Source organism: Procambarus clarkii, chromosome 34 (assembly GCF_040958095.1).
Source record: "Procambarus clarkii isolate CNS0578487 chromosome 34, FALCON_Pclarkii_2.0, whole genome shotgun sequence".
Classification (NCBI taxonomy): domain Eukaryota; kingdom Metazoa; phylum Arthropoda; class Malacostraca; order Decapoda; family Cambaridae; genus Procambarus; species Procambarus clarkii.
This window is the reverse complement of record NC_091183.1, coordinates 40,374,193-40,518,371: the sequence shown is the minus strand read 5'-3', so window position 1 is coordinate 40,518,371 and position 144,179 is coordinate 40,374,193. Positions and strand designations below refer to the sequence as shown.

The window sequence follows — 144,179 nt, the reverse complement described above, 5'->3', positions numbered from 1 at the left end:
CTCTCGGGTGGCTGTGTGTGGGTTTTATGTGCGTGTGTTCTACCAGGGGCAGACTCGCTCCTGTTTCCGGTGTGGTGAGGTAGGCCATTTCGCTGCAGCTTGCCGTGCCCCTCGCCCGGAGGACCCATCGGTTTTCCATGCGGATGATTTTCCACTTCTGCCGGAGGCTGGGGCGCCCCCAGTGGGCCCGGGCTCTGTGGGTGTGCCTCTGGAGGCCTCGTCCCCAGCTGTCCCTACCTCTCCGTCTGCTGCTGGGTCCTCTACTCTGTCTGTTGACTCTGATGCTCTCGCGGCTCCTGCTTCGGGTGCGCCTCTGCTGGTGGCGGCGGAGGTACATCGCGACCCGAGTGTCTCCTTGGAATCCAACGTGTGTGGTGTGGTGCCTGCGGGCGACCCGTGTGCAGTGGCCAGTGTGCTTCCCGAGGCCAGGGGCGGTGTTGTTACTGTGTCTCCTGACGGCCAGCCTAGCGGTGTTCCTGATGCTGGTGCCGTGGCGCAGCCGCCTGCTGTCGCTTGTGCTGTGCCTCCTGTGGTTGCATTGGGCTCTTCTGTTCCTCGACGAAAGCGCGCTCCGAGGGATCGGTCGCACAGCAGGGGCCCCCCTGGGAAGAGGATCGAGGCTTCGGGTGGTGTGCCTTTGGCTGGTGCTCCTCCCTCCGCTTCTCCAGTGGTTCCTCCTCCCCCTTCGGAAGCGGGATCTGGGGATGAGCGGGGCATTGAGCGTGGTGTCGGGCTCGGGGCGGCGGAGGCAGGGGAAAAAACTGTGGATGGTGTCCTCGACGCCTGGGGCACCCTCTTCGTATGGTGTGTCTCCTGTGATTTTGAAGGCGGTTCCTGGCCGGTCGTCTTCCAGGGTGCGGCAGGGGGTTGAGCCTGGTGGTGTGGATGTGGCTCCCGCTGCGGGTGCGGTTGTGTCCCCTGGGGGACGCGTTGGGTTGGGGGTGTCCTGAGGTTCTCCCGATGGCGCCCTCTGTTGTCTGTGCGTCTTTGCATGTTCGTGGTTTAAATGATCTTGGGGTCCAGTTGGGCCTGTTGGATGGTGTGTGTGTGTGTGTGGTTGTTTTGGCTCCTGTGGGTGTGTGTTCGTTTGGGTGTGCTTGTGTGTGGGTGTGGTTTTTATGTTTTCCCTGGCTCCTGCGTGGGCCTTTTTGTTTGCCTTGTATGGGTTTTATGGTTTGTGCATTTTTGTTCTTTATGGTATGTGTGCTTATATGCTCCTATGTCTTTGGAGCCTCTTCTGTATTTTGTGATTTTCTGTGTTGGGGGTTGGGGTGCCTGGGTTATGTTTGGTCCTCCCCCCCCCCCCTTTTCATGTACTACTGTTCCTGTGTTATGAGTGTTCTTTTTGCCAGCCATGTACTTTGCCTTGGGCTATTTATGTATTATTTATCTGTTCTTTCTTGATTTGTGTTTTGTGTTCTGCCTTTGTATTATGTCTTTTTAATTATGCATGAGGAAACGGAGTAAGAAACAAGAAATGTCCTCAGTTATTTCTGTTTGACTTTCCATGTTCTGTATTTCCATGTTTTTTGTTTAATGTAGTTTTGTAATTTTGCCTCTTAGGGGTTTCGGAGGCCTGTTGTTCTGTACTTTTATGCACCTGTGTTTGGGTTGTTGGGCTGGGCTTGTATGTGCGTTCTCCTTTTGTCTTTCTGTACTTAAGGTTGTGTGGATGTGTCTATGTTTTATGTTATTTCTATTGTGTGCTATTTATGTCATGTTCTGTTTTTTGTGGTACATACTGTCCCCGTTTCTGGGTTCTCTTTTGTTTTGTGCCTTGTGTCATGTGTTTTCTTTATTGGTTTTTGTTGGGTATGTTTAGTGTATCCGTGGTTTACTTCCTTTGTTATATTGTCCTGTGTATGTTCTTAACTTGTTCTTTCGGCGGGTGTCTGTTTTGTGCATTGTGTATTCTTTTATAAAAATAAAAAAAAAAAAAAAAAAAAAAAAAAACTATTTTGTCTCTTTCCCACCACGAGTGAGATGAGAGTAAACAAGCAAGGGATCACAGTATGACTACTCGCCTCGTCCTTCTGGAACGATGAGCTGCTAGTGTGTCTTGTTTTATTTCTATCGCCTGTTACCTAATTTCAAGTAGAAATCACTAAACATTTGCGTGTTTCAGTTCTGCAAAGTTAGGTGTTTAGGTTCTGTTGTCGATTATTTGTATTTGTAGTACGTGGGTGAAGCATTTACAGCGTTGTGGTTCGAACAAAATTCGTCAGTGAAGCACTTGTTCCGGAAGTGTTCGAACGAAATCAGTTGTGAGTCGTGTGTATACCGTTTTTCATTCATAAACAGGGGGTTTGGCAGGTGCATGGAATCAGTTTTGGGCTTTGTTTGGAAGACGGGCTGTTATTGCAACTCGTCCTCCAAACAAAGACCCAAAGTCCATTCCGTGCACCCGCCAAACCCTGTTTATGAATGAAAAACGTTTTACACACGACTCACAAATGTTGACGTTCGAACACTTCCGTAACAAGTGTTTCACTGACTAATTTTTTCGACTAATTTTTTTTTTTAGCTGTAAATACTTCAACCACGTTCTACAAATACAAATAATCACCAACAGAACCTAAACACCTAACCTTACGCCTTATTATACATAGAATTTTATATACAATAATATTAATTTATATATGAGAACATTCCAATTTTTAATACAAAGTTAAAATTGATGAATGTGTCTGGGGAGGACGGCCGCTGCTTTAAACAGCCTCGTGAAGACGGGTTGGGCTTTGTGTACATACGGTGGTGGTCAACAAACTTACCGTGTATGGGATCCCATCCCTCTTCACCATTTCGCGTCGTCGGGTTGCCGGAGCGTATCCGATCCCACGATCGTCGTCGCCCCCAAATCTACAACAACAACAGCATTTACAACATTGCAATAAGGAATAAATATAATGGAAGATTACACTTACAACTTTATAGGTAAAGTCTGGTCAATTATTACATAATACAAAACATAATTTAATACTGCTTTATTATAAACTTATTAATATGAACGATTTTTTGTTTACGCTGGTCATGGGCATTTTACTATTTACAGTAAACACACAAGTCCAGCAATCGTCGACGTCCTTAAATCAACAAGAGCATCAGCGTAATTTTATACCTCAAAAGCAAATGATATATACACCGAGTGGTATACCCGGGTTTTCCGTGTATACAATATACACCAAGAGTTTATTTTAGTCCTGGACTATGTTCAGGGCAAAAGTACGCTTGTTAGTTGGTCATTTGGTTTTTGTGGTGGCCCATCCTCCTGTTTAGATAGTACCTACAGTAACGATCGGGACCATCGTGCATATATTGACGTAATGGACAATTAGAAAAAAATCTGGTACTATTGAACTTTAATAAACCGGAAAAGGTTTTGGGTTTAGGTTGCTAATAAAACTAACCTAACCATCCTAGGCCCAATGCACGCTAATTGACGCCTAATATAATACATATGTACACACACGATATATATATATATATATATATATATATATATATATATATATATATATAGTGTGTGTGTTCAGTGAGGATCCACAAGGTCTTCTCCGAGTACTCTATTTTCTTCTCCGAGGCTATGGGTCCCGGCTTACATTTGCACCAGAGGTGGTACCCCCTTTTAGAAAAATATATAATGTGTGTGTGTGCTATGCTTGGCGTAGGAATATTTAAGTTTGGTTTTTAACTATTTTTTATAAGGCTATAAAGCGGACATAAAATTCTATTGTCCATTACGTCAATATATATGTACAATGGTCCAGTTACAATAAGCATCATCTAACAAGTGGATGGGTTGTAAATATTTCTTCAGAGGCTAATAACCTTTCATTCCAGCTCCAAACTAAACATCAAAGATGATATATTCCATTTTGTGAGATACATATATGATTAAAGAGGATGAGATTGGGAAACAAATTTATTTACACGTATTCCTAATGTGGAGCAATATTGTTCTATTTTTATTAATGTTCATTTACGAGAATCTGACTCACACATAGATCGTGAGAGAATTTAGCAGTCTTTTTGTAAGGGGAACTTTGAAGTCGCCACTCTGCTGATCATCTGAGGACTGGCATGAGATTAAAGGAAATTCTCATAATACGTTGAAATAATTATTTTTTTATTTTAGATTAAATAATTACATTGAAATGTGATAAAATAAAAATAATTAGCTTAAATGCAAGTTCCATTTAGTATATTTACTTGCACTGACTGAATGGTCAATAATTGGCAAACATATACAGCGCAGGAAACGGAGATTTTGGGATGAATCACGTATGCATATTTTAACTGCAAATAGAAATACAGATTATACCTGATGGAAACTAAATTACAAATAGTTAAACATAGTTATTAGAAGGAATATTTTTTTTATTTTATTTAAAAAATTTGCATCAGTCAAATATCTATTTTTTATTCTTGCGATTCATTTATAGTATTTGAGCTTTGTATTTTTTTGGTAGAATTTTTTTGCACATCAAAAGTATATTTTAAAGATGTATTAAAATTTTCTTCATTTTATTCAGGATTGTTCTTGCATTTGTAATTCAATTAATTAGTCTTCTCTTCCATTATTCTCGCATCACCTTTTCATCTGGTGTATAATATGGACACACACATATATGAGAACTTTACTTTCCCAACAAACAGAGCTGGTTACCAGTGAGAGGGTGAATGTATTGTAAATACAATGACAGCGAATAATATCCATCTATTTCTGATTCTTAAAAATGTGTTTTAATTTTATCAATTGAAATATAAAAGCTTTATGTGGTACAAACAAAAAAGTAGACCCATATCTTTTTAATGCTCAATATTAAAGTGAAATTCAGACAAATCGAGAATATATAATCATTTTAATAATATTAAGAGAGATTCTAGAGTGATTTTTTTTACATATGTACTAAAGAATACGATACATTATATTGGGGTATAAAATATGGCCTTTGCCAGCGGACAGAATTGGTAAATTGAGCATGTAAGCACAGATGAGTACACACACACACACACACGCGCGCGCGTACAAACACAAACACGCATACACATGCATTCAGACACACACCGTTGGACGCAGATGAAAAACTCTTACTACCTGTTTATATTTAACCTTCCGTTCCCTAGTCATTTTACCATCCCTACTTGACCTGTGCCACACCTCAGCCTCTCACCGAGGAAGTACTATAAAATGTATACATGTCCTGTGTCTGCAAGGGTCTCAGGGGAGCTGCAGGAGTCTCAGGGGAGCTGCGAGGGTCTCAGGGGAGCTGCAAGGCTCTCAAGAGGATGCAAGGGTCTCGGGGGGGGGCCTGCAAGGGTCTCACGGGGCTGCAAGGGTCTCAGGGGAGCTGCAAGGGTCTCAGGGGAGCTGCAAGGGTTTCAGGGGAGCTGCAAGGGTCTCAGGGGAGCTGCAAGGGTCTCAGGGGAGCTGCAAGGGTCTCAGGGGGGCTGCAAGGGTCTCAGGGGAGCTGCAAGGGTCTCAGGGGGGCTGCAAGGGTCTCAGGGGGGGCTGCAAGGGTCTCAGGGGAGCTGCAAGGGTCTCAGGGGGGCTGCAAGGGTCTCAGGGGGAGCTGCAAGGGTCTCAGGGGAGCTGCAAGGGTCTCAGGGGAGCTGCAAGGGTCTCAGGGGGGCTGCAAGGGTCTCAGGGGAGTTGCAAGGGTCTCAGGGGAGCTGCAAGGGTCTCAAGGGAGCTGCAAGGGTCTCAGGGGAACTGCAAGGGTCTCAGGGGAGCTGCAAGGGTCTCAGGGAGCTGCAAGGGTCTCAGGGGAGCTGCAAGGGTCTCAGGGGAGCTGCAAGGGTCTCAGGGGGCTGCAAGGGTCTCAGGGAGCTGCAAGGGGTCTCAGGGGAACTGCAAGGGTCTCAGGGGAGCTGCAAGGGTCTCAGGGGAGCTGCAAGGGTCTCAGGGGGGGGCTGCAAGGGTCTCAGGGGGAGCTGCAAGGGTCTCAGGGGGGCTGCAAGGGTCTCAGGGGAGCTGCAAGGGTCTCATGGGGGCTGCAAGGGTCTCAGGGGAGCTGCAAGGGTCTCGAGGGGGCTACAAGGGTCTCGAGGGGGCTGCAAGGGTCTCGAGGGGAGCTGCAAGGGTCTCAGGGGAGCTGCAAGGGTCTCAGGGGGAGCTGCAAGGGTCTCAGGGGAGCTGCAAGGGTCTCAGGGGGGCTGCAAGGGTCTCAAGGGGGCTGCAAGGGTCTCGAGGGGGCTGCAAGGGTCTCGAGGGGAGCTGCAAGGGTCTCAGGGGAGCTGCAAGGGTCTCAGGAAGCCTGCAAGGGTCTCAGGGGAGCTGCAGGGGTCTCAGAAGGGGTTGCAAAGGTCTCAGGAAGGCTGCAAGGGTCTCGGGGGACGAGCTACACCAGGTGTTAAACAGGAACATGTGACGAGTAAACAGGTGCACAAGTAGAAGACATAAGGGGCAGTATAATCATATCCAGATGCCAGGTAGGAATGCTTCCTGCCGAGAGGCACGACAAGTAAAAGGCATCATAAAACAAGCTTTATCCTTCCCTCGAACTTATCTTTTAAGCAACAAGTAACCTTAAATAAATAACTACTTATTAATATATGTATTTCAGGTGAATAACTTTTAGGTTGGTAATTATTTGGATAAATATTTTCTGATAGACCTAAAATTGTAATCACTACCAGCAGAAATAGAGAATACTTACCAGCGTCAGGGAAGGAACCAGCAGCACCTCCTGAAGGCACATGTCAACGACACTTACTGACGTCTCAATTTTTGGCGGACTGGGAGCTCCAGGCTCCCGCCGCTAGCGTTGCCGCTTTTAATTTTAACGGATTATAAGGTACACTCGTTGTCAGATATAAACCTATCATTAGTAATTTCTGATAAATCATTTACCATCTTGCAAGTATTATACATGCTCCTGGTCTTGAAATCTTTATATATAATATAATATATGGCTGCCTTACAGACGACATTACAGCTGCAGTTATAAACGTGGCAGAATTGCATCAGCTGTTGTCAAGATGAGTTATTCTAACCGTTAAATTTACCATACTTGTAAATATAATTATTTCATTCCATATAAATAAATTATTATTCCTATGTTAACTATGTGTACTAGTTACTTAACACTCTTAAAATCAGTATGCATATTAAAAGAACTGCAACTTGCAAATCAGAACATGCAAATCAAATCATAGCCTACTTATTAATACCACAGAATGTATGCCTATAACCTCATTTGCATAGGTTATTTAAATTGAGTACCGAAATATTAACATGCATAGTAACTTGAAACAACTAAACCGTCACTAGTTTTTTAATTCCTTAAATTATTATCTGCTCGACAATTTGCATTTGTCCTCCCCTCTCAAAAGAATTGCTACCCAATTAAACATACATATACTCAAGATAAAATTAACATATCTAATCCTACTTTAAGAACGAGAAACATAAATAATAATAATCACAAGCCATGTAATAGTATGTAGAGCAATATTTTTGGCATAGGCTTTCAGTATAATGATGTGTAGATTATTTACGATGAGGCTTCACCTCCGTCATAACACACACACACACACACACACACACACACACACACACACACACACACACACACACACACACACACACACACACACTTGAGGCACCAATTAAGGCGGCAGGATAAGTGTCCTCGGAGGGTGGAGGAACTATATCTGGTATTGTCAGGTGTCTCACACACCCTCTCTAACCTGCTCTTGGTACGTCTCACCCGGGCAGGGTTCGTCCCCCGGCAAGGTTCACCCTCAGGCATGGTTCATCCCCCGGTAAGGTCCACCCTCAGGCATGGTTCATCCCCCGGTAAGGTCCACCCTCAGGCATGGTTCATCCCCTTACCATGATTGATCGCATGTCTTACTCCTTCCGTGCATGGCTCACCCTTTGGCATGACCGGTATGACCCCATTCCCTTTCATGGTACTCCCATTACATGGCCCACTGCTTGCATGTCCTTCTCGACATCCTCATCAATGCATTATCGATAGATAGTATGGTCCACCCCTAGCACAGTTTACGATACAATATGATTCATCCCTGTCCCGGCTCCGTCATTACTGGTCCCAGCATGGCTTGTCCTATAGTACAGATTGATCCCCTTCTTGATTCCATCCCGCAACTTTCCCTTCCTCCTGGTGTTGGTCGGTTGACTGTCATCTGCTCTAGCGAGGGACCTGGCGACCAACCTGTAAGAGAATGTGGTAAGGGACCTGACGGAGAATCTAGCAAAGGAAATAGTGACGAACCTGCGACCCCCAATAATTTACCTGTGGTGCGGGAGACGTTCCTGATGAAGAATTTACCTTTTAATATATTGACGAATTTCGCGAAGAACCAAGCTATAGAGGTTTCAACGAACATGGTAAAGAAACTAGCGATATATTTGGCGAGAAGCCTAGTAACAACCCTAGCGGGAAACACCCACAGTATCCTATCAATAATAACGACACCGAAGTTCCTCATATTGAATTACCTCCCACACTCGCCCTCCGAGGAGAGAGAAGTACGAGCCGTCCTGAATGAGAGTCTAGCGCACCATGTTGAAAACACGAGACAGTGAGAGCCGAGGTACTGAAGGAGGGAGAGAGGGGAGATTGAAGGGATGAACGAGAAAAGGGAATATAAAAGCCAGATAAGAGTGTAAGAAGATACTCCGCGACATTCTCAATTACCCCTGAGGATGAGAGAAGACGGCCTCCCTCCCTCTCCTCCACCATCTCCTTAAAAAGACGGAAACTTACATGGGCTCCTCAAAACTCTCAACTTTCGGAGTTCTTGATTCTGTGGAGTCATCGAGTGCCGCTAATTACAGAGTTTTATGGAGGCACAGTGGATGCCGCGGCAGCCTGGACGTTGGTTCCTTTGTGTTGGTCTGCTGGCCGCACCTCGCGTCCCGCATATATAATAATAATTCATATAGCCTTTCCTCCGGCGTGTAAATATTCTCGTTTTAGAACTTATGATGGAGTTTGATTATCTAGCAAATAATTTTAAATAAATTGAAGATGTATATCTTTTCACTCGTCATACTGTTTATATTAAGATTCATATTTATGACCTTATATACAGTTTTCCGGACTTGGAGCTTCCTTGTAATAATTGTTTCTGTAATATAAAATGCTCCTCTTGCTTTAAGCACAGGAAAAACAGGAAATGAAAACATTTAATTTCTACATTTAAATATTATTATATAACTTCGCAACATAATTGCAAAACAAAATCCTATCTCTTAAATTTGTTTAGCTTACTGTAAATATTTCACTTATTTACAAAAATATACGTTACTATACAGCTTTGATAAGCTAATTAGCATGTGTTATCTGAAGCTATATTTCCTATGCCAAATTGTGAAGAGAAAAAGTATATTTACAAAACTCAAGTGACTTCTTTTTGCCTTTGTTACTCGAGTGAAAAAAATTACATGGGGAAAATAGTCGCAAAATAGAACATAGCACCTGTCTCCCGCTCCCTGTTAATCAATAGTGGGAAGGAAAGGTGTGTGTGTACTCACCTAGTTGTGCTTGTGGGGGCTGAGCTCTGGCTCTTTGGTCCCGCCTCTCAACTGTCAATCAACTGATGTACAGATTCCTGAGCCTACTGGGCTCTATCATATCTACATTTGAAACTGTGTATGGAGTCAGCCTGTGTGTGTGTTTAGTTAGGTTTTACTGAGATAGTTACACCCATGTAATTATCATACATACACACACTGGCAAATAGGTGAATAAATGCACACACTCTTTCCTTGAGCTCTCCTTCCCTTCCCTTCCCTTCCCTTCCCTTCCCTTCCCTTCCCTTCCCTTCCCTTCCCTTCGCCTCCCATTTCTTTCCCGCTCCCCTGTCACCCCCCCCCCATCCATATGCCTCATATCAATCCCTTCTCTTCTCCTTCATTTTCTCATACGTGTTCTCCACCTCTTCACTCCTCCTAGGAAAGAAAGACGCAGCAGAAGAGAAGCTGGAGGAGGAAGAGTGGCTCCTCTGGTGAAAAAGAACCATGGAATGCGAAGAGATCAATACGGTAGGAGTCAACAGGTGGAGCGGCTGCGTCACTGGAGTTACGGAGGCAGTAACACAACACGCCGGCAAATAACGCAGCAAGATCCAGGTACGATTACAAGGGCGTACACAGACCGTGCAGAGGCACTGATAAGCGGCTGCAATAATATTTCACGGACTGTGAGCAACCTGTCTGGTGGAGGATCTCTACACGGCTCAACAAGAGTGGGAAACAAGGACCCCGAGTGGGACAGGACTGGCAAGCTGTGTCCCTGACAAAGGGGGAAGAAAGTGACTGAGCACATAACTAATGAGAACCACAATAATAACAGATATAGGAATAAATACCATAAGAACGTCGTATAAAACTATCATTTACAGCCTTGAGCGTGCGAGTCCACGTGGAGCCCCACACACAGCAACACAGGGCGAAGGTCTGCAATATTCACAGGTGTCAGACAAGATTCGTTACTGAACTAAGAGGACTGAATTACAAGAGAAGCTAACACGACCGGAATTCCCTGCATACTAGAGAGAAGTGACAACGGTGCTGTCTTATGGTAGTGCCATAAGACAGCTGTATCGACAGAATATATATAAAAAAATGAAATGTTCAACATATGTCACTATAAAACGAGATGCCATAGACGGAAACAAAAGACACAGATGAACCATAGAAATACCAATAAAATACGGATAGTGAACAAATGTGTTAGGTAGTTAATCCTACTAAAACACAATTTTCGAAAATAAAACTGAGAATGAGAGTTGCGAGTACTTGCATTAAGCGACCGACGAAACGTATTTAGGGTTCAACCAGGCAGGCACATGCAGGCATGCGTGACACCACAGTGGCAGCAGCGAGGTGCGCCAAGCTGGCAACACCTGAAGAATTCAGGATTCAAGACCGGGAGAACCTTCAGTACTATACAATACTTATATGGAGGCAGCACTAGAACATGCAGATCCAGTATTGATAAACGCAAAGAGTAGTTACAAAAGGTAAAGACTAGTCCTATCCTTGACCTCGAGAGGCCAAGGGTCCTCGAGAGGGCTAGACTACGAGAGGCCAAGGGACCTCGAGAGAGCTAGACTACGAGAGGCCAAGGGACCTCGAGAGAGCTAGACTACAAGAGGCCAAGGGACCTCGAGAGGGCTAGACTACGAGAGGCCAAGGGACCTCGAGAGGGCTAGACAACGAGAGGCCAAGGGTCCTCGAGAGGGCTAGACTACGAGAGGCCAAGGGACCTCGAGAGAGCTAGACTACGAGAGGCCAAGGGATCACGAGAGGGCTAGACCACGAGAGGCCAAGGGACCTCAACCTCACAACCACGTAAAATAAGAAATAGAAAGCGAATTGATCACGACATACATGATTCTTAAACCAACTGACTGGGTTGATAAAAGCGAGAGACTGAAAAAGCGCGAGAGCGTATGTGGAAGCTTGGGACTAGAGGTGAGCCAGGCAAACATGAGATGGACGGGAGCCATTGTTTGAGACGGGTGACAGCTGACACTCCACCCTGCAAGAGCACAATTGGTTAAACACACACACACACACACACACACACACATACACACACACACACACACACACACACACACACACACACACACACACACACACACACACACACACACACACACACACACACACACACACACACCTCGCTTGACAGTGATTGAGCCTCTCGACAAAACAACCCTCACCTCTTGAGCCTTACGGCCAGGGATCTATGAGAGGTCATTAGGCTGACAACACACATCAAGACCATTGTGACACCGGAGTCGTGCTCCCCGTGGAGGAGCGAGGGCGCCGCCCGCACCACCACACACACGTGATGGTTTTAGCGGAATAAAACACAACAAGAGTTACTGTATAATGTAGTTAAGTTCACAACGATTCGTTCCTGCCTGGAACATCTTCAGGTGAGACTTGGTGTTTTACATGATGGATGATTATTAAGCCACCCAAGAGATGGCGTTGCAACCCGTTCTCGCACTTGCTTATAGTCAATATTGGCTTATTTAATAAGTGCATATGTGACATACTAATTGATTGTGAATATTTTAGTTTACCTTGAAAAGCTTCATAGAAAACACCGACCTCACCTAACCTTCTTAGTATGTTAAGATAAGCATCTTATTGCTTCTTATTTACAATTATTACTTAACCTATACCGTTGATAGGTTAAATAATAATTGTAAATAAGAAGCAATAAGATCCTTATCTTAACATACTAAGAAGGTTAGGTGAGGTCGGTGTTTTCTATGAAGCTTTTCAAGGTAAACTAAAATATTCACAATCAATTAGTATGTCACATATGCACTTATTAAATAAGCCAATATTGACTAAGAGCAAGTGCGAGAACGGGTTGGGCACGGGCATGAATAGTCCATAAGGTTTAACATGCTTGTTGTTTTGTGGTTTTAGATTCAGCTACTCAGAACATAAAGTTCCAAGTAGCACGGGCTATGGTGAGCCCGTAATGGACTTACTTGGCACAGGAACGGTGCTGTGTATTTTACATGCTGTTGTTGTTTCAGATTTAGCTACTCAGAACGAAGTGTCCATGTAGCACGGGCTATGGTGAGCCCGTAAAATTTTACATGCATAGTAAGAGGAATGTATACTGAGGTAGAGGTGAGGTACAGGTTAGGAGAGACAAGCCGCGGAGCTCAGGTGCTGGTGAATGACGTCATCACCCATCAGGTGGGGTCTAGGCCTCAGTGATGGTAATGATGCAAAGTAGAGCAATGTTTATATTAGATATAAACATATGAAACAACGACTTTCCTTCCCTTTCTCCCTTATCCACTCTTCTCTCCCTAACATTCATCACTCCCTCTCTATTCCCTCTCCTTCCTCTCTCCAAATTTCTCAATCTCCTCTTCTCCCCTCTCCCCCTCTCCTTCCCTCTCATCCCTTCCCACCTTCCTTCTTTTCCACTATCACCCCCTCTCCCTCTGCTCTTTCCCGCTTCCCCTTTTCATTCATTATCCCCCTCTTCTTCCCACTCTCTTTCTCTCTCTCTCTCTCTCTCTCTCTCTCTCTCTCTCTCTCTCTCTCTCTCTCTCTCTCTCTCTCTCTCTCTCTCTCTCTCTCTCTCTCTCTCTCTCTCTCTCTCTCTCTCTTTCTCTCTCTCTCTCTCTCTCTCTCTCTGAAAAAGTTAAATAAGTCTAGTCTGTGGATAACACAACATATATTTCAGATTAATTTCATGAAAATCACAGTGGAGGGGGTTAGCTAAATTTACCAATATTTCTTAAAATGTGGCACTGGGGCCAACTCCAAGTGGTCTGTGACGGTCCAATACCCACCATGAGTCGTCATGGTAAAGTTGACTGAAGCTATTCCCAAGCATCTAGCCTCTAACTTCGGATAGACAGACAATCAGACAGAAATTTTCTTTTATAGATAAGATTTAGATATATATATACAAAAGTTTGTCTTAACTACCACTACATTTTAGTGCTTAACTCAAGACGAAAATGGCGAAGAGGATCATCGATATTCGGATTCCCCTTCGATTCTTTTTTTAAATTTCCCCAATTGTAATAATAGACAATTACGAACTAGTTTAGTCAATCATAACCTGTTTCTGCAGTGTCGTTGAGAGCCAGTGGGGCGTAATCTCCCAGGCCAAACTTTGGTTCATTAGTGGAACCGGAGGTGAACCTGTCAACCGGAAACGCCGCGTACGTTTTGACCAAGTTTTACTCTAATATGAATTTTAATTTTCGGAAATGTAGGTCAGATTGACGCATATATATTCATATCATGATTTATTTGAGCGAATTCTAATGCAAATCTAATTTGTGCTGATCCCAAAATCCATTAATTGCTTTTGGTGCAGCTGTTGCCCTGATGTTGAAGTTCAACTTCGATAAACACACTTCAGCTTGTGTGAGTCAATGTTGTGTGAGTCAATGTTGTGTGAGTCAATGTTGTGTGAGTCAATGTTGTGTGACTCAATGTTGTGTGAGTCAATGTTGTGTGAGTCAATGTTGTGTGAGTCAATGTTGTGTGGGGAGCAAGAGTTGGATGGGGTTGTCTGGGGAGTGACAGTTGTGTGAGAGGGAGTGACTGCCTGCTACAACTGCTGTCTGAGGAAGTGATTGTCTTCCATGACTGTTGTCTGCGAGGGCGAGTGTCTGTCGTAGCTGTTGTCTGCGGGAGTGACTGTCTGCTCTGAAAGTTGCCTGAGGGACAAACATACGAAGGTCCGTAGCAGACACCAGCCTCCAGTACTGCAGAGAATCAAATTCACCGGCCAATACCCTCAATAGTCGTTGACATGATAAGTCGTTCAAGCATCCTTTCATGCACAGAGATCTTCATGCGCCGTGGCTCCTATGCGCAGTGCCCACCCCCAATGACAGGGGCGTCCCCACCCCATGCGCCTACTCTCTGGTGGGTCTCAGCTGTGTGTGGAGGGGGGGGGGGAGGTGCCAGCCTCCCCCCCCCCGTGTGCCGTTTTATATGCAAATGAGAACGTCGTATAAGTGGAAATATTGGCTCCGGCGTTCCCTGGAGCAAGCTAATAGAAAGAGCCTCCAATTACGTATGTTTTCTAGGCTAGTGACAGTCTTGGCCACACCTGTGAAGTACGAGGCCACACTTGCCATGGATATGACCACACCTCTGATGGATAGGGCCACATTTGCGATGGATAGGGCTATCGTGACATTATGTGTTACCTGACGAGTCAAGGCTGGCACCGGACACGGTCATAACTCTACTAGATGTCACCACCACATCTCTTCTAGACATGATGGCACTGAGACGTTACAAGCTTATATCTGAAATGTTAGCTCGATGTGATAAAACTATGCACACGGCAGCCACTCAACACAGAGGCAGTTGTGTAGACAGCAGCCAGTAGCCTTGCTGGGCTTGACTCACAGATGTATTATATCTCCACAAGAAACTTGTGTTTATCTAACACGTAAAACACACATATATATTGTAAAACATTTGAAGACAGCGATGCGCGAACAAAGTTGCGCCTGGACGTACTCGGGTGACGTCACCAGTGGCCGTTGTGATGGTTCAGTCCTGTGTACTGACTCGCTGATTTCTTCTCCAATTAATTTTATAAAAATATTGTAATTTAAACTGAGCCGCTATTAAGAGAATTCGTTAAAGTTTAAATAATGTTTAATGAAGCTACATCAAACACGAGTGCACGTTAGCTTAGAATAAGATTTTCCAGCGAAGTAATGTAATTACAAATTAATTAAAAGTTATATTCTTTCCAGTTATATAGATAACAGGAAATGCTGTAATATACAGGACGAGTGGTCGGAGTCGTGCTCCTGGGCACCAGTTAGCTACTTTCCAAACCTTTCTTTATTGTCAGCATCTTGGTCTATTGACCAGAATGACAGCCTCGTGTCCCATAATCCAAGTTGATGAAATAAATTAATTTTACAGTGTTAGTGTGATGTCTGTCCCACTGTGTGGGTGTGATGTCTGTCCCACAGTGTGGGTGTGATGTCTGTCCCACAGTATGGGTGTGATGTCTGTCCCACAGTATGGGTGTGATGTCTGTCCCACAGTGTGGGTGTGGTGTCTGTCCCAGAGTGTGGGTGTGGTGTCTGTCCCACAGTGTGGGTGTGGTGTCTGTCCCACAGTGTGGGTGTGGTGTCTCTCCCACAGTGTAGGTGTGGTGTCTCTCCCACAGTGTGGATGTGGTGTCTCTCCCACAGTGTAGGTGTGGTGTCTCTCCCACAGTGTAGGTATGAGAGCTGAGATGAAGCCATAATATTGTGATTCAGTGCTGGTTGTGGGCACCCCGCACCCCCGGCCTTCAGGGAGTGCCTTCTCATTAGTAACTATCCCTCCGGTGAATAAAACTAGGATTTAAGAAGCATTAAATACGAATAAACGGGTTAGATTAATGAGCACAAAGAGCAATTAAACGAATAGGTTGCAAGGGCACCGCAACGAATTATTGCAACATTAGTGGCAGTGTGCTTTGATTTATGTCCCAACCAAGAGAAGCCCTGTACTGGAATATTATATATGGTTACCGTTGTAACAATATTCTAGCTACCGAACAATGTTCTAGCTGTATTTTATTGAACTCTATTGCACGGAGAGAATTGGTGTCAAATTGTGAGTGGGGCGGGTTAGGCTTTACTACGATGCCTTGTTTTTAAGTCTTAAGGCTCGGTTCTTGCATTGTTGTTGCGTTATAGGTATAGGGGCAGCCTTACAGGGAGACGAGAATGTCTTAAAATAAATATTTAATTTGTGTACTACTGTTACTCATGAATGATAAGCAGATCTTTAGAACGTCCTCAACGTCAACGACGAGTCACAGGCTGTTCTTAGTTTCAAAGATCAGGGTGAGTGAATGAGTAAAATATTGCATCAGTGAGTGAGGGAGGTGGCACGGACGCTGGAGCTCCTAAGACAGGGTTGGCCAGGCTACACAGAAGCCTCGCCTCTCCACGTTTAACAACACTGTACTGACCCCACAGAAACGACGACGAATACAGAGCGGAGGGCGACCCGGGGCGCGTCTAGGCTTTATGACCTGCGCTCATACACACAATGACGTCGCCATAACCCAGCCGTCGTGCAGAATGCTCCTGATATACTTTACGATAGATATACGAGGCATACACGTTCCCCCTCAGTTGTGGAACACCATCATAAATCCTGGTTTATTGCCAAAATCAGTCCGACACATCTTCTAAGGCGGACTTTATATACCTAGTTTTACCTAGTTAAACCTATATACCTAGTTTTTACCTATATACCTAGTTTTTACCTATATACCTAGTTTTACCTAGTTTTTTAGCTATATACCTAGTTAGTTTTGTGAGGTAAATATTTGTTGTGACGATAATACTGACAGGTGGAGGTTCCTGCACCCCATCCCAGCTTTGTTAGTGGGAAGATTCGCATCAGTACAACTTTAAGTCTTATACATTTCTTCACATCATAATTTTAATCGAACTGAATTGCTTATGAAGAGATAATAATAATTGTATTCACAATAATATCGCAAGAAATTTATAGCAATGAGAAAATATTGGAGCCATATAATGAGATTGAACCCGGGTCCTGGGACTCCCCTTGTGAGATATCGGTGCTGTCCCATCCTACGGCTTCAATATTTAATCATAATAGCTTTATTTACCCAAGTGTTGTCTTTGTTTAATCACCTTCCTCAGTGATGACGCTTGACACTCATTATAACCAAGTTGACAACATAATATTTCAAATTCATTTGAACCCAAATTTCGAAACTAACTTGTTGGCTCTGATGGAATTATTTTACGGTGAATTAGTTTGGTCTGGATGTATCGTGACAATTTCGAACACAAATCGGGTCACTAAACTTCTTAAAATAAATGTTTGCAAGATGCGTGACACATTCGGTGGGACGTAAACATGGCTCCCAGGGCGATAACTACACCCTGCTGGTGCTAGGACGGGTCAGTGTGTTTGATGGGGAGCATTGTGTGATGACACAGAGGGAGAGGAGACGGACGGACAGGCAGACAGACAGACAGACAGACAGACAGACAGACAGACAGACAGACAGACAGACAGACAGACAGACAGACAGACAGAAAGAGGAATTACAGAGTATAAATCAAGAATAGCAATATATTAAATCCATCTGATCTCCCCCCTCTCACAAAAAGATTAATCATACATGTTATCAGGAGAAAACATGAGATGCGAGTTTAGTCTACTAGCCTGCACTAGCAACCTCTGGGTTGGGAACAAGAATATATTCAAATATTCGTGAGTGTATGAAGTAGTTACAGAGCTCGAAGTACCTCATACCCTTTAGTCTCAAACCATTGATAACAAGACAATCACAGCTATAGAGATGGAGAGCGTGTCCCAGCTCTTGTTCACATAGTTTATAATTGGAATGTTCACAATTGGAGGATTCATTACCTGTAGCCACCTGCCGTAAGAATCAATATCCCAGCCTAATTCTGGCACTTGCAATGTCACACTGTCTCATGGATGTTTTGTGCTGTCCGTACATACAGTTCTCGGTTCTAAACATATCCTAACTCTTCATATTAGTCCTTTCTGCCCTAATACGATATCAGTGGTATTGTGTGTGTGTGTGTGTGTGTGTGTGCTTGATCTTACCTAAGAGTTTGCATGACCGAGATTCAGTTCCCGGGCCCTACCTTTCCAGCTGTTGGTCATCAAATACAATGACTTCCAACCTTTTATTTCTTGTCATATATGCTGCTGTTTAAATTTTCCTTTCTCACTGACAGGGGGAAATGAAGTTTTAGACCTTTCAATTGATCTTAAGATTGGCTTTACCAAAGATGCAGCCCACAAGAGTCGACTGACACTCAAACAAACCTATTACTGCAAGATCAACTTTCATTACGTGAGAGGAAAACGTGCAGAATCATTTCTATCCCGGCCGGGAACTGAACCCGGGATACTTACAATGAACACCATTGCCACATTGTGTGGTGCATAGAGCTGTGACAGTCAGGTGTCAGGAAACTTCAACACACAGTCACATTAACACCACGGATACCGCCCACAAATGATCACAACCTCATTCATGTATTTCAGCAACTTTCTGAACCCAGTTTGTGAATGTAATCTAAAATTAAATACACATAAATACTATGGATATTATATTCAGCAAGAGGAGTCTACTTAGAGGTCTACCATTCGGCTGGAGCTCACCTCACTGGAACTGAAGGAAGTTATAAGCTGCTTACTATTCGTATTTATTAAACAAGCACAATTTGATTGTACATAACAATTAGTATCCATATGCACATCAACTCACGTATCAGGAACGGTTGAGGGCCACAGGGCTAACAACAGGCCTGACAGGGCGGATCTTATTGCAACGTTTAAAATACTGAACAAGTTGGAGGATGTTGATCCGGAAAATGTATTCAAAAGGTTAGGTGTAACACAAACAAGGAGTAACGGTTTCAAGCTCAACAAGACACAATGTAGGACTGAGAACAGATGCTTTTCACCAACAGGGTTATTAACCCCATGGAACCGCTTACCCGCCGAAGCCGTTAATGCCAAAACTGTTGGGTTTTAAAGTTCAGCTGGAAAATATCAAGGCAAATGGGGGGGGGCCTTCGACAAGCCGCCGGCTTCCTGTCCTCGTTGAGGCCACTAGTGTTAGTGGCTCTCATGTAAACACATTCGGAACAAAACAATAGGCATCCACCAAACACTTACACTAGGAGTCTCTCTACGCTCCTAGTGGCTACACTTGTCAGTACCCAACACCGGACCTCAGAGTGCGCTAGATGCTGGCCCTATTACTGGCCGGGCACTTGTTTAGTTTAGTTCATTTATTATGCACCCACCCATCCTGTGGGAGGTAGTGGAAAAGGTTATCGAGGAACATAATGGGCTCAGGGACTGAACCCTAAAACTTATTGGGGCTTAGTCCCTGAGCACCAGCAATTCAAATTAATATATTAGCTTCCCCAACAACAGAGTTTTCTATGAAATTCATAAACTAAAAACGCGAATCAAACCGTATTATTTAGGAATAACTTTACTAAAGAATATTATGCCTTGCTTAAAAATTCAGTTGAAAATTAATTAATTTTGTCAGAAACAGGCACGTGTGAGTATATATACATACTTTAAATCTTGTACTGAGGTTTTTCCCAAGGTCAAATGTTCCCAAGTTTTAACCCTCACAACTCGACTCCCTCCACCTATCAAGTATATTAATACTCCAACTAATCACCCAGAAACGTTTCGTGAGGAACTCATGAATGCTGACTCCTGGTTCAATCTTGACGACGAGCGGACATATCCTCTGCCTGGGGAGCCGCCGGATCACGTTCTGTTTTCGCGATTTGGATTTGATACTGCCGTTTGGCATTACTATTCAATGGTCCGGTTTGTACGACGTCTGGCGCATATATCGCCTTGGGTCACTGGATTGTTTTAGATTGTTTTCCACGTGTTCTGCCTGGTGCTCCCGGCAGGGTGACGGTGTCCGGCGCCAGCTTGGCCGAGAGGTGCCGGGAGTTGGTGGGTCTTGGGCTACTGGTGGGCCCTCAGTCGTGGTGGGCGGCTGGTTTCTGCTCTGCCGGAGGGCACTGAATGATTTTTGCGTTTTAGCAGAGTTTTTGGTTTTGTTACCCAGTGTTCTGTGTGGGGGCGGGACCGGTCCTTGTCACCCTGAGGGACTCCTGGAGCGCCCCAATCATCTGGCTGTTTGCGTTTCTTAGCCGCGAGACATATTTAGTTTTTGATTGACGTCACTCGTTTCGCGGTTAGGCTTGGCGATTCACCCTTTCCAGGCTTCGCGATTAACCCTTCACAGGTATGCCGGGGCGCATACGATCCCGCGATCGTCGTCGCCCCTAAATCAACAACAACAACTTATGGCTGCAAAACACCGATGTTTCCCCACGATTTTGGCAATGGGCGAAAACGTGCGGAGAATTCCTATAAATGTTGTGCCATTAAAGTGTTGGGCGTGTCCAAAATGCAAATCTGTCATTATGTTCCCTTCATTTACTCTGATTAATGTGAAGAACATATGATAAAACTCTATTGACTCGGTGGCGAACATTTCATATACATTAACTATTTTGGGGCATGGGGGCCGAAACGTAATTTGTTTTGTTGGGGACTGGCAGCTTGTGTTTACATACTAGGCTTATATTGAGGTCCCTCAAAGGTTGAACTACCGACCTTCCCCAGGATGAAAGCCCTCAATAGTTGACTAACTCCTGGATATGTATTTACTGCTAGGTGAACAGTTCCATTAGGTAAATGGAAACGTGTAAATACATTTCTGTCCTGCCCAGAATTCGAATCCCCCTATGACAGTGCCTCAACACCCCACCAGTCACCCTGCAAAGTTTGGTGAAACTAGACCTAAGTCTCCATCTACATATATAGATTTCCGACCCTCTAAACAAATTCAAATATTATGTCTATACTTGTGTAGTATCTGTAATAAGTCAAATAATATATATGTTTGAACTTTCTTCTACATTCTCCTGAATTTTATCCATTATTTCATACCCGGAAATAATTTCGTGTGAAGGTTGATGACGTAACACCTGGCCTTACCCTAGGCCCACTTCCGCATCCCGTCTAAACTAGCTTCACACAGTGGCGAAAAGATAGGCTTTTGTCTCTTAGTACACTGACTGGAACTGTACCATATCGCTCTTGGCTAGTTAAATATAAAAAAAATCTAACAAAATATATTTTAATTGTGTTGGATTAGGGTTTGAAGCGGAGGCTGTGTTGAGGGTAAAGAGGGAGTGTGTGAGCCGGGTGTAGGGCGAGGGGCGGACAGTGTTGTGGCTCGGCCAGTTTGTGTACACTTGAGCACTGTCAAATCTTGCCTCGGCCCACCTACCCACTCGCTCTCTGGACATTTGTCTCATGTCCTGAATGTAATTTGCTTTTTATGTGGGAGTTTTCTCTTAAATATGTTCATATTTCAAGGGTCGAGTAAGTATTTGAAAGTTAAAATTTGACTTTTGTGTGTGAGTGTGCATGATTGTGGTCACAAGGTGTCAGGCGGTAGTGTTGGTCTTGTGAGGAGAGGCAGGAGCGTCTTAGCCTTGAGATATTCCATTAGCGGCCAGCCTTCTCTTAAGGCCTAGGCACACATACCTTGACAATTTTGACAAGTACAGATTACAATGCCACATAAAAAAAAAATTCTGTTAAATTCAACAAATAACACATGCCATTGCAAGGCATTACAGAATATTGTCCAAGAATCGATTTATAAGTGGGTTTATTTCACTTTGCAATGTAACCATTGCAACATAGCTATGTACAATTTATTAATGTGTTAGACAACAACTTGGGAGCAAGTGCACACTTTTTCCTGAAACAACTGGTTTAATTTGTCTTGACAATACAAAATCCAGCCAGGTCCATGAACAGCATATTACATAGGTGTAGTAGATGCACATTTATGCTTTTAGTTTATTACGTTGTCATAAATGTTGTATATAGGCCTTGGCAAAACATCCACAATTTAGGTTTAGTGGTACAGTTGTGTGCAGCTCGGAGAGCACACATCGCTAAGGTAAGGTGCTAAGGGAAAGTGCTAAGCCAGTATGACTATACATCACTAGGAAAAGATATGAAGACACTGAGAACTGGGATATGAAGGTCAGTGGTTCCAAATAAATATACCACTGAATATACTGTTTAGTTTATGACTCCAAATGCATGGGGAAGAAAAAATATTACTTTTGAATAGTACTGGCACACACTGCTGATAATATCAGATCTTAATGCTCGGCTGGTCTTGAGACGTGAGCCACCAAACATGGGGATACAGTACGTACCTGGTACCTGTCTTCAACACCTGAAGGCTAATCTCCAGATACCCACAGGACCAAAGATCCTGGTTGTCTGTAGGTATCATAGTACAGTACATAAAGCATTATTTTTCACTATTACATTTAAATATATTTGTTTATTTCATTCAGTTTGTTCAATGATTCAGTATTCAATTACATAATTCATGAAATTGAATACACAATTGAATACATAATTCAATAAATGTTTCATGAAGTTGTCATTAAAAAAAAATCTACTGATGCTGAATAAGTTTTCTCAGCCTTTCCATTACTATAATCTAGCCACTTTTTAATACAACTACTGTACCTAGTCTCTGCTTTATATCTTTACAGATTATTGAGATTTAAAAAATGATGATGGCAAAGGACAAATTATTGAAGCCACGTCATAATATCTGTTAAGGATCTGTGATGTTGCTGCTTTCCTACATGTTGGTGAGACTTGTTTTATGTTTGTCATTCATCTTATATGTTGGAATTAGCAAATTGCATTTAATTTTTAATACAATGTCCATTAACATTGAAGAAGAGAAATTAAAACTTTTATTATTATTATTATTATTATTATTATTATTACATTATGGAGGAGACATGACCAAAGGCTTGCATTTGTATGTCCATCAGAAATTTGACCTGCTTATGGAAGAAAGGAAAAGGAAAGCAAGGGGTTTAAGCTGAGATGGGTCACGTGTGGTTGGACGTTCATCTTGTAGAAGAGAGTTCATCAGAATAATTGTTTGTGTTATGAATGAATTGCAATATGAAGAGGTTGTTCTGTGTGGCAGTTGTGCAACAAAGGCATGTGCGCTCACATGTGCTTGCAAAGGGTTAGAATGATAGTTTAAAATCCACCAGAACACATTCTAGTAAAACATCTGCATGAAGAGATAAACAAAAAGTTTGCTTTGGACAGATCACGAGCAAGTTCAAAGCAGCTTAAAGAACCACCAATGAAATCTCATTAAGATTTGAGACTTTATCAGTTATGTAACTATCAAGAACAGATTTAACATCCATGGTTTTAATTGAGAATGACAATCGATCAGTTGTCCACTTTCAAGTTAAAATTTGAAGTAAAAGATCTGAAAAAAAAATTACAAATCAATCTTCTCTCAAGACCTTCAAATCACTTAGCCATCAGGTGAGAGTCAAGACAGTATGGATGAAATATAATGTTTGAGTTGAATGCATTCATTGTGGGCTTAAGTAGTTATATTATTATAAGTTACTAGTGCAACAGTTAGCTTACTTATTTAAACCTAACATACAGCCAATCTGAGAATTCTTTTTGGCTCTTTGAATTTTTGCTTGCATGTAACATCTTTTTCTTGGAGTATTTGTGTGGGTAATTTTTCTGATAGCTGTCTTTTTGAGTCCAGTGAGAAATGAGAAATGCACATGATAAAACCAACAAAGAAAATTAATTGACCAGTTTGAAGGCCTGGTGGCTAGAGATAACTAAAGAAATACTGCACCCTATTATTATCTCAGTACTTGTACCTTTAATAAATAATAGAAACAGGACAAACAAGTCTTAATCATATTGTGTGGCACCCAGTCTCCTCTCACCTTCTCCCCACTAAAGGGCAAGTACCTTTCCTCCTCATGAAAGTGGGAAATGCATTAGCAATGGTGCACTTTCTTAAATTAAAATAGAGGATTTAAATCTATTGGTTTGAATACAGTACTAATGTTTACATTTTAATAGTTTTGTATTTCTGATGAGAAGTGATACTAGTTTTCTTTTTTACTCATCCCTGTTTCTCTTGTTGGCCCTCGTGTCATTTGATTTATTGTATTGCATGATTGCCTGAGAATTACATTTTAATATACAGCTATTGAAAAGTATTGTGAAATTATATACAGTATTAAAATAAAATGTCATGACATAATATGGTGTACCATTTGCTCTTGATTCAAATTTATTATTTGTATACTGTATTGTTTTGACAAAAAGTAGTTTAAAGTATTTGCATATTAGACTAACTATGTGCAATATAATAATAAGCATCTGTTAATTACATGTTTTAACCGGAAGTAAAATGAATGTAAATTCATTAAATTAGTAATTAAGGTATGATGCCACAGTTTATAAGTTAATTACTGTACTGTACTTTGAATTTGTGCTTACTGTGATATTTATAAAACAATTTATATTTTCTGGTTCCATTCACAGCATCTTCCTTGGCATGGTGGCAGTCACAGAAAGTCTCTTGGATCTCCAGTCTAAAATTGCCTTTTAAGTTCCTTCATGACCTGTACCACTCTACTCTTCTTTGATCCTTATTTCATTTTTTTAGTGACTTCGACCTGTGACGATAATCTCCTTCAAGAGATTGAGCCTGCTCTTCCCTCCAAAATTACGTCTTCACAATTATATAAAAAGACTATGGAAGAAATGTCCAACAACGACAACAACACCAGCACCAGCAAGGCTTGCCAGGGTGAGCAGAAACGTATGCAACCAGCCACCTGTTCGAACTCCAACCACCAAACTACCCGTTGATCGCTACGGCTCCGCTGATTGGTCGCCGGTCTGGCTGCACCTGCACTCGCCCCAATACTACCTGATGTCTGGGGTCGCCCCAACATCAGTCCTCAGAATGTTCCGTGCTTTCGTAGCCAGCACTCCTCCCAGCTAGACGTTAGCGTGTACTGAGAGAGGTGGTGGCTTTAAGCCAATATTCCAGCACCTCCCACTTAACTTTTGTGTTGCACTTCTTATTATTTTGCCTTAACGTAACTTTTCATTTTGTCATTTAAGTATTCTTATTATTTTGATTCATTGATTTTATTATAAGAATTTGTTTGTGCATTATTTTCATGTTTTGATTTATTTAACGTAATTAAAATTTCATTGTTAAAGTTTTACTTGTGTTTTGTGTGTCTTCTCCTTACCTTACCACAGACGAAGTTCCAGTTTTTCTATTTTTTTTTATAACTATGTGACGAGGCCATACCCCTAGCCTTAAACAGCCGAACACCAACGCGTTACCGTCACAAGTTATATGGGGGCCTGTCCTAGGAGCCTCACTCAGGTACTGGTGCCAAGTGGTAATTTATGGTAAGCGTATTTAACTTTGTTAACGTAGCTTTACTATTTTTCATTCAATTTCATTTTTTATAAGGTGCGGTGTATTGTGCATTACGAGAGTAACATATAGTGAAGGTGAGACAACTTTGGATTACGTGGTGACTGTAGGCCGCAGTCATACTCTTAATTGGTCATCTCTCCCTCCTTGTTATTACTCGTATTTACCATCTATGTCCCTTGAATATTTCTCATTCTGACAGATCATCATATTGGTACCCTGGTACTGTGGTCTGCCCCGGGTCAAGAGTACCCAATCTTCTGCAATCTGACTGTAGGAGGACAAAGAGGGCCATAGTTCCTCTAGCTCGAACTTTAGTTGCTGAATTGGGACCTCAGCAGCAGTTCTCGTCACAAGTTGACACCTCGCACCCCTACACGTCAGTCAGAGATGATGATACATACAACGGTAGGGAATTAGCTTATTTTTTCAGAGCACAAAAGTTCGCTAATTCTGTAAGTATCATATTAAATTCAGTGGGAAAAACTTGCTTTATGTCCTTTAGAGACTTGGCAAGGTATGCCTACATCCTTGGACTACCAATTTTACTTTTGAAGCATTTAACTGTTTCATTTGTTTTCGAAACTTTGTTTCATTTGTTAGTAGGATTTTCTTGCCCTTATTCTCTTACATGAGTACCGGGTACAAGATTTCCTGCGCCCTTGATTTAATTTAATATCTTTCACTTAACGTTAAATTGTTAAAGATCACACAGGATAGGTACCAGTTGCCACGTTGTCCTGTTTCTGACATTTCATTATTGAACATTCGTGTACCTTTATTTGCTAATTTCACCATGTTTCGTCTCCAAACTTTCCGTGCAAATCCAGCAGGTGAAATAGGGACTTTGAGTCGTGCCAAGAGGACTGAACTACAAACTCTTGCACATGAGTATCAACTAGAAGTTCCCTACCAAGCCAACAAAAATGACCTACACAACCTGTTGCTGGATTACTATTTAGAGCAAGGTAAGATAGACTCTGAAACTCATGAAACTTACTATATTGCAGAGAAAACTGACTTGGCAACGATGAAACTTAAACTAGAGCTGGCCAAGATTGAACGTGAGCAGCAAAGAGAAGCAGCTGCCATACGAAGGGAAGAACACGAACGCGAAGCCGCTTTGAGGAGAGACGAACAAGAACGCGAAGCTGCTTTGAGGAGAGAAGAACACGAACGTGAGGTCGCCTTGCTCCATGAACGTGAGAGAGTACAGCTTGAAACAAAACAACGCGAGTTGGAAATACAACGCGAACATGACAAGCAACAAGCAACTCTGGCTCTAGAGTGTCGTCAACGTGAAATCGCCTTGGAAACTTCACACTTCACTCAACGCCAACAAGCTACTGCCAATCTTCCCGTCAGTTTTAATATATCACATGCAAGTAAGTTAATGCCATCCTTTGTAGAAGCAGAAGTTGATGTGTTCTTTACCACCTTTGAAACCCTTGCTAATCAACTCAGTTGGCCTGTCGACCAATGGGCAACACTTCTCAGAGTCCATCTTACAGGTAGAGCTGCAGTCACACTCAGTACTTTGGCGTCTGAGAATGACTACTACACTCTGAAACAAGCAGTGTTGGACGCCTACCTCCTCTCTACTGAAAGTTATAGAAGGAAATTCCGTGACCACCTGAAGGCAAGTACCACTACCTTCCTCGAGTTTGCTAACACGAAACGGAGGTATTTCATGAAATGGCTGGAAGCAGCACATGTCTCTACTTTTACAGAACTCGTCAACCTGATGCTTGTTGAAGAATTCTTGAGACGTGTGCCGCCTCCTGTCCGCCTCTACTTAGCAGATAAAGAAGAAACCGACTACCTGAAGTGTGCTAAGTCGGCTGACACTTACAGCCTCATCCACCGGCTGACACCTGAACCATCCTCCAGTAAGAAGTCGTGGTACAGTTACGAGAAGGTGAGCCCCGATCAAGCTGGTTCACAACTGTACTGCAAGTATTGTAGACTCTATGGACATACCATAGACAAGTGTGGTAAGTCTCAATACAAGGGAACCACTGACCAACAACGACCCAAACCAACTCCTCCTAAGTCCGGTAAGCCTGTGATGAATGTTGGTGTTGATGTTAATGATCTTTCTCTTTTCAGTAACCACCTGTATACTGGAACTGTCTCTGCCAACGGTTCAAATCCGGAGGGACGTTTCAAATTGAAGATCTTGAGGGACACAGCGGCTCTACAATCGATCATCTTGAAGTCGGCTGTGCCCAACATAGTCTACACCGGGGAAACGGTCTTCATCACTGACCTCACTGCTACTACTCCATACCCTCTCGCCAGAGTCCACCTGGATTGTCCCTACGTGAACGGGGAAGTCCAAGTCGCCGTCAGGGAAAAGCCTTTTCCCATGCCTGGAGTGCAACTTCTCCTAGGCAACGACTTGGCAGAAGACCTGCAACCAACCAACCTGATCGTCATGGACAAACCCCAGGTGTGTAACTCTGTGCCAAGTAACCCTATTCTTGAGTATGTTCCAGCAGAGGTTCAAGAGAGTGATGATGTTTCTCCTCCGGTTCTCGTGACCACCCGTGCACAAGCCGCACGTCCACAGCCAGCTGACTCTACTGCTACCGCTGTCCCTCAAGACCCTCAGAAACTACCCCCGCATCTGACCAAGTTGGAGTTCCGTAAGTTGCAGAGGGAAGATCTTACTTTAACACCATTGTTTTTCCAGGCTGAGACTCAACCCGACAGTATTCCTGGGTTCTTCCTAGAGAACGACTTGCTCTACCGCAGATATAGACCCAGTAAACTGAAGGAGGAGGACGATTGGGCCAACATCGAACAACTTGTGATTCCCACCAGCCTGCGGCCCACTATTCTACACCTGGCCCACGGAGCATTCTCCCACTACGGCTTCAACAAGACTTACCATGGGATTCGTCAAGACTACTACTGGCCAGGTATGGTAAACAACGTCAAACAGTACGTAAAACAGTGTCATACATGTCAGATGGCAGGCAAACCGAACGTCTCCATTCCCAGAGCACCACTGATTCCCATACAGGTGCCTGCGGAACCTTTCCACAGACTCATAATAGACTGTGTTGGTCCTTTACCTCGGACCAGTTCAGGTAACGCCTACATCCTAACCATCCTGTGTCCTACCACCAGATTTCCCATAGCAGTTCCAGTGAAGAACATCACGGCTGCTACGGTTATCAAACATCTACTGAAGATCTTCACTCAATACGGATTTCCCAGGGAGATTCAAAGTGACTGTGGCACCAACTTCACCAGTGATCTCTTCAAAAGGACACTGGAGGAGTTCAACATCAAACAGGTATTGTCCAGCCCCTATCATCCTGCTTCACAGGGTTCTCTTGAACGTAGTCATCAGACCATCAAAGCCCTCTTGAAAAAGTTTTGTAGTGAAACCTCAAAGGATTGGGATAAGCAGATTGACCTAATAATGTGTATTTTCAGAAGTCTCCCCAATGAGTCCCTAGGAGTATCTCCTTATGAGATGCTCTACGGCCGTAAGTGCTGTACTCCCCTTAAGGCTTTCAAAGACTCTCTCAGAGATGCCACCTTCAGTGAGCATCAGAATGTGCCCCAGTTTCTTCAAAACCTTCAACACATTCTGGAGAGAGTCCACCGCTTTGCCCATGATAATCTATTGAAAGCCCAGGTGAGAATGAAGACTCATTACGACCAGACCAGCAAAGTAAGAAAATTCAAGCCGGGAGACTTCGTCCTTGCTTATTTCCCTATCCCAGGTTCACCTTTACAAAACAAATTTTCAGGACCCTACTGCGTCAAAGAGTGCAGGAATAATAATAATTATGTGATAGAGACTCCAGATAGGCGGCGGAAGACCCAGCTGTGCCACGTCAACCTCCTGAAGCAATATAATGGTACTCCTCCCACTGTCTTGACTAACTATTCCACATTCACAGAACCCTACATCCACAGTGAGACCTTCCCAGCTTCTCCTCCCGAAAGCACTGACAAGGAGTCAGCGCTTTCTAATTCCGAAATCCTTAATGATCTTCCCAAATGCTTTCAGGATAATACTCGTGCTCCTATGCCCTCTTCTAATTCCACTCTCACCTCGTCAGATAAGCCCTACATCCTCCATGTCGACGCCAATGGTACCGACGATGGTGGTGTCGTGATGCAGCAACGAGGCGAGAAGAATACACCTGTCAGCGACTACTGCTACAAGGAACGACGGAACAATTGGCAAGGAGCTACTCTTCCTCATCCTGAAGCTTCAGCACTTCACTCCACACCTGAAAAGTGCTCGGTCCACCATCAATACGGACCACACCACCCTACACCTCCTGCAGCACGCCCACTTCTCATCTCAACGTCTTCTACTATGGGCTTGCTACCTGCAGAAATTCAACCTGGAGACACGCTATACCAAGAGTCTGACAACATCTTAGCCCATGATCTCTCCAGAGTTTATGAAGTAGAAGCGACTCCATCCATTACTCCACCACATAACGACGTACTTCTTCCAGAACCGCAGGCTTCGGGGGAGAGTTGTGACGATAATCTCCTTCAAGAGATTGAGCCTGCTCTTCCCTCCAAAATTACGTCTTCACAATTATATAAAAAGACTATGGAAGAAATGTCCAACAACGACAACAACACCAGCACCAGCAAGGCTTGCCAGGGTGAGCAGAAACGTATGCAACCAGCCACCTGTTCGAACTCCAACCACCAAACTACCCGTTGATCGCTACGGCTCCGCTGATTGGTCGCCGGTCTGGCTGCACCTGCACTCGCCCCAATACTACCTGATGTCTGGGGTCGCCCCAACATCAGTCCTCAGAATGTTCCGTGCTTTCGTAGCCAGCACTCCTCCCAGCTAGACGTTAGCGTGTACTGAGAGAGGTGGTGGCTTTAAGCCAATATTCCAGCACCTCCCACTTAACTTTTGTGTTGCACTTCTTATTATTTTGCCTTAACGTAACTTTTCATTTTGTCATTTAAGTATTCTTATTATTTTGATTCATTGATTTTATTATAAGAATTTGTTTGTGCATTATTTTCATGTTTTGATTTATTTAACGTAATTAAAATTTCATTGTTAAAGTTTTACTTGTGTTTTGTGTGTCTTCTCCTTACCTTACCACAGACGAAGTTCCAGTTTTTCTATTTTTTTTTATAACTATGTGACGAGGCCATACCCCTAGCCTTAAACAGCCGAACACCAACGCGTTACCGTCACAGACCTCAGTCTTGCAAATTCTAAATTCAATCCTATTACCACTCACTCTTCATTTACATGCTACTCATGATTAATTACTTTTCCTAGTGAACTTTAGAACCTATTACTTCTAATAAAAAGCAGTTGGTCAGGGATTTTGTATGTTTCCCAGATGTGGTTGGTATGGATTACGGAAGAATATAGAGAGCTGGAGTTGATTTCATCTTTAAATCATTGCTTGATTTGTTATTTCCTAGTGTTTCATTGATGTTTAATATAATAATTCATTGCAGCCCTTTTCAAGATGGGCTATTATCTGACAGATCTATCCCCTTTCAATTTTTCTGTAAGTCAGTCTATATGTGTTTTACCCAAAAAAATGCATACAAATGGTAATCTCCCAAAAACGTACATCCAAATGGTAATCTTTGAAATACTAATTAAGTTGATATTCTTATGAGAAATATTCAACCCATTTAAAATTCATATGTATAAAAATATTGTCAAAATTAACATATTAGAGTTAAGACCATGTGTATACAAATGAAAGTCTAGAAATTCCTGATTATTTGGCTGTAAATCTTGCAAATATTAATTTGAGTATTTTGCAAGTTGACTAAAAGTTAAAAAATTTATTATATAAAATGTTTTATACCTATGTTCTTTCCCAAATTTATGTACAGTACTTAGCTGACCCTCGGCAATCTGGTGGCACATTTAATGTGGATGTACAGTAAAATGCATTTCTGGGACCAGCATTGGCAATCTCTCCCAGTCACATTCAAACTTTAAAAGTTGACTTAATGAGCTCAGTCTTTGTTTTATCATAAAACATGGTTGAATTTGTTTATTAAGATGAACAGTAGTAGTTTAATATCTTTCTCTCCTTAGGGGGGTTTTGGGAAAATTATCTGAATTATCTTCTTAAATGTTGACATACATTCCTTTCTACTGTACAATATATTACCTCTTGAACAGTGTTAATTAGTATTGAAGCCTAGCTGCCATTCATATTCAAATGTATGTACAGTATGTATTATTATTCCAGAAAATATGTGAAGCAGAACTCAATGTTGGGCTACCGAGAGCATATGTAAGAAGATTAGAATGTCTTTAAATTTAGACAATGGTAAGTTTAACTCAGTTTTATGTTGTTTCACATCTTAATATTTTCCTTGATTATATTGTATTGATAATGGCTTATAGTGTGTGTGTGTGTATGGATATATATAATATATATATTTTATCTCTGTTCTATATCTCATCATATGATCAATGATTTAACTTTTAAATAATATAAGTAGGTAATGAAGGTGTATGGATATATTTCAGACGCTCACAGCAGTAAGAGAGAGGAACTGTTGTCTAGTTTACTTTCAGCAGTTCAAGGATGTCAGGTGATTATTATTATTATTAATTTTGTTTTTCCAAGCCTGTTGCTTCAGCAACTACATGTAGGTACTTGTGAGCTGAAGGGAAAATCAATTCAATTGTAGACATGACCAGAATTAACCACAGTAACATGCAAAGCTTTAAGGTTTGCAGACTTTTTAAATAACTTGCCTAATCTTTACAGATCAAGTCCAGATATATCACTCAAATCCAGAGTTTTTTAATTTGTCACATAAGCAAAACTCGCTTTAGACTTAGTCAAGTGCTGAGACATCTGCTTAACCTCTGAAATTAAGATTGTTTTAGATAAATTGACTAATTCCCTTCATCAGTACTCATGTGTTAAATGACTTGCCAGTTGCAGCCACTAGCCTAGTGCCGGACTCCCATCAATTCAATACAATTTCCATCAGTGTATCAGATATATCTACTTTTTCCTTCAAACTCTTCAAGAAGGTGGCAACAACAGAATACCCTCTAGATAGCACCATCTGGACATAGTCTTTCAGTTTCTATACGAGTTGTCATATTGATACATTATTCTTAAGAAATCCTCTTCCCATTATTACCAATGTACCTCACTCTTGTATACCTTTCAAACCAGCTATTGGTCATTCTTTCTAGGATTTAGAACATCTTAGAGTAACCCAACAAACACTTGAAAAGAAACAAAAGTAAACACATTTTGGTATGTTAAAGACCCTTATCAAATCATGTCTTACCTTGAGGTGCTTCCGGGGCTTAGTGTCCCCGCGGCCCGGTTGTCGACCAGTCCTCCTCGCCTGGTTGACCTCTCTTGATGAGGTTCCAGAGTGGATCAAAACATCATCACTTGAATTTCTTTTCATATGAGTGGGATGGGTCATTTGTGTCGTTCACATTATTGTGACTAATTCTCTGCATCTTAGAGTACTGTATTACTGTCCTATGAACTACTACAACCCACTTGGACTTTCTTCTTATCCTGCATGTTCCATAAATGGACTTAAGGGTTTAAGAACTTGACCTTATTTTTCCACAGAGCATACTGCACTGTACTTTCAAGATCAATTTGTGAGTTTGTTATTTCTACAGTTTTTATAGAAACATAACCATTGTGCACATCAAGTGCTGTCTGCACAGCAAAATAAATCCTATATTCTCGTTATTTAACTCTATGCAGTACTAGCCTTAATTGCTCACTTTCTCTTTATTTTCATTTGTTTATATCTGTACTTAATTTATTTTAATTAACAGCAATATTTAATTTTGTTTAATTTTGCAGGTGAGGTTTGGAGGACGTGCTGAGCTTGCCACTGAAACAGATGAAAGAGTTGCATCGCTATGTACCAGGCTTGAGTTTGCATTATCTCACGGCCTCAAATTGCATTCCCCCAGCAGAGGTATTACTGCAATTAAGTAAGCACATCAAGTGTATGTTTGTAATAATGAATCACATAGTCCATGTAAGCTCATGCCCTATCACATTGTAATAATATGGCATAATACCATACAAGTTAGATTGGCTTGTCTGTCTGTGAAATACGGTACAGTGTGAGGGGCTCCCACTCGGCATCATCATTATTCTTTACTCTAGTCTGACTATCCATCTTTATCTGCCATATTGCTTTATCACATTGAGCATAAAAGACAAACTTTGTTCAGAAGGCCTCCAAAATATAGAAAGAGTTGCCTAGCACACTTTGTATTTAGTGCACACAAGACTTGTCGGAGTGCTGAAACAATACTCTGACAAGTTTCCTCTTGTGTTTGTTGTCAGTAGAAACTTTAGTTGATGCATTTGCTGTATTCTGAGTTGACATGGTTACAGAATATCAAATATTTTCAACAAAAATTAAAAAAGAGTGAGTGGATGATAACCTTCATTGTACACACAATTAGAATAATGCCGAGTCAGATGCTAGTGTGTTAGTGCACATGGGCATCCTGCTCGAGATTCATCTCTCATTACTGAGAGGTAGGTGAGGAGGGTAAGACAGGAAATTAATACAGTATTTGGCAAGTACATATAGATGGTGGTTGGACTGTAGGTTGATGCCTGTACCGGAACTTATTGCTATCTTGTATATTATTACAGTTATTAGCCAACACAAAGTCAAGTTGATGAGACCTGTATTCTAAAAGACTTTAATTGACGTAAATAAATAGTTTGCTAAGTAAAACATAAACATCCTGCAGGTGATGGCCAAGTGCTAAATATAATTTTGATTTTATGGGTATGATTTCTTGGTTGTGGTTGTTTGTATTTAAGGATGATGGGGAATTGGGATGCTTTCTCTTCACTTAATTTTTCTTCCCCCATTTATATCTACATTTTGTATCCACAATTTAGTTTTTACATCCTGCACCTGAAAAATGAAGTATTATTCACAATTGGACTCTAGTACAGTATTAACACTATCAAGGCTTGTTCACTGACATTGTGATGTGTACCATCATGAGTACCATCACGAAGCTGACCAGTCTTCTGAGTCACATACATTACACATTCTGCCTCACTTCATTTTTTGACAAATTTGTTTATTTTTAGGCAGGTGAAGGAGATGGTGACATCTGGGCTAAATCTTCATCTTAGTCTTCCTGGTTCTGACACAGAGGTTCCTGGTAAGTGTAGCAGAGAAAGGCTGCAGCATTATTTTATGCAAGTCCTGGGTTGGATTCTCGCAGATGATCAAAACATATGGGCAGGTTTCTTGTCATCTGATGACTTTATTCAGCTGGCAGTTAAGTAACTGTTGTGGGTTGTATCTTGAGTAAGGTTAATCATTGTTCTAGACCTCAATAAGCCTAATACTGTAGAACTAAACAAAAATATTTTCACAAATTTACACACATTTACAGTATATGCACAAAATACTCTTTGAAGAAGAATGGTCAAAATTTGAAAAAACTGTCAAATTTTTTAAACCTTTTTAAAACTACATTTTCTAATACAGTATAAGATACAGTTCAGTGAATTGATTACTGTACTAGGCCAAAAGTGTTCCCAAAAGAGAATTTTAATGTAAATAATGTACAAACAATATGTACAGTATATTCTACACTGTGGTGTAATAACCCAAGTGTAGTTACTGGATGAGAGCTATGCTCGTGGTGTCCCGTCTTCCCAGTACTCTTTGTTGTATACAGTAACACTTTAAAACTACTGATGGTTTTGACCACCACCACCTTCTCACTTAGCTTATTCCAACAGTCTATCACTTTGTTTGCAAAAGAAAACTTTCAAATTTTTTTGGCACCTTTGTTTCCTTAGCTTGAATTTGTGTTCTCTTGTTTGTGATGTTGCTGGCTTCAGGAATTCCTCTTTGTCAATTTGGTCAGTTCCTGTTATTATTTTGTAAGTGGTGATCATATCGCCTCTTTTTCTTCTATTATATACTTTTGGCATATTTAATGCCTCATAGCTCTTGTCTTTTATTTCAGGAAGCCATTTAGTTGCATGTCTTTGCACCTTTTCAAGTTTGTTGATGTGTTGCTTAAGATATGAACACCATACAACCATTGCATATTCCAGCTTTGATCTCACAAAGGTCGTGAACAATTTCTTTAATATTTCACCATCCATATACCTAAAAGCATTTCTGAAATTGGAAGTGCGTGTGTGAGAGAGAATGAGAGAGAAGGGTGTTTTGTTGTTTTTTCTATATTACATTACATTTCATTTCAAATATGACAATCACTTATAAGTTTTGTTTAACCGCTTATAATGCTCCAATTGCCATTTGAAACTTCCTTCTGAGCTGCCATCATCATTAGCTATTCTTTACCATTTATTTGGTACTAATCACTAGTCATACGCATCTCAATGTTTTCCTTTTAAATAGCTGCACAGTTTGTGTGTTAAATATTAACTATAAATACAAAGAAAATTAAATAAAAATAGCTTTTGATTTATCATTGCATATAACACAAAAAACAGTACTAATAATTCAATACCATTGTATAGAATGTTGTCATAAATGCACAAAATATGTATACAATACTTGCCAAGGAATTATTTGTATTTTAGGAGCAGAATTAAAAAAAAAAAGATAAATAAAAACCTTGTCTCTATATTTACTTCATTGATTTGTGTTGCTTTCTTATTAATTTGTTGTTTTCTCCATTGAACAAGAATAGTGAACAAGGATGAAATGAAGGGTTGGAGTCTCGGTAGTACAGTTGGGGTTGTTCTCGACTCACAGTTGGGATTCCCAAGGTTGAATCCTGGCAGGACCTGGAGGCCTGGTCAGGGACCAGGCTGCAGGTCCCTGACCCTTGGAATCAGTGCAAGGAGAGACATGGTTAGGCACATTTCCTATGTCTAATGGCTCTGTTCAATTAGTAGTAAATAGGTAACTTGGAGTTAGTAAACTGTTGTGGGGTTGAATCCTGGGGATGATCAGTAGTTCGACCATGGGGGACCTCAGTACAGTATAACTTTACTGTATATATATACACAGGCTGCTTGTCCCCAATAAAATGTATTATATGGCAGAATCAGATGACCCATATTGTGGAAGGGAGAGTGAAAAAATATATTCAAGAAAGAGTGGAGAAAGATAGGGGTGTTGAGGGGTCAGAGGGCTAGAATGAGTGAAGAGTTGTGTGGCAAGAGCCTCTTGGAAAAATGTCTGCTGTGGCCACCCCTTAATGGTGAGCATCCAGGAATGAGCAAGGCATCAGAGCTATAGATAGAATTGTGGCAGAATCTTGAACAGCCTGAAATGCTGCACGTAATTTGTGGCTGTATAACATATACAATTACTGTACCTTCTGAGGAACTACTGGAATCTGATTGTGTATTTTTTTATAAATAAATAAATATTATAATTATGAACTAATCTACAAGGGCCTTGATGATTGTTCCCAGATGTGCTCCAGTCAGCTGTACCACAATGTAGTTGTGAAATGTTTTTGAAATATTGTTATTTCTGTGTGTATTATTATTATTATTATTATTATTATTATTATTATTTTTCTCACAGATTTAGATTTATTGTATGGCAAGACCTATTCTTCATTCAATATCAAACAGTTTGCAGCCACAGAACCCAAGTCCTGTTCTGAAGACCAAATATCTGGACAAACGTTGCAGATGTAGAACCTGTCTTCAATTTTAGACATACTGTATGTGAAAGATGCATTTACGAGTGAATGAAGGGACTAAATTTTATTGAATGAATGATGCCACCTTTTACAGAGAGTGGGTCAAAGAAAATTGGTTATAGAACCGATATCTCTGTAAACTCTAGCTTCGTCAGCATGTGATTGTGTTCTCTTTGGCAGCCTTCAAAATATTACTCCTTAATAGTCTGATGCAATACTTGGCTTTGCATTTCAGTTGTATAGTTCAGTAGTTAAAATTTTGTTTACTATCAATGTTTATTTTCAGTTTTGTGGTGGTACGTACGAGAGCTCTTAACCCGGCATGAGTATGAGCGTTTTCTTCTCCTGAAGAATATAACCACTGATGTTGGCAGAGGTCGTGCGTGGCTAAGGAGTCTGCTCAACGAACATTCCCTTGAACGTTATATGCATGTAAGTTTTGTTAAGGCTCTCTCATAACTATACACAACATATTCTACTATGTCATATTATTACATATACAGTAGGTATTTCACTTTAGAGTTAAATGGTTACTGTGAACAATTTGCATTAAGAGTGAAGCACCATAGCATGCTTTTGTTACTTTCAAAATGAAGGCATCCTTATAAAGTCAGCTATAGTATGTGCATAAAACTTTATATTTGATTAGTAAGTACACAGGTGAAAAGATAATACATATTTGGCATTACACAACTCGCTATTTTAAACCGTTTAAGACTGGGAACACTTTTATTTTAAGCCCTTGTATATAAAATTATGAATGATTATTATTGTGCAGTATTCGTCATATTCATCACCATCACCATAGTATTTATATAGGTCAGCTGTTCATAAATGCATGATCTGGCCATTTTAGTTCCTTAACTTTTTCCTATTTCAAACGTAGGTTCATGATCTAACCCATTTGCAAGTTTAATGGTACCTACAGTACTTTTCCCACCCAGCATATGTTTTCATGGGGTGCTGTGTTACACTCAGTTCTGGATTTTTTACATGATGTTTTATGTCCAGTTGACCATCTCTAAGTATAATAGTTGATCAATTGTTGTTGATTAATTGGGCTAATTAACTTACCATAATTGAAGTTGTGTATGCAACCAATTATTATTATTATATTTATTTTCATTTTTTAACTTTAATTTATCTTCTGCCTACATCATCAAGATTGTTGTTTGTGACGAGGCCCTACTACAGCAGTCGTATGAACCGTGGGCTCTACTGAGAGACCAAGAGAGGGCAGCCATGTTGCCTAATTTAGCAGCTGGTAAGAGCATAAAGTGTGGATTAACCTTAACAATCATTAGTGATATTAGTACATTGAAATGTTTGAGTTCCTTTTATGTCTGGCTATTCCCTACTATTTTATCTTTTTTCAAAATTGGATCATATTGTACCCAAAACATTTGTATTGAAGCTGAGATGAATGTACTGTACTAGATAAAAGGGTGAATGTGTAAGAAATGAAAATAGAAACTAAACTCAGAAAGCAGAATTTACCGTGTAGACAATGATTTTAAGGACTATTAAACATCACAGTAATTAAGGTAAACCACATTTTATAAACTGTCACGCAAGTCAATTTTTTAATTGCTCAAACATAGCTTATACTTATATGTGTGTGTGTAATTTAATCTGTGCCAGTAGAGATAGTACTGTTCTGTGTATTACATAATCAGTCTCAGCATAGATAGCATTGTTTAGGAGCTGTATTTATAGCACTTTATCTTTCTCTCAGGTCTGGATTCTATACTGTTTGCCATTAACATTGACAATGTTGAATTAAATGCTGGGAGCCAGAGTGAATCTCGTGTAAAACTTGACATCATACCTTCAGTGAAACCTGAACCCGAAGCTCAGATAGCTACCACTGTCCGTGCTGACCCCATTGGTGAGTATGTAGATACAGTATTTGTCATCGTAATAATCATTATTTTCATCATTATTAAAATGATTCCCACTTTCATGGGTGGGTAGACATGATCCCAGTGAAATAAGGGAAGCATTATAGATGAAGAGGGCTCAAGATGTTAAAAAATGACACCTATTCATTCATTCTATCACTCATACAACATAGCATCACAAGGAAACATTAGTGCCTCATTCTAACAAATAATTCACAACAGCACCTCACCACTCGTACAGTGCTTCTTGTGGATTATCTTAAACAAGCAAAACACTTACTCCCTCTTTTCAATCTCCTGCCACCAAGCCTTTATTTCCCATTACTTGCCATGCACTTTTCACATTCAATTCCTAAGTTCTCACACTTTTGCTCACTACATTTGCCTATCTTTTTTCAGCCTTTGTCACCACCTACCCTTAAGATCGTTTGAATGCTCTCGCTTCACCAGTTTTATCATCGCCCATTCACTAATCGTAACAAAGTCCTCTTTATACACACACACACACTTCACTATTGCAATTTACTGACTTCTTCACTTCATATCTTTCATTATAATTCCTTACATTATAATTCATTAATATATTTATTCAGTTAACTTGCTGCACAAATTTTTATTTCTTGTGCTCTAATTCTTGAATTTTCACATTCATACAACACAAGTGCCTCATGTTTAAACACGAGGGTTGGCACAGCTACTTAATAATAAATAATTTGGCTTGTTGGGTATAGGGAGCCTAAAGTATGCAAGTTGTATACACATTTGTACCTACTGTTCTAATATCTTCCCCATCAGTTAACATTCTCCTAATATGTTCTTTGATATTCCCAGTGGGTTTTCCACCAGCCTTTTCACTGCACTTCCTTCTTTCCAAAAGATTTTTGTTTTATGAAAAACAAAAATCTTTTTGACTTTTTATATATTACTTTTTCTATTTAAGCCTAAATCTTTGTATATTCCTTGTATCACTGCCTTATAATTAACAGGTCTTCCAAGCATGTAAGAATTCTCATTTTCCTCTACAGCAGCACCACACTCAAATAATAAACCCCAAATATATTTTCATATATACCCTAAAATGATTGTGTAATTTTGGCATGATCCTTATTTTTGTTTTATTAGGTAATGCAGTGGTTCCACGAAAGAGAGATCTGAGAAGAAGGAAAAAGAAGATACCCTCTCAGTTAATATCCTTTGATGAGGACCTTTCAAGGCCTGATCGACCAGATGTAAATTCACCATTATACCACAGTGCCCCTACGACATGTCTCAGCTCCCCTGCTCCAACCACAGCTGGTTCAACACCATATGCTGACCGCTTGGAGAGCTTGGCACATCTTCGAGAACTGCAACAGGCTAAGCAAGTTCTTAAATCAGCCAATGAATCATCTAACAGCCAAAAGAACCATTCTAGAAATTATCAAGAAATGGGAAATTCCAGTGAGAAATTAGGAGCGGAAAATGAGATTGTGAGTCCTATTCAAGACACTGATGGTTTAGAAACCAGCCATATTACCATTGGCAAGAATGCCACTTATGATGATGAATCATTGAATGAACCTAGTTACCATCAGTTGTTTGAAAATATATTGACAAAGAAGCATGATGAATCTTTTGATACTAGTGGTACTATTTTGAATGGCAACAACAGTGCATCAGGTAATTTGCCTCTGTTGAAATCTCAACGCCCCAATAATCTTTATGATCAAGAAACTGGATCTTACAAATCTAGTCAATCCAACCTGTCAGGAGACAGTTTTCCATCAAGGTATGCAATATTTGCTAACGTGTTAATTTTTATGTATTTTAGAATACATTACAAGATCTAATATAGTGTGCTTAATGTTACTTAGCATTTATTTGCAAATGTCTTTATAACCTGTTGTGTGTAACCAGTGGTGCAACAGGAAGTAGTGCTAACTGCTGACCTACTGGTCTCTGCTTGGCAGCAAGCACACAGCTTACCCAGTTGTTCATCACTGCTTAGGGTGAGTAAATTATTGACACAACTTGGGTTGGGGCATGACTGCTGTAGTAATTATAGGGCAGATCTGGCTAGTCATTTATATTATAGCTTAGTGTTGCTATATTTATTGCTTAACCCTTGTATGGCTTGGCTAATTAAAATTCCTACATCATGGTGTGCATGACAAAAAACAGATTACAACTAATGTTAAAAAAAATAGATTTTGGCCCAAAAGATAATCACAGATAGGGTTTGGAATCATTAAAGGGGGTAATATCTCTTCTCTATTAGTCTATTTACTAGATATGTACTTGACAATTTGCCTGAAGTTTAACAAATTTGTAGATTGAAGACAAAAACTAACAATTTCTAGGGGAAAAAGTTAGTAAATGAATAGAATAACTGAAGCCAAAGAAGTCTTACTCTCCTAAATAATTATTTTCCAGAAAAAAGTGTGTGGCCAACCCTTGTGAAGAATATTCATTAATTATTAGATTTCAGCAGTTCCTTCGGTTGCTGGAAAATACTTGAAACAATAATTATAAATACCATTTCTACTCATTGAAAGACACAGATTACTGTAATAAATAACTGAAAAGATATTTACAAAGGATTAATCGTGTTTGACAAATATGCTATAATTCTTTTTAAACACTTTTTAAAGCTGTAGACAATGGTACACATAGATTTTAATAAGGCTTCTGATACTCTTTTTTTTTTTTTATATATATATATATATATATATATATATATATATATATATATATATATATGAGAGACTTCTTAGAAAAAGTAAAGGTAAATGGTATTGAAGCAGCCCATCCCCTAGAGTTGCAACAATGGACAGAAAATGGTGTACTAAAACATTCAAGCCTAACTAAACCTTGGCCTAACCTACCAGCCATACATAAAAAAATGTTTGATTTGATATAATTTATAGTGCCACTGTATTTGATGGTTGGAGGTTTTGACTTCAAAATGCAGTATATTTTATAACAGGATGGGTTGAAGAGGACATGTTGAGGTGGTTCAGGGCATGGCTATTGCACATGGAACAGAGGGTCGACATAAATGGAATAGAGCTTAAGAGGAAAAATAGTCTTAAGTGGAGTGCTCCAGTACTCTGTTTTGAGACCTTCATTATTCATAAATGAGTTGGATACTGTAGTGAGCACCAGCATTAGCAAATTTGCCAATGATACTTAAACAAGGCAAGTAATAAATTCAAATAAAGATGCAGAAAAGTCACTTGCTAAGTACTTGAGACCTTAAATTTGTCATTGGCTCTAGGGCTTAAGGGGCTTCAGTACTCAATTATAAAAGTTTTTCAAGCTAATGCAGGCATTTTCAACTCCTCACTACAGGCAAGAAGATCCTTTGCTTCAAAAGGGAGAGATATGAAGGATGTGAAAATGTGTGCACACTTGAGATTTTTAGGATTGCAAAATTGTGGAGGTGAATTGTTTTAACAACATTTGTGGAAATATCATCACACTTGCACTAGAAGTTCTTTTTAACAATCTGCCATACTAAAATGTGCAACAGTATAATATTAATATATTTCTGTGTACTGGCTTGTATTTGTAGTTAGATATACACCAAGAAATGGTTTAAAAGAAAATCTTTTAACAGTGAAGGTGAAACAGGAGCTGTATTCACTCCAGTGGGTGGAAATGATGTCGGGGGACTGATTCCCATGAGCCCGAGAGGCCTTGCATCCTTTGATGGCATTCGCTCAGATGATGAAACATCTATTAATAGCTACACTCAGGTATGTATCTTTTTACTCTTCGTGCTTTATTAATTCTCATTGGAATTATTACAGTGATAAAGCAACCTTAAGCATCTAACCTTTTGAGAGCTCTTTCTTTTGACTTATCTTATTTAACCCTTAAAGTTCTCGATTAATAGCCAAGGTATGTCCCTATGTTCGTATAAAAAAAAAAAAAGTAATCTTACTCGACAATATGTACACCCCATTGTGTGGCTAATTCTGGACTATGTTTACTAGAGGATGGGAGCCCCATGTACCCATGGGAGTTCTGAGTCGTTCCCTATACCTAAAAGCACCTTAAGGTGTTAAGCATACTATTGGTCGGGCGCCGTAAGGTACTATGCGCAGTGCAGTGGTTAAAGTATTTAGTTGATAAATTAATGTTAGAGATTAAATTAGCTCAGTTTCTTTTCTTAAAAAGATTTAATTGAAATTAAATAAATAGAAGTGAATTTTGGAAGGGTACTGTATGTAATTCTCTGTATTCATGGGCTAATTCAAAAGAAAATGTTAATATGTCAAGCTAAACTTATTAATAATAATTCCTATTGTCAAGTACAGACAGCGTGCAATTAGGTTTATCAAGGTCCCCCTAGGACAACTACTGATTTTACCCAAGGTGCAAACCACAACAGTTGTCTAACTCCTGGGTAACTAGTTATTGCTGGGAAAGCAGAAGCATCAGGTAAAACAAAGTGAGCCCAATCACTTGTTTCCTGCTCAGGGATTGAACCCAGGTCCCTCAGTTGTGAGTTAAGGACAGAGACCACTGTGCTACAGAACCCTACTTTAATATGGATGTACAGTACAGTACAAGTATGTGACAGGAGCACACATGAATGCTAGTAGATTCCTAGAATGTAAAATTATTTTAGTCCTTCCTTTTATATGTAAGAAATGACATGCTAAAAAAATGACAAAGGGGAAAGAATTGTATTCCTGCGTGTGCTATTTCCCGAGATCCTGGGTCACCCCAAATGCACATCTTGGCCATGGGATGCTGGTTCAATTCCACTGCCTTGCTCCAAAGATTTTCTTGTAGATCTATCACATTATTGTGATTTCATTATGTATTCCCAGGAGGTTGATGAAGCGGCAGCAGCTGTGGCCGATATTGTCGGAGCTCAGGGTAGGGCCGGGATCATTAGTCCCAGCTCTGTGTCCTCTACCTTACCCAGTCCTTCAAGTGGTGACACTACATTAACAGTAGGTAAGATTTTATTATACTGTATTTAGATATGTCTTTTAGAACAATTTCTGAGGGGAGCCACATCAGCTCCCTGAAGGGTCAGGGAGCCTCTGGGGCTCAACCCAGAAAATGGCATTTCATTACATTCAACGGTGTTTTTTTTTTTAATTTTTAGAAAAAGGAAATTTATCTTTCATTCTAATATTCATTTGTATGTACATTATTTGCACTGTTTTACTTTCTTTTATGAAGAACTTAGCAGTTAAGATACATGGGAAACTAAAAATTCACATACCAATACTGTACTTCAGTCAATTTTGTCCAAATCTATTCTTTAGTTTATCACCCAGTTTTGTATTTTTGCTATCTAAACCATGTCATAATTTCTGCTAATAAGGAAAAACTCTGAAATGGTTCAGGTTAGCAGCTGCAATTCAAGAACTTTTTTTTCTCTTTGTTTGAACTTAATTGCCTTTTCACAGTTGACAGCACGTAAAATTTAGCAAAAATAGTGAAATAATGCTTGGTTTGCTAACAGTTCCTCATTTTATCACATTTGCCATGCATACTGCTAACACTGCAGCATTTTCTAGGGTTATCTCCTAGGAATCTTATCTTATTAGTTCAGATTTGTTGCTCACCTTTGACAGTTAAAGGGGGATTAATCTTGCAAATATAAAACACTCTGGAGTAGCTGAGTATCATTATCATCAAACTCGACACAACCAGAACAGAATAACAACTTATTACAATTAATTTTGTACAATATCTTAGTTTTTATTTGATATTAATACCTGATAGAGATTAGTTATGGTGTTGTAATTTCTGAGCTCTGACATTCAATTGCATCCTAAAGTAAAATCTTGTGGTGTCTGTGGATGTTGATCATATAATTAGGCAGGCCAAAATGCAGTGTGGCACCACAGGAAATTTTTAGTAATGTAATGTAGATTAAATGATAATGATTAAAGCAGATACACATGTACAGTATATAATTTGAAATAAAGCAATAATTGGAGTTATATAATGGACATAATTTTGCATAAATATCTAGGGCCTCTATGTGCAGTTACATTTACAGTGTAGGTGGCTTAGATTATAGTAAACAGGAGAAGTTTGAGATATATACAAGAGTTGTTACATTCTTGTAGAGCCACTAGTACGCGTAGCGTTTCGGGCAGGTCCCTGGAATACGATCCCCTGCCGCGAAGAATTGTTTTTTCATCCAAGTACACATTTTTACTGTTGCGTTAAACAGAGGCTACAGTTAAGGAATTGCGCCCAGTAAATCCTCCCCGGCCAGGATACGAACCCATGACATAGCGCTCGCGGAACGCCAGGCGAGTGTCTTACCACTACACCACGGAGACTGCTAAGATGATGTTCTGCCTCAAAACTGCTTCAAAACTGTGCAAAGCCTTTGCACTGGACTTTAGCAGTAACTATATTTGCAACAGGCATATGTCTAGACCCAGAGACCCTCTTCCTTGGTGTTCAAATTCACACTGAGTACAAGAGCATTTGGAACAGTGGAAGCTGATCAATGTGACTTGCATGGTCTGCATAGCAGAAGCTCAAAGGGTTAGCATGCATGACATAATGAAGTTAGACATCATTAAGAGGAGCCTTGCCACAGCCCAGTGCCCAGCAGAGAGAACCTCAGTTTCTTTAGGCTAAAATTCCAAGTAGTTCTGCACTTTCCCATGTCGGATCACAATTTGTTCCCATGTCATCTAAGACCCTTCGCCCATGGAGCAAGTGTGCCCTCAGCTTTCTTAAAAAGAATTATGTTCTACTTTAGGGGTATTGGAATGTACCACAGTAGATGCAAAATATTCTTTTGGAAAATAAGCAGTTTAATTTGCCTGCAATTGCACAAAATGTATCTTTTGATGTGGTATTGAAGTACATGTAGTTAAAACATTCATAGAATGTTTGCAAGACCTGGTACTGCTCTTTGTTAAAGATTTTCTAATATATTTATGACAATACAGTAAGGATTTTTAGGAGTAATTGCTTACTGAGTTAAAGGTGTCAGCATTGAGTGGGGGAACAACAGGAACAAAATGAAATAATCAAGATGAACTCTACGCTGTTTGACTTTATTGTAATTTTTTGAATACAAATTATTTATGATAGCTTTCATAGCTTTGGAGATGAATGTAGTGGATGCATCCACTACCATTCATCTCTATATCATGCATATTAGTAGGCACCTATACAATGATTATAGTTGTTTCTAGTATTTTTTTTTGCTCATTTTCTAATATTCTTTTAAATTAAGACATGTTATTGCATATACCATACTGTGTAATTTTGTTTCAGATGAACTAAAATCAGCTGTTTTAGAAATAAGTCGTGCTCGAGATGCTGCAGAAGGTCGTAGAGTGGAAGTAGCAGCAGCACTTAGTCAGGAAATGGAAACAACATCAATGCTCAGAGCAGAGATAGCTCTTCAACAGAGTCAGCATCAAGAAACTCTTGATAAATTGAATATGAAAATCAGTACACTTACCAGGTAATGTCTTACCAATATTTTAAGCTACTTAATCCTAATTTGACATTTAATTGATGGTCATCATAAAAATATGCCATCTATTTTTGCCCTAATGATGTTGGCCATACAAGTACTCCTTCCTATTTGATTGAAGTCTTTCTCCAACTGACCATTAGGGTCATTAGGACATGACCCTTTCTATTGGATTGAGTTGGTGTAAAGATATTTTTAGTTTTCTACTTTTTTGTGTATACTAAATACAGTACTCTAACAAGTCAAACAATTAGTTATATGAAAAGTATCTCAGATAGTAGCGTTTTATTAAACTCGGTGCTGTATTGGTTATGTCAGCTTTTACTTGATATTGTTTCAGGGAAAATGAATTATTGAAACACCAGTTAAAGAAATATGTAGGAGCAGTGCAACTTCTTCGGCGTGAAGGAAACAGTGAAGGAGGCGTTACACCACCCAGCAAACCTACCCCAGATTACCGAGATTACCACCATGAAGCTGCTGCTTATGAGAAGAAACTTATTCAGGTTAGATGTTCAACCAGTAATATGATTAAAGTTTTGGGAGAATTTAACTAAGTTGTGTGTTGGGGAGCTAGCTGCAGATCATTTACTGTGATGTACATTTATGTACTGTACAATAAAATCTATGACCATGCTACAATAGCTCAAAGAGGTGTTAATTGTAAACTTATTTCTTTATTGTAAGGTTCAGACTACAGGCACATACATACGACAGGTGAATTGAAGGTGTATACTGTTGGGGTTTCAAACCTCTCTATTATTCTCTACCCTTACTCTGGGGTGAGCAATAGTTATGCTCAAGGTAACTCACCGTAGCCCTGCGGGTCTTCCCTCGATCCTCACGGCGCCACTGCACGCCAGGAGAGTCTCCCAGTCAATCTTAACGGCCTCTTATTAAGAAAGAGTGAGAACACGACTCGATCACATCGACCGTCGTGTGCCCTCCCCAACAATAGGGCTCTACGGTTAATCACAAAGTCGCCAATTGGTGTTTAAGGTGGCCAATAACACCATCAGTGGACTGGTGTATTCAGTGGTAGCCTTGGCAAGGTCACACTCAAAGATCAGGAATCAGGCAGGTACTTGTTGTTATCACTCTATGTTTACCAGTATAATATAGCCACAAGATCAATGGAGGGAATGATAAAAACACTAAGATAGTTTTGCATTTTACTTAAAATGTATGAAAGATGTCACAAAGCCAAACAACAACAAATAAATCAGCAAATCCTGACGCGGCCGGAAGTTCCCACGAATAGTCCGCGATCATTAGGTGGCAACACCTCCCCCTCCTCATCAAGTGTCAAGAACAGCTGATCGCAATGGACTCTCCGCGCGAAATTTGCTTGTTTGCTAGATTCACGCGCGCGGTTTCTTTAAATTCTCCAATATTACTAGAAACTCGCACACTCGATATTGGCACAAATAAACCGAATTACTTAGTTACACTGTACTCAGGCTCAAACAGTCTTTTCTACAATCAATTCTACAATGATTCACTGTAATGGTCTTACACTGTTATTTATCCAACAATATATTATGAAATATTAACACGGGAGATTTCAGTACTTTCTCTCGTGGGCGATAACGCAATAATTCACTGTACTCGCAAATGATTATTCACTGAATGAACATAGACATATATATGGTATATAAATCAATCATCAATACATGGAAAATAAATAGTTTCTGGGCACATAGCCTAACCTCCGAATACTGGCATAATATTATATATAATTTACCACTCTATGTTCATATCAAAAAATCTATAGAAAGATATACACACCACAGTAAATTTATCACTGGTTCCTGGTGCCTGTACACACTAATAATCAACATGAATATTACAAGTACTCTTGATAGTACTGTCTAGCACACTGGTGCTTTACCGTGACATAGGTGAGACTTGCTCACGACATATAAAATCTTCGGGCTAGATAATATAGCCAAATAATATAGCTAACTAAAGGGGAATGGGGAGGGAACTAGAACCACCTACTTCACCCTATCCTCCGATGAGAGTCGAGATGTAGCTCCTGGTCCTCGTGTCGGGAACGCCCCCACACTACACGTCGTCGTGTCCTACCAGAGCCTCTCGTCGTCCCACCGTTTAGCGCGTCGTCTCCGTGCCTCCTCACTGCAGGTCCGTCCTCCTTCTTGACTTCTTGAAGGTTGGAGTCGGTCTCCTGGCCGTCGTCTTCTCCCAGCAACGGCTGTCGCCTACGTCTCAGCTGCAGTCGTTCGGTTTCCCCCAAATAGTCCTCTCTTCCTCAGCTACCCAGTGGCTCTGTCTGCCACTACGCTGTCACGAACTGGTGAATTGCCACAGACGTCAACATACGTCACTGCACGGCTTCACTGCTACTGGCACAGTACCTGACTGGAGCACTTGTTGCTCAAATAACCGTCAATTCCCTCTTCTGGTTCAACACATGAACTAGGGAAGACTTCTCAGAGTACTGGCGGACTTCAGGTGACGCGTAAATCCACGGTAGTGGGAAACAGCTGTCCGACAGACAGGACCACTCGTCGCACGTCCGACCTCTATGACGTGTCGTGTCTGACTGCTGGCGCCAGCCCGGCGCGCTGGCCGGACCCCCTTCCTTCGTGACGTCACCTTTGCTATGGGAGGTTTTCATTGGCTCCCGGTGCCACACTACTGTCGGTGACCAATCCGGTGCCACTGACGTCACACGGTTTTGGCGGGAGATCAGGGAAGCCAGCGCCATCTTGGCTCCCTAAAGGGCCTATACCACAGGCCAAAATATTACTATTTCACAAATTTCTCGGGTCTCCGAGAACACTTCACTCTCTCCCATATATCAAATTGTAGCCTGCAACGTAGAGAACGCTTGGGAAAAGTAGACATGACTCTTACTGCAGGCGTGGGAGAATTATAAGGGGGGAACACCGTCACAATACCCAGTTACATCATTTCCATTAGTTTCCATTAACAGTAGTAATGTATAGCATTTAAGAATCAGTGGTACGTATCTAAATGATCATGCTGATGAAATAAGACGTACATCAACCCCCTTCCCCCCCAAAAAATATAAAATGCCCAAAAAGATCTGAATCTAGGAAGTAGTAAGCAGCTTGCATTTAGTATAAGTGAGCATACTACTACAGTATATGTGGCCAAGTAGTGGTAGGAAGGACATCGAGATTATTTTTATGGGCTATTCTAGGTCATTCCGAACTGAATTGAATATTCAGCATGTCCCTAGCACCAGTATGACCCAGTAGGGACACTTAAAAATATCCTTGCTGCACTGGTTCAGAAGGTTGACCTGCCATTACTCCACTAGATCCTATTCATGAGACCAGTCGGATCTCTCCTTAGGGAACTCCAAGTATGACAACTCCTCAGATTAAGAGTACTAAAAAGGGTGCATAAAAACAATAACAAATACTTATCTAATAGAATAGTAGATTGTTGGAATAGGCTTCAATTGAAATTGAAATAAGTTTATTGAGGTAAAATACACACAAAGGGATGAGGTAGCTCAAGCTATTCTCACCCCGTTACTAGGCTTCAATAGCTGCCAATATCACTGATGAATTAAAGATAAAGCACCCCGAATGTTGCTTTACTCTTACCCCGTACAAGACAAATTGTTCCAGGTTAAATCCTGAGCAGATGCTGCAAACATTTAGACACTTAAACCAGTGAGGTGAGAAATTATAAAAGTTTATCATAGTTCATAATACAGTATTTTTACATTTTTATTATTTTCTTTTTATTGGCTTCATTCTGATACTGTACACTTATTATTAATTGTGAATTTATACTTATCATGATTTACAAATGCTTGCTTTTTCTTAGCTTTTAAAAGATTCTTTTAATGATTTGCAGGTTGCAGAAATGCATGGAGAATTGATGGAGTTTAATGAACAGCTACACAGACTATTAAGGATACGGGAAGCACAGGTAAGAGCTTGACTAGATATAAGGTAGAGGTGTACCTTACCTGTCTCAGTATACATCTGGTCATACACAATGTGCAGTATTAGCATCACTCATGACTGAATTGTAAATTCCAATAGTTTGAAAAGCACTGGGAAAGATAACAATAACACAAGCATGATTTGGAAAGTTGTTAAAATATACAGTAGTACTAAGATGTAGATTAAGACCAAAAGTGCATTGACACCAGCTATAGCTTTTCCAACACCACTAGCAATAGTAAAACACATCACCTTGTGTTAAATGGTTTCCAAGCAATACTAGCAGCAACCCTTCAATGACCTTCAGTAAAAAAAAAAAAAAAAAAAAAAAAAAAAAAAAAAAAAAAAAATTGCGTTTCAGACTGTTGAAGCCCCTAATCACCATAGTGTGAATACAAACAGTACTCTGTACCAAGACTCCACCTACTGATGTGGACTTCCCTAATGAGATCATTGGAATCAGTGAGCACATGTCCCATTCATATTTGGCATCCCAGCTCTTGCCTCTAGTTAAGGTGGTTAAAAGGCTTAGGTTTTTTTGTCCATGGGTGCCAACAGGGAAAGTGTTGGGAGAGCCCGAGGCAACACTTACCCTTGTGGTGCCTCCAATTTTTTTGGAGGGGACTCTGCTTAGTCATACTGTGGTCTCTGTGGAAGGCTCCTGATTTTAGTCTTTTGAACTGACTTCAGATTGGGAGTTTAAGTTAAACGGCCTGACAGCTGAGTGGACAGTGCTTCGGATTCATAGTCCTGAGGTTCCAGGTTCAACCCTCGGTGGAGGTGGAAACAAATGGGCAGTGTTTCTTTAACCCTGATGCCCCTGTTACCTAGCAGTAAATAGGTACAGTACCTGGGAGTTAGACAGCTGCTATGGGCTGCATCCTGGGAATGTGTAACAAAAGGAGGCCTGGTCGAGGACCAGGCTGCGGGGACGCTAAGCCCCGAAATCATCTCGAGGTAACCTCAAAAAGATTCAGTCCTAACCCTTTGCAAACTTGTCTCTTAAATAATACATCACATTTTAATGTATAAATTCGGAAGTCAAAATATGGTGTACTATTAAATCATAGTAGTTCACAAAATTGATGGGCTGTCTCATTTTCTATGTGTGGGTCCTCAGTTTGGTTAGGTTTGGGCAGTTTAATACATTATTTTCGGGATGTTGCAACAACTTTAAAGGATGAGTTGCCCTCTGCACTGTTAGAAGGCTCCAGGCTTTAGATGGCAGCTATCAAGGGGCTTTGGCCACCTTTTGACACCATCATGGAGTCTAATTCCCCATGACCTGAGCCGATATTTTGGTCTGGGGGTTCAGGAAGAATTGCAGTTCACCTCATGCTATTCTACTATTCAGCAAGGGGACTGGACCCTTGAATGTCTCATTCTTTGGGACTGCAGTTCTCTTCCCTTTCAGCTGCTTTGTGATATTACAGTACTGTACTGTTTTTTGGGTAAGTTGCTGCTTCTGTTTTTCCTTTTTTATTATTTTTTTTTTATATTTGTGGCAGTGATGATTCTTGCTGAAATGAGCAACTGAGTGGCCTAGGCTTGGAAATAATGCATTGATGGCATTCATTCTGAGGTGGTCTCTTGATCACTCCTGTGCCCTCCCTTTTGTTTTGGCTTTTCTCAAGTATTTTCAAGGCGTGAATAAGGATGGAAGTACTGTATGGTGGAATCACTGGCTTCCCTCTGTGTACATTATAGAGTTTTTCACCTGGTGCCAGTGCTGACCAGGCAGTCGTTGGTAAAACTACTTGCCTGCTTGGCAAAGATTGTTAGTTTGGTAGATTAGCAGAGTTATACTTAGTGATTTCTTTGATTTAAAGTTTGAAACAATCCTCACTATCAGTGGTGAGAAAGTTGCTTTGACCCAGATGGAGTCAGCCATGTTATTAGGGAAGCAAGATATTGCCCAAGGAAGTGACTGAATGACCAGCTCAGTAAACAGCATTTCATCACAGTCAGTATGATTACATACTCAGTCTTATCTTTTAAACCAGGCCTTTTATTTCACCAGCTATTTTCCTTCCCTGGCTCATTCTCCTTTTTACTTGTACAAATTCCTATTTTTATCAATCGCTGCAGATTCTTACTGCTGTCCTGTCTCCTCATTTCTTCATTACTTTACACTTGTTGGGGTTAAAGTCTGCCCACTCATGAAGTTTGTCAAGATCATCCTGCAACACACTACATTCTGCTTTGGTTTTTTCTCCTCTTATTAACTTTGCATCATTAATTTCTGAATATCAAACTTAACTTATATAGATCAAATTGGGATGTATTCTGAAGACCTCTATCCACTTCGACTGGTTGGTATAATGACAGCCTTGTTTTTTGCAGGTCGATGTTTGATTCCCGATGATCTATGTCATTGGGCACCATTCCCTCACTTTGTCTTTCTGTTCCAGCTTCTTTCATGCACTAATATTTTCCCCAAATGCTCTGTAGTCATTCTGGCTATCTTGAGATCTTCTCTCAAGATAGAAGCATTTTGCCTCTGGCCAAGATAGAAGCAGCTTAGACCTCTGGCTAAGCATTTTTTCCCCCTCATAATTACCTAACCTTTAGAGACCTTCATAGTCCACCTTTTCTCCATAAGACACCTACCTGTAAATTACTACTAAGTAGTCCTGTCACTTTCCAGTCACAGATATACAGTACTACATAAAGTAGATTTTTTATTAACCTTTGATGTACAGAAGTTCATTTTTTTTTTTTTTTTACAGGTTCGCCAACTCCGTGAGCAGCTGGTAGAACTCAGAGGTCCTTTGCCTGATGAACATGATGATAATGAGGATTTTCAAGAAACAACAAGTATCACCAGTGACTTGGACACATTCGCTAGTTCGACCACCCCACGTACTCTCATCAACATTTGGATACCAACTGCCTTCCTTACTGGTACTTCTGCTGACACTCATCATGTTTACCAGGTGTGATCTTCAAGTCTTTTATCTTGAGTATTTTTAGAATGTAATATACTTATATTGTAAAGCTTAAATTTTAGTGTGTACCAGATTGTTATTTATAAAGGCATTTGTACAAATGCTTTGTGTTTTGATCCAGTATTCATTATAATGAGCACTGGCCATTAACTGATGAAGGATATTAACCATACTGTATTTCCAAAATTTAATGTTGAACTTCAAATCATTTAACAAAATTTTCTAAGTTCTGTGATTAGGTTGTATCTATAACCTTAAAGAATTTGCATGAGCCTCCTTGTATGTTAATACTGTATCATTTTCTCTAGATACATTATGTTTGAAATGTTTTGTAAATCATTTAATTGCAGTTATTTTTATATTTTGGGGGTAGTTTTGGTGTAATCTAATGTCTAATAATTTGACCCTTAACAATAGCATTTCCAACAGATATACATTCGTATTCGAGATGACGAGTGGAATGTTTATCGTCGGTTTGCTCAGTTCTATGAGCTTCATAAGCAACTTAAAAAAAGGGAACCCATTGTCAAGTCCTTTGATTTTCCCCAGAAGAAAACATTTGGATATAAGGTAACATAATACTGTACTGTGTATTTAGAATTCATCTCCTTCACAGTCTTGAAAGAGAAGAGCAGCATACTTTTTCATTGTAGATTTCTTATAGTTTTTCATGACAATTTTATTTTTCCAAAAAATTGTATTGACTGCTTAGCAAATTGGTCAATTGGCCTTTAACAAAAATATTCCATTTTATCAGACATGAATTGTATAAGACAACTGCAGCCACCACTACCATAGCCCACTGACTGCTACATTATCAGTTGGGGTTAGTGGGTTATGTAGTGGTCATGATCTATTGCTGCCACAACCTAGTCTGTTATATATTTAATAGCTTGTACCATGTATGTGTCTATGCTCTCCACTTTTACCACTATCCCCCACACATGCATTTCCTCTCACTCACCCACGTGTATGCAGCAGGAATCAACCAAAGTGACAAAGTAAAGCTGAAACTGGCAACCTCAAGAACAGGAGGTGATAGATTTAAGCTAAGGAAACAAAGGTTCTAACAAAATATTAGGAAAGTTTTCTTTTGCAAGCAGAGTGGTAGGCAGTTGGAACAAGTTAAGTGAGAAAATGGTGGAGGCCAAAACATTTTGTAATTTTAAAGCGTTATATAACGGAGTGTTGGGAAGACGGGACACCAGGAGCATAACTCTCATCCTGTAACTACACTTAGGTAATTACACTTCCTAACATGCAAATTGGCCAAAGTCTGAATAGGCTTCAGGAACTTGGACAAAGGAGCTCTCCAAGGGGAACATGATAAGATTCTGAGAATTTTTTAAAGTAAACAAAGAAGCAGTGTTCAAAATGAGCAGCAGTAGATAGAACCTAGAGACAATTGGGTAACACAGATATTGGAATGAAATTCTTCAGTAAAAGTTATAAATAAGAGCAATGGTTAGGTGAAGAAGAGATTTAAGAGAGAACTCTATACATAAACTTAAATGTAAATACAATTGGAAAATGAAAGAATGTTGATGCATTTTAAACTATGAATAGTTAAAAGATTGGGCTTTGAAGCGAACACATAGCAAGCACACCTAGGCAGTTACAATCACTCCCCCCCCCCCTCCACATACACATGCTCATAAGCACACTCCAATATACACACATTCACTCACCCATATGTACACAACCCCACACACAGCTGTGTGGGAATGTGCAGATAGTGTACATAATGTAGTGTACATACTTTGGGGGCCTCGCAGCTGAATGGACAGCATTCTGGGATTGTAGTCTTAAGGGCCTGTGTTCGTTTCCCAGCCTAGGCAGAAGGGAAGGGAAGGGAAATATGAGGAGAAAGTGCAAAGCCATTACGACTGTATAGCACTTGGAAGGGATCAGGATAAAGATTAGGGATGGGGCAGGGGAAAGGAATGGTGCCAAACATTCAATTCACTACATGGGAATTGAACACCAGTCTACATGAAGCGAGACAGTTGGTCTACTGTCCAGCCCAAGTGGTTGGCCAGTGGCCAAGGCAGAAACAAATAGGCAGTTTCTTTCACCTGATGCACCTGTTCACCTAGCAGTAAATAGGTACTTGGGAGTTAGACAGCTGCTTCCTGGGGGTGTATGTATGTGCATGTGCTAGAAATAAATGTAATAGACATAATAGAGGAAAATAGATTGCTTAGAAAGGTTAAAAACTTTGTTGAATCGAGGTTCCAGTGTATACACCACGGTGATTGAGGACCTGGATGTAAATCGGTAGGAAGATTGTGTTCTGGGAAAACCATGGTGCTGAATAATCTAACAAGTTCCAGTATTTAGTGTAAGACTGAAATCTTCATCCTGATAAAATTGCACACATTACCAATTTTCAATGACATTACATGTCATGAATAATATTTCTTGTTGATAAACTTGCAAACAAATGAGGAAGTGTCTTGATTTTATTTTTGTGCCCAATCCACAGCAGAGCAAAATTATATTATTATTCATTAAATCTCACAGCATAATATAATTTATTTTTCTTGTGTATTTCCAAAAGGATGATAGTGTAGTGGAAGAACGTCGCGTCCGCCTCCAACAGTACATTCGACAAGTGGTGAACTTGCTTCTCACTTCCCATCCACAGCTCACATCATCACCAGATAAACCAACATTTACAAGCTTATTACCATTTTTCGCGTAAGTTTGAAATTTACGATTATATATATATATATATATATATATATATATATATATATATATATATATATATATATATATAAAATATAATATAAAAAATTAATATGAGAGTGAGAGAGAGAGATATTGAGAGTGAAATATGTCGAGAGTGAGAGAGAGAGATGAGTATTGAGATACTGAAATTTCTATGTCCCCCTTCAGACTTTTTTCTTTGTTTTCCATTCTAGAAATATGATTTGGGGAGGAAAAAAGTCAGTGGGCAGATTTTATCTATTGTTTAGAAGAATTTGTTATACTGATGTTCAGATTTTGTAGTTAAAAAAAAAAAGAATGAAGTCCCCATTTTCTTCTGGACCACCACACTGAAAAAGTTGGTAAAGAGATTTAAAGGTTTGCAGAAAATGTAGAATACCTTGAATGGAGCTGCATTCATTGCGAGATTCAGTCATATAAGTGTGTGATGTGTTAAACAGTAAGAGAGAGTCTTTTGGTGAAAGTGTAATGTTAAGTGGTCCTGAACTGTAGGAGGGAGCTTGCAGGATGGACAGGTTTGGTAAACATTAACACTGGCCAAAAGACAAGGATCAGCTCATTCAGGGAGCATATTATAAACCCTTTAGCATTACTAAAGACATCAGATAAGACATGCAGTTTTGATGTGGAAAACACCTGGATAAAACAGAAATTATCAATTAAAAAGTTAAAATACTTACTAGAGATTTCAACTCTTAAATGCTAAAAGAGTTATTACAACATTGTTATACAATAACTCATGCCAGTTTATCATAAGTGAACCAGTTATTACTTGCATTAAGCTGAAACATTTGAAGACATTAATGGTTGCCACAGTAAGCATATGCAGGTTGGGAAATAGGAAGATGCAAAGTTAAAGATGTGTGGCGAAGAATGAAAAATATAGTATTCATTACAAGTGACTGTATGAAGGGAAAGAAAGGATTTCAGACCAGTTTATACCACATTGTGAGTAAAGTCGAAGAAAAGAACAATATGTAGGATAAATGGTATCTCTATACAGTACTTTGTATTACTTCCTCAGACATAAGGACAGCTTATATCTCCTATAATGACAGAGAACTTCATAATTCTGACAAAAAATGTAAACTGAAAACCTAATACAGTACTGTAACATTGTAGTGTCATATTAGGCAATGAAAAAGCCACCAATTGGATATAAGTCATTCAATTTACTTTCACCATGGTAGTGTTTCCTGTGTATTGTAGGTCAGCAAAAGGCTGTACACTCAAAATGACATGTGGCACTTTGGGTTCAAACCTCACTTGATTTGGCAAATTGTTCTATTTCACAGAGATGTTCACCAACCCCAGTGTAGTGGTGGTAGTAGCTCGACCACCAGAACGAAAACATCAAGAAGAGGAGTCCTGTCTCGATTTTCTGCTTCTCGTCAAGATCAACAATCTCGCGTCGTACCAGATTTACCACATTATAATGGCTTATAATATCAAACCTTATTTCATTTCCCAATACTCAAAATGTATGAATATGAATACTCATCTTGAATCTGAAACCAGCTTTATATATATATATATATATATATATATATATATATATATATATATATATATATATATATATATATATATATATATATATATATATATATATATATATATATATATATATATATATATATATATATATATATATATATATATATATATATATATATATATATATATATATATATATATATATATATATATATATATATATATATATATATATATATATATATATATATATATATATATATATATATATATATATATATATATATATATATATATATATATATATATATATATATATATATATATATATATATATATATATATATATATATATATATATATATATATATATATATATATATATATATATATATATATATATATATATATATATATATATATATATATATATATATATATATATATATATATATATATATATATATATATATATATATATATATATATATATATATATATATATATATATATATATATATATATATATATATATATATATATATATATATATAAATAAATATATAATATGCGAACAAGCCTGAATGGTCCCCAGGACTATATGCGAATGAAAACTCACACCCCAGAAGTGACTCGAACCCATACTCCCAGAAGCAACGCAACTGGTAACTACAGGGCGCCTTAATCCGCTTGACCATCACGGCCGTCAAAAGGAAGTGATAGCCGAGGCTATTTGAGCCACTTCCCCGACGGCAACTCGGATGGTAATCTTGGGCATAGCATTTCACCAAATCACCTCATTCTTTGGGGCACACGTGAGGAACACAAATGCGAACAAGCCTGAATGGTCCCCAGGACTATATGCGAGTTGGGGTGTGAGTTTTCATTCGCATATAGTCCTGGGGACCATTCAGGCTTGTTCGCATTTGTGTTCCTCACGTGTGCCCCAAAGAATGAGGTGATTTGGTGAAATGCTATGCCCAAGATTACCATCCGAGTTGCCGTCGGGGAAGTGGCTCAAATAGCCTCGGCTATCACTTCCTTTTGACGGCCGTGATGGTCAAGCGGATTAAGGCGCCCTGTAGTTACCAGTTGCGTTGCTTCTGGGAGTATGGGTTCGAGTCACTTCTGGGGTGTGAGTTTTCATTCATATATATATATATATATATATATATATATATATATATATATATATATATATATATATATATATATATATATATATATATATATATATATATATATATATATATATATATATATATATATATATATATATATATATATATATATATATATATATATATATATATATATATATATATATATATATATATATATATATATATATATATATATATATATATATATATATATATATATATATATATATATATATATATATATATATATATATATATATATATATATATATATATATATATATATATATATATATATATATATATATATATATATATATATATATATATATATATATATATATATATATATATATATATATATATATTATATATATTATATAATATGTATACACAATATGGTTATACAGTTACTTATCTCATTGGTTACAAAAAGTGGACATTAATAGGAAATAAAGGGAAGTTTGTTTCCTAGAGGCTGTAGGTTTCTTCGAACTCCTCCAACATCGAGCAGGAACCAAGGATTCAATGGGCATTTACCCTCTGGATACACACACACACATACAGTATATATACATACATATATATAATATATAAATAAATATAAAATATTGTTTATGTAAGGTATTTATAATTTTCTATTGTCTATATTAGTAGACTTTTCTACTTGTAATTATCTCATATTATTTATATGATGTTACACATGTAGTAAAGTCTTAGGATAATTGCTTTGTTAGTTTCTGCATTATCTCAAATTGTCTGCCACCTTGAGGTGACTTGGAAGATGCCCCACAATCTGCTTTCTTCCTTGCGAAAAATATCTTGTATTAATTATTTTTCAATACTTTGCAGAAGTAGCAGAAGGTTTTAAGTTACCAGACTGTTTTACAAAATCAAAATAATACTCCAGTTAATTAAGTTATAAATAATTTTTGTAGTATGGGTTATGACATCATGATAAATATTTATTGAAATTTTTGTGTTTTTGTGGCTTTAACTATTGGAGAAATTATTTTTAAGTTGTGAGAATTTATATATATTAATAAAATTTAATATATCAGCATTAAAGATTTAGTTTGGTTAAAAGGTTATTATATTATCTGAAAAACAAATCTTTGGATTAATAGCATTTCTCTATTTCTTTTCTCTCTCCCGTTTCTCTCCTCAACCCACCCAGGTTCGAATCCTTGTCTGGACAGAAATGGTTGGGCACGTTTCCTTTTACCTATAAATGCTCCTGTTCATTCAGCAGTACATAGATATCCAGGAGTTTGTCAGCTTGTTGTGGGGTTGCATCCTGGGGAGGGTCAGTAATTGAAGCTTTTGGGAAGACCTCGATATAAACCTAACATGTATATATACACTGGCTGCCTGTCCCCTGACACAATGAATTATTATTACTGCAATTCAAACTCCCATTAAAATCCTTGGGAAAAAAGTGGCCTTTGACAAGCCACTTGCTTCCTATTCCTGTCAAAGCCACTAGATACATGGTGGCCCCTCACGTAAATTTCAGTAAAATTACCACTCACAGGATGAGTACAGGGTGCATAGTAAACTAGCCACTGCTGGTGGCAATAATCAGTAATGGTGTTCTAGTTTGCCTGTCTACATACACAGGGTTCACATAGTCCTGTGATGCTACATAAAATCCATTGTCTATTTTTTTTATTAAGGCGTCATTAGTAGGCTTCCAAACAGCAGCTGCTGCTCTAGTATTTTTGAGCAGCACAGTTCTATACAGGCACATTAAAGCCTGTATATGTGTACTGGCTTGTACACAGCAGTTGCTGGTGGTTATGTAAGAGCACAAGCTTTCACACAGGTTCGGCCAAAATGCTGCTTAACTTCAAAATCAGGAGAAATGAGAAAGGGGAGTGTTACTTATACAAGCTGCCAACTTCCTGTCCTTGTTGAGGTTACTAGAGAGATAGTTGCCCTCAGGTAAATTTGCAACTGCTGCCGCTTAATTTTTCTGCTTCTGCCCAGTGCTGCTGCTAGGTGGTGGTGGTGTTTAGGTTAGGTTTGGACAATTTAGTCAATTTATCAGTTTAGTGACGTGAATGCTCGAGAGGATGGGCTGGGTGTGTTAATCGTGTGAGTACAGTGCAACTTTGCATACATTAATAGCCGTCATGTGAGAGTACAACTTTTTCCTGACTTTACCTGACATTCACACTAGTGACATTGATGGGGACATGAAGCCAATGGCTTGTCAAAGGTCTCCCCATTTTTCCTGATAATTTTTTCCAAGCTCACAGTTGGTACTGAAAACTACCAAGTTTGTGCTGTGAGCTCGAAAGTTAGTACTTTTCCATGCACACATGAGGAAAGTACCAACTCTAATTCAGAAAATTTAAAGTAGGGTAAAGTCCCCTGGATTGGAAATATGCCAATGTCACCCTGATCAACTAAAAAGGCAGTAAGAGCCCAGCAGAAAACTATCCACAGCCTAACCTAACATCATATACATTCAAGCTCATGGAGTGTGTTCTACAGGAGCGAGGTAAATGCATTTACCATCTCACAATGCACTAGCTAGCCAAGTCAACATGACATGGTTTTGTTAAAAATAAATATTGGCTTACTAACCTGCTCACATTTTTGGGAATGGTAACCATCTAATTAGTTAGATTTAGTTCATTTATTGTGCATGTGGACAGTACTGTACTAGAAAAGGTTAGACACAGTGGACTCCCCAAATTCATTTAGCGTAGTAATTTACAGTCTTGATAAACTAGCTACACAGATTAATGAATAATTATAACAAATGATTCAAGAATAATCACATGTACAGAGTCTGTGCTAGGCAACTTACGTATGTGGTGAGCTAGTTTCATAATTTTATTTGCTTATCTGCACACCAACTTCCCAGTGAGTGGGGAGTTAGTTAAACCCACATTTACAACTGTGGGTAGTAAATGAGGGGTTACAATCACCCACAGTTAGCAAACTAGGAATATTTGGCTAAACTTGTAGTGGTAAAATATTTTGAATGAAATATTTACACATTTCTTGAAAATTTGTTATAAAACTTTCTACATTCATGTATCTTTTCACACTTCATCACATAATGACATAGGGTAATTAATTACCTAAGTGTAATTAAGTGTAAGGGTGTGTGAATTATTTTCCTGGCAGTTTACATTTGGCCAGGTCTACATCAGTAGGTAATGCATATTCTTAGATCTATTTATACACAGGACTTCCAATAGATCTAGTATACATGGACTTCTATAAAGCTTTTGATATGGTACCAGATGAAAGACTAGCAAGGAAATTACAAGCATATGGAATAAATGGTAATGCACTAGAATGGATAAAACAATGGTTAAAACAGAGGAAGCAAAGGTTCCTCCTAAATGGAAATGAATCTAAACGGAGAAATGTGGAGAGTGGGTGTACTGAAAGGTTCCATCTTGGGGTCGACCCTTTTTTTGTCATTAACATTAATGAGAATACTACAGACCACATCATCAGATTTGTAGATGACAATAAGATAAGTAAAGTAAGAAGAAAAAATTATATTGAGGCCTTGTAAAGACATCTACATGATCTCCACAAATGGTCAGATGGCTGGCAAATGCATTTCAATACTAAACAATACAAGACCTCGCATGTAAGGTATAACAATATCACAACTATCATATCAGCTTCACTACCATTAAGCAGATTGACAGAAAATGTCCCTACGAGTTGGGATCCACCAGTCATTGAAAGTTTGGCTGTCCCATGGCACAGTGGTAAAGCACTCGCCTGGCGCTTTGCGAGCCCTTTGTCCTGGGTTCGTATCCTGGCCGGGGAGGATTGACCAGGTGCTAATCTTTAACTGTAGCCTCTGTTCACAAAGCAGTGAATGGGTACCTGGTTGTTAAACGATTTGGCGGGTTGTATTCCGGGGAAAATGCTATGCATGGTAGTGGCTTAACAAGAATATAAGAACTCTTGTATATATATTAGTAAATGAAAATAAATTAAGTTACACAACAAATGGATGTTGTAGTAAAAAAAAATTAACTATATACAGTCAAATGAACCTTTGACTTTACAGGAAAGAAAATGGTTATTCGCCCGTATAAGTCCAGTGTGCTATCTGGACTACTATATCCAAGCATGGAGACCTCATGTTTAGATTTAGATTTTTTATTCTGGTAAAGGTACATATATAATATTGGTTTTAATGATAGAGAACATACATACAATACCTAAAGCCACTAGTACACACAGCGTTTTGGGCAAAGTGAGGGGGGGGGGGTAAAAAGAAAAAAACAGACCAAAACTTAATAGTAATTGAGCTTGAAGTATAAATTGTGTTGAAAAAATACAAAATACAAAGAGGGGGAACAAGGCAGAGAATAGCAATTATACAAGTTGGTCAACAAACAGCATTGATTACAATAGTAAGACATGGGTTGACATTTAAGGGTAAGGTAGGTTACATGGAGTTTATTTGGTAGTTTTTAGTTTTTATCTTAAACTGGTTGAGAGGAACAGTCTTTGACATGATTGGGAAGGTCTTTCCACATTATGGATCCTTTGATTTGCAGAGCATTTCTAGTTTGATCAAGTGTGGTGCCCATGGGTTCTGTTACAACCTTCTAACCTGTTTAAAAGGACATAACTGCTTCGGAGAAAGTTCAACACACAAAAATCATCCCAGAACCAAGTAACTCGTACCAGGAACGGATGAGGGCCACAGTTCTAACAACACGGCCAACCAGACATGACGAGGCTGATCTCATAGTCCTTTAAAATACTGAACAATTTGGAGGCGATTATTCCAGACACATTTAGTCATATAGAGCATACAAGGAGCAACAGCTTCAAGCCCTTGGCTTCCTCTCCCCGTTGAGGTAACTAAGGAGACTGATTGGTGAACTACTGAGTCATACAGACAAGCAGATTCCTGACCTGCCTGTCTCGGTCTCGGGCTTTTCTGGGAAGGATAGTTTAGTCCTTGTAGTTAACTAGGGTTGTCAACCTCTTAGATGAAATCATACTTTTGTGTACAATTAAGTGGGAGTTGTAATAAAAAAATAAACCTCTAGAAATAGTCAAGAGGAACGTTTGAATTCAAGGAAAAGAAAGTAGTTATTCAAGTGTAGTCTCTTATGCGCCCCAAGACTACTATATCTATGTCTAGAGACCTCAGGACATATCTACTTTGGAGAAAATTCAACCACGGGCGACGAAAATAATCCCAGAACTAAGTCGATGTACTGATGTAGCTTAGGCGAGACGCTTTCTTTACACAGCTTGAAACAGTCTGAAATACTTCTTAAAAGACGTCGTCTATAGACTGAGAAAGCTACTTTCTCAAGCAGCATTCCAGACAAAAACGAAAGACAATATGAAGAGAAATTAAACTAAATCGTTATTTAACCGAGAAAACAATTACTATTTTTAAGTGAAAGTTGCATTGAAATAAAAAAAGTCTCAGGAAGTGAAAGGAACCAACAGCCGAGTTGTTGCTCCAACTTTGCGACGACATCCGATTCCTCGCCTGACTCTTGGCTTCCCTGGATTGTCAACACCAAACACATTCATCTTTTGTATTTGTACATATAATATATACAAATTAGATGCATTAAATATGCCTTAATGTTTTATAAACCAAATATATGTCAAAATTATATTCACAGTCATCTAGAAATGATCAAATATGTCCATTCATAGCAAACGAAATGTCTTAGTAAGTTAGTACACGTAAACCTCAGTTATGGCTGTCCGGTCTCCTGGCTGGTCTTGGGTTTAAGTGAGTTTGTGTAGTTTGTCAAAGGATTATACTCCATAGATTAATGTCCATAAAGTTATAATGACAGCGGAATCTTGGGTAACATTGCTGTGTATATTGTGAAGGAGAAAGAGTAAAAAAAATATTGAAGAAGGTATAGAAGGTTGGGATATCAGCTGGTAGAGCAGACGAAGTCCAGCTGTGTGTCAGCTGGTCTGGGCGTGTGGCCCCTTCTGTGGAGGTTTGCACCTCCTGATTGTCTCGTGGAAGACAGCTGCCATGAACAGACGTTAAGTAAAGTGTGGGTTCCGAGATGAGAGTTTGGAGGCGGTAGTGTTGTTGAGAGAGGAGCGAGTGTTATCTACTGACGCAGGTGAGCCCTTGAGACTCCTGGCAGGTGATTGTTATGTCGACGGGGAACTACTGTAGGAGAACATTGTTTATGTTGCAGGTAGTACTATGACAACAGGCAACACGGGTTAATAATAATACCACTAACTGTAGCACATGTCAGACCAGCATAATGGTTATCCAATTGTTTTGTTTATGATCACAGTATCGGGGATATCCAGGTAAAAATTGAGCGTTACACTACTGGCGATATCATTATCTCGATATTATTGATGAAACGTAATTGCTAAAAGGTTACTGTATATGTTTTTTCTTTGTTTTAGTGGTTTCTGAGTGTTCTTTGTCAAAACAACCTGTGATGTTACTTGCCAGTCTGATAAAAGCTTTTCCTCCTATTTACTTGGCATGGGATGAAGATGACAGTGTATGCAATTTGAATGGCAAATGAGAATCTACAAAATTATTTTAACAAGTACAGCATGTGACAGGTTAGGCAGAGCATAAATACAAACTAGACTAATCTCATCAAGACCTTTTTATAATACTGAAGAAATTGGAGGATGTTAATACAGACCACTTCTTTAAAAGGTCAAATGTAATGCACACAAAAGGGCAACAGCTTCAAGTTCGACAAGACAGTGCTGGACAGATAACATGAGATGCCTTTTTGCCTATAGGGTTATAAACCCGTAGAGCCACCTACCCACTGAAGTCATAAATGCCAAGACATGACTGTACAGTAGTTGAAGATTAAGTTGAAAAAAATTCTAGGGAACAATGGGAGGACCTTTGACAGGCCGCCAGCTTCTTGTCCCCATTGAGGCCCCCACTTAAAGAACAGGACAGATTAACACTTTGGTTACTGTGTTGGTCCACAGTTCACATTTTAAATGCGCTTATTGAAAACCCATTTTTTTCCCCAGTTAAAATGTATGAAAATATAGATATTGATCTTAAATGCAGTACAATATTATCTATTTCAGCACAGGTATTGTATTTAGATTGTGTGTACTGTATACTGTTCTTGTATTTTAAGTTAGTGATGTTTTGGTATTTCTTTAATTATTTCTGGAGAAAATAACCTTAATATGATGGAATGCTTGTAATATGTTGTCTTTGTATTTATATGCTCCAGTCTTAGTCCTGTTACTTTTGCTAGAAGCAAAGTTTTATGATGGTGTGTTCATAACATTACTGGACAACTCTTATGTCCCTCAAGAATTGTATTTTTGTTGATGAACAGTACTACACAATATTTTATTAGATAAATTTTCTGAAAACAACTTATTGAAAGTGTTCTTAAAAATAGTCATGTGTTGTTTACTATGAATTAGTGTGGCACCTATGGCTAGATTCTAAGATAAATCTTTGAACTCTATATATTCTCAACTTGTGCATGCTATTGCAGTAATGCTGGACTAATGTTAACATTGATTCAAATGATTTGGTGTTAGATTAACATTGGTGGTTTTATTTATCACTTGCACATCGTGTGTGTAGTACTATCAGAAGAATACAGGTATTTATTTAGACGAATGCTAATATACTGTATCTTGAAAAAATTGAATAAGTATCAAGTGATTGAAAAGAAAATATGTATAAACTTGATGTGACGACTCATTTTTCTGCAGAAAGATAACATTCTGCTGTGAGTTTTTGGTGTTTAAGGTTAGAGTAAATATTAATCAAACCTGAAGTTAGGTTGTTGGGAAACAAGGAAACATCCACTGTGCATCTTCAGCCTTTCCTTCTTCAAATTAAAAATTGATAAATTTATGATTAATATACTCTATAGCCTAATGTCATTTACGCTAAGACATTTGTTATTGCAAATGTGCTATTATATGATATGCAAAATCCGAATAAAAACAAAGAAGTGAGAAAAAAAGTGGTTGTCACGCTTTCGTACAAAGTGACATAAGAAATACTATCATTGGGCAATGTATTTATATGATATATAATAAAATACAGCATAATAACATACTAGCTCATAATTATGTGTGAAATCTGGCCCTCCAGGTGGCACCAATGGCATATCCATTTTGTAGACCCTCCTTACTACTACTTGTCTTCCTTGTGGGTCGGGCAGGTGCTTACATCTCTTTATCCCTGATTGCCAGTGAATAGGTGGTGTTATTGTTATCAGTACTGTTTGCTTCCTGTCACACACAAACTTATTTAAAAAAAAATCGTAAAAAATCCATTTCTTAACAAATTGGGATGAAATTTTCACGATGCTGATGCCAAATGACGGGAGATTTTTTTCTTAATTTTTCACTATACAATATTTCATATTTTGAAAAGTCTCAACATGCACTGGGCCCCTTAAAGTTGCTCAGTTTACAACACTTGACAGACCTGGGCTACATGCATCACGACAAGAAGTGACTGAAACAATTATCGTAAAGAGAAAGTGGATCAACAGCTACAAAAGACACACTATAAATATTCATACAGGCTGTCTAAAAAATAAAGAATGGACTATAGTTCCTGAACCTAAACTTAATTCAACATGATATTTGTCCAAATACAGTACATTATATATATATATTTTGGTTACAGTACAGTAACTGAAAGTGTGCAGTATATACTGTATACCATTCATGAGCAACCACTATTTTATTTTTTTTAAACTATATTAATGTAATAAAAAAAATTTCAGGCCTTCATATTAAGTTCATATTATTTCCCTCGACCTGTTATTTCAGATGGTCAGAGAAATGTTTAGGCAGCGCTTACGAGGTGGCCATAAAGTTGGAGGTCCGAGTTCCATCACCAGATCTCTTCAAGGCCAAACGGATTTCTCTCGGCAAACTGTGAGTTAATATAATACTGTACTGTATCATTCTGTGTACAGTATTTAGGCATTTCTGGCTGGAGGATTCTTTATACAGTAGTTTTAATTTAGTAGGGTTTTGTTTACTGACAATAACTTGAGGATGCCTATTGACATTGGTTTGAAACTGTTATGTATATCCTTTAAAGATGGCTTCCTTTTGGAATTGTGGCATGTAGCCCTGTTAACCATTTTCTCGAATGGTAGAAAAGGGAAGAGGGGGGGGGGCAGTGTTTATCATGGTCTTATGCTGCTGAAACAAAAATGTAACCACCAAAGCTATTTTAAACATTCCATAATCATTTGTTCTAGATAGTCCCTGTTGAAATTACGTCCCAGAAAATAGTTTTGATTGAGCCAATTTTCTAAGGTTTCCAGTTTTAATATTTTGCTACATTTTGGACGAAATGTCAAGAAATGTTTGAGTAACTTCAAAAGTTTTTGGGGTGTTTATAAGTTTAATGCATAAATTTGTTATCTGACACTGTTGGCTTTAAGGATTTAATTATGTAATCTATGGAGAGGTACAGTACCTTATATTAGGATTTTTTCTAGAAGTTTTATGTGTAATACTGTATCTTGAGAGCTTGCCAATATGGACATTATACAATAAATATTAATTATCATAGCTTTCTGTTGATCTTTTTTAATGTAGCACCTTGGGAGCCATTTTTTTTATATAAATTTATCAATAAAAAAATACTCTGATATCCAATATGGGGATTTTCAAGATTTTATCATATGAATTTGTTATCAATTATTAGTGTTATTGTTGTTATATATTCAGCTATTCGGGAGAAGTTCCAAGTGGCACAGGCTATGGTGAGCTCGTAACTTACCTGGCACAGGAGTGGGGCGAGTAGCACGGACTATGGTGAGCCCGTAGTGGACTTACCTGGCATGTTAGTAGTTAGTCTCCTTGTATTGTATTTGTATTAATTATTTATTACCCATGGACTGCCTACCCCTCGTACATCTATTCCTTACATTTCAGCACCTAAAGCAGCTGATCAGCCCCATATACAACCTGTACCATAATGTTTTAATACATATTTGTTTTATCTTGAAGAATGGAAAGCATAATTGCATGGTAGTACAAAAGTAGGTAAATACGACCAGATTATTCGAGTGTTATTGGATTTTAGGTCATAAAGTCGACTGCATAGGCCTAATATGACAAATTATACATCCACAGATCGTTCACAAGGTCTAGTTCACCGTTGGATACTGATTCAGTCTATAAACACACGTAACATTAAACAGAAAATTTGTAGTCACTCATGGATGCAAGTGTTTACCATGGGGGGGCCGCTTTTAGTGTGAGTATGAAGAGTGGCGTAAAGGCACCAGCAGTTGGCTATTTTTTTTAGATAATATCTATTTCGGTTCATTAATCATAATTATTTTATAAGTGTTTTCAAGGCACTGTGTGCTACAAGCTTCCTGGCCTGGTGCCTTCTTTCTTATAATTGTTTACCTTCAAGGCACTACCTGGATTATTACTGGCTATGTTGATGTAAATGTCTTGTAATCATCATGGTACAGTTCTGCACTGCATTTAGTTTTGTATGGCTAGAGTTGTTTAGCAAGCTCAATTGGTAATTATCCTAAGAATAATAATTCTGAATAATGATCCATAAAGTGGTTAATTTTTATATAAATTTGCAATGATAATTATCATATTGTCCAATTTTGAATTGTATTAAAGTTTGGATGGTCATGTGATCACATCAGTTTCACCATACTGTATATGCAGGTCTTGCATCCAGGTGTCTACTTTAGTCTCAGGTCATGGAATTTTCTTTAAATTTGCATTTTTTTTTTTTTTTTTAAATCTGCTTTCAGAAGTTAATATTGGTGACTAATCCCGAAATTGAACATATATATGTTTGGGTACTTCTTTTGTGCACTGCTGGACAGAGGTTTCAATCACGTTAGTTTTCTTTCACTCGGGTGCCTAGAAAAATATTTACTGGGCAGGCTTCCCGTCATAAAGTTTGATTCATTGAGATGTATAATCTTTGATAATGTCATTGGTGGTCTCTAGGTAAACCACCCGAATCATTGCGGATGTGAAGATATATACGGCATATTAACCTTGGTAGGTTTTATGTTAGGTGCTTTGATTAGGGTAAGAACAAACACACACTAAAGTTGTAATCTTGAAAAAGAGTTTGGTGGACCACATTCATGAATTAGGGTTTGAAGAGCTATCTGCTGTTTGGAATCTAATAATTTGCTGTAGATTGTTCCAATGTTTTCTGAATTCTAACCATGTAGGGTTAGCTCATTGGCAGTTGTGGCTATCAAGCTTATTGCTCGGTATCCTCTGAGGAGGAATACAAAGTGAATTGCAAAGGGATTCTGCTCAGCATTTTGAATGCATCCTCCATTACATAAAAGATTATTATACTGTAACAATAAAGAGTTAATATTTTTCCCCTCTCAATTCAGAATTTGACAGATCAGAAATCCTAATTGTGATTACTTTCAGTGCCTGAGATTTGAAAACCAACTTGACTATTTTGAGTGACTCGATGATGGATGAATCATGTATGTAGTTGTGATTTGGATCCGAGTTTAGTTCGGACTTAGATTTATTAGTGTTAGCGTCATCGGTAATTTACCTCAAATGTTTTGGAATTTCCGAATCTCCCTTTCACTCGGATGATAATTGTTCTGCCAGTTGCTGTTTAATTTTTTTATTTACATTGAAAATTAAAATTGATTAAAAAACTTTGAAAATATTAAGAGTATAAAGAATTTAGATATTGCTAAGCAAGCCCCTGAGAGGTCCAGAACGTTTACATTCGGGCACATGGCTAGGGGGCGGAACACTAAAGTGTTAATGGTGCAGTTTTAGGCTTTATGGCCTCATTTCTGTTATAATTGGTACTACAGTAATTGTGAATGGTTTAATTTCCAGGATAACTTGACTTACTATTCATGATTATGCTCCACAGTTTCAAAACTTTGTTTGTATGCAAGTGCCAGACACTCTTTTTGTTATTAGTTTAAGTTATGTCCATAAGTTTCCTAGGCTAGGGATGATGGTTGAGAAGAGGCAAATGATGACCATCATTTCTACAATTGTCATTTCTGTGGGATTTGTGACAGGTCTTTCTTAAGATTAGAGTCAACAGAAAACTAATCAATAAATACAGCTTTTGAAACATTTAATCACTATGATAAGTCTAAAGCTGCATAATTATTAACTTGCTTCTGAGAGCATTTAAGATTTGTAGCAAGCAATTACTTGAAGAGGTGTTAATATATCAATGAATTCTTCCCAAGTATTAAATACCCTGCTTATTTCACAAAGAGATGCAGAACGTGAGCAGTGATGATTATTGGCAGTAGCATCAGTTATACAGAACCGGAGTAATAACTTATTCTTCCAATAGGATAGACAGCAATCATTACTAACACCTGAAATAAAAAAACTAATTGTTCTCCCAAAGTCCAGTAGAGACAACGCCCTCATTAGAAGCAGAGGTGACAGCAACAAAATCACCGTGGCATGGGTGTACATAATGCCTAGTAGTAACTAGTAGAAAGGATATGTGGGAGAAATAATAAAGAGCTTTGTGAGAATTTTCGAATATAAATAAATACAGTATGTCTGCTATGTTGCTAATCCCAACTACACTTGTGTTAAACACATTTCAGGAGCTACACGTCTTGCACTTTGATGCAAGACATGTAGCTTTTTATACTCGTCATAAAAATCAAAGAAAATGTAAAGGTGTGTAGAATATGCAACCATCAATTATCTCTGAACAGATTCGAGGAAAATTTTGTATTGCTAGCCAACACATAAGTTATATTATAAGATATAAACTATCACTTGGTCATTCCTTGCCTATCTTGTGCCACCCCACCTGCACTTTTAACTGTTTTGCTTTTATGAATAGCTAGCCCATGCACCTGCTAAATTTGATTAAACTCTTGCAGGCAAACGTCCTTTTCAATACAGTTTGCTCTCGACAGGGCATTTTCCTATACGTGTGTGTCAACTATAAAATATCAGTTAATTACAAATATAGTGTAATTATTTACAGTGAGCTTTGGTTTATTTATGCAAGGTATGCCACGTAATTTTGTTATTGTTAAACTATTTCTTTTTTTCTTTTTAGGGTAACTTGGTTGGATCACAGTACAATGCATCTATTCCGCCTTCTCAGTCTGGTCCCACTCAGCAGCCTAGACAGCCTGAAGAACAGCTGCAGCAACAGCAGCAGCTGTATCCAACAGGAAACAGTGGTTCAGGATGGGGAGGTGATAGTTCAGATGGTGCATGGAACTGGGGAGATGGAGATGCTTGGTCTTGGAATGCAAATCAAGCCAATAATCCTCGGTATCAGCAGGTGAATCATCGGCAGCAACAGCCACTGTTGAGTCGGCGTCATCCTCAGCAACCATCGCAGCAGTATGATCAGCAGCATGCTTATTCACAACATTTGCAGTATACTTCACAGCATCAGTTCTCTAAAGCAACACAAAATGACACATACAGTAGTACGTCTGTGACTGGTACAGCTTCATCACTTGACGAGAATCGTGTTCCTACAAATAATCCACAACATCCTCAGCCTCAACTACAGCAACAGCAGTATGTCAATGGCAATGCACAAAATGGTCAGGGAACTGATGACTGGGGTGCAGATAATTGGGGTAATGACTGGGGCAATGCAGAACCCTACAACAACAACAATAATAATAATAAACCAGCTAATTATGCCAAGCAAGAGAATCGGCAACAACACCAGGATTACCACAGCTACCAGGAACATCAGCAGCAGCAACCAACTTGTCAAGTTTACCCTCAACAACCGCAGCAGCAGCAGCAGCAACTGGCTCATCAAAACTACCCACAGCAGCAGCAGCAACTGGCTCATCAAAGTTATCCACAACAACAGCAGCAGCAGCAGCAGCCGTCACAACGCCAAGAATACCACCACCATCAATATTTTCCTCTGCAACAGCAACAAGAGAATGCACATCAGCAGTTAAATCCAGATCCTGTAGTACATCAACAGTTAAATAAAGACACTGTAATACATCAACAGTTAAATCAAGAGCCTGTGCATCAACAGTTAAATCAAGAGCCTGTGCATCAACAGTTAAAGCAAGAGCCTGTGCATCAACAGTTAAATCAAGAGCCTGTGCATCAGCAGTTAAATCAAGAGCCTGTGCATCAGCAGTTAAATCAAGAGCCTGTGCATCAGCAGTTAAATCAAGAGCCTGTGCATCAGCAGTTAAATCAAGAGCCTGTGCATCAGCAGTTAAATCAAGATCTTCAGCAACAATTTGAAAACCAGTATCCGCAGGATTCCCAGCAAGAATATCGGCAAAACTTTAATTCTCTTCAAGAATATAACCAGCAGCAACAATATTCTGAGACTACTAAACAATATGTTGATGAGGATTGGGGTTGGGGAATTGATGATTGGCAGGTAAATGGACAGACGGCAGAGCACCGAGAAAATATTCATCAACTTACCAACCCAGCAGAGACCCAGCAACCTGCTGGGTCTCTGGACACACTCAAGTCTCAGCAACCTCCAGAGTCTTGGCAACCTTCAGAGTCTGAGCAGCCTGCCAAATCTCAAAATACTGCAGATAGTTGGCAACCCGTCCAGATTCAGCAAAAGGACCTTCAAGCAGTACACAATAATAATAATCAGACTATTCCTAGTGAAGCAAAACCCCATGACCATCCACAGCAGGGTAGTGCGGAAGCTCTGAGGACTGCAAGCAGCAGAGATTCGGCTGGGGATGGATGGCCTGATTGGGAAGGAGAGCATGCCCATGGGATAAAAGCAAATAGAGATTCTATTCAACACATTCAAACACCTGAAGAACAAGCAAGAGGTTTCTCTTCGGTGATAACGGCTTCGTATCAAGGTGACGAGGCACACAAGGCAGAATGTCAGGAACCGCAGCAGCAGCAACCGTGGGATGATGGTTGGGGTCACAGAGATATTAGTAACCATTCAGATGATGCTGGTACTGCTGTTCCTGATAATTTTACAGCAACACAAGATAGTTACATACCTACCTCCAGTGTTCCTCAAAATTATTCTACCTTATCAGGTAGTACTACAATGTTGGAACATGTCAAGCATGACTGGGAACAGGAATCAATCGAGACATATGATGTGCAAAGAATAACTGATGGGTATGTTAAAAATTTGGAGACTCGGCCAATCTTAGAACAACAGAACATCCCCATGCATCAAGTGGAGACTCAAAGTAGTAACACCAGTACTAACAACCCATCATTAGAAAGTTCTGTTGCTCCTTTACTTATGGCAGAGTCTACTGTGTCAGGTGAACATGAAGCTCCTGCCATGCTGAATACTTTGGATGACAGGTGGGGTGATGGTTGGGGAGAGGCAGAAGCACATCTGGAACCAGATGAAGTAATTAAAGTTTCTAATAAGCCTGAAGTGCATAGCCAGGAAAGTTGTCCTGATTCTGAACACGTGCATTCACATGAAACTCGGCAGCTTGAACAACTGCATTCACTAGATAGGGAGATGAATGTATCTATTGCCCCTGTACATAGTTATTCAGATTTTTATCCTCAGAATACTGCAGAACGTCAACCACACACGGAAGAAGAAGAAAGTCATCGTGCTCAGGAAAGGAATGAAAACAAGCCCAGTGAAGAGCAGCAGTACCATGATGGTTACAGTAGTGGAGCTGTGACTCAGTCAAGTGGATGGGATGATGAATGGGATCAAGAAATTGTAATTACAAAATCGGAGGACACATCTCCACTATCCAGTAGGGATGAAACCTGTACTTCTGATAACTCCAAATGTGAAATGGAATATGTAACAAAAGGTGTAGATAATCTAACTCTTTCGGAAGATACACATGATCCCAAGGAACCCCTTGCTCTTTCTACCGAGTCTCTCCTGCAGGAGCTTCCTCCACAAACACTTCAACATCGGCATTTTCTTACTGAGGCTCCACAGCAAGAGCTGCAACATAACTCTTTGTTGGAACAGAATGTTTTACTGGATTCAGAGTCCCATAATCAATCAAGAACTGAATGCTATGAGTCTCCACAAAATTATGACATTGGGTATGTGCCACATAGTTACCCGCAGGCACCTCAAGAATCTACCAGTCAGGTTGATCTAGCACTCAAAGAGCTACATTTGAATTATCCCTCTATTCAGCAAACCGAGCATGAGCAAAGACAAGAGCAGCAGCATCAATATGAGCCACAAAATCAGTATATGAAGCAAATAAATCAACCCTTGCCTTCATTGAGTCCTAAACCTACATCAATAAATCCACCAAATGAACCTGAAGTATTGCCACAAGAAAAACATTTTCAGCCACCTACATCATCTCAGCCTCTCGGTCAGCCTGAAGCCCATCCACCTGTTGCAGGTCACAGTTACCAGCATCATCGGGATATGAACCAAGAGATTGTGCAACATCCATCGACCTTAATTACTCCACTGCCTGATCCCCTTTTCTCGAGAATTCCTGATGGGGCATCATCTATTCCTGAAGTACCTCCTGTTGTAGGTAGGTTCCTGTTGCTTTTAATATCATAATGTTGCTGCTTCTGTTTGTTGTTTTAGGTCCCTTGTATTATGCCTATTTGCTAAATGCATATTTCATTATTTCTGATGAATGATGTACCTTTATATCTTGGATTTATATGCACGATATATTATTTATAGTAGCAATGATCATTCTTTTGAGCGTAATGAATGAATAGTATAGCCAGCTGTGAAAGGTTAGATAGTTGACTGCCACCTCAACCTAGTTGACTTCAACCTTCCATGGTAATGGCACTATCTGGCATTATTGGTCTTTGCCAAAATACATGCCGTGTTTCTTCTACTAATTGCACCTTTACAAACTTTTCATTTTCATTCTCTAACTTTTCCACTTGCACCATTCTCATTCTGTCTTTCCTTCTTGGTTTCCTTATCTGGTGTGATAGGCTGCACATCATTAACACTGATGTACAGTCTATCAAGAAATTGAATTCTTGAATTCAAGAAATTCAAGAGCTGGATTCAAGATTTTCATGTGCTGGATTCAAGAAATTCAAGAGGAGAATTGAAGAAATTTGTAGAGCTCTTCCCCTTCCCTCTCTCCCCCCCCTTTCCCCCAACATTATAATGAAAAGGAAAGAGAGAAGGGAGAGGAAGAGTGAGCTAGAGGAAGGGAGGTGGAGGAGAAAAGGTGAAAGGGAAAATACAGATATATAGAAGGGGGAGAGAGGGGGGGTATGGTTGTCGGTCAAGGCCCCTCGGTGGCCTAGGCAGGCCTGTATAGGCTCTGGCCTGCTTCTGCTGAATCCTTTCAAGTGAAGTGAGAATACTCTATCTCCATATCAATGTACAATTGCTCATCTTATAAGGAGGAACCAAAGACTAAGCCCTGCCTACTGGAGCAAGCCCCCGGCTACCTAACTATCACACCAGACAAGGCGGCTCGTGTGATGGAAAGATAAAGGCAACCATCTGCAATTAGCAGAATAATACAGGGCAAGGTCGTCTGAAACGACTTGACCTCTGGCCAATGTATGAACATTAACACTTCTGAGATATGGCTTTTGAATTGTCAAAGACCGACAGACTGGCAACACAATTTCCCTGTAATTGATTTTAAATATATTAGATAAATCCATTTATGGTGTTACAACGTCCCTACACTGCATGGATGGGGTGTTCCCCAATAAAACATACAGTATCTGCCATTTAATTTCAGACTTCATTAAAATTACAAGGGGTTGCTATAGATGGCAATATTTTTTAAAGCATAGCACTTGGGTCAACCTCGACTGGTCTGTGACACTCCCTTACCTACATGTTTCACATTGGGGCTAGCCTCGCCCAACTTTCAAGTGTCTGGCCTAATTTGTACACACACGCCCATACACAAGTTATATTTTATAGATATAGATATATGAAATTAATTATATTTTCAGTATTGTGCCTAAGAATTGCTCATCCTTATCAAGAACATTTTGTTTTCAGGCACAGATGATGATGAAAGCAGCCATATAGAGGATGTTTATAGGCCTTTAATAATGAGTGCTGGCCAGCAGGTATCTGAGCGTCCATCCTCCTCTCAATCTGTTAGCTCTCAACCAGGTTGTCTTTCCTCTCAACCTGTTCGTCCTCCATCTTCACATATCTTTCCCGATCGTCCAGCGTCTAACCAATCTGCTCACTCTGTGCATTCTATTCATTCTGTTCGGTCAACACAGTCAGCACATTCTACACATTCATTCATTAGTCAGAACCAGGAAGTACCTTTAGCAGAGAAGTCTAAAATTCCTGCATGTCGGTCATCTCTCAGTCAAATTGGTCAGCAGGAGGAGTGTGCTACTGTTGTGCAAACAAATTCTTCTGTAGATCTCAGTACAGATGGCACAGCTTCCCCATCTAACCATTCTGTAGGCCCACCACCAGTGTCTGGACCTCTTGGGGTAGTATCAAGTTTAAAAGCAAGAAAAGGTAGTCCTTTCCAACCCCCTTCTGTGAAGCCGTCTACCCCTGGCATAGCCTCAGATGCAACATACCAATCACAGTTTTTCTCTTCACCCCAAACTGCTACCACCAGTACCGTTACTTCGGTGCCTGGCCCAGCCTTTCCTGATGTTAGTGCTAATCTTGAAACAACTCCTGATAATAATGAACAACCCTCTGATCCAGTAAAAACTGGAGTACCTCTTTGGTCTGCCTCTGAAGACATGTTAATTAATGTTAAGTTAGCTGTTGTTTCCCCCTCTGTAGATACATTTGCCTCAACCAAGTCTCAGCTGTCTTCTAACATCATTCCTTTAGTAATACCTGGCATGGTGAAGGAAGAAAAGACTGAGCTAGATACACCCACAAATCAACATTCTGCTGCTACTGTTCATCCAGAACCTCCAGCTGCTCATAGTGCTAATTTACAAGCTGCAGTAGTGAAACCAAAAATTCTATCACTTTCCAACATGTCTGCTATTCCTACTGCACCACATGTTTTAGATCTATCACGGCCTTCAAGATCTACAATTGAGCCTAGAGGTGATGGCTCTCAAAATATAAGCGACAGACCAAATTTTAGCCGTATGGTTCCTGGGGAATCTAGTAAAGGTGAATCCACTACTGTATCTACTTATCAAGCTCCATCTATAGTTCCATCCATGCCATCAGAAAGGGTTGTTACGGGGAATGATAACCCTCAACCAGTGCTACCAGTACGAATAAAACAGGAGCCACCAGAAGTAAGATCACCACCTGATGGACCATACACCAGTAACTTAATGAGTACGGGTGCTTCTGTTATACCACCAATTAGAAGCGAGACCATTGGTTCAGAGGAACCTACATCACGTAACTTCACTACAACAAATTCTGGGAGCCGTTCTGATTTAGCTAATGATCACAGGGCTGACAGGGGTGGTCGTTGGGAAAGAGACCACTCTCGTGACAGAGACAGTAGAAGTGATAAATATCGCGATGGGAGCCGTGAGCATAATAGAGATTATTATCGTGATGATTCTCCACACAGCAGGCGTTCTTATGATCGTGACTATGATAGGAAGTATGATGATGACAGGAGACGCTGGCGAAAAGAATCTGATGAAGAGGAGGATGGTGATCGAAGATATTACGAATCTCGAGATAGACGTGAACGAGCATATAGGGATGAATTGGACCGTTATAGTGATCGACCCATAAAAGAAGAAGAAAGATCACATTCTAGAGACAAGCGCCATGATTATCGTGAGAGGCCAAAAGATTATTACAGGACTTTTGATGAAGATCCTTACTATGGAAGAGGAGACAGGTTGGTGCCTTGCATATACAGTATAAATAAATATAGTGTTTTGTTAATTTGGTTATTGGACATACTGTATTATAGTTTTTGATTTAGTGTTAGGCTAATTATTTTATTAAGGTATTTTAATTTTGTATTTTAAATTTGTTTTAGGTCTCGACCAGTATCACGATCTAGTAGTATCAACAACCTAGACAATGATGGTGAACGCTCAGTTCATTCTCATCGATCCCGACACGATTATTATGCTCGACATGATCGTCGGGACTCCCACTCGAGGGACTCGGATCCTAGAGACAAGGATGCCCCATATACCAGAGATCCTAGGGAAAAAGATTTCTATCAACGTGGATGGGATACCAGAGATCGTCGGGATACCCGTTACTATAACCAAAGGGGTGAGTATCTGCCAGTCAAATATTTAATATTTTATAATTTACTGAAATTTAATTTTTTACCACTAGTGTCATGCTCTGTAACAGTAAACTAAATTGGCTAATTGCAACAAGACCTCATTAAACATGCTGTTGTATTGGCATTTGCTCAATTTCATTTTTTTACAGCAGTTATTGCTTTTTTATCAGATACAATTCAACATTCACTAATATTAAAAAAAAATTTAAAAAATACAATATGGAGGAAAATATTATGTTACTTTTGTGGTGAAAACTCACTGCCCTGTAGCCCCTTAATAGCCAAGAGTGATGTCTGAAGGAATTTGTATGCTGTATGCAATTTGTATATTAATTACAAATAATTATTTTAGTTTGAAAATATTGTACATCACAAGTTAAAATTTAAATAATATGAAAAAGTCAAACTCTACTTACCACCCTTACCAAACCGAAGTTAACCACCTCTGCCATACTTGAATGAACTTAGCAACCTTAATTTTGAGTACCAGATTACCTGGAGACCTTACCCACTGTTGATCCTTCACTGGGAGTTCTGACCACAAAATGATGTACAGTGGTACCTCTGTTTACAAATTTAATCTGTTCCCAGACACGATTCGTAAACCAAAACAAATTTTTCCATAAGAAATAATGTAAATTAGATTAATCCGTTCCACACTCCCAAAAATATTAACTAAAAAATACAGTACATTTCATTCATAATACTACAAATATTTTGTACTACACTATGTACAAGTTATATCTTACCTATATTGATGACTCTTGTTGGCATATGGAAGACGGTGAGGGGGGGGGGAGAGAGGTGTTAGTGTTTGGAAGGGGAGTCCACCCTTCCATTATAACGTCAGGCAGTGATGACATTTCTGGGGTACTCTCTTACATTTTGCAGGCATACCACTAAGCTCTGGTTGTGGCTCACTGCTTGCTTGTCTTACTAAGAATCTGTCTATAGACACTTGTTTTTTCCCTATGTTTTAACACTTGTCTGCAGTGAGACATTGTCTCACTTTCAATGATCTCTTGTTTTTCCTCTGTCATCATCCTCTCATTTATTTCTTAGGTTCAACCTTACCACTGACTTTCTTGGGACACATGGCGTGATATAAAATAATTATATTTATGTTCAAAACCCCCCAAAAATGAAAAACAATGAAATTCTTTACAAAGAATTCAAGTGCAATCGTCACTAGGCGGGAGGCACTGGTAAACTGAAGCTCACCTCGCCCATGCCACCAGGAACTGCGGGCTCGGTCGACCCATACGTGTATCAACAAACTCGGCTAGTGAGACAAAGCTTGTAAACCGAGTCAAGTTTTTCTAAGAAATTGAGCTCATAAATAGAAAAATTTGTAAAGTGGAGCATTCGTAAACGAAGGTTCCACTGTATAGGGATTTGTGTCCTCGATTTTCTAGTCTCGTACTTACCTTGAGTTGGTCTTGGGGCTTAGCATTCCCGCGGCCCGGTCATCACCCAGGCGTTGCTGGACTGGTCAACCAGGCTGTTGGACGTGGCTGCTCGCAGGCTGACGTACGAGTCAGCCTTGTTGATTGGGTATCCTTTGGAGGTGTTTCAAGAATTCTCTCTTGATTACTGCGAGGAGTCGGACAGTTATGTCCCTTATGTGTAGTGGAAATGTGTTGAACAGTCTTGGGCCTCTGATGTTGATAGAGTTCTCTCTCAGGGTACCTATTGCACCTCTGCTCTTCAACGGAGGTATTCTGCACATCCTGCTAGGCCTTCTGGTCTCATGTGGTGTTATTTCTGTGTGCAGATTTGGGACCAGCCCCTCTACTATTTTCCATGTGCAAATTATTATGCATCTCTCCCGCCTGCGCTCAAGAGCATACAGATTTAGGCATTTTAGTTGGTCCCAATAATTTAGATGTTTTACATAGTGGATTCTAGCAGTAAAGGATCTCGGCACGCTCTCCCGGTCAGCAATTTCTCCTGCTATGAAAGGGGCTGTATTTGAAGTATTCCAAAGTGCAGCAGTATTCCACTCTAAGAGAGCACTAGCATCTTGAAGAGTATCATCATTAGTATAGCATCTCTAGTTTGAAAAGTTCTTGAATGCTGTACTTGAATACTTATTTGTAGTACTGTACTTGAATAATTATTTGGCAAGCCTCATGTGTGACAGCCATTGGTATTGAAATACAGTATGTATATTATCAGTATGTGAACATGCATCAATAAGATCATCAATGCTGCTTAAATTGGAACCATATTTAAATTTTGGTTTGACCACCTTGTAACCCTCTTCTTCCTCATCCTTAGAGCGAAAAACACACTGCAGTCTCCTCCCCCGTCATCATCCCTTTACCTGGATCATTGGTATCACACAGTAGTATACATTCTCAAACATTTTCCAGGTCAACATCCTTACCAACCTCTGGTCTCATAAACTGTACCTTATTCAAGCTTTAGCTTTGTTGTGAATTACTTCCTTTTTTAATATTTTAAAATATCTGAAGTTTTGTTTCCTTCTTCCTCGCCTTTCTCATCCATGAGATCATTTACCATAGCCACACTCAACATATATATTTTTGTCATTTATGATATCATCCCTAGATTGGATCAGAGAAGCAGTGTTTTGTGGTAAAGAATATTCCAGCGATTTCCTATTGCACTAAAAAAGCCTGCTGGTTTGCTCGGACATTTAAAAAAAAGTGTTCAATTGGCTTTATGGAATTGAAGTCAACCAGTATTTTGCAACATGAGTTAATGTCTTTTTTTGTAACAGGATTACAGTATTGCAGTACATTAGTAAAGTCCTTATATTCAATTCATTCTTGATGCCTTGTTCTTTACTTTTTCCTTCATCAAGGCAGTAATGTCATAAGTACTGAAATATTATCTAGATATCTCGACTGCCTTCATACCAAAGTCTTGAAGGAACACTTGGTACATTTGCCAAAGATTTATACACACTAGTTAGGCAACACTGGCCTGGCCCCCAGGCCAGATTTGGGAATAGAAAAACTCCCAGAACCCACTCCAGGTACAAAACTGAATGTCCTGTTTATGATCTGACAAATTTTGTTGGTGCATGAGGGAAGAATTTGCACTCTTTAGTCGCCTGACTCCACAAGACACAGAAATTAGATGCTGGTAAAGAGGAGACGTGTCTCTGGTTTAGAGAGATTTAATAGCAATATAATACAGTATTGTATATACATTTGTAGCACAAATGTGTTTTTGTACAGAAGTGAAATATTAAGTTTCAGATTTGTTTTCTTTCTTGCAATTTATCTTGTGATCGTGAACTAATTTTGTCATGAACTGTTGTTGCAAATTTTGTTTACAAGCAAATCACCGCACCAGACAATAGTTTGATAAGCAACGTTATAAGTAATGGTAGTAGTGAGATAGGAAATTTAGGATAGAAGTTAGTAAGAACTTTGTAGACTTGAGAACTGAAGTGGCACTGTGTACTTATGCAAATACCTGGAGTATATGGTATAAGGAATATGCTGTAATAAAGACCATGTAAACTGCTCTTGGTGTTGAGTCCAGCTTGGAAAATAGTGTGATGAGACAAGTCAACTTACCATATTACACATTCAGTATTAGAATCTGTTGTACTGTAAGTGGGTTTTTTTACTGCATACAATTTTATAGAAAGACAGATTGTTTCACAGCAGGGTGGGGGTGAGTATGTGATTGTGCATTTTATTTATAGTATACTGTGGGGGAGGGGGGTGCCCAGCAATGCCCAAGATAATCCATTTATTCCTCCCTTTTACATTCTTTCCAACTCTTTACCCCTATTCCCTCCCCTTTATCCCTCTTCCTCCATCTTCCCTCCCCTTTACCCCTCTTCCCCTCTGTTCTGGAAGATCTGACTCAAGGTCTCCAACCTTGAACAGACAGAAATTTCCATTTATATCTATACTAGGAGGGGTATCTGGCAGTGTCTTAGTCTCCCCCCCCCTGATCACTCCATCCCATTCTTTTCCCTGGACCCCCCCGCTTTCCATTCCTCCTTCCCAACCCCCCCCCCTTTACCATCCCTTTTCCTCCAATCTTCCCTCCCCCTACATCTTTTGTAACACTTACGGGCTATTCATGCCCGTGCCACCTCTTTGGTGGCTTAATCTTTGTCAATCATCCATCTTTTCTCTATTCGTTTGCCTTGTTCGGGTAGAATGTAGACACAGTAGTCGCTTCTGTATATATTTATTGAATGAGACAACAAGGTATATATCTGCCTAGCCGAGGTCCTTCTACTCAGAGTCTGTGAGGATAACTGAGGCTGCTGGGAGCAATGGCTGGTGCTCCTCTGTCTGGCATGACGTCAGAGGCCTACTTGCCTGTGATTGGTTACATTTCAACTGACATAGAATTTGAGTATAATCTCCTCTTCGTTGCCCTCCCTCCACTCTTCCATCCATCTCATCTCCACCCCCCCCCCTCCAACCTTCAACAGACATTTTTATATATAAAGGATTACTAGTGGTACCTGGGTCTCTTCACCTCTATCCACCCTTATCTCCACTCTTCACTCCCATCTCCCCTTCATCCCAACCCCTTTTCCCCTCCTCCTTTATCCCTCCCTCTCTCCCTCCTCTCAGAAAATGTATTAAGCACTGGAACAACCGTATGGATCAGAACATATATTGCAATCACAAAAAGCTCGACAGAAAACACACTATATATTTTACCCTTGACTCCATTAAAATCACCTGGGAGTGCATTTATTTATTGTGCCCCAGACCATTACCCCTGCAAATTTAGATGAGACTAGCCACAAGCATCTGGCCTCCAACTTTGGACAGACAGAGACTATACTCTTATACTATATACTATTATAGTATAGTGGTAAGAGAATTAAAAGAACTTTATATGGGCTTTAGGTAGAATTTGGGGTATTGCATTACATGTTGCTTAACTGCCGGGTACCTATTTACTGCTAGGTGAACAGAGCATTAGGTGAAAGGAAACGTGCAAAATCATTTTTGTTCCGTACGAGAAACAATCTTGGGATCCCCACGTGAAAAGAACGAACCCAACTGTACGTTGAGATATGGCCGTCAGGTAATTAACCTCAGACAGTTCCTGCCAGAGAGCTTATACTTTCAGAATTACTTAAACCAAACAGCTGCTGATTTAAGATGTTTGCGCAAATGACTGACTGAACAAATAAAGAAGCATTAGATATAATCTTATGTAAGAGTCAGTGTCTGCAGTATTGTTGCTAAGGTGTTCAAGATAAGATTACTCCAATTACTTGCCCCCAAGGGTGAGTTTACTGTCCAGCTATAGCAGCACGTACTCTTTCCCCCCCCCCCCTGCCAGTAGTAGTTGTCATAGATTCAGTCAGCTACTCCGAACAACAAAAAGTTCAAAGTAGCACGGGCTATGGTGAGCCCGTAGTGGACTTACCTGGAACAGGAGCGGGGCTGTAACTGCGGTGAGACAATGATTGATTGATAAAGATTAAGCCACCCAAGAGGTGGATGAGACAATGGAGGCACGGGCATTAAGTAGGGCAAGAGTGAGGTGAGGAGGAAATCTTAGAGGAAGGTAAGAGCAAGGCAAAAGGTACGGAAGGGATAGGTGTGAAAAAAGGGGTGTACGGGGGTAATAAAAGGAGTAAGAAAGGAAACGTAAGAAAAGGAAGAGAAAGACGTAGAAAACAGAAAAAGGATGGGTAGGCTTATGTTAGGTCACGTTTGTTAGAAAGTTTAGAGCATTTGTATGCACTGTGAGTTGGGTAGGTTGTGTATCAGAGCCGATTCGACGAGACGGCGTCTGTGAAGAGTAGAGGCAGAAAGATTATTTCCTGCCTCTACGCGTGATGTCATTTGTATCTAGATATATAATTGTCCGATATTTGACGTTTTGGCATCACTTCTTAGACTAATATAGCCCGGACCGGCTTAATACTTGCACTTGATTTTTTTTCAGTTTGACAGTTCGAAAAGTTTTTTCTTGTGTAAAATAGTAAATTATATTGTAGAGGGTCTATATCTGGCACAAACGAGGCAGATCCTATTTACATCCAACAAAACTCATAATTTGTGTGACTTACACTTTGAAGAATCTAGCGATCCAGGTCTGTTGTTACCCGTCAGTTGGTTCCATAACTCGATAACCATGTTTCGTGACTAGTAGTTATCTTGATTTTTCCTGAATCTAAACTTCTCCAGTTTATATCCTTCGTTTTTAGTTCTGTTGTGTTGACATTTAAAACCTTACGTATATTATCTTTGACAAATGGATGAAAGGGTATAATAATCATGTCACCCCTGAGTCTTCGTAATAGGTGACATAAGAGTAATTATTTAAGGGTTTTAGACTTTAAATTATAAATACATAAACGAATCTTGTAACATTCTCAGGTGTACTCTTGATCAACAAACGTTTGATTTGGGCGTTCGAAGTGTATTTTGCATGCAGGTTAAATTTGATATTAATTTTTATAACCATAATTTTTCTGTAGTGTTTCTCTTCCTCGACTTTGTGCTAGTTGTAACATGTTAATTAAGTAAACTGAAGAGAATAATGATCTGGGGGAAGGACTAATGGTGAGCTTTAAAGCTGTATGGCGAACGTGACGAGAGGCATCGGGTATGTGTGTGTGGCTCGTACTTTGTAAATGTTGGGGATTTTGTCTATCATCTCCAGTGTTTTTAAGGTCGCCACAATCGCTTACTGGCCAACCAATAAGCTAGAAAACTCAGTCTGAGGTCTCATACTGTGGGTATGAACCTAATTCAAGCCTGAAGTAAACTGTAGGTGTATGTACAGAGAAGTGGGATACACTTCTCTGCCGACGTTGCCAGGTCATGGCTGTATACCTGTTTCCTTCTGGCCGCAGGTGCCACCACCACCAGTCTTCCTCCCCATATACCGCCACCCAACACTTTTGACACGCACTGGTTTGTCCTCATCTTTGCTCTTGCCATATTTAATGTTAACGTGGACTTTTCACCTGTACTGTGTAACTGAGGGATTTAGATGATTTTGCTACAACTGCAGAATAATTGATCTACATGGTAACTCTGAGAGATGATTGAGATCTCGTATGCATTCTACCGCGCGCTATATTCCAGCAGCAAAGCGTTCAATACAATGTAGAATCTTCGTAGTTAATAAGTTTATTAGTAGCTTAGAGATTGTCAGTAATGAAATGTATTAAACATATTGATTATAATTTAGATACATAATGATAGCAGACCAGTCAATATGACTGGCTGGAATGCATGCGCAGCGTTTGTTGTTCACTAGACTGTGACGTCACTGCCACGTGTCCTGTCAGTGTTGACTCGGCAGTGGCAGAGAGTGGACGGCTGTTTTCCACGATCTTAAATAATACTGTTTACAGTCAACATATTTTTTTTTACACGATATTAAGAGTAATTTTTATATCATAGTATTATATGTAATATATTTTATTAAAATTTGTAACAAAATATGAAAACATATTGGTGAATTGCCCTTGTGATAAGAAAAGATACAATGAGTGCACGTAAATCCGCTAAATTAATTGTGGAGTAGATAGTGAATGACAATATGGTTCAATTGTCTGTAAACGGGTCAGTGCCTGGGGCCCCACAGTTCCCCCACCCTCCCCCGATGACGCAACCCTCCCAGCTGGCTGAAGGCCCCACCATAACACACCATAACATTGAAGCCGCCGCCAACACTGACCCTCACCAGCTGGCTACCAACGGCGGTCACAAGAAACACGAGAGTACCAGCTCTTCGGGTGTCTTCAACGGATACCCAGATCAGAGATTCCCTCAACAGCATCAAGTGCCAAATAACGATGTGTGGAGGAGTAAAGGTGAGGGGAAGCCAGTCTCTCTCTCTTATGGCGGCCAAGGCTGCCTCAGTCCGCAGGAGCAGACTGTGCGGTTAATAAGAGAATCTCCCCATGACTCTAACCCACCAGAGCCAAAGCGGTCCGTCACTCGCGATCGCTGGGGTTACTATACGGATTCCAGATCTGACCAGGTGTTTCTTGGAAACACACCTGACCGTCGGGATCCCAGGGACGACCGTCGGGATTTCAAAGGAGGCCGCTTTGATCCCAGGACAGGCCGTCGGGATCCCAGGGACGACCGTCGGGATCCCAGAGGCGGCCGCTTTGATCCCAGGACAGACAGTCAGGATCCCAGGACAGACCGTCGGGATCCCAGGGACGATCGTCAGGATCCCAGGACAGACCGTCGGGATCCCAGGACAGACCGTCGGGATCCCAGGGACGATCGTCAGGATCCCAGGACAGATCGCCTTCATTCCAGGGGCGACCGCCTTCATTCTAGGGGCGACCGTCGTGACCCCAGGGACGATCGACTGGATAAATCTCGCCCAGGGCATCTTGAAGGAGTACGGGGGCTAGAATCAGAAAGGTATAATCGCGAGGACAGTGAACGAATTAAACACACGGCGGCTCGAGATCAAGAGAGAGATTGGGGAAGAGGTGTGGGCGAGGCAGACGACAATGGCAGAGACGAAGTCGGGGACGGGGAGGCCGGGGAAGAGCGGAACAGAAACTTGGACTCCCGTAAGCAAGACAGGTACCAGGAACGGGATGGTGACCAGCAAACCGCGGAACGAGTGCGAATCCAGGAGGAAGTAGTTCAGCGTACGCGAGTTAAGGAGGAAGAACTTGAGCGTGCTCAGTATCGCGACCATGAACGGGAACGTAAACGAGACAGAGACTTGGGGCGAGACCGAAATCGGGAGCCTCGTCGCCGGGAACCCGTCGGGGAGGAAACTGGCTACGACTCTGACCACTCCCGGGTATCTAGGTCGACGGCCATGGGCTACTCCACCAGGTCACTACCCAGGAGGCCACGAACAGACTCTGTGGCCTCGCATGCTTCCTTGGTCTCACATGCCTCAACTAGACCACCGCCCACCGTAGGAGGCAGGACCTCCAGTGAGGCTAGGGGTAAGTTCTAATAGAGCTGCAATCTTCGGGAAAATGTATCTGAAATATTGAAAGCAAGACCAATGAAAGAATTTCAGAGTGCCGTTACTAGGAGGGCCGCCTTTCGACATAAGAATAAACACGAGCTCACACATTACAAACGTTTAACATATATGCGTGACACATCACCACCACAACTCGCTGTGTTGCATGATAGACAAATAAAAATTACATGTATAACTCTCAAATGTAAATTGCATCAAAGCCACTCGTTTTTTTGATGGTTTGGTTGGCTGTTACTGCCTCATTCAAGCTCTCTGCTCGCCTAGCTGTTTATATAAGAACATAAGAACATAAGAACAAAGGTAACTGCAGAAGGCCTATTGGCCCATACGAGGCAGCTCCTATTCTATAACCACCCAATCCCACTCATATACTTGTCTAACCCGTGCTTGAAACAATCGAGGGACCCCACCTCCACAATGTTACGCGGCAATTGGTTCCACAAATCAACAACCCTGTTACTGAACCAGTATTTACCCAAGTCTTTCCTAAATCTAAACTTATCCAATTTATATCCATTGTTTCGTGTTCTGTCCTGTGTTGATACTTTTAATACCCTATTAATATCCCCCTTGTTATGTCCATTCACCCACTTGTAAACCTCTATCATGTCGCCCCTAACTCTTCGCCTTTCCAGTGAATGCAACTTAAGCTTTGTTAATCTTTCTTCATATGAAAGATTTCTAATTTGGGGAATTAACTTAGTCATCCTATGCTGGACACGTTCAAGTGAATTTATATCCATTCTATAATATGGCGACCAAAACTGAACTGCATAATCTAAATGGGGCCTAACTAGAGCAAGATATAGCTTGAGAACCACACCAGGTGTCTTGTTACTAACGCTGCGATTAATAAATCCAAGTGTCCGATTTGCCTTATTACGAACATTTATGCATTGATCCTTTTGTTTTAAATTCTTACTAATCATAACTCCCAGATCCCTTTCGCAATCCGACTTCGCAATCACAACACCATCTAGCTCGTATCTTGTAACTCTATCATCATTACCTAACCTCAGAACTTTACATTTATCAGCATTAAACTGCATCTGCCAATCCTTTGACCATTTCAAAACCCTATCTAGATCAACTTGAAGTGATAGTGAGTCCTCCTCCGAATTAATTTCCCTACCGATTTTCGTATCATCGGCAAATTTGCAAATGTTGCTACTCAAACCTGAATCTAAATCATTTATATATATTATAAACAACAGAGGTCCCAGGACAGAGCCTTGAGGCACTCCACTTACAACATTTTCCCACTCTGACTTGATTCCATTTATACTAACTCTCTGTTTCCTTTGGTATAGCCATGCCCTAATCCAGCTTAATATAGCACCCCCAATACCATGAGACTCTATTTTTTTAATCAGTCTTTCATGTGGCACTGTATCAAAAGCTTTGCTAAAGTCAAGGTATACAACATCGCAATCCTTACCACTATCAACTGCCTCAACAATGCTAGAATAAAAAGATAACAAATTTGTTAAACATGAACGGCCATTTATAAAACCATGTTGCGACTCAATTATTAATTTATGTTTTTCAAGATGAAGACGAATTTTATTTGCTATTATAGATTCGAGTAACTTTCCCACAATAGACGTTAGGCTAATTGGTCGATAGTTAGACGCAAGTGATCTATCTCCTTTCTTAAAAACTGGTATCACATTAGCAACTTTCCAAAACTCTGGCACTCTGCCTGACTCTATTGATTTATTAAATATGGTTGACAGTGGGTCACAAAGCTCCTCTTTGCATTCTTTAAGCACCCTAGCAAACACTTCATCCGGCCCTGGGGATTTGTTTGGTTTGAGTTTTACTATTTGTTTAAGAACATCCTCCCTGGTAACTGCTAAACTCGTCAACCTGTCCTCGTCCCCACCCACATAGACTTGTTCGGCTGAAGGCATATTGTTAAGTTCCTCTTTAGTAAATACAGATACAAAATATTTATTAAAAATACTACTCATCTCTTCATCTCTATCTGTTATTTGACCTGTCTCAGTTTTTAATGGACCTATCCTTTCCCTAGTCTTAGTACGATATAACTGAAAAAACCCTTTAGGATTTGTCTTTGCTTGCCCTGCTATGCGAACTTCATAGTTTCTTTTTGCTTTCCTTATCTCTTTTTTAACATTTCTAACCAGTTGTACGAATTCCTGTTCTAAAGTGACCTCTCCATTTTTAATCCTTTTGTACCAAGCTCTCTTTTTACCTATAAGGTTCTTCAAATTCTTTGTTATCCACTTTGGGTCATTAGTATACGATCTATTCAATTTGTATGGTATACTACGTTCCTGTGCTTTGTTTAGAATATTCTTAAATAAGTTATATATTGAATCCACATCGAAATCCCCATTTAAGTCACCTATCGCTGGGTTCATGTCTCGCTCCAAGACCGGCCCACACCCCATACCCAAGCCTTTCCAATCAATTTGACCCAAAAAATTTCTTAGGCTATTAAAATCAGCTTTTCGAAAATCTGGCACTTTAACAGAATTTTCTCCTACTGGTCTATTCCATTCTATGCTAAATCTGATTTCTTTGTGATCACTGCTCCCTAGCTCACTCCCTATTTCGATGTCATTAATTTGCGTTTCCCTGTTAGTTAACACTAAATCTAAAATATCCTAGTTCTCTCAAGACCAAGACTTTCTCGGTGTTGAGGCTCTTACTTATCATAGTTCATCTTACATAAGAACAAAGGCAACTGCAGAAGGCCTATTGGCCCATACGAGGCAGCTCCTATTTATAACCACCCAATCCCACTCATATACTTGTCCAACCCGCGCTTGAAACAATCGAGGGATCCCACCTCCAGCACGTTACGCGGTAATTGGTTCCACAAATCAACAACCCTGTTACTGAACTAGTATTTACCCAAGTCTTTCCTAAATCTAAACTTATCCAATTTATACCCATTGTTTCGTGTTCTGTCTTGTGTTGATACTTTTAATACCCTATTAATAGCCCCTTTGTTATGTCCATTCACCCACTTGTAAACCTCTATCATGTCACCCCTAACTCTTCGCCTTTCCAGTGAATGCAACTTAAGCTTTGTTAATCTTTCTTCATATGAAAGATTTCTAATTTGGGGAATTAACTTAATCATCCTACGCTGGACACGTTCAAGTGAATTTATATCCATTCTATAATATGGCGACCAAAACTGAACTGCATAATCTAAATGGGGCCTAACTAGAGCAAGATATAGCTTGAGAACCACACCAGGTGTCTTGTTACTAACGCTGCGATTAATAAATCCAAGTGTCCGATTTGCCTTATTACGAACGTTTATGCATTGATTCTTTTGTTTTAAATTCTTACTAATTATAACTCCCAGATCCCTTTCGCAATCCGACTTCGCAATCTCAACACCATCTAGCTCGTATCTTGTAACCCTATCATCATTACCTAACCTCAGAACTTTACATTTATCAGCATTAAACTGCATCTGCCAATCCTTTGACCATTTCAAAACCCTATCTAGATCAACTTGAAGTGATAGTGAGTCCTCCTCCGAATTAATTTCCCTACCGATTTTCGTATCATCGGCAAATTTGCAAATATTGCTACTCAAACCTGAATCTAAATCATTTATATATATTATAAACAACAGAGGTCCCAGGACAGAGCCCTGAGGCACCCCACTTCCAACATCTTCCCACTCTGACTTGACTCCATTTATACTAACTCTGTTTCCTTTGGTATAGCCATGCCCTAATCCAGCTTAATATAGCACCCCCAATACCATGAGACTCTATCTTTTTATCTATCTTATAAACACCACAGCATGTGTGATGCGTCTTCGTTAGGCAAAGTTTATCACTATACACTGAAAGCAATACTAAATACAGTATTGTGATTTTATGCTTTAATAACAATTACGAACAATGCTTGCTTTTATGTGAGGTTGTTTAAAATAATATATCCACCCACAACCAAATAAATAAAATCAGGGGAAAGCGCCAAGTAATTACGCCTATATAGCACTTCGAAGGGGTTAGGATAAGGATTTGGGATGGGACGGGTGGGGGGGGGGGGATATGAATGGTGCCTCAACCACTTGGACGGTCGGGGATTGAACGCCAAGACATTATCAAAATTACACATGAGCAGCACGGGGCCCTCCCCATTCTTCCCCCCCCCCCCCCAAAAAAAAAATGAAGCTACCTTGTTTTCAGTAGGTCGTGTGCAGCATAGCTATAACCAGTTAGGCTTGGCTATACAACCCAATCTACACCATTTGCATGTAATTGATGACTCGCCGACCATGAGAGAGATTAGATCATATCAATTATTAAATGGTTACCCATCCAGCTATCAGCAGACAAAACACGCCTACCTTAGATATCATCGTTGCAGGAATTATTTATTCATAATTTGATGGTTTGATCATTTATTATGCATCCCATACCCATCCCGTGGGCGGTGGTGGGAAAGGGTGGCGAATCGCTCAAATTGCCCTTAGATCCCCATAAATAAATAGGCAAAAATCAAACTTAGTTATTTCCGGTCTATATTAAAGTACTCTACATAAACTTGTATGACGTTCCACTGCCAAATTGTCATTAGCCAACCCAGAATGTTTTAGAACTTGTATGTTTGGAACGATGGGGAACCCGGCTGCATCCAGGTTCACTCGAATCTATAATAGCAAATAAAATTCGTCTTCATCTTGAAAAACATAAATTAATAATTGAGTCGGAACATGGTTTTATAAATGGCCGTTCATGTTTAACAAATTTGTTATCGTTTTATTCTAGCATTGTTGAGGCAGTTGATAGTAGTAAGGATTGCGATGTTGTGTACTTTGACTTTAGCAAAGCTTTTGATACAGTGCCACATGAAAGACTGATTAAAAAGATAGTCTCATGGTATTGGGGGTGCTATATTAAGCTGGATTAGGGCATGGCTATACCAAAGGAAACAGAGTTAGTATAAATGGAGTCAAGTCAGAGTGGGAAGATGTTGGAAGTGGGGTGCCTCAGGGCTCTGTCCTGGGACCTCTGTTGTTTATAATATATATAAATGATTTAGATTCAGGTTTGAGTAGCAACATTTGCAAATTTGCCGATGATACGAAAATCGGTAGGGAAATTAATTCGGAGGACTCACTATCACTTAAAGTTGATCTAGATAGGGTTTTCAAATGGTCGAAGGATTGGCAGATGCAGTTTAATGCTGATAAATGTAAAGTTCTGAGGTTAGGTAATGATGATAGGGTTACAAGATACGAGCTAGATGGTGTTGAGATTGCGAAGTCGAATTGCGAAAGGGATCTGGGAGTTATGATTAGTAAGAATTTAAAACAAAAGGATCAATGCATAAATGTTCGTAATAAGGCAAATCGGACTCTTGGATTTATTAATCGCAGCGTTAGTAACAAGACACCTGTTGTGGTTCTCAAGCTATATCTTGCTCTAGTTAGGCCCCATTTAGATTATGCAGTTCAGTTTTGGTCGCCATATTATAGAATGGATATAAATTCAATTGAACGTGTCCAGCGCAGGATGACTAAGTTAATTCCCCAAATTAGAAATCTTCCATATGAAGAAAGATTAACAAAGCTTAAGTTGCATTCACTGGAAAGGCGAAGAGTTAGGGGTGACATGATAGAGGTTTACAAGTGGGTGAATGGACATAACAAAGGGGATATTAATAGGGTATTAAAAGTATCAACACAAGACAGAACACGAAACAATGGGTATAAATTGGATAAGTTTAGATTTAGGAAAGACTTGGGTAAATACTAGTTCAGTAACAGGGTTGTTGATTTGTGGAACCAATTACCGCGTAACGTGCTGGAGGTGGGATCCCTCGATTGTTTCAAGCGCGGGTTGGACAAGTATATGAGTGGGATTGGGTGGTTATAAATAGGAGCTGCCTCGTATGGGCCAATAGGCCTTCTGCAGTTGCCTTTGTTCTTATAAGAACATAAGAACATAAGAACAAAGGTAACTGCAGAAGGCCTATTGGCCCATACGAGGCAGCTCCTATTCTATAACCACCCAATCCCACTCATATACTTGTCCAACCCGTGCTTGAAACAATCGAGGGACCCCACCTCCACAGTGTTACGCGGCAATTGGTTCCACAAATCAACAACCCTGTTACTGAACCAGTATTTACCCAAGTCTTTCCTAAATCTAAACTTATCCAATTTATATCCATTGAAGTTCTTAGGTTCTTAGGTCATTATGTTCTTAGGTCTCTTCTCTCCATCCTTTCTCCCTCATTCCCCTCTCCACCCTTTCTCCCTCACAATTACCTCGGCGAGTGTAACCACTTCTCTCTCGCTCGTCCTGGTTAAAGCACTACAACCCCCAATATAGATAGTTGCACTTAGCTTTTGTGTCTAGCGAGCACCACGGATGCCTTTTCACTGCTTTCGCTTCCTTAAATCATTAATTTAGTTAGTGGTTCTAGTAGAAAATGGATGTGGTGTTGGGCCTACGCCATTCACTTAAGGTTTAATACGAAAACTGTACATCTTTCTTCAGTCATCGCGACTTTGTTTACACATGTTAAATTACTTGAACTCCGAAGCCCTACCAGGCTGTTCATAACAAAAATAGTCTAGGGTTGTGAGGTTACGAAACTTAAACAATTTAAACGAATGATTATAGAGATGTACAGGTTTCATAAGTGGGCAAGCTATTTACAGTTGTGGCGAACTACAGAGTTTTTATTTGCCAAAATAAAATTGTATTAAACTATGGTAGCTAATGTTGCAGGTACATGGCCATGATGTAAACACGTAATTATCAAGGTATAACTTTGAATAAGATTCGGTAAAACTTGCAGGTTGTGACGCAGTATACAGTATTGTGGCATCCTATCACCGTCTGACAACGGTGATAGGATGGTGGATGCAATATTTTCCTACTGTTGACTTCATTAGTTAAGCAACGTATATTTGAGCATTTTGTTCACCCATCATTGTTTATCAATTTTATGGAATTAGGCCTAGCTTGTTTGAAATCGTATCCTAATTACTTTCCCAAGAGCATGACCATGTACACGCTTTACGTGCAGATTTCCTCGGAAACCAACGTGGCTTCACCTCCCAGCGATATACTGTAGGCGCATTTCCTTGAATCTAGTTAGTTACTTCCTTCGCAGCTGGAACATCTTACAGCTGAGCTAGTTCTAGTTGACAATGTCTCTTTGGTTGTTCAAATTATTTGCAGTGTTTTGTAGAGTTGATTACATGGTTGAGGGGTGGTTGTGTTTACGAGGGGTTGGAGGTTTGGGAATAATGAAGTCAGACGACCTAATGTTTAGGGAGCATAACCAAGCAAATATTGCGTCAGCTAGAAAAAGGATTGGATGGATTACGAGATCTTTCAAATCCAGGGATCCCATCGCAAAGGTTATATATATACTCTTTAAATCACTTGTGCTGTCCCGTCTTGAGAACTGCTCAGTTCTCACTTCTCCCGTCAGAGCGAGAGAGGTTAATGAAATATAAGTTGTACAGAGAACATGTACGGTATATATAGACGCGATAAAGCACTTAAATTGTTGGGATCGTCTTCAAGCTAAAAATGTTCTCGCTAGAAAGTTGTGTCGATTTAGGGGTGACGACGATCGTGGGATTGGATGCTTCTAATCATCCAATTGGGATGAAAGAAAGGAGAAAGGAGAGGAGAGGAGAGACGCTAGAAAGGAGACGAGATATCAAATAATATACACGTAGAAAATACAAGAGGGCCAGGTACCAAATCTACGTAGTAAAATAACATACTGGAGTGAACGATACGGAAGAAAATGTAGAATAGAACCAGCGAAGAGAAGGGGGTGCCATTAGCACAATGAGAGAACACTGTAAACATCAGAGGTACACTGTTCAACATCCTCCCAACGAGTAAGATGTTGTGTTGGTGTTCACAAGGGTAAGGGGTCTGTTTTTTTTTTTTTTTTGTTCAGTACTTCAAAAGCATAGTAGCATTGTTAGCTAAACAGTTAGTTTATCCTTCATTCAATTTATGGGAATTAGTACTTGAGGGTTGAATTCTTATGAAACTGAAATTCTTATGAAATTTTGGTGCATCTGCATATTTTGTAAGTGGTTCATTAACTTGTATTTACAGAAGAGAAGGGTGGTGGTGTAAGCGAGGGGGAGTGGTGCAGACAAGGTCATGGTGTGTGGTGATAGAGAGAGAAGAGGGAGGCGGAGTATTGACAGTGTCGGTCACTCCTCTGCCACCCTCCACCCAAGGTCGTTCGTGCAGCATCTCTATACTTCTTCCTTCAGATTCCTTCCTAATTATTAATTTCGTACTCCCTACCAACAGCAACACTCGTGCAAGCGCTGAACCGTATATTAAACTTCCTGACTCGTATTACAACATTTTATTACAGATCCTTTATTTTATTTTCCTAGTGTGTCAAAGTGCCTGCAGTTCACGGTTGGGAAATGCCTAAATACCAGATTACATGTGGTATTTAGTTATGACCCTTCTGCTGTGCTTTATACCTATAAGTATAGGCTGCGCGTGGCTGAGAACTCTCCTAGGCCCCGCCATTTTTGCTTACACTGTCAGTCGTTTGGTGTAACAAGTCTAGTATTGTGTTGTATTGTGGGCTTAAGCAAACCTTCATTTAAAGTTAGGAATGACATGAGCTCTTCCTATTATCACTAACTTAAGAAATGCCTATTCAATTTGCTCACTAGGCTAGACTTAGTGAGTCCACTGAAGGAATAAACCTGCCACTCCTCGATTCCACGTCTTCTTCATGGTGACATGCGATGCTATATTCAGTTTCACAAGCTTTGCCTCGTATCTCGATTCTCATGTTAATGTTACCAGCCGTGTGGTAAACCTCAGGAATTTCTCAAATATAATTTTGTGCTACATGAAGGGGTTCTGTTAGTGCCGTATACCTCATATACGCCGTATATGTATACTTCCCCCGTATACCGTGACCTCATGCAAGTAGCGTACACTATTCTGAATGGTTCCCGTCGTGTCCGGGTTACTGAAGGCTTCATATACTTACCTGCTTTACATGCTCAGTGAGTGTTAGCTTGTGTATTTAAGTGCACTTGTAGCGATACTCGACGTGTATATTAAGTATTTTAAACTTGAACATGTAACTGATCAATCAGCCTATTCGTTGGTAAAAAGTTGTAAAACCACATTTATAATGCAAGGCTTAGTCTTGATAATGAACTTCAGCTGTGGACCGGAACTAGTTAGGCCTAAAGCTGAAAGGTTGGCTGTATTTGTTTTACAGTATTCTAGGCTAGCATATTGTGTTTGGATAGTTCATATTTTTGTTAAATCGTTTTTGACAGCCTGGTATACGTATAATAGGCGAGGTGGCATGTGGCGGCGATATAGGAGGAAGTGGCCGTGATTGAAGCGTTTTAAGTATCCAAATATCGCGGAGCATGATAACCATTACTTCCTGAATTGGGACTTGGTCATAGTTAGGCTTGTCACAGTGGCTACTATCGCTTTTAGCCTAACTTACGGGAGGGCTGCGAGGTGGAGAAAGTGCGTGGGGTGGGTGGAGTTTTGGGTTTAAGGGTGCTTTATTTTGCGTACTAGTACGGGGGGGGGGGTACAAAGATTTTCATCCATGTATATTACAATGTTCCGGCATTAACATGCATAGCATCGTTGGACCATATAACCTACCCATCGATTACCTTTATGAACGGCAATAGGATTCTTAACTAACTCGCATGTTCTTTGTCTCTGGGGAAAAAAACAAATATTTGTGTAGCGACACCGTGCTCCACCCGGTGAAAGTTTCCCTGGCATTGAAGATAATTGTTAGTTTCTTTTATTATTTATCCAGACCACATTTTGATTATCTTTGTTTAACTTCTTTCCCTTTAATTTTCCCAGACGTTAAGCCAATATGGTTATCAGCATTTTGAATATCACATGATTTTATTTTTTGATTGGACAGTATTGTTAAATGTCGATTGCCTCCGGTTAACTTGAAAGTGCTTTATTGTGAGGAAAAAGTTGCCCCATAGCAAGTCTTTGTTCTCAGTTTCCGCGCAGAATCGCAAGGAAAGCCTATTCACATTAAATTAAAATTGAACATTAAATTAAAATTGAACATCCAACACTCCCACACCCACCTCACTCCGCTCGTCCCACATCTCACAATTCCAGTACCTAATATTCAACCCCCCCCCCCGGCAACGCGTCAGCTCCCCCCCCCCCCGCAACGCGTCAATACCCCCCCCGCAACGCGTCAATACCCCCCCCCCGCAACGCGTCAATCCCCCCCCACCCCGCAACGCGTCAATCCCCCCCCCCCACCCCGCAACGCGTCAATCCCCCCCCCCCACCCCGCAACGCGTCAATCCCCCCCACCTCCCCGCAGCGCGTTAACCCCCCCCCCGCAGCGCGTTAACCCCCCCCCCGCAGCGCGTCAACCCCCCCCCCGCAGCGCGTCAACCCCCAACCCCCCCCCCCCGCAGCGCGTCAACCCCCCCCCGCAGCGCGTCAACCCCCCCCCCCCCCCCGCAGCGCGTCAACCCCCCCCCCCCCCCGCAGCGCGTCAACCCCCCCCCCGCAGCGCGTCAACCCCCCCCCCCCCCGCAGCGCGTCAACCCCCCCCCCCCGCAGCGCGTCAACCCCCCCCCCCCCCCCCGCAGCGCGTCAACCCCCCCCCGCAACGCGTCAATCCCCCCCCCCCACCCCGCAACGCGTCAATCCCCCCCCCACCCCGCAACGCGTCAATCCCCCCCCCCCCCACCCCGCAACGCGTCAATCCCCCCCACCTCCCCGCAGCGCGTTAACCCTCCCCCCCCCGCAGCGCGTTAACCCCCCCCCCCCCGCAGCGCGTCAACCCCCCCCCCCCCCCCGCAGCGCGTCAACCCCCCCCCCGCAGCGCGTCAACCCCCCCCCCCCCCGCAGCGCGTCAACCCCCCCCCCCCCCCGCAGCGCGTCAACCCCCCCCCCCCCGCAGCGCGTCAACCCCCCCCCCCGCAGCGCGTCAACCCCCCCCCCCCCCGCAGCGCGTCAACCCCCCCCCCCCGCAGCGCGTCAACCACCCCCCCCCGCAGCGCGTCAACCCCCCCCCCCCCCGCAGCGCGTCAACCCCCCCCCCGCAGCGCGTCAACCCCCCCCCCCCCGCAGCGCGTCAACCCCCCCCCCCCGCAGCGCGTCAACCCCCCCCCCCCCCCGCAGCGCGTCAACCCCCCCCCCCCCCCCGCAGCGCGTCAACCCCCCCCCCCCGGCAGCGCGTCAACCACCCCCCCCCCGCAGCGCGTCAACCCCTCCCCCGCAGCGCGTCACCCCCCCCCCCCCGCAGCGCGTCACCCCCCCCCCCCCCGCAGCGCGTCAACCCCCTCCCCCCCGCAGCGCGTCAACCCCCTCCCCCCCGCAGCGCGTCAACCCCCCCCCGCAGCGCGTCACCCCCCCCCCCCCCGCAACGTGTCAACCCCAACCCCCCCAACCCCAACGCGTCAATCCCCCCCCCACTCCCACAACGCGTCAATCCCCCCCCACTCCCACAACGCGTCAATCCCCCCCCCCCCACTCCCACAACGCGTCAACCCCCCCCACTCCCACAACGCGTCAACTCCCCCCCACTCCCACAACGCGTCAACTCCCCCCCCCACTCCCACAACGCGTCAACCCCCCCCACTCCCACAACGCGTCAACCCCCCACTCCCACAACGCGTCAACCCCCCCACTCCCACAACGCGTCTACCCCCCCACTCCCACAACGCGTCTACCCCCACTCCCACAACGCGTCTACCCCCCCCCACTCCCACAACGCGTCAATCCCCCCCCCCACTCCCACAACGCGTCACCCCCCCACTCCCACAACGCGTCAACTCCCCCCACTCCCACAACGCGTCTACCCCCCCCCCCACTCCCACAACGCGTCTACCCCCCCCCCCCACTCCCACAACGCGTCTACCCCCCCCACTCTCACAACGCGTAAACCCCCCCCTCCACTCTCACAACGCGTAAACCCCCCCCCCACTCTCACAACGCGTAAACCCCCCCCCCCCCACTCTCACAACGCGTAAACCCCCCCCCCACTCTCACAACGCGTAAACCCCCCCCCCCCCCCCACTCACAACGCGTAAAGCCAACACTCCCACAACGCGTCTACCCCCCCCCCCCCACTCCCACAACGCGTCTACCCCCCCCCCACTCCCACAACACGTCTACCCCCCCCACTCCCACAACGCGTCTACCCCCCCCCCACTCCCACAATGCGTCTACCCCCCACACCCACAGCGCATTAATCCCCACTCCCACAATGCGTCAACCCACTCCCTCAACGCGTCAACCCCTCCCCACTCCCTCAACACGTCAATCCCCCTCCCATTCCCACAACACGTCAATCTCCCCCCCCCCCACACAACACGTCAATCTCCCCCCCCCCCACACACAACACGTCAATCTCCCCCCCCCCCCCCCACAACACGTCAATCTCCCCCCCCCCCCACACAACACGTCAATCTCCCCCCCCCCCACCCCCACAACACGTTAATCTCCCCCCCCCCACAACACGTTAATCTCCCCCCCCCACAACACGTCAATCTCCCCCCCCCCACAACACGTCAATCTCCCCCCACCCCACACACACACATGTCAATTCCCCCCCCCCCCACACACACACACACACACACACACACACACACACACACACACACACACACACAACCCGTCAATTTCCCCCCCCCCCCACACAACACCTCACCCACCCCCTCATCATGCTATTTACACTCCACAACATGCTAACAAATCTCACGGGCTCACCATAGCCTGTGCTACATAGACACTTCGTTCTGAGTACCTAAATCTGAAACAGCAGCAGCAGCTAACAAATCACAGAACAACAAACACTCGACTGGGTATAATTGGTTGCGCAGGCTGCAATCTATTATAGTTTCTCCAAATGTTTATTGCATTCATAATGTAATGCAAGCTTAACTATGTTTTGAGAGGCAGATTAAACTATCTGAAGAATATAAAGTACAAGGATACAGTATTTAAAAATCTTGTACAGGTATATTAGATTGTATTATATAACATTTATATTGCAAGTATTATACAAAAATTCTGTGTTGTATTTTGTTTCAGGTGGCTATGAAGATGCATATGGTTCTAGAGATCTGTATAACCAGTATCACTATGCTAGTTATTATCAATACTATCGGGATCATCCATACTACAAGGATTATTATAAACAGTGGATGAAGCAGTATGGGCAGGCTTATCAACCGGAAACCTTTTATGATGACCGAACCAGTATTCATTCTGGACGGTCATCTGTAAACGACGATCTAAAAAAGTCTGTCAGCAGGTTAGTTGCAGCAAGGTGTGTGTTCTTTGTGTGAAAAGGGGTTTGGGGGATAAATGGTTACTGTAGTTGAGTGGGCACTTGATACAGCTGGATACAATATATTGGAAAGTGCTTAAATTTTATTGTGATATAAGAGTAGCTTATATCATAGATTTTAATGTGCTATTTAATTCATGTTCATGAAGCAAATTAATAAAATAGTGGTCTAATGGTGCACACACAATGGTACAAATGCCCAATTTCATGCCAACTCAATTACACTCAATCATCTTTGAGTGCTGCATGATTATGTGAATCGAGTGACTCCTTCAGTTCTAGTGGTGTAGAGATTTGTTTTATGCACATTATTTTGTTTTATTGTGCTCGCCTCTTTTATCCAAGAGTGTAGTTACCACCAGTGTAGGCTAATTAGAAAAATTAATTTTTTAATTGGGATTAATTTGGTGAAATTTGAAAAATTAAGCATTGGACTAGTTACCCCCTGATGTTAATATTATTGTCAGACTAGTTCTTTATTTAGCCCTCTTTACTCACAAATATATGTTGTCAATGTACTTGTAATAGTTGTGATCTCACCGGTGTATACATTGTTTGCTAACAGTCCACGTGCGGCCTATGATCCTTATGGCTACTATTACGGCCACACAAGCCAGCCCCCCTATAATTCCAGGTAAAGAGTTTGTGTACTAGCATGTGGAAGTCAAATTCTCCAGTAACGCTCGATTAATGTTTGTCTCATCTAGCCCCCTCTAGTCTGTACATGTATTTTCCTTCTAGATCTTTTGGTTATGGAATACAGTACTGTACACAGTACAGTACCTCATTTTTGAATCTTAACATTATACTCCCTGCAGCAGAACACCTTATTTTTGTACTTTGTAGCTTGAAAAGTTCATTGCTTAGAAATTTTGTGACTTGAATTAACCAACATTTCCTTCCAGAAAGTTTGTGTTAATATTCATTCAATGAACCCTAATTACAATAAGTTCTTAATTGTCTAAATCTTTTACTTAATTTTTGTATTTCCCTTATCTTAATAGCCTCAACAGAAAGTTTTCTTTTATGCTGCCCAAGTTTTGCTTATAATCATCCAAAATACAGTATTAGATATATGCTAGCATCTGAGGATTAGAGAAAATATATGCACAATATAATAAGAATGTAGCAAAACGGGTAATTAAGTTTTTGGTGTAAGGACGTTGGTAGCAGCATTAGGGTTAAATAGCAGTACAGTACTGTCAGTTCTCATCCTATTTTTCATTGTTTTTTAATTTGTGTGTTTACACACATTCACACTTTTTTCCCGAAACTAGTGATGGCTGTTCTGTTTTGGCTCGGGATATTTCAGTTTTTGGCAATGGGAATTTTAGTGTAGTGCAGATTTTGTTGCTGTTATCTAAATAGATGCAATAAGTAAGAGCTGAACGTTACTAAACAATTACATTACAGTATCCTAATTCATGTGCACTTACCAGTTATGGGGGTTAAATATTCCCTATTTGTATATTAATATCTTGACTATTCTTTTGATGCTTTGCTGAATATAACAAGATCCAGACTCTAACCTGGTTGTAAACTTCACAATGCACTAATTGCATATGACAATTAAAAATCTAGACTGTTGAGTTTAAAAATAATACATTCTTGTTAATATTTTTTTCTAGTAACCCATAATAGTGCCTGGAAAACTGTATTTTGTTTGACTAGTAACCTAAACCAATATTTGATGAGCCATCCATATATGTATGTGAAATGTGAATGCAAACAGAAAAGTCCCCAATACCTCGAAAGCATAGGTAGGCAAAGACACCACGAGCATAGCTCTCATCTTGTAACTACACTTGGCTAATTACACTTAGGTAATTATACACAAGGTTGAGTGGCAGGACCCAGGAGCTGAAGCTCGACTCATGCAAACCCAAAATTAGCAAGTTAAGATGTAAATGTTCACAAAAGTTAGTGATAAATAAGGCTGAGAAAGAATAAGACCCTGCTTAACCTTTAAACTGCACATGGCGTATACAGTACTGTATATACGACAGGACCCGATGGTACCATAAGTTAAATTTTTCAAACTTGTTCTAATGCTTTCCAGTTTTTGTGCATTATCTACTAGGCAAACACTCCAACTTTGTCCAAGTGATCACTAACGTAACTTGAAAAACAAGAAAATTAAAAATAATTATATAATTTAATATTGAAAATTTCAGATTTTCAGATTGGCTGTAAAAATATTAAATATCACCAATTGTTCATTGAGTTATTATGCTCTCAGAATGGTATAAGATCTTCGTTTTAATAGATTGAGTATAGATTTTCAGTTTAGTTTACTGTAAAAAAATTGTCACTGTGGTATTTGAAATTTGCCTTCTTGAGAATCCTTGATGATGGAATGATGCAAATCCAAATAAAACAAAAGTAAGAGGATTGTAGAAATCTTCAATATGAAAGACAATACTGACAATGCTACAAAACTGTCAAAGAAGTGGGTAATGACATTCATTCCTAACTAATCATAGGTAGTGAGAATGGGAGCACTTAAAAAACCAGTGGTGTGCCAGTTAAGTGGGGAAACACTTATACATATGAAGCTAACAAGGAATTTTAGCTCATGACAGACATGATGGATATAAAAGATGCTAAGACGAAGGCTTCCCATAGATGCTGTTCTTTGAGGGTAGTAAGTACAGTACCCTGTTAATACCTTCAAAATGTTTTTATAAGTAGAAAGACCTTTGGCAAGAGTACACACTAGTGGTAATTTCATACACAACATTGCTAGTGTGTATTCAACACTTATCACCCAAGTTGATCTATAGCTAAGTAGTAGTTCCAGGAATTGATACTTGCTCCTTGCAAGCATGTGTAGACTAGTGCACATGCACACTTGATTTTAACATGTGAAGATAGAAAATTTGTAGGAGCTGTGATGAGGATTCGAACCTATGTGCTGGGTATTCCCAGGCACACGTCCCATGTTAGCGTGATTTCTGTGTGTTGTAAGAGGAGCGTCAGAGGTAGAACATTCCTAGACGAAAGAGCCAGAGTGCGTGGGGCGGCTGTGTGAAACTGTGGTTTGGCTAAAGTGGGAGCCTCAGGAACCTTCTTTGGTTTAGTAGAACCCCAGGTTACAATCCTTTTACCATGTCGTGGCCTAGTTGTCTGAGGTGTGTGCCTGGGAATACCCAGCGCATATATTTGAATCCTCATCATGGCTCCTACAGATTCTCATTGATTCATCTCATAAGTGTGATTTCTGTGTATTGCAAAGACAGTGTTGCTGAGTTTGACACTGGGGTATGCCAAAATATTTTATTTGCAGAAACACATCACTAAAAGAGCTCTATAAAGTTTTGTAGTGAATCAATATCTGCCAGTAAAATACTGTACTTGCCAGACACGATCTTAGCACACACATGGATGCTGGCATATTTTAAGAAGCACTAAATTACCAAGGGAGGACAACACACACATGTCGCCAAGTGGGTAGGGAAATCAGCCATCACATTAAACAAAGGATAACCGCTGAGTTGCACACTACAATAGTAAGCAACCACAGGGCTTGAAAAATATAAAATGGAGCTCAAGCCAACAAGTACCTGGTACAGCTAACCCCAAAGGACAAGGCAACTCAAGGTGGACTAGTTCTCAACTTCATAAATAAGCATCAACCCTGATAGAAAAAGTGTACAAGGCATGGATCTTAAAACTATAGTCAGAGCTATATCTATGTAGCCACTTGTCAAGCAAGAGTACAGCTTGACAGGGAAAGATGGCCAGGATGCTGTAAAAGGGAAGCTACGTGATGAGCACCCTAAAACAGTGGAAGAAGTGTTGAACATTGGGCATAGAAAGTAGTAGTGCCTGAATATTGGGCAGAGAGTGAGTCACTGCCACATTAGCCCCAAGCAGTCACCAGCTAATCCTGTGACTCAAAAAACTTTAGGACTTTGAACACAGGGAAATTGGAAAGAACAGAATCATGTGCTCAAGATACCGAACAGAACCATAGAAAAGCTGGATTTGCTAACTGAGAGAAGGGAGGATGGAAATCCAGAAAAAACTTGCCAGGTGACCAGTCCAGGGCACAGGGTCTGCACATGGGAGCCTTCACCGAAAGAGATTTACTTATAATACCATACAGTATTGTAATACATGTTTGTTGTGTACAATATTTGGCCATACTGTGTTTTGTATACTGTTGTCTGGTTAAGTTTTGGTCAACAAATATGCACGTCTTTTCCATCTGAATTTTTTCAATGTTTACCAGCTACCCAAAATTGACATCCAATCACATCTGTTTCATCTGACTTTGTGAGATTGAGCTCGGTTTGTGGAATTCCATTACACTTAAGTTATATGGTACATAATAAATTATTGTATCAGCTCCATTTCTCACTTTCATGGGGTGATGAATCAGCTCGAGCAATAAAGGAGAACAGTATTTTTACATGCTGTAGAGTGAAACAATATAAATACTTAAACACATTTTTCTATTCATCATTTACAGTATTAACATCAGATACACACACTCTATTCCCTCCAGCAAGTATTTAAAGTAGAATATTATATTTTGTCATTGTGGTAATCTATTTGAAAATTCAATTGTAGCAACACTTATACCAGTATATATATTTTTTTACATAGGGTATGACCTTAAAAATTTGTCAGCCTATACAGTATAGTACTGTTGTATTTGGATTAATCATTGTCCTCAAGACATTTAATGTGATCTTAAAAGGAGCCTTTGTAGTTTGATGATTGAGATGCATGTAAATTTAGCAGGATATTAGGTACTGAAAATGCAGGTTTTATAACCATCTTGATATATTTATTAGTTTTTGTTTAGTTTAATGACTGTGTTGGTTCAATGAAGTAAGACTTTGTTATATGAACTGAAGTAAATTTGTTGTATAATGTTCAGTTGTATATTTAATTAGTTGTTAAGAGTTTGTTAGGGTATGTGCAACATGCATGGATGTGCTGTGCATGACTGTTTACTGATTGCAATGTGTTTTTTCTTTTTCTGTTTGTGTGGTTATATTTAATGTGCAGCCAATTCGTCCAAGATATTCATGGAAGGGCTTCTGTGGGGGCTTATGAGTCCACTTCTGTATATCCTGATGGATCCTTCACCCAGCTCAAGTCCTTTGCCAGGTAGGTTTTTAGTTTTAGCATAATAGCCATCCAGATATGTGGGAAAGGTTTCTTTTTCTCTAAAAGTGTATTTTTGGTGCAAACTTTATATCCTCTTTTGGGTTCAGTAGTACATACAAAATATAACTTGCCTTTGGTAATGCTTAGAGCTGAACTAGTTACCAGTATTAGGTGATAGTGATGAGCAAATTTCTCTGGATTTGGGAGTACAGTACATAGGGAAAATGACTTGACCTCGGCACACGTCATAGGATTTGTTATCTACTGGGAACACTATATTACCATCACTGATTTTACTACAGATTTTCTGAGGAGAGTTGAGACTAAAGAGCAGGTTGTGAAGGTAGAGGACGTAAGAGTGAGACAGGAGGCAGAGAGGTGGGTATATATGTAGAGTAACTATTGTGTATCTGCATAATATTAGTACAGCTGTGGTTTTGTACACTACTATTGTTTCACTTAAGGGGTATTGATGTTTTAGACCTTTTGGTTCAGAATTTCAAGGAGAAAAGTAATAAGGTTCTCATTTAACAACGTTTTAAAGGTAAGATTATCAGCTTGTGAAACGTTTTTGGAGTTGTAATCCAACCTTTTGTTTGAGCCTTGCATTTTTATTATTATTGTCTAAGTTCTTTTAAACATTGTTTTCAACTAATAATAACTTATATTCTTGCTTGAATATCTTCTTTAATAGCATTATGTATTAATAATGCTGATACTCTTAATCACTATTAAAATTTTGCCTTTTTTATTATTATTTCTTCTTTCTCTTGCCAGTCTTGCTGTACTGGTTTTATTTTTTCATTGTTTCAACCTTGGCTCATTTTAACTTTAAAAATAAGCTACTTCACCACCTCCGCCTCCCCAGCAGAGGCAGAAGTAAATGGACAGAGTTTCAAATAAAATAAAATTCAATTTAAAAATAAGCCTTTCAAATCACAGTTCTTAGGGGCTGCACGTCATGGACCCGGATTCACGAAGCAGTTACGCAAGTACTTACGCACGTATACATCTTTCCTCAATCTTTGACAGCTTTGGTTATATTTATTAAGCAGTTTACAAGCTTGAAAACATTCCAATCAACTGTTGTTACTGTTATAAACAGCCTCCTGGTGCTTTGGAGCTCATTAACTGTTTAATAATTGTAAACAAAGCCACCGAAGATTGAGAAAAGATGTACAGGTTCGTAAGTACTTGCGAACTGCTTCGGGACTCTGGCCCTTGGTTTCCTGTTCCCCAGTCTCTTCTTTCTCCTTCCTGCCCGCACCACCACCACCCCTTTTGTTGCTTGTTAAGCCCTTTCTGCCACAGCTTCTGGTGAAGATTGCACCACCCTTGACTTCCCTTACCCTTTGTGTCCTGTCTTCCTTGGTCCCACCTCTCTGCCTTGAACCTCTCCTGGCCACACTTGCCTCTTGAACCTCTCCCAGCCATCCTTTAACCTCTCCCTCTCCCTAGGGGCCTCGTAGCCTGGTGGATAGCGCGCAGGACTCGTAATTCTGTGGCGCGGGTTCGATTCCCGCACGAGGCAGAAACAATGGGCAAAGTTTCTTTCACCCTGAATGCCCCTGTTACCTAGCAGAAAATAGGCACCTGGGAGTTAGTCAGCTGTCACGGGCTGCCTGGGGGTGTCGGCCTGGTCGAGGACCGGGCCGCGGGGACACTAAAACCCCGAAATCATCTCAAGATAACCTCCCAGCCACCCTTTAACCTCTCCCGGTCACCCTTGCCCTTGTACGTCCCCATGCTAACCTCGGCCCATTTTCCATGTTGACCTTGACCTGTCTACCCCCCCCCCACCCCTATCAAGTTTTATGCTCTTTGTCCCTTGACTCTTTACTGCTGTGCAACCCCTTGCTCTCTCTGCCTTGCCTAAATCTGTTTTAGCCCTCCCCTCCTTTTCTCCTAAGCACACTGCCTGTTCTTCCTTAGATCCTGCTTTAGCTCTATATGCAGCTGCTGCTACTTTAAATCTTTGTATGTATTGCAAGCTTTTGTACTTAGATGTTGTAAGACTTAAATCTTGATGCAACTTCTGCATCAACTATGCATGTATCATTAATACAGTCCTTTGTATTGACGGTTGTATAATTATTTGTTTGAGTTTAAAGATTCTTTCTCTTGTACTTTTCCAGGCTTTTTTGTTTTAAAGTTCCCTATAATTTAAATACCTGTGCATATTTTAAATATGCACCCCTCAAATTTAAATTGGATACTTTTAGATAACTTGAATAAATATGGGTTTATTTCAGTGGTGAATTAAGTGGTGTGCCATCAGTAACAGATGATGTTGGCAGTGAAGCTCCCCAGCGTATGACTCCAGTACTATTTGGTAGTGCGCACATAAATGCCCAATTCACTCCTGGTGGTCAGCTGTTATTTGTGCTTCCAAAAGACCCTAGGGATGGACAGAAAGCTGTGGTACAATTGCGTGATGTTCAGAAGATGTTGTGCATGAACCCTGCATTAAATAAAACGGTTCAGCAAATGAAACATTATCCAGGACCACTTACACTGTAAGCTACTTCGTGTTAATTATACATTTTCTTGTTCATTATTGTAATATTGTAACATTGATAAGTGCTGTACATATTTATATACAAAGTACTATTGTAGAAATATTATATATATTTGTTTTTTTAAATGAAAATTAAAGTAGCAATTCATGTGGCACCAGTGAAGGTACAAAGTTATTTAGTATGTGCGCTATAGAAGGGGAAACTTTTTACGAGTTGATATGGATATTGGTAAAAAGTAAGAAAATGTTATATTAATTCCCTGAAAAATGCATGGCTAGTTAATCAGTTTTAAAAGTTACATTCATATAAATAAAATTACTCGTCTTCACAGGTCGGATACTCACAAGGATGTGGTGGTGAAATATTGTGAGCAGCAGGTTGCCGAGGCAACTAGAAATCAAAGCCTTCATGACAAGGAATCGGTTATACTAATATGGGAATATCTAGCACTGCTGGTGAAACAAAATGGCAAGCTTTATGGAAGTGATGTAGCTGGACTCTTATTAAATGGACGAGATGAGCCTTCTCAGGTGCAACAAGTCAGTTTGCCTATTAAATCTGAAACCCCTCCAGAGAGTCTGTCCATGGATGCCAGTCCACAAGATGAAGGGATTGACATTTCAACTCAAACACTACCTACAATGCCAGAAAGGAATGAAGCAGTACTTTTTAAAAAGTTCACAGAGTATCTCTGCCTGGGAAGAAAACGTGAAGCTGTTGATTATGCAATGCGAGAAGGATTGTGGGGTCATGCTCTTGCCCTGTCATACAAGATGGATACAACCACCCACACTCGTGTGTTGGCTGCCTTCTCCAGCTCTATCCCTCACACTAATGTTTTATTAACATTATTTCAACAGTTATCAGGGAAAAGGCCAGAGATCACCAAGGTAAAATAATTTATCATATAAAGTAATTAACTAAGTACTGTATTATTAATCATCATAGTTGTTCCCCTAATTTGATTGATAATGTACTGATTATTGCTTCCTTATTTTTCCTGCCAAATGGCATTGTATCATTTAGAATGTATGGTAAATCTCTTAGCTGGCTCTCAAGTGTTTGTATTTTGTTAGAGCTACACACCACAACAGTGGGGTGACTGGCGGCAGCACCTGGCAATGATGATATCCAATCCCACTGGGCACACGCAACGTGACCGAGCCTCTATTGTAGCCCTAGGAGACACGTTGGCTTCTCAAGGACAGCTGTATGCTGCTCACTTCTGTTACCTCATGGCTGAAGTTGAATGGGGTTCATATTCTAACAAGGATTCAAAACTTGTCCTTATTGGTTCTTCTCATCAGCTTCCATTCCAGGTGATTACTTGGGGGCCAGTGTTTTATTCATAAATGTTATGTTAAATATGGCTCAGAGTAGGCTAATAAACTAATGATTGTTATAATTATTATTGTAGTATATTTATTCATGCCATAATTTCTATGATTTTACAATAATTTGGTGTAACTTACATTTATCAACTAAAATTCTTTTAATGTCTATTGTAAGTACCTTCAGACGCTATATTTTATATTTTGCTTGCACTATCATGCATGTTATAGGAAACATTTTGGAGATAATATTAAACATACAAATATTTGTATATGTACCAGAAGCATTAATTCTTGAGCATTAGCCATCAATATTTGTTTTTTTCTCTTGTGTAGTAAAGTCCATCTACTTTCTGCTTCCACTTCTCTCAAGGGCAGGTGGCAAATGATATTCATTCCCATCCTCTAAATCTCCATAGGAAGTATTTTTTCTCTTTAATAATACTGTGTATCTGGGTTTTGTGTGTAACCAATTTTTATCCACAGGCCTTTGCCAGTAATGAAGCAATACAGTGCACTGAAGTATACGAGTTTGCCCGGTCTCTTGACAGTAGTAATCCGCTATTGGATACATTCCAGTCGTATAAGCTTGTTTATGCTCTCAGGCTGACAGAATATGGGTTTCCAGCTGAAGCATTAAGGTAATCATATTATTTTAGTTTTTAGTATTCAGCGTTGTTAGTATCAGGTGACAGTCACTATTTCCACTGTTCTCTCCTGGATGGAGAGAACAGTGGAAATAGTATGGCTGTGTAGAGCAACAGTTTGGGAATGGAGTGTGTCAGATAAGATAATCTGCAAAGTTGATGTTTAACTCGCAAAATAAATTTGGCAAATGTGAAGAAAATCCTATTAACACTTTGCCCGACGCGCGCCGCCCAGCACACCCCATGGTGGGCCAAGCGTGTCACGTCAGTGCGCACACGCACTGTGTGTACTGACTTCTCACTTCAATTTTTGTGCTACGTCGTTCATTTTGATATCAAATTGTTCGCAATAGAATTCCCTAAATGGACATATGCATATAAGGTCAAATAGCCCGGCTTGCCACATGCAGCAAACCTGAAAATTGGCCGAACGTTGACCATGAGCAATCATCGACACTAAAATGCTTATGCTCTTTTCAGTGTTCATACCTCAATTTTTGTGCTACATCGTTCATTTGGGTGTCAAATGGCTCTCAATGGAATGCTCTAAAGGAATATATGCATATAAGGTAAAGTGGCCCAGTGCCACATGCAGCACACCCCAAGTTAGGCTGAGTTTTGCCTGTGAGCATGCACCCACCACCCGCACTAAAATGTTGATACTCTTTCCAGTTTTGTCATCTCAATTTTCGTGCTACATCATTCATTCTAGTAACAGATTGTTTGCAATCAAAGGTCGCATTTTAAAACTACAGTACAGGTAGTCCCATAATGGTCGGGAAAATGGATTTTTAACGAATATTTTAATTTTAGGCTATGCTTGCGTCTTTGCTCAGATTGAGTATATTTATATAAGGATGCATTGAGAGTTATCGGCCAGACAAAGTGTTTGAAAAAGGGTTTCACTAATGTACATATTGTGGTGGTTTAGTATAGAAAAAAGCATTTTACTTTTTTCAATATTTGGAACAAATTGGATTGATTGGTTTCAAGTCTACCTACACAATTCTCAACAAAGGTCAAATTTGCTCAATAGGAAGTGGATGTGTAGATCAAACTCACATTGAGACAGCTTACAGAGAAGGCATGCTAGAAAGAATGTAATGGTGCACATGAAATTTATGGACTTAAAGAATGTCAAAGTGATTAACACGAATGGATTTGGCAGTGCTATTGAATGTTGTAAGTTTTTTTTTTTTTTGTAAGTAGTAGTGCATATGTTAAAGTTAATAATGTAATCAGTGACTGGCTTGATATTAGTGTAGTGGCAGTGGAAGGACTTCAACCATACAATGAGCTCAAGCAGTAAATGCATAGCCAATAGTACATAAGTGTCAGATAATTGGCTAGGGAGTTTGGCAATGTGTAATTTTTTAATGAATTGTGCATATCTTGAAAATAATAAGCGATAGTAAAAGTATTTTTCATTCATGTCATCTTTATCAATTATATTATTTCCAGATACTGTGAGGTAATCAGTCAGTTGGTAAACAAGACACCAGCTCCACATAAGGCAGAGTTCCTCTCTCAGGTGTATGACCTAGCTTCCCGCCTTAAATATCATGATCTCCACTATCAGATGTGTCAAGGAGAAGTATCAGAGATGCCAGATCCCCAATGGCTGGCTGATTTTCAGGGTGTTGTGGAAGCAGCCAAAGCCCATGCAGCTCAAATGACAACAATGGAAGATAGTTATCAAACTCAACCAGATGGAGCTAAGGATTCCAGCCATGGAATAACTGCAGTGTTGGATTCTAATAGACAAGCGCACCTTTCAGCTGCCGAACCCTACCAGTATTTTGTGAAGTCGGATAACTCTTTTCACACTTTAAACTCTACTACTAATAATTCCTACTTGCAAGATACTACGCTAATTGAAGCCCCTCCTTCACAAGTTACCTTCAGTGATACGATGGATGGTGTGTATCAACACCAACATCCAGCAAATCACTTGGCGTCCTCACAATCTCCTGAAGGATTGAATGATACTAGCCAGTTGAGGGATGTTATGCCCCCATCCAAGGTAAACATAATATGAATTATGTTTTTCTTTATATACCAACATCATTGCACATATGTATTCTTAAGTAAAAGTTAAAAACGTGTGCTTGTGGGTAAGGTAGATTCTCCTTGGGCTTGCCTTTTAACTTGGATTTCTAGTGCAACTCTACTCTCCTACCACTATCATACAGACCTTTATGTTGTCTACTTTTATAGGTGTGGACTGAATTGCCCTTAACTACCTCTTTGGTTTATTGTGTGTTTCACCGCTCATACACTAAAGGAGTACTTCTAATGTCCTTTTGGTTCTTGAGCCCTCCTTTCTTATGTGGAAATGTTTGTCCTTGTCCACTTTATATTCTCTGTACAGTATATTGTGATAGTGTCCTTTGGATTATCTTCCCTCTAGTGTTTGTGCATTCATCTTTGTTTTGACAGCTCAGGTCTTGCATTTGTGGTATCATCTTTTTGGTGAATTTTTCAACCTTCTAAATTTTCTTGACTTTTTACAAGTGTGAAGTGTGCCAGTTTCACATTCTTAAGGACCGCAATAACATTGGTTAGAACATAAGAAAAAATGGCCTATTGGGCCATATGAAGTATGTAGCTCTTGTTTATATCCACCCAACTCATTCATATATACTGTACATCTGACCTACTCTTGAAATATACCAGTGATCATGTGTACATTATGTTGCCCTCTTCAACAACTAGTAAATACAGATGCCAAGCACCTGTTTAAAATCCAACCCATTGATTTGTCATTAACACCTAGAAAATTCAGTTACTGATTATCATCCTAAGTAATGTCACCCTCCCAATTATGAAGTGAAAAATTAGAATTATAATAAAAAAAACTGCTAGGAAGTAGCATAGAACAACATGCACACAACATTGCTAACAAAACAGTGACATGTTTGTGATAAACCAGTAGATAACTGAGCCAAATATAGATGGTAAGATCTTAACCTTCAACTGCACAGCTTCCAAATATGGCGCCCCCCCCCCCCCCCCCAGTGTGCAGGAAATAATTTCTCTGGAAATTTTTTTTTTTTTTTGTTTTGAAAGTGTCAAAAACCCTTCCCTGAGTATGGGTGTAGTAACTGAAAGTCGAAATTGTTCTTACTTGTGGTCACAAGCTGAACAGCAGTTCTGTGAGCTCATGCTGCATGCGCCGACCTTGGTTGCTCACTCAGTACTGAGGCTCTCAAACCTGGGAATGTGGACCACGACTTTTTTTAAAGATGGTGTTTGTTTACAAGAGCCCTGAGGAAGCCGATGTGAACCCCATGTAGCCGTGGGAGTTTTGAATGGAACGTAAAAAATACAAATACCAGGAGGCACGTTGCGTAAACCAGGCAAGGGCCTGCAGATGCGTTGCGCATTTTAAGGGTTAGACCTGATCATGAACAATGAAAAATTATTTGGGAACAAGTTTCACATATAAACAATTCCCATCAAAACCTTACAGCTTACAGGTAAGCTAGAAGATAAATGAAGGAGCATTTAATAAATGTCAATAACATGGATATCGACTGGGGAAAGTAAACAAGGGTAAATTGTCCAACCTTCTGTGTAAAGTCTCCTTAAAACTGCCAAGCATACAAAATATGCATGAAATGTCCCTATGAGAAAGATATAATAAAAAAGTACCAAAGAAAATGTATTTATTTAGAGGCTTTTACTGAAGAAAATTGTAAGTTACTGAAGCATGCAAGTGACTGCTGCTGTTCCACCTTAATTTTACAGAGCATTCAGAGATGGAACACAGCTGAGACAAGTGTATCTGAATGAATAAACAGGAAAATTATTAAATTTCTCCACAATTAAAGAGCAAATAAAAATTTCTCCAAATATTGGCCACTTACTTAAAAGTGGAGGCATGTATACTAATAGCAACGACCTGCAAAATCTTGAAAGATTGGTATGATTATTTAGCAATGCAAAGGATACTAATCAAAGTAAAATACCCAGAGAGTCTTCATGAACAATACCCATACTGGTATTCTTCAGTACAATATTACAGTGCAAACCATGAACTTTGAAAGGCAAATAACCATTATGCCTATGCACTTGGCTCCTTGGGTTAATTCCTGGGCTTACTTACCAAAGAGTGAAAGAATAAATTAACACATGCTCTGTAAAATATGGAAAATTGATCTTGAAATGGGTGCCGTCTCTCACCAACCTTACAAATTACATCGCTCTTCACTCGTATGCGCTACGGCCAAAAAAAGGCCATAATTTGAAAATAAAAAATAATTGAAAATAATTTTTTTTTCAAAACGGCAAGTAAAGGGTCTTCTGGTAGGTTAGGATGGCAAGAAGTTCCAAAATTTCAAAACATCATGAAAACCTCTAATTGAAAGTTTCCTCTCCTAACCTAACAGCTTAAGCCAGATGACCAAAAACAGAAAACGGGATAGTACGTCACTTTTTTGAGTCGATTTCACTTTGATTTACGTCGATTTTTAGCCTGCGCCTTTTTAGCCTTTTTTAGCAAAAGGCAACGTAATTTGTAAGAGGACGGGTTGCTCTCACATACAGTACTGTACAGTACTATACTAAAAATTCCAGATGTTGCTTCGCATCACTACGTAACCTAATGTAAATTGTTGTCACGTATCATTTACATCAGTTGCATGTAGTCATATTTTCTATTTATATTTTCTCCAATATCTTTTTAAAAATTTTTGCTCTTTAGAAAAATCACCAAATAGCTGTCATCTCCTGTTGAATGAGTGTCTGTATCAAATGTGCTTCTCCATTCTCATGCTATTTTTGGTGATACTGTATTATTTTATGTATTTATGAGAAAGGCAAATCTGGTAGAAAATCATGCAACTGTTCATGTAGAAAAAAAAACTTCTGCTTTTTGTTTGGTGTACACATGCATTTTTATAAATTATTAAAATATAAATGCTGGATAGGTAATAATGTGTTGATCATCTTTACTTCTAGGAGAGCACACCGCGCCATGAAGTCCCTGTCATACAGAATACTCAACAGGATCAAACGCAATATTCATACAGTGGTGGGTACTGGCCAGGATATTCCCAGCCTGACCCTAATGCGTCATTATACATGCAGAACAACTCCCCAGAAGAAACCCATGGCAGTCTTCCACCCTCTCCTGGTTGGTATTGTTTTAACCTTTTGTTAAAATATGGTACGAATATGTGAAGAATGTTCTTATGTTTCTTGCTGCTATTTTTCTTCAACATATTCTTAGGTTAACCCCCAGCACTGCACACCTGTTTTTAGCAAAAATTTCATGGTGCAGTTGTTAAGGACATATTTTTGTTTTTATAAATGTTCAGCTTATGTTAATGTCAATGTTTCCAAACTTAATAATTTTTAGTTCAAATCACAAAGAGCAATGAAAACATTAAAAAACCTTAAAATATGGCCTAATTAAAAAAAAATCACACAACCCTCAGAGCACCTTAACCCCTGAACTGCGCAAAACTTCATATGCAGTGTGACATTGAAGGGTGTATAATTTGAAAAATATTCAAATTATGTAAAAATTTCTTAAAAATGTTAAACAAATCTCAAACTTATTGGCTTCAGCTTGGTGAAACTTTCATCAAAATATTTTCAGAAATTGATTTGACTAATATTAAAAAAAAAAAAAAATTGATAAGGAACAGCTCCTATTAACTGGAACGGATAGATAATGCAATAATCCATCAGTTCAATGCAAGCATTTGTCTGATGCACAAAGGAGGAGGATAGTAGCAAGAAGTGTCCACAAAGTGGATATACAGCTGGTGCCTTTATAGCATTGGTGAGTAATGCATAATAACACAATAATGAGTAATTGTTATTATGCTCTATTTTGTTATATATCATATAAATACATTGCCCAATGTTATCAATGACTTTCAACAATGTCCAAAAAATTCTTTTAGGTTTTTAGTTTTTTTTGCTTAGTTTTATTATTTGAATTTGTTTTAACCTTTACATCCTAGAGAATGCATACTCGTCCCTAACTATGTGAAGCCAGAATTAAATTGGTCAACAAATAAATCAATTACAACTCTCAGAACTTGGGTCTTTGATTTTTTTGAGGGCTGATTTTTTCAGATTTCAAACTATTTTCCTTGTTTCTTTAGGTTGTTTTAATGATTAGGGACCAGATTAGGGCCTTTTTACTTATATAAAGTATCCCATAAATATATTCCCTAAATCATTATAATTATTATAATTATCCCTATTTTTTTGGGGGTGGGGTGGGGACGGGTTATTTTTTCTTGACTTCATTTCTACACACTGACCTACAACTTTAACATACTTGAGTACGAATGCCAAACAATGTTTATTACAACATACAAATAAATTCATGAATTAGAACTGCCTTATTCATTGTCGATAACTTCAACTTCAATTATATCTATAACTAAAATTTCAACTTCAGTATCCAAAAATCTAGTTTTTGACCATTTTTACATATAGTGTGCACAGCTGTCTGTTCTACAATCTCTCTAGAATTGATTTTTCATAAACTAAATGTTTTGAGCTATAAATTTTTGTCTAAATTTGTGCATATTTCAAATGCCATATTGACTTTTTTTTTACAGTAAATTATACTGAAAACCTATATTCTAAATATATGAAAATGAAGATCATATGCTATTCTGAGAGCATAATGCCACCAAATGAACAGTTGGTGATATTTTTATATTTTTTCAGCTGATTTCAAAATCTGAAGTTTTCAATATTCAACTTTGTAATTATTTTTTGTTGTTTTTCAAGTTATACTGGTATTGTTTAGACAGATTTGGAGCATTTGCCTAGAAGATTATTCACAAAACATTTGAAAGAGTTTCAGAAAATTTAAAAAAGAGTTCATTTTCACACATCATATGAGGTTTTGCACAGTTTAAGGGTTAAGGTGCTTTGCACAGTGCAGTGGCTAATCCATGTTAATATGCCACAAGGATTATTACATATCACATTTGATGGCATGAAGAAATGACTTAATAAATTAGTCATCCAGTGATACATAAAACAATTCAACCCAGCCTAGAGAACATAAAAATCATCTTCACCAAAAAAACTCACACCAAAACAAAGCCTACCTACACCAGAGAATAGCTGAAGGTTCGCCCTCTGCAACATGGTATCTTCAGGCAACCAAATTAGAAAGGTTAAATATCCCAAAAGGAATCCACAGGGAAATAGCAGTTAGGTTATATAGACTACATCTAGGTTACAGATGCAACTGGGAGATTGGTGAACCCCGACAGAGAGAGTGCATCTTCTGCCAAACTGTCACAGAAAAGCCATTACTTCACTATCTTCTGGAATGTAAAGCAACCAACGACCTTAGAAGAGGTTTAAGAGTCCCTGAATATTCCAGTGGCCACCCTGAAGCATTCAACACAGCCACTCTCCTGGTCAAAAAAAGGTGTCCAGCAGCTGGACACCCTCATAAAGACTGTCAAGCAGTATCCTCCCCCGCAATAACAGCTTGACGATTAAATGCGGCCTCAGAATACTGAAAAGAATTACTGAACAAAAAAAAAAATTGTACCACTTATGGGCTATTCATGCCCATGCCACCTCTTGGGTGGTCTAATCTTAATCAATCTTCATCACAATCGACTTGTGAATGGTCCAGGACGGACCGAAACGTCGTCGTCCCTTCACCTTCTAGTGTGGTAAACATACTTTAGCCACGTTATTGTGACTCATCGCCTGCTTAAGTTTCTCATTTTCTCACCAGTTATCTTCTCTAAGGTGTTTGATCTTTGGCTTCTCTTGAGATTGTGGTGTTGGGTAATACCTGGGAATTGACCATTAATACCGACCTATTGATGAAAGTTTTATTGAGGTCAATGCAGTTTAAAAAATACAACTAATCTGACAATTTGTTTTTCTCCTTGAAGAAATACTCCCTTTTGTCAATCGAGCATTCTGGATTAAATAGAGGTTGCCTAATACAGATTAACTTTTTGGGAGTTTCTCTTTTGATGTGCTTAATGTAGCTTTATTTGCTCCTACCCTTTCTTGTGATGTGGGTTTGTAGCAGCTTTATATCCAGATTCCAAAATTGCCAGTGGAGAAGACTACAAAGCTCAGACCTTTTAAGCATAGTTTCTTCATTTTCTATGCCACTCTGGAAATGTTGGTCAGTCACATAGAGAGGTGGGTTCATGTACAGATAGCAGTCAAAATATTTTTCTTTAGTGTCAACAGAACTTTCCAAGCTCAGCACTGATGCTTGAAGTAATACTAAGGAATTAGTATATTTTTAACCAATGTTAATTGGTTTAAAAAAATATGTACCTAGAACATTCATGACCGTAGAACAAATCATGACCATTTAACCACTGCACTACTGCGCTTGGCACCTTTGGCGCTAGATCGGGTATGCAGAGCACCTCTGGGCGCTTGTAGGTATCGGGTAGCATTCAAACCTCCCACGGCTATACAGGGGTTCACATCGGTTTCCTCAGGGCTCTTGTAAACAGATGCTATTTAAAAAAAAAAAATCATGGGCAACTTTCCCGGGTGTGAGAGCCTCAGTACTGAATGAGCAACCAAGGCAGGTGCATGCGACATGAGCTAACAGCACTGCTGTTCAGCTTGTGACTACAGCATCACCTAAAAATGTCAAAATATATATATAACTGGTATTATCTAGCCATGATAGTATTACAGAAGAGCCTGACTGTGATAAAGACTGTGTACAAATTTTCAGATATCGGTGAATAAATGCTGTTAAAGATGTTCACAGTGCTAGCCACACCACACTGCCATTATTTTGTCCATCTAAGAATCTTCAAATGACTTCTCGTGTTCCTTTACAAAATAAACATGTGGAAAATTATTCATTTACAGGATTTAGCAAAAACACAGATTGATCGTAGAATATGTCACATATATGAGCCCCCATAATTTTGAGTATAGTAATGTTCCACACATTGAACTAGATAAATTCCACAAATTACACACTTGAATAATATTAGAGCAAAAAAACAGAATAAGTGAATGAAAAACATCAAAATAATTGTGTAACATTATATTTGCGGCAACTGCCGCCCCACTGGGTGACGGGTGTCGAGTGACCCTAAGCGCTTCATCGCTCGGTGCCCATAATTTACTTAACTTCCCAGCTCACAGCTAAAGTATGTCACATACAATATTTTTTGTTTGGTTTTCCCTAATCAGAGACTGCATTTTAAAAATACAGTACAAGATAAAATAATTTTTAGGAAAAAATTTATTTTCGGTGCACCACACGGGAGTCATGTTATAACGCAGAGCAGTGCAGTGGTTAAGGCATTTGTAACTCGGATACTGTGATGACACAATGAGGGCATAATAATTAAATATTACATTGCACTAACAGAAACAAGCGGAGAGCAGAGACGTGGCAGTGTTACACCTATGTCACAGCCAAATAACTTGAGCAACTATCAACCCTATCAAGAACCTTACCAAGCTTGGGAACAGCAGCAGCAAGCAAATGATATGTCTGAATCTATGCCATCCAGATCTCAGGAAACCAATGACTCTGATCTTTCATCTCATACTCAAAGAACACCTGAAGAAGAAGCTTACTGGGCAGAAATGACGGGTAAAAAGGTTAGTAACATGCTTTAATTGGTTTAAAATATATTTTAATATTTTTTATCGGAGCTCAAAATACAGTATCCCCTTCGATAAAAATTAAAATGCCAGCTTTATCATTTGTAATCGTGAAAATGCTGTAGTAACTTCTCATGTTAACCAAAGTAATATATTTTTCAATGTCTTTTGAGTCTTTTCAAAACTACACTAGAACTAGATTATCTCTTTTCCCTATTATAGTTTTAAGAAGTATTTCTACCAACTACACAACTTATGCTAAGCTGATGCCTGTTAGGTTTGATTATCAATCTGGGCTAGTTTGACACAGGCAAATTCAGAAAATGGCTGAGCATAACACAGCCATAATGGCCTGACAGCTGAATGCACAGCCCTTCGTATTCATAGTCCTGAGGGTCTGGGTTCGATCCCTGGTGGAGGCGGAAATAAATAGGCAGAGTTTATTTCACCCTGATGCTCCTGTTACCTAGCAGTAAATAGGTACCTGGGAGTTAGACAGCTGCTATGGGCTACTTCCTTGGATGTGTAACAAAAAGTAGGCCTGGTTGAGAACTGGGCCGCTGGGACGCTAAGCCCCGAAATCATCTCAAGATAACCATTAACCAGTCTCTTTCATGACCATTTTTTTTTTCCTAAAAGAATTCAACTTAACATATTGGTCAATCCATATATTTTAATTCAATCCTATTAAAATGTTTTGAAACTTGTCATTGCTGCTGTAGAACTGAAATTGAAGCCGTTTACAAAAATGGGTTTAAATATGCTGTCTTAAGAGTTCTTGTTCTTTTGTAATAATTCTGTGACAGCCTGTACAGCATCACTTGTTAGAATTCAACTAAATTCTACAAAATTATAGACACCTAAGAATAGGTTTGAGGGTATTAAACTACATGGTGTGCCAAGTTAAATATGAGATTAACACACGAGTCTGTGTGTAACATGTTTAGCAAGCTTTTAAGAAATAAATGTTCTTACTCTACTTCCCATATTGATATCTTAAGCTTTATATGGTGTTGTTGACAACCCCTAATGTCTTGTGGTTTTGTTCAACAGTACTGATACAAATACAGTATCTCTGTTTTGTCATGCAGATATTTCCCACCCTTCAAGCAGGCTTCTGCTAACTCTTAACAATGCCTCATCACATTGATTTAAAAAAATATACTACACAATTGCTGATTTTGAAATTTAGTAAACTCGCGCCATGGCAAATAGTGGTGCCTAAAATCCAATATATAATAGTTATGAATCCTTAACAATTTGTAACATTTCCCAAACTTTCAAATATGCATGCTTTCTCAGTGTGACTTGGCATTTTAATAATATATAAGCTTAATAATTTTTTCCTCAAATTTTACTCTATTATTAAATATTGTTTTACTGTACTTTAAATTGTATGATACATTTTGTATAATGTAGTAAGTAAGGGTTTGTATTGGTGAGCCAATGTTGTGTAAACAATGGCACTAGTAGGCACTAGTGCCACTTCTTACAAAAATACAAAATTAAATAATAGTTGAAATCTCTTCCAAGCCCCTTTTTTGGGCACCTTTATTTCTGTCTAGTGTTTATTTCATCTTTAGTTTAAGATTGATTGATTGATGAAGATTAAGCCACCCAAAAGGTGGCACGGGCATGAATAGCCCGTAAGTGGTGGCCCTCTTGAGCCATTACCAGTATCAATAGAAGATACTGGAGATCTGTAGAGGTGCAACTGCACCCTGCGTGACGGGAGATGTCTCCCGTGTGCTTAGTTTAAGGCTAATTGGCTTTTTCCAATTCCTCCTTGGTAAATTTGTTAAATTCACTCGTATTCCACCTTAAGCTTATTATCTTTTCCCTCTACTTTCTCTAGCCAATAGTCTAATATATCTATATAATTTCCCCTAGCTTTTTAAACATTAATACTGTGTGTTACAGTAATGTTTTGCTTCTGTCTAGTTTGTACTTTTATTTTCCCAGTCTTCATCTGTGATCCTTCTGTATTTGCCAGGTTCCTCTCAGGCTTCCATCATTCTTCATTTCACTTCATCTTCATTTATTCTTTTTTCTTTCAAATTCATTAAGCTTTCTGCTCAAGAATTCAGAAACATGTGGCATGTGTCCCTCCTCCTGTACCATTGCCTCTCAATGAATAGTTGTCCCCATTTTTTTTTAATACATGTGTATCTTGTATTACTTGACACATTTATTAAAAAACCCATCTTAGACCTAATGTGCCTTACCTAATGATCTCACTTTGGTCTCTGGTTTACTGCCTCATTCAGGGTCCACAAACAACTATTCATTCACCACATACGACTTCTTAACATTGGTGTCTTTCAAACTAATCTCTTATGTTGTTATTTTGGCTTAATGCTTGCCTTTCATTCGAGCTCTTGTTCATAAATTTTGTGATACAACTTGCTTCTTTTTCAAAGTTCAATCTATGGAGTACCCCTTGGCCCCCTCTCCTGTGTGTGAATATATTTGAACATTTTTTCTCTATTATTTTCATGCATTATATAATACAATTTTGGTTTTGAAATACATTATATGGTACCCAAGATCCTTGTTAAAGCAGTCTTGTATATGTTTTGTTAATGGGGTTTGGGAAATGAATCCCAAATTAAAATGGAGTTGACTGGGTATACACTTGTACATGTGTTCGTGCATTCTTTAACATGTTTCATACAGTGATTTTTAATTTATTGTACTGGATATTTGACTATTATGCTATTAATGTGTATATTCTATACTAAGTTAATTGGTTAATGTCACTCTTTTTGGCAAATGATTGCAGACGATAAACTTTTTGCTGTTTTCTGTACATAAACATCTTCATTCACCATGAACATTTATTTCCCGTAAGGCCCTTTACTACATAGGCATTTAATTGTTTAAGATTTCCGATATTTAATTTGATATTACTATAACTAGCTATGTAGTCAAGCTAGAAATTAGTGCTGTAGAGATGGTGGTAAGTGATCGTTGGCTATGACTGCTTTGTCCTGTGGATCATAGGGTAGCATTGACCTCAAGAGAGTGGACAAGAAGTCTGAGAAAGGTGATGGAGAACGGTGTCCAAGGGAACCTCTAGTCCATCCCCTCAAGCTAGAAAATAAAACCAAGAGGGTGTCCTTCAAGCCCCAGGCAAGTCAAAAAGAGAGAAGAGAGAGCTGGGCTGACACGGAGCAGCAAACTAGTTCAGCTGGGGAAATCAGTAGTACTTGCTCTCAAGTTCAGAATAGCACTAATCCTGCTGGACATCATGTTAGTATGGTATCAACACATAAGCATATACACCAGAATGAATTTTTACCCAATACCAAGCACATTATTCCTGGTAGTGTTGCTAGTGCTGAATTGATGGCCACACTGCCTGCAAATCATCCCAATCGTGTATTGCCCTTTTCACGCATTCCGTGCATATTACCATCCCGGCTTTCCCGTTTTCAAAGATTAAAAGTCCCCTCAAATCCAATAGTTTTTGGTGGATCTTTTCCTATTGATGATCCCATATCTGCACGAAATTTTGATTCTGGCATTGATTGCAAGGCTAAGAACACTGTTTCCACCCCACGCACATATCAAATTGATACTATTTGTTGTCAAACCCCAAACCTCTGTGATGAACATACTAGGCTGGGGCAAGACACAAATATTGCCAGAGCTGAAGCACGCTTTAAAGCTGCTCACAATGATACTAAAGAGACAGAGACTCTAAGTCCACCTAGCTCTCCACCTGCATCTTTGGCATCTTCCCAAAATGTTGCTTGTTCCACTCCTAGCCATGTTTTTGATCCATATGAGTCACACTCCTTCAACCCTGCCAGTCATCATAAATGCTTGTGCAATCACAGTGCTGAACCATCCCCACCATACCAAGCTGTTATCACCTATCCTGTTGACCGTAACGTAGAAGATGGTCTCATTCCCATAATAATTGATGATGATGATAATTATGACTACCAGGATGAGGAGTATGATGAGTTTGGAGGAGACCTGTATGAGTATGAAGATGGTGAGCAAATTGGAGCTGAAGAGCCTGACTATGAGGCCAGCTTCCAGTTGCGACACCGTCACCAGGCCTCTCTGGTGGGCATCAGAGACTCCGAACTTTCAAGCACTGTTCCCTCATCTCCTCCATCGCCGTTACCATCGCCTTCACCACAACCATCAGTTTCACTTGATTCAAATGGGAGTGAAAAACCTTTATTCAAGGGATTTTCTCCTCTGGCATGTCCTCTGGGACCAGCTTCTGCTTCATCCAACGTATTATCCACTCCTCTGTTTCAACCATCTACTCATCAATCATCACAAATGTCAAGTCCACCTTCTCCACTACTGGGCCATAACAGTCACACGACTCAGGTACTAATGGGCCCTGTGCACGACACATTTATCCCAGTATTATTTTGTTAATGCTTCTCCATGTAATTATTTTGTAGTACAGTACAATATTTATATTGTTTTCAAATGTTTAAAGTGTGGGCAATACAAGAGTACATGTATTTGCATGGTTGAAGATTAGTTTTTGTAGGCATTTAGTTTTGTATTTGTTTAGTTGATGTTATTTACCATTTATTTGTTTTGCTTTTAGCATGTGTTATTATGTGTAGAGTTTAGATAAATGTTGAATATAAATAAGTATTTTATCACAATACCTGGTAATCTATTACTGTGAACAAATAACTTCCATATAATTTGTCATACAACAAAAAGTACTAATGTAAACTGTTCATGAGTTTCCAAGCACATTTTTCGTTACATTTAGCACTTGTATTAAAAATGGAACATTTATCAAATGTCACTATGAAATAAATACCACATTTACTATATTGCCATGACTAATTAATATTATTTGGTTGCAGAATGTAAATAACACAACAGATACCTCAATCAAAGATAAGTCTGACAGTGATAAAAAATCTGACAAAGATTTAGACAAGTCACAAGATAAAGGTGGAGGATGGTCCCTTTCTAAATTGTTGGGATGGAACAAATCCAAGCAGGCAGTGCTACCTGATGATAAAAACCCCACTGTGAGTATTTATGGTATTTCTGTCTTGTGTGTGCATGTATACATCCATCCTTTCAATGTATATTAATTACTTTGCCAAATATGAAGCATGAACCAATTTGAGCTGGACTGCTCTACTCTTATTGATTTATTGCCATTATAGATTATATGGGATGAAAATAAGAAAAAGTGGGTGAACCAAGATGGTGATGAGGAGGTGACTGCCCCTCCTCCCCCTCCTCCTAAGAGTGCTATCAGTGGCCCAGGTGCTCCACCTCTCATGATGACAAGAGGCGGACCAAGAAGTAAGTTTAAAAATAACTATATTATTTAAAAGTCAAAAGTCATTTCCAGGTATCAGAAATGTTTAAAAACATTTCTGATACCTGGCTATATGTTTGTGCACTGTTTGAATTTGTAGGACTGTTGGATGAATTGCTAGTTCAAAGTCAATTTTATATAATGTTAGTCACCTGTTAACACCACTTTTTGATGCATCCTTATGAAAATTGTTATATGTAATATCTTTTAAGTAGTTTTTCAAATTTTGAAATACCAATTTCAATGTGTATATGAATCCTGAAAAGTTGTGTGTAAAGCCAAATTTTCATTGGCTCTTTATATTCCATAATAAAATGGTCTTCACTGTTCATGCTTATGACTTAAAATGGTCTTCACTGGCTGCTTGTGTTCATTACTTAGACATTGCAATAGCTGGAACACATTAATATGACCTTAGGATACTGGGTTTCCCCATATGTATGGGAAATGTTTTGCCACATACGGATTGTAGAATTAAAACGAATGCAGCATTATTTTATGAAGCAAATAATGCATTATCACTGTACAAAAAGCAATCCAGACTATTGTGTGTGAACTACTGCTAGGACTAATGTAATAAAATAAAACAAGGTCTATGGATGATACCTCATGTGCACAGCTTAAGTTTTGTTTATTTAGGGGTTCCAAAGAATTAGCTATTATAAAATCTCTTTCTTTATAATATTGTTTCTTCCCTTTCTGAGGAGCTAGGCTAATAGGCTGCATTTCAAAGGATTTTTAAATGTTACTAAATGCTTTAAACCATTCTCATGCTGCAATGCATTAGACCTCACTGTCTTGAACCCAAATTTACATGGTAAAATAACATACTGGAGCGAAGATATTGTAGGAAATGTAGAATCGGGGACATTACCATCTTGGATACTACATTCTTGCACTACAAACGCGTTGAAGTTAAAATATAAGTGCTCATAATGAGTCCAAAAAAGATTAATGAACAAGAAGGGTTGAAGCTTATTGTTACAAGCTTGAAGCATGTAACAATATGGAGGGTCAGAATGAAGACCACAAAAGAAGGAAAAATAATGGAAATGCTTATGCAGCTATGACTATCACAAGAAAAGTGAATCTAAATCGAGAATATGAAGAAATATAGCAGATCCTGAAGCATTCATACCAGTTACTCCCAGAATCTTCTCCAGGTAAACTCCAGCCTGTTAAAGAGTAAAGATGCCATAGGTATAATCAGAGAATGCTGTATGAAATTCAGAGGTTGAAAGCCATTTAATATCCTCTCTGCAAAAATGAGAAAAAATGCCAGTACAAAAGTAAGTGTTAGAGAAAATTAAGATGCATTCTTGCAAGAAATGTCAGGATAACAAAGTTGTTGTGGGTATGTGGGCCAGCGAGCCTCAGCCCCTCGTACCTTGAGCCACAATAGCCTGTTGAACCAAGTTATCAACTGACATCTGACAGTCTACTCCCAAAGCCTGGCCCCAGGCTGGGTTTGGGAGTAGAACTTACAGAATCCACTCCAGGTATTTAGCCTATGTAAGGCCAGTACAGTACTAGGATAAACAGCAATGGCTTGAAAGCTGCACTAGGGAAAGCACAAAAATTAAGTTAGTGCAGATGATTACGAAAAGACTGAATTGAAAGGACGGATGCAAATACAGTGGTACCTCGGAATGCGATTGTCCCTGTATGCGAGGTTTTCGGAAGGCGAGGTGTATTTACTCCAAAAATTTCTCAGAAGGCGAGGGTTACTTCGGGAGGCGAGTTTGGACGCGAGTTTGTTGATACGCGTACAGCCGACCTAGCGCGTTCGTCGCCCCTCCGCCCCGCCGCCCCTCAGTTTATTATTGTCTCGCGCTCAGTGACTACCCCCACATCAATTCTTCTCGCGGATTTTCAGTGTTTTGTTGGATTTTTGGTGATTTGTCTATACAATTTGTTATTATATATCTCACCATGGGTCCCAAGAAAGCCAGTGGTAAGGATAAAGGCCAGAAAGCTCATGTGAGGATAACAATAGAGGAGAAACAAGAGATCATTCGGAAGCATGAGAACGGTACACGTGTTGTTGAACTTTGTAGGCAGTACAACAAAGCCACATCAACAATATGCACTATACTTAAGAAGAAAAATAAGATTATGGGTGCTAAAGTGGCAAAAGGAGTAAGAACATTAACGGCACAAAGACCACAAATACTTGAAGAAGTGGAAAAGTTGTTATTAATTTGGATACACGACAAGGAGTTGAGGGGTGATAGTGTTTCGGAGGCCATTATTTGTGAGAAAGCCAGGGTGTTGCACGAAGACCTTCTAAAGAATACCCCTGCAACGAGTGATGCAGATAAGAAAGAGTTTAAGGCAAGCAGGGGCTGGTTTGAAAAATTTAGAAAGCGAAGTGGTATCCATAGTGTTACAAGGCGTGGGGTTATGTGATGTGATTATGGAAGGGGACTCCCCTTCCAAACAGTAACTCCTCTCCTCCTCCCCCCTCCTCACCATCTTCCATACGCCTACAGCACTCGACAGCAAGGTAAGTAATAACTGGAACACAGTTTTGAAGGTTTATTTAGATGAATTAGGTAAATTAGGTATAAAAATTTAGTTTGATGTGGGGTTTTTGGGGTAGTCAGGAACGGATTAATTCATTTCCCTTTATTTCTTATGGGGAAATTAACTTCGGAATGCGAGTTTTCGGAAGGCGAGGCGTCTCCAGGAATGAATTAAACTCTTATTCTGAGGTATGCCTGTATAGATTAAAGGAACTCACCCTCAACCTCAGAGGAGAGAGAGAACAGAGGGATATGATCACTACATAAGAGGTACCAAGGGAAAGTGGCAAGGTGGACAAGGACAGCCTTTTAAATTAAGAAAAGAAACATTAATAACCTGTGTTAGTGTATAATGAGTGGAATGCACCAAGAGAAGTCTTGGAAAGCACCTCCAAATATGACAGGACTGAATCCTCAAGAAAATTCAAATAAGATTCACCTGGTATAACAAGGCTTGTTAGCTCAACACAGCACTAGACTTTATTCCTCTATAATCACACTTAAGAAAGAATCCACTACTATCAGTACCAGCCACTTTCATTGAATATTGTTCTCACATACACCACCACAATTCTGATGCCATGTCATATTCCTGGTGCTCTAGTGAAATTAAAACATAAAAAGATTAATGTATCCTCAGAATACTTTGCTTCAACCTCAATAGGTTATCTGGGTTCATATGCTTATAGTAGGCAGAAACCACTGCAAATTTAACTAGTCAAGTTGAGAACATGCTGCACCCCCCTCATCATGGCTACCTGTCACGTCACTGCATTCATTATACCACTTTTTTTTCTCACAAAGATGTTACCTGGGATACTTCTCTTGAGATATATTATACTGATCAAAACATGTCATGTATTATGTACAGCAGCTATATACTATAATTTTATTGTGGGAATTACTATAATGTTGTATTTGGTGTTAGTACTGTACAGTATTTTTCCCTTTCGAAGTAGCAACCAAAATTAGTGGTGGTTAATATGAATAACTAAATTCTCTTATGTTGCCACTTCTGTTTACTTGATAGGACAAAGTAGTGATTTTTCATTGAAATATTCTTTGACAGAATCTCGTTATGTTAACACTGAAAAAGACTCGAGTAAGGGAATGGCAGGAGGAATGCCTGTAAATCTTCCAAATTCTATGCTGCCCCCAATGCCAGGGGCACCCATGATCACTGGTGGTCCTTCCATGTCTCCACCAGTAATGGTTCCAGCACCAGTGCAGCTTCAACAAGGGGGCCGAGATACTCCTGACGGTCTTCAAGCAGCACAAGGTGTCGGGCACCAAGAGCAGCAGCAGGCACCTGTGCCACAAGTCACACCAACTCTTGCACCACTACCAGATATTGCCCAGGTAAGCTCCAATTGTTTTACTCAATTTTATTTTATATATTTACCCATCTTTAGTTGGCTTTCTTTAGTTTCTAATATTTTTATTTGTTGTGATGAGTTCATAATACAGTAGAAACAATAAAATATTAATTATAATGTAAATTTTTTAGTAAGGTGTCCAAAGGTAAGGCAAGCATACATTGTCAAAGTTTAGTGTTAAAATGTTCAGGCATGGCATTTGAAATTAAGAACTAGCTTGTATTAATATCTGTTCACTCATAAAATTAGCATCATACATTTCCCTGGAAATTAGGAAGGTGTATCAATTAGTTATTACTAGTCTTTTAAAACCTCCTGTGGAATAGCATAAATTAAATCAACCATTTTGTTTTTATTTTTGGGGAAGACATTCTTTTTATTCCAATTTATCTAAACCTGATACAAGTACAGTTGGATCTTAATTCTACACCTTCCTACCTACCGTGTGAAGGTTTCAGGAATCAAAGGCTCTGCAGCCCGGTCTCTGACCAGGCCACCCTGGTTGGAGGCCAGGTAGGCCTGGATTCCGCCACATTAATCTATATAATTTAGTCAATTTTAAAAATACCAAAATTGATTCTACATTAAATTTAATTTTACAGCATTTTTAAACCTTAAAAAATACAACAAAATCAGTATACTGATAAGTCTTGAGGTTAACATTGACCTACTACAAATGGAACATTATCAGGCTTGGAATGTGTTGTATGAGAAACTACTTTCTGACCAAGAAAATTGGTTGTTCCCTTGTACCATGTTTTGTTCATTAACAGGACTAGGGCACAGGGCAGGTGATGCCACCTAGTGATGGTTGTGAGTGGCAACTAGGCGAGCCAATTAGTGGGAGTGTTGCTTAGTAATCCCGAATATATAGTAGTGCTAAAGGTAGCTCTTGGGAGGGCTGCTTCAACTGTACCTTCTATGATTTATCCTGGGGAGGATTGAGTCATATCTAGTGTCTTGTACAGTACCAAATATTAGCAATATAACAAAATTGGGAATTTGAGAAAGTCTTGATGGTGCGGAATAAAATCTCCAACCTTGATTGTATAAGTACATGTGTGTGTGTGTGTGTGTGTGTGTGTGTGTGTGTGTGTGTGTGTGTGTGTGTGTGTGTGTGTGTGTGTGTGTGTGTAGTACGACCTTGGCTAGAGCAGCAGTTTAGGAATATAGCTCAAAAACTGTAATGATACCAACACTAGGAATGAGTTTGCATGCGAGGTGCTTGTGTGGCTCTCAAGCATTCGGGTCTGGTGACTGCTTGGATAGAATGCAAATTCAAATTTGCTTGATTTGGTTTTTAACCTCAATTCTTGAATTGCATAAGGGTGAATTTTCATATACAGTATATATATGTAATTCATTGCATTGTGGTTTTCACACATTTAAGAAACAATGGTGCACAATGCTTGGTTACCACTTTGACCTTGCAATGCGTAATTTTGTTTTATGCACTTCTCGGATTATTTTCTGCATCGCAATGCTCAAGATTCTGCGCCTTATTTTGTACTGTATTTGTGGCTGGAAAGTAGTGGGAGCATTTAGCATTACTGTTTACATAGATAATTTATTTAAAGACTAAAAGAAATTGACTTTAGGAAGTCTTTTAAAAGTACATCCCTATTTTTATCCTGACTGAAAAACCTTAAATTTTTTGTACATGAAGTTTTCTAGGAATTTGCTCTGTTCAGATTGAGAGCGGCCTATACTATACTTATTTTTGCTTCAATTACATTATATACTTGCAGTACTGTAATTTGATAGCTTAATTCAGTATGTTTTATGTTACTACAGAAATAAGTTTTGATTTCACATGTATAAATGAAAATCCAAAATATTTACTGTTTGCTTAAGATTTAAATTTGACTTGGCCTGATTGTGCAGTATAACAAAGAATGCTGGTGTGTGTAAAATTTGGATCCTTCTGTATTTAACTGTTGCCGTCAGTCTCATTCACACGCAATAATTTTAATGTCACAATGTTTGTCATCCAAACTTTCAGCATTCCAATAGCACAGTTTACTGCATTTGCTTTGGAAATTCACAGTAAATACGTTTAGTGTGTGACCTTCCGTTTCTTTGTAGAATACTTGAATATTTTGCAAACACATCTATACCACAAATATAATCTTAGAAAATATTGAGGCCTTAAAATGTGATCAAACCTGCATCCCCTGAATTCTCCAGGCACAGGGATGCAGGCTTGATCCCATCATTCAACCTCAGTATTTTTTCAGATACATCATGCTCCTGTGATTTTATTGTGCATAACAATGTATAATGAATACAATAGTTGCATAAATATAATTACTGTGTAAACACTAGTGTTAAGCATTGCTAGCTAGTCATGATGTGGCTCACTTGGGAAGGACAGAAAGGTTGTGGGCCAGGAAAGTAAGAATGTTAAATTACCAATACAGTATGTTCACCTCTTAACAGATTTAATGTACTCTATTGTATTTTCAGAAATTTCTTAAATTTTCAGTAAATAAAATGCTTTTTAGGGGAAGGGGCTATACTTGAGGCAGCCTTGAAAGATAGAGGGTTACATAGTGGGGAACATGGTATCAAACCATGCCACTACATACAGAATGTAGTGGGCCTTAGTGTAGTTAACATTTTAGTATTGGAAACCTTTTATAAAATATTAATTTCATTTGCTTGACAGTGACTGAAATGTAGACTTTTTGTAGTTAACCAATATTTCCTAAATGTAAGTAATATTCAATTTTAGTTAATTGACACCATTAAGCAAGATAAATTTTGATCATTCCGGTTGAAATTTCTCGGTTATATTACGTAAAAATTATACAGTATACTATATATACAGTATTATCCTAATATGATTATATGAAAAGTCTGTATACAGCAGTTACCAGCATTTAAGCTTGAGGGAAGTACCCACTTAATATACAAAACATGAAATCGTTGACATGTCTTTACTGACCATTCTCTGTTCTTCACTTAGCTGCATCCTAATAATAATGATGATGATGAGTATGAAGATTTTAGTGACACAGACAGTCTTATTAGTAACTTAAGATAGACATGTATAGATATGCTAATTGGTTGAAATGCATTGCTGCCTCATAGAGTATCTGCTTGAAAACTTCCTAATAGTACTCCCCTAAACTGTAAATAAAATTACTAATGCAGACTCAAGTTATTGTGAATACTATGAAATATAATTTTAAATTTTTATAAGACTAGTCTCTATTTTTCCTTAGTGAAGCCCTTTTGTCAGTAAACATTCATTTGTTGGTATAGGTTATTTTACTTTATATACCAGCATTGACATACATGCAAAGCTTTTAGATTGCTTGGTAACACTCAACTTTTTTGTTTAGTAATCACTGCAGCATTAATGATGTATATGCCCAGTTAATCAATGTATACTCCCTTATGTATTTAAGAACATTACAAATTATGGTATTGGTATCTTAAGGATTGTATAATTTTTTCTGAGTACACCAATAATGTGTGTTTTTAGATTAGTGTTTATATAATGTAACATCTACCATTTAATTTCTTAGATGAGGAGATCGCGATATATTTCTGAAAGTTCCATTGAGCTAGAGGATGACTGGCCACCAGCCAATACTGAGGTAAAACTCATGACCTCTTTAGGGGTTTAGAGCTAAAGGTCATCTTAATACTGAAAAATACCTTTTCTTTGTTCTGCAAAAATTTGTGCTTAAGATGTCGACATTACGTCTTCAATTCTTGAAGCTTAATTTTATTTTGATTGCAAATATGAAACTATAAATGTAGTTTCATATTGTTCAGTTTAAACATCACAGGGTATCATTAGGAACATAAACATATAAATGGGAACAAATTAAAGCTAAACAATTGAGCTTCATTGTCATAATTTTTGGATATATATAGTACTGTAATACAAAGAATGTATGGTTAAAGATGCTAATTAGTGTGATGGTGCACAAACTAATAATATATTAGCATCACGAGGTGTTGACCCCATTGCTCGCCAACATGCTGCAAATGGCCTCGCATAAGAGACCTCTCAAGTTGTCTTTTATGCTTCATGGGGTGACCCTTGTTTCAGAACTAGATAACTTGTCAATTATTTTTGTTACTCTTACTTCTATTTCAATCCTCAATTGTCCAAAAAGGTTGTGGCCTTTCCTCTGTCAGTTCCATTATGTGCTCTTGGTCAGTTGAGTAGCCATAAGAATCTTGGGTTTCTCACATTTATGATTTTCCATGAGCAGCATATCACTTGTCGGTGTGCACACATGCATGTGCAAGCTAGACAAAGTAAATAGACATACATATTTGGATATACTTGTGTTCAGTGTATAGGTAGTGGTAGGGCAAGAGTAATTTCACAATTCATGCTAGTTGCTGTTGTCTGTCGTCATTATTAATTGTCGTTTATAATTTATCAGCTGCATTTAACCATTTTCATATGCAGGGGAGGGAGGGAGGGAGAAAGTAAGAAACCTTCAAAGAACGGAAGGAAAAATATTTAAAATGGGCACAAGAGATTAGATGTATTGCAGTAGTTTTTGTCACCATATCTTCGAAACTCTAGTAGTGTACTGTAGAAATCTAATGCCATCACACATTAAGAATTCCATGCAAGTGCTTCACCTATTTGCTATTCTTGGTTCATTGTTTATAGAACTTTGCTTTTTAATATCTATTCACTTGTTTACTGGCATGCAGTTATGCCTCCACCTTAACACCATGTGAGTTATACATTGACAAAGATCTGTTGGAGATCATTTTATTCAGTGGGTTAACTAGAATTTTCGATAGTGGCAATATGATCACTTAATCTTGCTCGAAGATTTTCAGATTTTATCACTTTATACTAAATTCATCACACAAAAGGGGGCATTTGAGATTTCATTTATATTAATATATATATAATTGCTTCAGGAATTATCTAATGTATTAAATGAATTTTAATTAAAAGTTCAAATTAATTGAACAACTTGCAGAACATTGACAGGCTTTGACCATCACTACCACCACCTTAAGTCAAACATCTGTCCATATTTTGTGTAAATGACCTTTAGCTCTTGACTCAAATGTTCATGAAAGTCTGGTAATATGGGACTGTCTTCAGTCTTGAAGGTAGAGCCATATCATTCCAGTCTTTCATATGTTAAGCTTTGAGTTTTTACTGGTTATGGGCACTGTGATGTTAATCATAATTGAAGTGTGTGCACAGTTACTTTGAAATGTGGGTGCCCTGAAAAGTATACTGTAGCATACTTTTGTGCAAGTTTTATTGTCTTAACACTGTTTAGCAGCTTGGTAAAGATATAGTATGTTGGTAGTAACAATGCACTCTTTCAAGAGGTTATTGAATTTTTCTATCATTTCCAAGATCGAGTTGTAAGTTTAGTTATTTTATTCAAACTCTTTCTCGTCGAGCACCATCATTATGGCGAGAGGGGGTGTTCTCTTATAACCTAGAGGACAGTCGAGTGGTGTGTGAAGTTCTTCTTTTGGCAAAAGAATGGGAGATGGTTTGTACAAGTTCTATCTTTTAAACATGAACCCTGTGGACTTGTTGGACCATGGCATTGTTTCTTACATTAACATTTCCTGATGGAAAGTGGAGCTGAAATTTGTACCGTGTCCAAAGTTTGATGAATTCTATGTTTGTGCTATGCCAGTGATTTATTAAGGTACCAGAGAAATTTGTATTGTCAATTTATCAAAAAATTATAATTTTGAAATGTGAAAAAGTATCAAGAATAATGAAATGCCCTTTCTATGCTATTCTGAGTTGCTCTCAGGTACCCATGACCCTCCAAAAGCATTTCAGACTTAACTAACTAGCACAGCCTACTGCAAACAGACCTAAAAAGTTATTCGCTAAGATAAATAACCACTGCTCCTAGGAAGAGAATAAATATAATAAACAAGGCAAAAGATGATTGTCAATGAGCCAATGACCCCTCATGCCAACTTGCCTGACTGCCACTAGATGGCAGCTTGGGTCACTGAAGCCCATCCTCTGGAGTTGTCACAGCTTCACAAAAATTATATACTAAATTTCTTGAATCTAACGGAGGACCTACAAAAAAAAAAAAATATCGCATCAATTTTGTGAGCTGCCATGATTGATAGTACATCGTATTTTGATGAGGATTTATACAGCAGTATGATTTATTATTCAAAAAGACACTTGGTTTGGTGCCTTCTTTTGATAATTTACTTATTCAAAAGAACAGGATGCACTAAGTCTTGGGCAACAACCACCCTCATTCACATGCTGCCTGAGGCATCTGAAAATTACAGGAAAGAAGGGACATACAGAATGGAAATGGGGAACTACCTGAGTAGTAGTAGGCATCCACCAGTCTAGGGAGACTATGGAGTAGCACTCTGGTTATCTGTCTGGAGTGGCCTCGGTAGTCCCCTGATGCTTCAGAGGAGGATGGCTTTACCGAAAGGAAACTGATAATGAGAATAGACAAGTGGAAAGAGGTTTCTCCCATGGGAGAAGCAGACAAAAGATGAAGATACAGAGGGAAGTAATAATTTTTATTCATAAATAATATGAATATTTGAGGTATATTTGTCTAGGAGTTGCATATTAATTAAAGCTAAGTAATTAGTGTGCCAGGTATAAATTACCAGGAAGTACGCTTTATATTCCTCTCTCGTCCTGTCTAAACTCGGTTATGGTTGCCCTGCTTACTTGTCTGCATCTCCTTTTACTCCTCGCCGTCTTGATGCTTTGCACCATACTGGGTTGCGCCTCAGCTCTTGTGCCTTTCGTTCGACTCCCGCCCTTAGCTTGTATGTTGACACTGGCTTCCTCTCTCTCTGGGGAACACAGTGATCGCTACTGTCTTTGCTATCTCATGCGGTCCTTGCAACATCCTTCCTCTCGCCTCTTTCGTGTTTTGACTTTTACCTCTCCTGTAGTTCCTGTTCCTCTTCACCACCTCCCTCTTTCTGTCGGGCTATCTCACCTACAGGATTCTTTCAGTTTGTATTTCTAATATTTCTTCTCGTGATGCTCCTTCCTTGCCCCTGTGGCGAGTCCCCTTTCCAAAATTTTGTTCTTTCTTGACCCGTATCACTAAAGCTTTTACCTCTCCTACAGTTCTGAAACACCTTTTCCTTGAGCACTTTTCATCATTTTCCCGCTCCCTTTCCATCTTCACCGATGGGGTCCAAGTCTGCAGACGGTATAGGCTACTCTATTGTTTTTCCTGATTGCACTTATGTATCAACTACCTCTGGAGACTAGCATCTTCACAGCAGAACTTTATGCTATTCTTTATGCTCTTCGTCTCCTGCTTTCTCGTTGTCAATCTTCCTTTGTGGTTGTCGTTGACTCTCGTAGTGCCCTCATATGGCTCGGGTCCTTCAATCCACCCGCCAAACACACACCGAAACTACGACGTTGGTACAACGTTCGAACAAGTTTTAACACCTCCTAACTAGTTATAACAACCAATATAGCAAGTTGTAACAACGTTCTAATACGTCATAAAACACATTAAGCCAAGATGTAACAACTTTATTATAAGCTATAACAAGCGGAAAATAGAGGCAGTTTCGGTTTGTGTTTCTTCTGTTACTAGTAACAAATTGTGTACTCTTAAGGGTAGTGTGTCCTCATGGCCTTCTTTCTACCACTGTAACCAGCAATGGGGAAACGGCTCTGGCAAGGTTGGGTATTGGCCATACTGTACACCCTTAATTCTGTCACTTAATGGAGTGCCGCCCTGCTCCTTATTGTCCAAATTGTATTGTCCCTCTTACAGTCGTGCATATCCTTGTTGAATGTCCTGACTTCCAGGACGAGCGTGTCTTGCTTTCCGACCGTCCCTCGCCGTCGCTTGTCCCTCGATAGAATTCTTGGTGACTTGGATACTTTTTGTATCATTCGCCTTTAGCGTTTCTGTTCTCGTATTGGCATCCTTGGTAATATTTAGCACCCTCTGATTATGCCACACATTCGATGGTGCTACACAGCCTTCCCAGTTTGGTGCCTTCTTTTGATAATTACAGTACTTGATTACCAGGAAGAAGAGCATGAAGAGCTAGAGTTTACTTTCCCATAGTCACGAGTAGGTTAGTACTGGTGTAGCACCACTCATGAGCCACACAGTGATGCTATAAGACAACAAACCAGGAATATGGAGAAACACTGGAGAACTGCCAAAACACCAAGACCATGGCCTAAATAGCTACATCACACACGGGGGGAAAAAGGCAAACAAGGTGCCAGACAAGCAAAGCTGGAAACTGTCACAGACCACTGGAACATTATCTAACACAGTTACAAACCCATTAAGATTTCAACTTAGATTCAACAGAGCAGAAGAAGTTGTTAAACACGAGACAAAATCTTACAGAAGCGACCATACGAGTCATAAATGCTCGTACTCCGCCCAAGTAAAACAGAAGCAAGCAACACTTAGTGGGCCAGCCAGAGTCTTAGGGCCCGCGCAGGAATATCCCTGCGCAAAAAATAAAAAAATACCCAGTTGTAGTCCAAGACAAACCAGAAAAAGGCCAACCAAGAACTTGGTGAAAGACAGGACTTGCAGACATTAAAACCGCACTGGACCTAACACATCGAAAGTGTAGGGCAGGCCCATATGTCACCATCAAGACAATATGCCACAAGTTTTGACTTGAGGGGCTTCTGTAGGTAACCAGGCAATATGTGTTGAAATTGAATAGTAATTACTTAGTATTCAAAAATAGTACAGTACTGTACTACTATGATAATTGAGTTCATAAGCCCCCAAAAAGTATTTATTGGCAAGTGCAGTCATTACTACCCTGAAAGTTTTTTCAGAAAGTAAATTATGTAATCAATTTTTAAATATTTTTTTTAAATTGAAAAATATGAAACATTGTGTAAAATACATGGAGATTTGAGCTCCACAGGATACAAGGGAAAATTTCTGTGTACCACCTTTTTCCATTTAATATTTTTTTTTATCTTATCAACAGGGAACATCGAATGATGGGAGTGAAGGAGCTGGATTTGTGCCGATGATAGGCCCACCAACTGGCCAACCACAGTTCTTTAACCCTGCCCAGTTTAACACGCCTGTTACATCCAACGTCAACCAAACTAGGAGACTTGGCCCTGGAAGACGGTCATTGCCTGCAAAACGACAGGAATTCACTTGAAGTTTGGTAGCTGAAATGGGGTTAAATTATTTGTTCCTGTGATTTATAGTTTTAATATACATATTTGAATCCGCAAAATTAAATTTTTCCTGTGATTTACTTTTAATGTCTTTGAATAAACAAAATTTTGTGAATTTGACTAGAGAAACATGAAATGCAAACTTTATAATATAGGGATCAAGCAATTTATAACTAATTACTTTCTATAACCTAATTAAAAACTTGCATGGTTACATGCCAAGACCAACTTTTGTGCAAAAAAAAAAAAATGGTGATAATATAGATGCCAATAATCTGATTCAATAAAACTATTTGAGCTTGTCATTCAGTTATTAGTTAAGTGCTAAAGGCAGGCTGTGTCCAGATGGTTGTGGTAGTATAATAGGTCACTTTAAAGACAGTTGCATTATATCGTAATGCATGTAGCCTATTATTTTTGCCATTGATTTTGAGGACTAATACCTGGGCACTTTGTTATGTTGTGTATTGTTATATTTGTGTTCAATGCATATCATATATATATCACTTTATTTTATTGTTTAGTAAATGATTTTCACTGATAAGATCATATGTTTTGGCCACAAAAAGCAGATAGTGCAATATTTGATAGTGTATTGCTATGGAGTTGAGAGTATATATATTGGTCCTTCTATGTTCTTCAAATTGCACCAGCTTACATATGTGCAGGTATATATGAAAGTTTAAATACCACAAATTATATGCATTATCTGTGTATTGAATATATAGTAGTGTAGCTGTCCAGTGCTTGTTGCCATTTCAGGGTTTTTGACCTCTGAAAGATGTCTGATTGCTCATTTCATACCTTAAAATTGTCTTGCATAAAAGGGAGTTGAAGGCTGTCTATAGTGGCTAGAATTAGTCATGGTGCCAAGACATTGATCCACTACAGTGCTTCAGTCAGCCAAGTGTACAGTTAAAAGTTGTCACAAAAAATACCTGGCAATTATTTGCATGCATGCTGGGTTAGGAATATTTGTATAATTTGGGTCTTTACAGTGCATTAAACTTCATCAATTTATAAGTAGGCAGACTGATTTATGGGTATGTTACACGAAATATATATTGTTCAATGGTTCAAGATGAAAAATGGTATTATGGATACATTACACTTTCACAATTTTTCATTCCTTGCCTGGTGATAGTAGCTACTTATTTATTAATACTAAAATATAAGTGATTGTAGCTGGCAATCAACTGAGGGAAGAAATGATACATTGTAGAAATGCATACAGTACTCAATTTAAAAGTAAGTTTATTCAGATTGTTATAAATTTATATCAGGACAATATATTTTATTAATTGTATATTGGTTATGTCACTATGTTTTATGGAGCGTACTTGCATTTCTAAAGGTTGTAGTTAGCATATTGTAAACCTTTCACTGGATACGTCATCAAAGCTGTTAACTAGAACTATTTATGGCTTAAATTTCACTGATAATTCTGGTTAGTAATATTGGGAAGCCGATCCTGGTGTCAAAGATTATTCTTTCACCAATAGGTGCTTTTTGTGCTATGGTACTCATTGGTCTTGTGGTTATAAAGGGCTTTGCATAAATATTTTATACATTTTAGAAGGAATTTTTGTTCTTGGTACTTTTTGATAGGCTTCATTGTTTTACTGAAGCCTTTAAATTCAGGTGTCGTCTTTAACTAATTTCTTAACAGTTTGCTTTAAGCAAATCATTTGGAAGCATTGATCTCCCCAGCATTGTTGTTCTAATAAGTCCACTCTGTTTCCAAGAAAAAGTACATAATGTTCTTGTCGCATGTCGGGAGGGAAAACTTCGATCGATATTTTATCTATTATAAGGCAGTGTCAGAAGTGAATTTTCCCTTGAAGTGACTTGAATTATATACAGAAAAGCTTGTACTTGCCAGATGTTAATAAATGGCTATTGTAATATACTGGACAAATGTGCTGTTAACGTGTTTTAATCGTGGGCAATATTGGGGGTGACTTGTGTTGCCCCACCACAGGAATTGGGATAGTTTAAACTTTCTTATTGTATATTAGATTCTTTACAATAATTTTATTCCTTCTCTACCCTAGCAACTTATTTTGAAAGTGATGAAACTAGAATGGTATGGGTATATTTAAAAAGTTTTATGTACATATTGGTATATTAAAGTATGTGGCCCTTCATATTTCTTACTATCAGTTTCCTTAAAATGGTGCAGTATAACACGAGTTTCATTACTTTGTACAGCACACACCACCCGGTTCGAGGCGGCACATCCTTATGGTAAAAGAAGAAAGATTGACTCGTGTGAAACATTTGACTACAGTATGCCCCAGGTCAGTGTCTGCTAGCTCCCTGGAGCCACACAGTTGGGAAGGTCAGTTGCCTGTGTGTTGAATACACACAGTTGGTATGCATGGTGATTGGTTGTGTTGCGTGTCTTGCTTTGGCACCTTGCTGTGTGTTATCGCAGTTTAACAGTGATGTCTGTGGTATATTGTTCTATGGCATCTACCAAGGCATTAAGAAATAGAAATATTGTGCCCATTTCAAAGGTTGTCCCAGGAAGACCAAGTTCTGTAAACGTTCTAAAAAGTTCCTTGGAGTTCCTCCTCATTTTAACACTCCAATGAACATTTACAGACATTAAAGAAGTCTTTCTGGGACAACCTTTGAAATGGGCACAATATTTCTACTGTTGACTTAGCCACACTGACCAGCTCTTATTTCCTTTATTTGGTGGCATGTATCACTTAAAGCAATTACCTGAGCAATGGTTTCTTTTCTTAATGCCTTGGTAGATTCCTTAGAACAATATACCACAGACATCACTGTTAAACTGCAATAACACACAGCAAGGTGCCAAAGCAAGACACGCAACACGACCAATCACCATGCATACCAACTGTGTGTATTCAACACACAGGCAACTGACCTTCCCAACTGTGTGGCTCCAGGGAGCTAGCAGAGACTGACATGTACCCAGTGTATATAACTTAAGTCTCAAACATTTTGCCATAAGTATGCGCTGCCTCGAACAAGTTGGCACGTACTTATGACAAGTGCTATAGTCAACATGCTACTCGCACATCTGCGAGAGAAGGGGAAAAAAAATTATCTAGTATATATTTTGAATGGATAGATGAATATATTTTGCAGTGCATGAAAACTCCAGCAAACTGTTTTCTGGTATAGCCCCAGTGGGGTTCTGTAGCTATTACCCGAGATTGCTAAATCTAACAGTCACATCAGTTGCAAGAGTTCATTTGACCTACCAGGGAACAGAGCTGAAGCCTGACCCCTTCACATGAGGTGCAGGGAACAAGTGACATTCCGCCATTTCACATTCAAAGTGATGCGTGATGCTTTGCATATAAGAACTGGGTTCCTAAGACTCAACCAGTAGAATGCCAAATAACTCTTCAAACAAAATGGACAAAACAAAACTAGCTAGACGCTGAACGTTCAAAATAATGCCACCAGGCAGCCCGGCATACAGGTCAGCATCTGCTGTCAGATCAGTTCAGGAGCAGATAAACACTGCTATGAACTGACATACTCCATACACAGTTTCAAATGTAGATATGATAGAGCTCGAGAAGCTCAGGAATCTGTACACCAGTAGATTGACTGAGAGGCAGGACCAAAGAGCTGAAGTGCAACCCCACAAGCACAATTAGGTGAGTACAGACATGGGAGAGGGGGAGCTACTGGGTCTCGACCAGAAAGAGGCATTTCATTACATTGCATGCAGGGTTTCTGGGAAAGCCCCTTGATAGCTCCCTGTAGTTAAATAACCACAGAAAACTTGTAGGGACTTACCAGAGAGGAGAGGCACCAGGCACTTAAATCAAAATAGAGACTAATGACCAGGACCCGGATTCACAAAGCACTTACGAATGTGTACATCTTTTCTCAATCTTTGACTGCTTTGGTTACGTTTATTAAACAGTTTACAAGCAAGAAAATTTCCCAAACAACTGTTATGGTTATAAACCGCTTCCTGGTGCTTCGGAGCTCATTAACTGTATAATAATTGTAAACAAAGCCGTCAAAGATTGAGAAAAGATGGACAGATTCGTAAGTGCTTAGTAACTCTGGCCCCCAGGAAACATGACCAAGAGCAATACAGGACCAGGGACATTGACTAAATACCTGGCAGCCATGACCCATTTAGTCTACCGACACCCCCAGAGTCTGAATATCTGCCCAAGACAGAGAAAACTGCTGTGAGTGCAGCATACGTATTTGTAAACATCATGAGCCCAGGGATAGACGGCAAGCTAGTTAATCTTCATGACACTGCAGATAACCTGAAAAACATGAGCCTTAGAACAGAAGACCAAGGAGACTTGATCATCCCAAAGAGCGCCCACTGAAGCAGAGGCAGTGGCACGCAAGTAGCAATGAATAGCCTTCACCAGACAAATGATGCACCCCCCTGCCAAATTAACGAAGTATCAATAACCAAAGGATCTCTCCGGAAGCCCAATGACTCGTTCTTCACCAGAAAAGGGGGAGATAATTGCAAACGAAAAATGACCACCAGGGTCAAAAAGAGCATGCTCCCCCCCCCTCCCCATCTTCTGAGAAGAGCATGAAGCTAACCAACCAGACAACTGGAGGCATGAGCCAGCAAAGACACTGCCTTAAAAAAGGAATCCCAGACTGTATGAGCAGACATAAACCTAGGGAAAGTGATAAAGTCTAGAAACTTGTCCAGGAACCAAGATGGTTCTAGATGAGCAGGCAGGGGTTTTTCACCTCTGGCCCGCATGAGCGGGCAGGAGATGAAAAAATTAGAGACAACTTGCAGAATGAAGCCGCAGAAGAATCAACATTAAAAGGCAACAGCAGCAGCTCTGTCAGCATCGCACAATAAGAAGTGAGAGTATTGGGCATGAGATGCGATCAAGAAATAACCATGGAAGAAATAATACTACACAAACTGAAATTGAAGAAAGATGGTGGAAGGGACAGAAATAGGCAGAACGAGTGCCAAGCTACTTCATACTCCCTGCAAGACAAATGCAGATGGGAAACTAATAACCCAGCCACCTGCGGACCATAAAAATGGTGATAATTTTGTGTCAGAATTTCCAAACCCGAAGAGATGCAGAGGTCAAATCAGCAAGGAACATCTGAAATAATTCTCTGAAAGAGGAGGAGCCATAGAAAAATGTCCAGGTTCAGACACTGGGTTAGAAGAACTGGAAACCAAGGCTGAGCCAGCCACCAAGGTTCACCACCTGAGAACTCATACAGTCTGGAAAGAAATCAGAACAACAACTGAACTGGAGGGGAGGGGGGGGAATGGCAGAAGAGGTAAATTCTTTCTTTCTGGCTGCACTGGTCGAGGTGGGGAATCTACCATAGAATCTTGCAATCAGGGAATGGCGGCACATAGGATGGAAGGCACCGGTTCCATACTGA

The 144,179-nt window shown here is 39.7% G+C and overlaps 3 protein-coding genes and 1 long non-coding RNA gene across 34 annotated transcripts in view; 3 read left to right on the top strand and 1 right to left on the bottom strand.

The window, feature by feature from the left end:
- Positions 1-2,932, bottom strand: part of LOC138370975 (uncharacterized) — a 517,340-nt gene extending 514,408 nt beyond the window's left edge. Inside the window, exon 1 of the long non-coding RNA XR_011230285.1 lies at positions 2,772-2,932. This is a non-coding gene — a long non-coding RNA (uncharacterized lncRNA). The remainder of the gene's footprint in view (positions 1-2,771) is intronic.
- Positions 2,933-5,191: 2,259 nt separating this feature from the next.
- Positions 5,192-6,394, top strand: LOC123761987 (uncharacterized). The gene has a single exon (XM_045748149.2). It carries the CDS (start codon positions 5,192-5,194, stop codon positions 6,392-6,394), a length of 1,203 nt encoding a protein of 400 aa, XP_045604105.2.
- A 14,885-nt stretch (positions 6,395-21,279) lies between these two features.
- LOC123761986 (sorting nexin-29) lies at positions 21,280-57,533 on the top strand. 10 transcript variants are annotated; one of them, XM_069335925.1, is made up of 20 exons: positions 21,280-21,466; positions 22,669-22,766; positions 22,960-23,476; positions 31,658-31,738; positions 31,942-32,006; positions 33,266-33,399; positions 34,532-34,605; positions 37,376-37,521; positions 38,254-38,353; positions 38,825-38,977; positions 40,113-40,758; positions 42,589-42,727; positions 43,811-43,940; positions 46,245-46,437; positions 46,790-46,955; positions 50,308-50,382; positions 53,129-53,335; positions 53,777-53,917; positions 55,908-56,047; positions 57,376-57,533. In XM_069335925.1, the coding sequence occupies exons 4-20, from the start codon at positions 31,717-31,719 to the stop codon at positions 57,524-57,526; spliced, it is 2,682 nt and encodes an 893-aa protein (XP_069192026.1). In that variant the 5' UTR covers positions 21,280-21,466; positions 22,669-22,766; positions 22,960-23,476; positions 31,658-31,716; the 3' UTR covers positions 57,527-57,533. The 10 variants fall into 10 exon arrangements, with proteins under 10 accessions (XP_069192026.1, XP_069192025.1, XP_069192027.1 ...); XM_069335924.1 differs by having other exon boundaries at positions 22,669-22,770; XM_069335926.1 differs by lacking the exon at positions 22,960-23,476.
- A 6,895-nt stretch (positions 57,534-64,428) lies between these two features.
- LOC123762115 (protein transport protein Sec16A) lies at positions 64,429-140,931 on the top strand. 22 transcript variants are annotated; one of them, XM_045748439.2, is made up of 22 exons: positions 64,435-64,495; positions 67,534-67,641; positions 68,857-68,980; positions 71,798-75,212; positions 76,679-78,482; positions 78,627-78,871; positions 100,919-101,141; positions 101,743-101,811; positions 106,197-106,298; positions 108,551-108,814; positions 109,149-109,707; positions 109,894-110,136; positions 110,635-110,789; positions 112,257-112,818; positions 115,758-115,932; positions 120,157-120,392; positions 123,399-123,647; positions 125,249-125,419; positions 125,561-125,702; positions 129,313-129,602; positions 133,153-133,224; positions 138,581-140,931. In XM_045748439.2, the coding sequence occupies exons 3-22, from the start codon at positions 68,942-68,944 to the stop codon at positions 138,761-138,763; spliced, it is 9,198 nt and encodes a 3,065-aa protein (XP_045604395.2). In that variant the 5' UTR covers positions 64,435-64,495; positions 67,534-67,641; positions 68,857-68,941; the 3' UTR covers positions 138,764-140,931. The 22 variants fall into 22 exon arrangements, with proteins under 22 accessions (XP_045604398.2, XP_045604399.2, XP_045604391.2 ...); XM_045748442.2 differs by lacking the exon at positions 68,857-68,980 and having other exon boundaries at positions 64,429-64,495; positions 123,399-123,527; XM_045748443.2 differs by lacking the exon at positions 68,857-68,980 and having other exon boundaries at positions 64,429-64,495; positions 129,451-129,602.
- Positions 140,932-144,179: the final 3,248 nt, after the last annotated feature.

Bases quoted from the DNA above. Each gene is read 5' to 3' on its own strand.
- LOC123761987 (XM_045748149.2), top strand. From the start codon at position 5,192: ATGTATACATGTCCTGTGTCTGCAAGGGTCTCAGGGGAGCTGCAGGAG.
- LOC123761986 (XM_069335929.1), top strand. From the start codon at position 31,717: ATGTCTTTAAATTTAGACAATG. The intron at 38,978-40,112 runs GTGAGTATGTAG...TTGTTTTATTAG, and splicing joins TGTCCGTGCTGACCCCATTG to GTAATGCAGTGGTTCCACGA. The intron at 40,759-42,588 runs GTATGCAATATT...ATCTTTTAACAG, and splicing joins GGAGACAGTTTTCCATCAAG to TGAAGGTGAAACAGGAGCTG.
- LOC123762115 (XM_045748435.2), top strand. From the start codon at position 67,534: ATGGTCAGAGAAATGTTTAGGCAGCGCTTACGAGGTGGCCATAAAGTT. The intron at 75,213-76,678 runs GTAGGTTCCTGT...TTTTGTTTTCAG, and splicing joins TGAAGTACCTCCTGTTGTAG to GCACAGATGATGATGAAAGC. The intron at 120,393-123,398 runs GTTAGTAACATG...TGTGGATCATAG, and splicing joins CAGAAATGACGGGTAAAAAG to GGTAGCATTGACCTCAAGAG.